A 141486-nucleotide genomic window follows, 5' to 3' on the forward strand; every position below is an offset into this window, starting at 1 on the left:
CATTGTAAATTTGTATTAACAACACACAAAAGTTTAATTCAGAATAGTAACAATAACATGTTAGGTTTGGTCCTGGATGAATAAAATGTCTCAAATTTGACACTCAGGGGCTTTTTTATTTTTTTATTTTTTTGCTTTTGTAATTGATCATAGCAATTAAACCAGTACAAGCTGTCTTGCCAGTTAAATCCAATGCTATATGAAGCCAAGTTGCCCAGAGATAATGTTGTGATAAAGCATTGTATGGAAGGGGGCCCTTGATATAATGCTCAATGGATGGCAGTTTGACAAAACAGAGACATGAAAGATCGATCCTGACGCCTATTTTTGTTACTCTTTATTGCTAACATGCATGCTTTTCAGTACAGGTTTTGGCCTTTCCTTCAATTTCGTTAGGTGTGGGAAACCACATCTCATTTTCTCCCCCCCCATCATACTTGTCAACCAATAATAATAATAATAATAATAATGTTGTAGTAATCGACACTTTTTTTTTTCTTTTCTGCGGATAAACAAGATCTAAATGATTAAATATAATAAATCAGAAATAACAAATAGCTATATCAAAACCGCAAAGAAACTGTATTTATAAATCCTTTCCATTTCTGGCTGTGAAGACCTTTGAGATTTGAATCTGACATCAGTGGATCAGTAGAGTTAAAAATCCTGTGAACTCACCAAAACGTGAGGCTACAAGCCACCTGATTAACGATCAAGGAATATCTAAGGCCCTAATATTGAGCCCCAAGCGCTGATGATAGGGGCAGAGGATCTTTATAGGTAGGCATAGCTAGGCACATGATTTGGAAAACCCCAAAAAGAAGTTTTGGTTTTTCCAGGACTTGGATGCTTAAAAACGTAATCTGACGTGTTGGTTAAAGTGGTTGAAATGGATGAGTTTGAGTTCTAGTGAATGTATCTAACAAGTTAATAAAGTAAACAACCTACTTTGAATCACTAGATAATGCGTTATCCGTGAAGAAGCATGACTATAATCATATCCAAAACATGAACATAATCTCAGAGTTTTGGGGGTAATGGATAAATTCACGAGCAAAATGAACATGTAGTTTTGGGTATAATCAATTTTATTCCATCATACTATTCATTTCATCAATTACATGTCCAATGTGAAGATTTAAGTGAGTGTTGCTTTTAAATCATGCAATCATTTTTTTAATAATAACATTAAACAAATTAAAATTTAAATCTTTAACACTTATAATATTTTTTCCGTAACTTCTTGTTAAAAAAAAAAGGTGGGTCTCGCTTCTCGCTTATGTCTATCATTCGGATGAATTGGAAGAATTTGAATGGTAATGTCAAAGTTTTCACCCAATGTAACGGGTGTCAATGTAGGCGGATTTCATGACTACTGCGATGGGTGCCCATTCCTAGCTTTCTAGTAGGGCCTCCATTGCTTTGGCTTTTGTGCCAGTTCAGGAGAGTAGGGCCATCAGGATTCAGGAACCCTCTTTATTGTTGGTTCAAGGCATGATCATAGAATTCCCTGCCTTTGGTACATTTCTTGATCAATGATTTTAGGCATTTGATTTAAGCAAATCGTATCTGTTTGTTTTAGCTAAACAAGCCACGAAATCAACAAAAGTGAAGTTCATCGTATTTTCAAAAATGAAATGACCAGAAAAGGGTGTACTAGTCTTGCACTTTATCAATGACAATCCTAGTTACTTTTGCAGTACTAAAACAACATTCAACATCAACAATGACACTGAAGATGGTAATTCAGAGTCTTGAGTAAATTTGTGAATATCAGTCATCAGAGATGTACAGTGATACTTTTTTTTAACGATTGCAGGTGAAGCAAAGTGTCTGGTACAAATGTTTTTTGTTTTTTTTTTTTCTTTTACTCTTGTTTTGCACTATTGATTCTGTTAGGTACGAAGAAGCAATTATTTTTCTTTGCTTCTACCATTGAAAGTTGGCTCAGATGCCAGTCATCCCCGTATTCTCAAGACCCCAGGAGGGCATCCCTTTGGTCAAAAGGTTGGAAGGGTGGAGACCATCCATTGTACCTCAAATAATTCATTTCTTCCAAGTTTTTTTTTCCCTTTTTTACTTTTCACTTCTCGTTATATTCCCAACATTTCATTGTTGCAATAATTTTTTCAAGAAATCTCAATTTTGCAAGTAAATTGTCGATATTCAATGTGGGAAAATCTTTTCTATCCAAATTACGGGTTGGGGAAGAGCTAGCCCAGAGTTATCATTGGGCCATAAGGGTAGACTATTAGACCGAATTGCCTTTGCGCTAGGTGGTTTAAGAAGCACAACATTCGAAAAATGGTCTCAGGTCCAAAAATGAAAGAAATGGGTTGAATCAAAGAGGTTTTGGGCTTCTTTCTTCACCAGTCACCACATGGATATCTAAGGCAATTCTCATGATGCTGAGTGAAACAATATCTTATTAACTTAGCTTTTGATTGTCTAATCACATCTCGTAATGATGCTGAGTGAAATAATAACCTTATATTTAGAATCTAAGAATATAGTATTTAAGTTTTTAACACACTTCTTTACGATCAAGCCGGATGAATGATTTATAAACTTCCAACGTGAATCTAAGTAAAGAAAAAAGGTGTTAGCTATTAAAATAACAAGATATATGTTCCATACTCAAATGCAAGAGATGGGCAGTACGTTGCCTATCTCGTGTTGCCCATCTCTCGTCCAGTGTGGCAAAATCTTGTTGGAACATTTGACATTATTTTAGAGGTTTTAGCATGTTTTTCCTTTATATATAGTAATTTTTTCTTTTGGCCAACCTGTTCTTTCTCCCCCCTTATAATGATGTTTGTAGAACAAAAGCAAAAGCCGCCCCATGCCATGCATCAAAGTCCAAAGACTAGCCCCAACTTTTGCACCCCTTTCAAAGCCATAGCTTCCTTTTCTTTTTCCTATTGGAATAACACGAATGAAACTGCTTGTGTTAAAACAACTAGACATTGCACATGCCTACTTACCAGTTCCAACTCCAATACAATTAAAACAAAAAAAAAAAAAAAGCTAGTGGAAGTGTTTGAGCTATGCTCAATATATAGGAGGGCCGTGGAGGAACCTCAATCAAACACATGTTTTATTCTCCTCCTTACGTCGGTCACTACATTTAATTAATGTTATTTAGTTTAAAAATAACTCATTTTTTTATATATAAATTTTAAAAGCGCAGGCCAACAAATTAAAATATCGCAAGAGAACAAAGGCAAAGGTTGCTTGGGAATTGGGTTGCCTCCTTAAGGGCTGCATCAAAAGCCTACAAAAGAAAGAAAAGAATTTTTGTAAAATTTATATTAAATAAATTATCAAAAAAAAAAGAAAAAGAGAAAATTTTAAAAATAGAGAGTGGTCTCATGATCTAGAACTGGAACATGCCAGTGCTCGGGAGACACACGTGGGACAAATTTATTGTAACACGTGGCTGAATCTTTGGTTTTTTTTCCAATAATATCTGTCGTTGTTGGATGCCTTGTAGTTTGGGCCAGAATCAGATCTTTTACTGTCCCCAGAAGCTAATGTTATATCCACGTGTAAAAATAAAGTGCAAACAATTTATTACGTGTGGTGATATCATGTACCCACGTGTCAACGAGCTGTCCTAAATAGAGAAAAATAATTTTGAAGTAGAGAAAATAACTATTGTTTTTCAATTCAGATGTTACATAAAATAAAATAAAATATTAAAAAAATAATAATAATAAACAAACTTATATTTTTATAATAAGCATTTCTTACCCTTAAATTAACATTTAACATAGTATGTGACAATTGAATGCGCCAAAAGAGAAGAGAAATTGTCAAAAGAAAAAAACTTAACAGTCAACGGTTATAATTTTTTTTTTTTTTTTGGGTTGGTGATAAGATTGAAGGTGCCATTTGAATATTGATTGAGAATCACTATTTTTTTCCCGTGAAATAATTGAAAATATGCTTCATAATTTCGTCGGTAGCGAATGAATCTCACAAAAAAAAAAAGCTAAAGTTACTTTCTTTTTCAAAGAAACTGTTATATGTTTTCAATTAAGATAAAAAATAAAATAAAACTTACCTTTCTCCCAACCAGCCTTCCGATGTCCCAAAAAAACGTAGCAATTTTCAAATGTTTTGTCGATTCGAAACACAAAATAAAAAAATAATATTACCTAGCCAGAATCAGATTCGGCAGAGGAACTTGAAGACAAACTCAGAAAATTAGGTGGGCCATGAATTTGAGGGCCCGAATCCACTAAAACCAGGGGTCGTTACAACGGCACTCGCAGAATCAAGGAATAAAAAAATTTTAAATTTTCTTTTTTGTCTTTATCAAAAGGTCAAGCATAGGCCATAGAAAAATGTAAAATTGCTGCGATGGAAATGTAAAAATTGAGCATTTTAAGGAGTATTTTCGTTTAATTAAATTTTTATTTAGCATCAAAATCACTAAAATTCGTTAAAAATAATAATTTAATGTCATAATTAGTTAAAAATTATAGTTTACAAGTAATTACACAATAATAATACTTTAAATTTAAAAAATATAAAAAGTTTTTAGTATTTAACCCTTTTAAAATTTGGTAATTTCTATGTGTTTGGTATAACTTGTGGCTACTCATAATAATTAACTGATATGAATTTTGTATATTAAAATATATACTCATAAATGAGTTTTGGTGTTTATAGCAACAATCATAGACTTAAAGATGTTTACAAGATAAAACCATGATAAAATACATTTTAATGTGAAAAAGCAAGCACAGTTGACAGCACTAACCAGAAAATAATTTTTTATTTTATGAAAATTTGTATTTATTTATTAAAAAGGATGGGGTTAGATGCTTAGATGCTAGTACTTTTTAATTTTTAAAATTCATTTTATTATTTCTTTTATATTTTTAACATACATATTTATTAAAAACTATTCAATGCCAATAAAGTGTATCATAATGCAATTAGACCATATGATATGATATAATATGAGCCGGCCTAATCAATGTTAGAAAGGTTCTAGCATGTCATTAAAGTTAAACGAGAAAAATGACTCCGACTTTTAAAAAGTCTTGATTAAAATATGGAGATTGTCAATTCAAAAAAAAAAAAATTCTCATTAGAATCAAATCACTCTTCAATGTCCTACTTTTTATTTTTTGAATTATGATTAAATTCAAATTTAAAACCTTCCATTTTGAACTGGTTTCAATATCATTCTAAGGGCTCATCGATTTCTTGTTTGATCGAAAGCAACTAGAGAATGATAAACTTAATTATATTACTTTGTATTCTAATACAATTATTTTTATTTTTATTTATTGAAGTTAAATCCAATTCAATTGAGCTTTGGTTGTAATTTTCAAATTTAAGTTTGATTTATGAATTATTTTATTGATAAATAAATAATTAAATTTTTTTTTTTAAATATTAAAATATTGGTAAGTGGGTCTGACCGTGTCTATTACTGCGTGATGCACATGAATCCATCCAACAATGAATGAAGATTGGAACGTGAAAGCTTAAAAATTAAGCTAAAGTTTTGAGTACCCAAGTTAAAACATTGGAGTAAAGTTCAGAAGAAGGGGGAAGAAAGGTTGTCTGCGTCTATAGGAACCTAAAGGAATGGCATGACCATTTCTAGCCCATATCAGCTGGTCCACAGATGGCCTGAACTGCCATTTTGTCAGAAGTCAAGTTCTGGAAATCTACCCACTGCCACGTTCTGCCCCCTCTTCTACTACAACAAATCTGGCTTCCTTTGTTTTTTTAGCGTTAATGGCTCAATTCACATTAAATACTATTTAAAGTTTGTATTTAATTAGATTTGATTTTTTTAAATTATATACTATTATAAAAATTTAAAATTTAATTTAAATTCTAAGAAATAATTTATTTCATTTAAACATAATAAAATTAAATTTTATCGATTTAGTTTATCATATTTTTAATGTAATTTTTTTATTTCATAATTTTATTTTAATATAAAATTTTAATATATTTAAAGATATTTTAATATAAATTTATTATTTTTATTTTATAAAAATTTAAAAAACATATAATTAAATTTAAATAATTTTTTTTATTTTGTATCTTTTGAATCAAAATTCGATTAAAATTTAATATATATATTTAATGTATAAATTTAATTTAAACTAAATAAAAAATTACGATTTCAAATTAATTTTTAATTTTTCAATTTTTTTCTCCTATCTATTTATTTGGTTTCAAAATTCATTGCCTATTCCCCATCTGAAATCATTTTATTTATGTCTTCAGAAAAACATATAGCATGGTCCATGAGAGAAGATGCATTATCTTTTTGATTTGTCAGTTTTAGATTGTAAGATGGCTTAAAAAACAAATATTGCACGGTTCGAGAAGATCAGACATGCATGATCATAGTAACCAACAATCCTTGATGCAATCTCAACCGTCCTTCTTAGAATTCTCAAAGCGACAAACAACAACTTGGCGTACGGGATCACTGCTATTGGCACCGTCAAAATTGAATACTGCTCTGCCGCGTGAGAAACGTAATTAATTTTTGTCGTGCTTTTATGTGCCACGTGGAAGCAAGAGGAGATGTAGGTGATGCGGTGGTGACAAGAACTAAGCCACACGTGTACAGTGCATATCTCGGGCAGGTGGTCAGCCCGGGCTGACAGGCATTCTTGGGCAGGAACTGCGGTTGGGGAAACATAACTTCGGAAAAAGTGGCAAGGTTAAAGTAATTACACCACATCATGCATTCATGTCGTTTAGCTCTCTCTCTTTTTTTTTTTTAATATATTAATTTATTTTTACTTTTTACATTGGTCACTGTTTTTTTTCTCTTGGTTAACTATAGATAATACACTTGTGCCAGTAAATTATAATAAGATTTTCCAATATATATATATATTTTTTAAGAAAAGAGAAGATGTCAATTGTATAAAAAAACGTCTTATCAAATTGCATCAAACTCGTGTGATCGATACGATAAATAAGAGTAAGCATTTGTCGGTATTGCGAGATATTTCTATAGCTTCAAAAAAATTTATTATGAAGTTCTAAATAAAGATTTTAATTACTAAGAAAAATGTTTTGTTTTGGAAATTTTTTAAATCTACAAATTTTCAAATATTTTATATTAATATATATGAAAAATTCATATTTATTAAAATAAAATAAATTTTATTATCAAAATTAGTATAATAAATTAATAATACATATTTTTAAAATATACTAAAAATAAAAAATATTTGATAAAGTTTAATTTTTAATATAAAATATTATAAATATATAAAAAATAAATTATAATAAAATAAATTATTAATATAATAAATTATTTCATTAAATTATAATTATCAAATAATTAATTAATAAATTAAAATATTACCAAATAATCAAAGTTATACGGTAAACCTTGATCTCAAAACCTTAAAATTTTATAACCTCCATTTTAATATTAAATCAAAGTCTCAATGATATATAAAAATGAACTCAATGTATTTTTTTACTATTTCAAAGCAAAAATATTATATTAATATGAAATATATTTTTTTTATTGAATGTAATATAAAACTTATCAGAAATACTTTGTCTAACTTTGTTGGCAGTCATTTTCGACGAGTGATGCAGGAGCAGGAATTAAAACGATTTGCTCCTTATAAAATGGGATTAAATCTTTTAATAAGGTTTAGTGATAAGAAAGACACGTTCAAAATTGATCAGTATTGGTACTGCACAAAACCATTTTACCCGTAAAGCTACAAAAATTATTGATTCCGCAAATGGACAACAACTGGCAAAATAGGTCGTGAAGAAATTTTCCAAAAAAATGTTTTTGATTTTTTATTTTTTAAAAGAGGCTCCTATCACAATCGAACAGCGAAGGCAAAACCATGGGACGATCATCATCATCGATGATACAAAAAAAAATGCTGTAGTGGTCCCCACTTTGGATGGTTTTGGAGGTGGGCCCGGCTAATTGCAGAAAGAAAAAGATGAAAACGATAGAAGAATGAGAGAAAAAGGGCGGGCGAGTGGGTTAAGACGTTGAGTGAAGAGAGCGTTGAGGAGCAAACGGAACCGTGGATTTTTTTTTTTCTCTTTTTAGTCCAAAAAATATGATTATGCGAAAAAGAGTTTTAGAAGTATTTTAAATAAAAAAGCGAGTTTTTTAGAGTTTCTACAAGTCTTACTTGCATTTATAGCGCGTGGTTTACCCCACTATAATGATTTCAATTACCAGTATTATTTTTTAAAATGATTGATGGTGCTCTCTCATACTGACTTTTCCAAACTTTGTTGAAAGTGGGGCCTTAAATTTTTTTACCTTCTAAAACTATTTTAGGACTAATTTGATCAATTAACTTTTATTAACTACTACCTAAAGAAATTCAAGTATCTTAAAAAAATTTTATTTTGCAGCAATAAATTTATAATGATATTATTATTTTACCTTTTTTAATTTTAATATACATAATTATAAACTTTATAGCTCCACATTTTTTTTATAAATTTTGTATAGGAATAATATCAAAATAAGCTTTAAATTTTTTATCTTTTATGAAATAAAATTAAAACTATTAGCTTTCATTTTTTTGATTAAAACTTAGACAATATAAAGTATTTAATTTGATGATTTAACTTTTAGAATATTTAGATAAACTAGATCATAAATTTTTTAGAGAATTTTTTTATCAATTAGACATTATTTATTAATTTTTAAAATTTAATGAGTATAATTATAATAAAATAAATGTTTATAATCTTAAATTCATATAATAAAAAATAATGAGCTTGTTTGTATTTTTTAATAAAATTTAAAAATTTATTTGAATATTAAACCTGTATATACTCGAAAGAATAACAAAATAACAGTATTACGGATAATTTGCATATTATTCTTGTTTTTATTTTTTATGAAAAATTCAAATAGTATTTGTTTAAGGGATTTAACTTGGCATACAATTACAGTATCTGACAAGATCAATGATTATAAAAAAATAATTATTAAGTTAATACCCAATTAAGCAATCATTGCTTTGAATCCAAAACCTGGCCTACTTCCCCCAAGTATTTGGTTTCTTCACCTTTGCTCACATGCTCTCAAAGACAACATTTTCTTTGGGGCCAAGGATGTTCAACACATTGAGATCCAGTTTCTTGGTATGCATATGTCCCCCTTCCTCCATTATGAGAGATTGATCAATAATTAATTACCTAAAATATTTGGAATTTTTTTCTTGACCATTTATCTCAGTAAGTTTGGTTTTATAAAAAGTTACCATGCAATTTTGATGTGGTTTAATCATAAAATTTTAACTTATATTAATAACTAAATATTTTTTAAAAAAGTTTTAATTAAATAAATATAATTTTAATAAAAATTTATAATTATAATTATATCGTATCAAAATTTGATGATAATTTTTATGAAATTGAATCCAATCATAGCTGTAATTTTTTTTGTTCTCATTAAGATTTTATCGTAAATACGATTAAAATTATTATATTATTGGTGAATTATTGTTAAATTTATCGTATTATTAATTAAATTTAAATATAATTTATTTAATATAATATTTTTATTAAAAATTTTTAACTATAATAATAATAATTATTAATTTTAATTTACTACAATTAATTTTATCTTCCATTCAAATGTAGCGTTTGTCAACTTTTAAGAGTATTTAATTTCCTAAAAAGGCAAAAAAAAAAGTGCAAACCAAATTATTGAATTAGTATTTATTTCTTTCTTCAAATTATTGCTCTTCAGGGAAAAAAAAAAGTTGAAATCAACCTGTCCTACTAGTGGCTAAAGAGCCCAAAAATCTTTTTTACGGGTCTTTGGAGAGGGACCCACCACAATGCAGAGGAAAGGAGAAAACCAAACGGTCCTTGGAGCCAAGATTATGGCGGTGTGGTCGTTACGTTAACGCGCACCTCACGAGCGTGGGGCCTGCCCTAGATATTGACTATGGAGTGTGTGGGGCCTTTGATTTGAAGGTCTAGTCCTCAAACACGAAATTCCATTTCCTTCTTTTCGCCCCCTCATCTTTCCTAAACCACGAAATTGCCATTTCGTTTTACATTTCCCCATTTTTAATATTTGGAGTTATAAAAAGTTAAAATTTGATTATTAAAAATAAAATTTCAGCTTTCAATTTTTAAACATGGATATTATCAAAATTAAATTATTATTAATTTATTAATAAATTATACGATTTTAAATGAGCTTATTATTATCAGTAGTAAAATAAATTTTTATCATTAAATTGAACAGTTTTTATTGGTTTTTTATATAATTTTGTAAATTACTCCAACAATATTTTCATTATTTACAAATTTAATTGGGGTTTTATTTTACAAAAAACAAAAACTACTTTTAATACTCTATTACATTAGTTTCTATTTATCACAAAACTTATGACAATTTTTTTCATTTTTCATTTTCTGTATCCAATGGCAATCCGATGGCATTTATGGCCTTTTGAGCCTAAATCAATGGCAACAAGGTCAAGGGTGCACAACCAACCCTAAAAAATTTCTAACTTGGAGATGCAGGTACTTGTAGCCAATGGATTCACTAGCACGGATTCCTGAAACCTGCCGTTGTTTATAGCTTTTTCCTCGATACGGTACAAAGCTTTCCAGTTTCCCCTATTAAATCCACATTTCACCCCTGCACCCACTCAGCTTCCTTTCTTAACCATCTTCTTAACTTACTCTCTTCCTTCAAAGACCCCAAAGACCGGACCTTTTCTAACAGACCAGATGGACTACTCTGGACCGTCAAGGAGGCCTTGTATTATAGAAGAAGATGATGGGTTGGCTTCTCTTGTAGTTATGGAAGCTGGATACTTAGGAAGCCATTACCACAGTCATAAGCAAAATGGGTTTTTTTCAAGACCTTTTTGTTACTCTAGGAGGAGTAGTTTGAGGAATCTGTCTTGTTCTTTAGTTTCTTCTCCAAGGCCTTCCAGGCTTTATGATGCCAGATTTGAAGACCATCAACCCCATTTCTTGGATGCTTGTTTTCTTTGCAAGAAACCTCTGGGGGGTAACCGAGACATCTTCATGTACAGGTTAGTCCAGATTTTATGTGCATATCAATCTTTTTTAGATAGAAACATCCCATGAATCTATTAGGCTGCGTCTAAAAAAAACAGAGGAAATGCGCATGTGCTTAATGAATTTCCCCCTAAGATCCATTGAGATTCCATTTGCTGATGTTAGATACAAGATCTAGATGTTAGCAGAATAAGTTAAATAAAGTTTTTAGTCCAATTTTGAACTAAGGATTAATTTTGGATAACAAATTCCAGGCAACATGGAACTTGGGATAATGGATTTTATTATGTAACCTGTGGAGTTAATTCTTAAAGATGGTTTTATTTTCCCTGAAGTGTCTTTAAGTCTTTGAATTTCGCAGAAACCAAAACTGGTTTTTTGGCTTTAAACTTTGTAGCAAATATCGATTTGGTTGCTGATTGGTATATGGTTTGTTATGTTGAAATCTTGCAGAGGGGATACACCTTTCTGTAGTGAAGATTGCAGACAAGAACAAATAGATATAGATGAAGATAAGGAAAAGAACTGGAACCTTTCTTCCTCAATGAAAGCTTTGAGAAAGAAGGACCAAAGGAAATCTACATCTCCAACTAATGCCAAAGACTACTCTTTACAAAGAGGCACTGTTGCAGCTGCCTGAATCACCTCCCCAAAGGAAATAATATTAATATCTGCATATATAATATATAAGTTGAAAAAAAAAAAGGAAGGCAAAGAAAAAGAACATGGAGATCCATGAAGAGAAGGGCCAAGGAGAGAGAAGAGGAAGAAGAAGCCTACCTTGAGGGGATTTCTTCTCGGTTTTTTTTTTTTTTTCCTCACAAAAAATATATATATATATATATACTTGATTAACTGTGAATGTTATGTAGTACTATATAAGATTGTGAGATAGCATGGATCTACTCTAAGATGGGGCTCTTTTTTGGTTTTTTTTTTTTTTTTTTGTTAATTAGATTTGATTTTTTGTTCTTTTTACTAACAAATGGTAATGAATAGATGAAGAATGATGATAAGGGAAACCTTTTAGGCTGCTCTTGGTCTATTATCGTACTAATTTCTTTTATATTTTCAGTATCACTAATGTTAAATGAGATTGACATAATTGGAACTTAGAAAGCTGTTTTCATCTGTTGATTTTAGTTTCATTGTTAAGCTTCTTCTTGTTGCACTTTCTATTCTTTTGCCTTTAGGCTTCTTTAGTAAGTTCAGGGAGAGTAAGAGGCAAAGTGGGTAGGTAAAAGGAAGAAAAAGTGCTTTCTTTTTTCCTGGTAAAATGCAATTGCTTCTCGGTTCAGGAATTTGTGGCTTGTGCAGTTACCTGCCACAGGCACACGGACCACACAGCTCGCACTGGGGAAACCATGACTAGTTGCCATGTTAGGCTTCATCACCAATGCTCCACCCAGCTGTCCTGTAGTCTTGCAGAATCTTGTTGCATAGAACAGAGTTAATGGGGAATTCCTTTCTTTTACCCTTTTCTTGTGGCCTTTTTTTTGGTTGAATTGCTTTAGATATTGATGACTCGTTCTGGATGGTTCAGACTTCTAGAAACCATAGAATACCGACAAAGATCTGTGTGGGAATTGGTGGACATCAATCATCAATGTTAACAAGAATAAAGGCCAGAACGCGGGAAGATTGTAAAACATACTTCAAAGTGAGCTAAGGATTTTGATTATTTGAACTAATTCCTGTTTTAACTAAAAGTGATTGGTGCCATTGATTTGAATGAAGAACATAACATTAATCATTTTAATCATCATTATTAGACTACAGAGTAAGTGATCCAATTTTTTCTCTTAAAATTAAACACTCTAAAATCTGCATTTATCAAAGAATTATAATATTAATTACCAAATATAATTTTATATATCCTACTTGTCGATTAAGCACGTTTAAATTGTAAATCATAGCCCGTCAAACCGCTAGGCTTGGGCTTGTATTTGTAGGGTCCAAAGCCTTTAGAGCCAGATATGGGAATAATTGAATTTGGACTTCAAAGTCCAAAGTTCTAGCTCCGAAATCTGGACTGAAATCCAGTCATGGATTTGAATGGGATACGAGTCATGCTATCCTTTGAATTTCTTATTAGTCCGTCAGTCCAAGTCACAGTGTTTGTTAAATCTCGGGCCTGGCCTGTTTGGAACACCACGGTCTGCATGCCCACATCTCATTTTAAATAAAACAAAAGGAATTAACGGTATCAAAATGAAACTACAAAAATTATTTTGACGATAATAGGTGAAAAAAAATAAAAATTTAATTCATTTATTTAAAAACGGAAAACGAGAATCAGCATAATCCATCTACATTTCTGTAACTTCACAATTTTTATGTAATCTAAATATTTTTATTTCTTTTATAATAGATCAAGTTAAAAGAATTATTCCTAAAGAACTTACAAATTCTTTTTCTCTAATTCATGAAAAAAATTATTCATAATTAATCCAACGTGTGTTCAATAATATGAATTTTTTTTTAAGATTTGTATATGATTTATTATCATTGTACGTATTTCATGACGCAATCAATCAACGAATGTCACCATTTTATCAATAAGTAAATTTTAAAAATTTAGAAACCTTTTAAAATATATATTTTATATTTTAATTATTTAAATTAAAAATTATTTTTATTTTAAAATTTATCTTTATTTGTTAATAGAGTGTCAATCTCTAATTAAGTAATACTGTATGAAATGCGTACATTAGTAGTGCAAATTAGTTTCCTTTTCTTAAAAAAATGCTATTACAAATAAATAATAATAATAAATTTTAAAAAATATTTCTTGTAAGCAAAGAAATGTATCGCTTGAGCACGTGAGGAGTGAGTGCAATGTTCATTGTGCTGCGTTGCAATTAAAGACAGCCGGCGTTCTAGGAAAATTTCCGTTACAAGACAACTGCAAACGTCATCAATCTACGTGTCAATTTTGGGCTACAAGCCACCGCCTTTTTGAGTGGCACGATAGTAAATTGATGTAAAAAATAGTGGCTTTTATTGAATCCAAGTGGATGATAAGGTAACAATCCGCTGTAATGACGGTAAGTTTCGCATATTCTACTAATAAAGAATCACCACCCACACCGCTTAAAACTGATGCAATTTTGGTTGACCACATCAAGCAACGTACCTTTGGTTGATCAGGTCAAATAACCTAGACTTTACCCATAGATGTTAAGTAGATTATAACTACTCCCATACCTTCCCTTCGAATTGCGTCTGGCGTCTTAAAAAAAAAAACTTTGCTTTCTTGTAAAACCGCAATTGGTTTTTCTTCCAGAAAAAAACTGGCCAAATAATATGAACAACCAACATATTTGATTATTTTTTCTTCTTTATTCTTTCAAATTTTAGATTCTGATTAGTATCTTCATGATCAGATTTTAAGAATTGGAGAAGGAAAAAAATGTTGGAGGATCAAGTGGCTTACCTCTTACAGAGGTATTTGGGTAATTACGTGAGAGGTCTGAACAAAGAAGCTCTTAAGATCAGTGTTTGGCGAGGTTTGTGAAGTTTTCTTCACTTTTTTCCTTCTGGTTTCTGGGTTTGGGTAAAGTTCATTTTTTTTTTCATGTTGTTTGCTTTTTTATTGTTTGTAAGTATAATTTTTTATGTTTATTTTTAAAATATGCGTTATTTGGATACTTGGGTAGTTTGGGTTATGACTTTAAATAGTCGAGAGAGTAAACGTGAGTGGGCGTTTTTGAAATTGGTTTGTTTTGAATTAAATATAATTTTGTTGATTGGTGTACTCTCTTGCCTGCATAATCTTTGAATGTGGTGATATAAGTCTGATTATTTAGTCTTGGTTCCTAGTGATCATAAGCATGGCGGTCTATCGTAGACTGTTTATCCCATTTTGTTGGATTCGTCTGTGCGGTGTTATAAGCATGTTTGCACCATGTCTTTACTTCTGTTTTTATGTCTATTAAATCTTTTATACCCAAATGTTTAGGAAAATGAAAAAGGGGAAGATTAAAAGAGGGAAAAAACTGAAAAAAAGTAGAGGACATTGAGAGAAATCTAAGCAAGACAATATTTAGAATGCTTAATAAACTATTTTGGACTGAGGAACACAGAACTGTTGAGGTTGCTCAACATAGGATTTGGAGATGCAAAATGGTTTCGATATTGATTTGTGAAAGGGTATGTCTGATGATGTTGAAGACTATCTTTTGAGTATTATGCAATTTTTTTATTTGATTAGGGGTTTATGGTGATGAGGAAAGTTTAATATTGTTTATACCTGTGAGGAGTTGTAAAAGGATAGGAATAGTGTTGATTTTGCTGCAAATAATCATCACGTATTAATAGGTTACTTCCCTTGGATTTTTTTGTTTTCTTGATGTCTTCACTTATTTTGTCAACTGTAAAACAGGTGATGTTGAACTAACAAACATGCAACTGAAGCCAGAGGCACTTAATGCATTAAAGTTGCCCGTGAAGGTCAAGGCAGGATTTCTTGGATCAGTTAAGCTCAAGGTTTGTGGTGTAAATATTGTTGTCTTAAAAAGTTTTATTCACTAATTGGGGCCATGCTTTATGTTCTTATTTTTATTATTTTTTCTTGCATTTGCTTGCAGCTGTTTGATAAAATCTAAAATATATATGGGAACAAATTATAATCCTAATTTCATGAGTGTGAAAACTATGAGTTTCAGAAACTAATGGAGTGATGAAGTAAGTGTTGAAGATGGTTGAGATGAAGTTGGTGATATGGTGACTGTTTGGCTGTGGTAACTGGCTGGTATTATATTACGCCTAACATATGCATGATAATATTGAAGTAAATTTAAGAAAATTGCTGTTTTGCATGCAACTTTTATTTTTGGTAAGTATGACGAAATCTAAAAGTGGAGAGGAGATTTGAACCTGGGTAAGTTAACCCTCCTAAAGAAGGGCAACAACCATTAGGCCAAGCTTGTGTTGCTAGTGCGACTTTTGTCTATCTTGCATTATTTATTCTTCTAAAGTTTGTTGCATTCATATAGAGTACCGATGTTTAACATGCCTGCTTCAGGTTCCATGGAGTAGGCTTGGTCAGGATCCAGTTTTGGTTTACTTGGATTCCATTTTTCTGTTAGCTGAACCTGCAACCCTAGTTGAAGGGTATAGCGAAGATGCCATCCAAGAAGCTAAGAAAAGTCGAGTACAGGTAAGACCGGGTGAGTTGTATGCATGTTGATATTGTTAACCATATAAAATTTGTTTGAATATTGATTTTTTTTTTAATTCATCAATTTAATTTTTGTTGGTGATAGGAAATGGAAATGAAGCTATTAGAGAGGATGCATCAGTTGAAGTCTGAAATGGTATTTTAATGAGATTGTCGATATAGTACTTTTGAATTGTGATTTTTATTTGTGGTTATGATTTTCCACATGGTTATATGTTTGAACAGTTAGGGTTTTACATTTTAGACTTTCTTTTACCATACATAAGCTTTCCCCTTATGATCCTTGATCTTTGTGGTTCTACGAATTTTGATTCCCCTTATGGTCCTTGAGCTTCTATGGTTTTAAGAAGTTTCCGTGTTTACACTTATTTTTCAATCATTAGAACTTCTGGTTCTATGAGATAGGGTAGACCAACAGGTGCCTTAGAACCTACTGGTGCTATGATGTAGGATAGACCAACAGGTACCTTAGAATCTACTGGTGCTATGATGTAGGGTAGACCAACAGGTATGATTGATCTTCTGTATTTGGAGCATAATTGTATTCCACTTATTTTTCCTTTATTCTGCATTTAGATTCTGAGATTTGCCAATATTCATTTCACATAAGTTAAAAAATTTTGGTGTTTTGAGTTTTCCTTTCCTAGACTTTATATTTGGTTATGATTATGATTTGAAAGTACCTTTGTCTTTGAAGAATAAATCATGGTTGGGATCCCTTATAAGCACAATAATTGGTAACTTGAAGCTCTCAATCTCAAATATTCACATCAGATATGAGGATCTTGAGAGGTAAAGAAAACCCTAAAGATTGATGCCCATTGTTTTTAGCAATTCATATGGAACTGACGAAGTGCTTTTTTCTCCCTTTCTGTTTTAGCAATCCTGGCCACCCTTTTGCAGGTGGTCTTACGTTGGAGAAACTTTCAGCTGTAACAGTTGATGACAGTGGGAAGGAGACTTTTGTTACAGGCGGTGGACTGGATTGTATACAGAAGGTTCCTCTTTTGTAAAACATTGAAATTTGATTTTTCATTGTTTCAATCACATTTGATGGAGAGAGGTTTACTGAAACATGGATCATCATAAAAAGACATTTTTTCTGATTGTTCCATCATGAATCTATTCCCTATGATTAATGGAAGAAATTTATTGGTTTTAGGTTGCTTCTTGATGCTGTACAGTTTTAGCAAAATCTACTGTTCCTTTTAAGTTTCATCAGAATTTAGTTTCTTTAGTAAGCACAGTATTATAAGCTACTTGATTATGAGATTTTGTGTTTGTTAATTTTCTTACTTATTAATGTGACATTACCACTTAAACTGGTAACTGCCTCTGGCAAGTCATTGTTAGTCATTGCAAATTGTACACATCATACCACTGGGACCGCTGGAGCTCCTCTTTCTTTTCGGAAACTCTCATACTTTAAATTCCCTGCTCCTCGAGTTCCTTTCCTTCTGAGTATTCTAGTTATTATTTTTGATGACCTATTTATGTTTTTATTCCCCTGTTTATAGTCTGTTGAACTGGATCGACTTGCTCTATATTTGGATTCTGATATATTGCCATGGCATATCAATAAGCCATGGGATGATTTGCTTCCTGCTGAGTGGGTTCAGGTATTCTCCTGTCACTTTATGAATTTAACGTGTTTATCAATGTCTGTTCATTCAGTTCTCAACCAAGATTGTCCTTGTTTCCCGTGAACTGTAGGTTTTCAGATTTGGTACAAAAGATGGTAGACCAGCTGATCATCCTATAGAAGAGCATGCTTACATCCTGCAACCTGTGACTGGGGACGCAAAGTACTTGAAGCTGCGGCCAAATGAATCATCTGATAGTGGTGAGCCTCTCCAGAAAGCAGCAGTGAGCTTGGATGATGTGACACTTTGTTTGTCAAAGGTTATTTCTAGTGTTTCTATCTCGGAAATGCTTTGATTATTGAATGTAGGTTTTTTAATGGTTTTATATCCTTGTACATGCAGGATGGGTACAGGGATGTTTTAAAGTTGGCTGACAACTTCTCTGCCTTCAATCAGAGGTTAAAATATGCCCATTACCGTCCATCTGTCTCTGTGAAGTCAGATCCAAGGTCTTGGTGGAAGTATGCTTATAAAGCTGTGTCTGATCAGATGAAGAAGGCTAGGTACCTAAACAAGTTCACTCTGTTTCTTTCTGTCCTGGCTATAATTTATTTTTTATTGCACAACATCTCATCATGTGATTAACCTACCAAAGATGGTTCATATCTTGGCTTTTCTGCTTTGTTTCTTGTTTTCTTTTTTATTGATGCTAGGGTCTAAAGGTTTATGCTAGTGGGGCACATTTGCCTTTTGTCTAAACACGATTTGAGTTTGACAGGATTTGCTTTTGGTTCTGCATTTTCTAAGAATCTAATTGTTGTGGCAGTGGAAAATTGTCGTGGGAGCAGGTTTTAAGATATACAAGGATGCGGAAGAAATATATATCCCTATATGCATCGCTGCTTAAATCTGATGTGAATCGGCCAGTAGTTGATGACAATAAAGAAATTGAGGAGCTTGATCGAGAACTTGATATTGAACTTATACTGCAATGGAGGTATTGTATTTTGCTTAAATATGTCTTACTATTAGTCATCAGTATGACTTTTGGTTTTGTTGTTGGTCATATAGTTTGTTATAACCTTTGACAATAAAAATAGCTATTTAACTAATATTATTTGGCTAATTACTCCCCTCTTTGGCTAATTGTTGCTCTATTGGCAAGTGTACCTTTTGGTTCCTCAGATTGATTTGCTATTGGATTTAACTACTTCCTCCTAAGTAGAGTGCTACACATCTACAGGAATCAAGGGTTTCTTACATCATATTGAACAATATCTTGCACATTCTAATTGCATAATGAGCTTAATGCTACTACTGTAATCTTGATCTCCTTAACATCATTCCAAACCTTGCCCTATCATTTTCTTTCCCAAAATTTTTAGGTATCTAACTTACCAAAGGGCAATAGATTGACTCTCTCTCATGTTTAGGCCCTGTACTAAGAACATCAGAAACCCCAAACCTAATCAATGTGGATAAAACACTTAATTCTAACATTATTAATGCTAGAAAGACAATCAGGAGAGTATACAGAAAGTGATAAGTTTGTAGACGCTTGTAGTCACATGCATAAGTATGCTGGACATGTTATATAGATGTGCATAACAATTATAAATTCTTAACACTTCACAACATTTTTGGTTCAGTGAAGTGGCTCTTCTGTGTAGATGACTTCTACTCTATCTTGGTATTATGCAGAATGTTGGCGCACAAGTTTGTTGAGCAGTCAATAGAGTCAGAAAACTACTTGAAGAAGCAGAAAGCTAAAAAATCATGGTGGTCGTTTGGATGGTAAGTGCTTGTGTGGAGAATGCCTTCTTACAATTTAACTAGTAATCTCTCATGATGCTGCAGAATTTACAAATGACCTTGTATATTTACAATTTCAGGGCCAGTCAATCTCCTAAAGATGAAAGTGAATCATTCCGTTTCAGTGAAGAGGACTGGGAGCAATTAAACAAAATTATAGGGTATAAGGAAGATGGTGATGGGCAGTCACTTATGATTAATGAAAAACCTGATTTTCTTCTGACTTTTTTGGAGATTCACATGAAACATAATGCTTCAAAGCTTTTGGATGGGGCCCATACATGTCTTGCTGAATTATCATGTGAAGGCCTTGATTGCTCCATCAAGCTTTATCCAGAGACAAAAGTGTTTGGTGTGAAACTGGGGTCATATCAATTATCATCTCCTAATGGTCTTCTTGCTCAGGTCTAATTTTCCTCTTGCATTATTCAAAAATTGCTTTTTTGATTGGTTACATTGGTATTCTTGCTGATGTCTAATTTTCCTCTTTTCATTCTTCACAATTTCTTTTTGATTTGTAACCCAACAGTAGTTGCACCTTAATTCTGCCTTTCTTCCTGCAGAGTGCAACTACATCAGACTCTTTAGTTGGTGTCTTCCGCTATAAGCCTTTTGATGCCAAAGTAGACTGGAGCATGGTTGCTAAAGCTTCTCCATGTTATGTGACTGTATGTAATTATTCCCTACTCTTGGCTTATAATTTTGTTGGACTATATATATATATAATGATTTGTTCATCCCATGTCTTTGGTCAGTATCTCAAGGATCCCCTTAATGAAGTTATCAAATTTTTTGAAAGCAATACAGCTGTCAGTCAGACAATTGCACTGGAAACTGCAACTGCTGTACAGGTTGTTATGCTTATGCTATCTTTTTTATTCTATTGAAGAGTACTTTCAGTAGCCAAGTCACTGAAAAGAGCTTTTATGACTGTTAAATGCTTTTGGGTATTGTATCATTGTGTCTACAGCTTATAATTCTGGTTTTAGAAGGGAAGCTAAATAATAAAGTTAGTGTATTTATGTGGATATATTTATTGTCATATTGTTGTAAGGGCACATTCTTTAAATAACTTTACTAAAGAAATTGGGATTAAAAATGAATTTGTTAACATAATTTTCTCCTGCTCCGCCATTAAGAATCAAGTTTATGATGATTTTAAATGCTTTATTCTTTAGAACAGTTACTATTACTACTACTAGCATATTTCTAGTGATGATGACAATTGCCCTGGAAACTGCAACTGCTGTACAGGTTTGGTTATGCTTATGCTATCATGTTTGTTCTATCGAAGAGTATTTTCAGTAGCTAAGTCACTGAAAAGAGCTTTTATGACTGTTAAATGCTTTTGGGCATATCATTGTGTCTACAGCATATAATTTTGGTTTTAAATGGGAAGCTAAATAATAAAGTTAGTGTATTTATGTGGGTATATTTATTGTCATATTGTTGTAAGGGCACATTCTCTAAATAACTTTACTGAAAAAATTGGGATTAAAAATGAATTTGTTAACATAAATTCCTCCTGCTACACCATTAAGAATAATCAAGTTTATCATGGTTTTATATGCTCCATTCTTTCAGAACAGTTACTATTACTACTGCTAGCATATTTCTAGTGATGATTGGTTCGCTAATGATGTATTTAAATTCTTATTAGATGACAATTGATGGAGTCAAACGGTCTGCTCAGCAACAAGTGAACAGGGCTTTGAAGGACCATACCAGGTTTGTTAACTTCTTTAGATTTAAAGTTGCACCGGGGACCATACTAGTGCCAGTCATAGTCTTTTAATGTTTGTTACTGCAGCTGATGTCTTTTTTCTCTCTTCTCCATCCAGAGGGGGGGGGGGGAGAATGTCTGTAATGGATGGTCTTGTATATTGCTAATAGTACATAGAACAAAGACTTACTGTGAAGCTTGATATTATGTCTCATTCGACTTTACTTTAATCAGCATATTTATCAAGGATTGACTAATTCTTGTATTGTATTTGTAACTGGAAATTTTGAAATCCGATTCACCTTACTGGTATTAATTATTTATCTTTCAATTTTCATTTATAGATTTCTTGGAAATGCACTTTTTTAGGTATGCAAACCATATAATCTTCGAATGTGGCTTTTTGGGTGATATAGGTTGACCACTTTTGGGTCTTACATATCATGTTTCGTGAACTCTTTTTGGTTTATTTGATCAATATATTTATTGCATTAACTTTGACAAGAAAATTTTTAATTATTCAAATAAGTTGTTACTATGCAGAAGTACTTTTACATGTTTGTAGGTTTTTGCTAGACTTGGATATTGCAGCTCCTAAGATTACAATTCCAACTGAATTTCAACCCGATAACAAGCATTCAACAAAACTTCTTCTTGATTTGGGAAATTTGATCATTCGTTCACAGGTTAGTGGATGAAGATAAGCCCCATCTTAATTGCTTAATTTGAAATGTATAATTTATATGGATTTTGCTGAATATCTGCAGGATGACCATGGACGTGCATCTTCTGAGGAGCTGGATTTGTATTTGCAGTTTGATTTGATTTTAAGTGATATATCTGCTTTTTTGGTTGATGGTGATTACCATTGGAGCCAAACCTCTCCAAAGAATTCTGCAGCTTCTACTGACATCGATGGTGTTAATTTCTTGCCTGTTGTTGACAAATGTGGGGTAATCTTAAAGCTTCAGCAGGTAAAATTGTAGACAATTTCCCTTAAATGTCTTTGCAACATTGTTGTGTTTTGAGGTCAATTATTTTATGTCATATACAGATTCGCTTAGAGAATCCATCATACCCATCAACAAGACTTGCTGTGCAGTTACCGTCTTTAGGGTTCCACTTTTCTCCTGCTCGGTACCATAGATTAATGCAAGTAATTAAAATCTTTCAAGAGGAGGAAAATGACAGCCCTGATCTCCTTCGCCCTTGGAATCAGGCTGACTTTGAGGGATGGTTGTCTGTTCTTAGTAGGAAGGTCTCTGTCTCTGTCTCTCTCTCTACATATATACATGTATCTGTTTTTGGTCTGTATTTATTTCTTAACAATTCTTTCTCCCTCCCCCAATTTTTATGTGATAGGGGGTTGGAAATAGGGAAGCTGTATGGCAGCGGCGATACTTGTGCTTAGTGGGGCCTTTTCTATATATACTTGAAAGTCATGGTTCTAAGTCATACAAGCAGTATATCAGGTTCGGTCACCAACTTCTCCAAATTGGTTTCCAATGGCATGATCATCTTATATAACTGAGTACATCTTCAAGATTTAGGAGGAATGAAAAATTCTACTAGCATGTTCATCTAATATAACTGGATAAGAAATTTTGAAGATTTAGAAGGTATGAATGAAGAAGACAACATCTAGCTAAGATACATGGCCACTATTTTAAACTTTGAAATATATAAGAATTTGTTTCTTTACTTAAAAGCTTGAAGTTGAATCAAAAAATTTTATTTAGTTTTAGTTTAGTTCTAGTAACGTCCTTTTTTTGAACTTCTAGCTACTTTAAATCAACATCACTAATGAGTGTTACATACTCAGTGATTTTAATAGATTATATTGGACATCTACTGCAAGAAATTGTACAAAAGTCCACCCTTTTGTATCCATGCCAGGCGAATATGCATTTCATGAGGATGAATGTGTTCAGATGGGTGGATAGACCAAAATTTTATTATGGCTAAGGTCTTAGAGGACTTGTGTTTTCAGAGCCACATCATCTAGTTTATTATGTGATATAGTGTTCCTTGTTCATTCAGTCTTCTCATTTGTACTTGAGGTTTCTAAATTTATGTCCTAATTTACTTGCTTTGTAGCTTGAGAGGAAAACAAGCGTACCCAGTTCCAGCAGAGTTGGTTGGTGATGTGGAATCTGTATTGGCTGTTTGTGATACAGCACGGTTAAATAGCAAGGCTGTAAGAGCATTTCTGTTATTAAAATACCAACTACTAAGGAATCAAATGAGATTATACCATAAATTCTGATTTTTGTGCAAATGTGATACACAACACCCCCCCTTGCACGAATATTGCTTTAATCGTGTTCTTTCTTACTAGGTGGTGGAAGATGTGAATGCACTAATATTATGGTGTGATAATGATGATTCAAGGAAAGCATGGCAAAGCCACCTGCAGAGAGCTATATATCATGCTTCAGTAGGTCCTTTGTTCCCAGTTTATTCTTTGAAAAATGTGTAGCAAGGGAAAAGTAGTAAAAGAGGAAGGAACAGGAAACTTAATGGCAAATTCTCAAAGAGCTGTCAGACCTCAGTAACTTGAGTCTTTAATAGATACCAACTATGCCATGTCTAGCAATACAAAGAGATATAAATATGCAAACTAAGGATCCTAAAGCCATTAGAATTAGGTGAAACCTAATTCCCACAAACTAAAATTACCATAATATCCCTAGGATGCAGGAGTTGTGAAAATTATATTCTGCCTTTGTACATGAAATTAGCCAGACTGCAATAAGGTTTCTTCTAGCACGTTTGCATCATATTCTTTCAGGCTAATGCTAAATTACTGTAGCTGGCTCTGTAAAATCAAGATGCATTGTCAAGCACATTTTACTTGTTAAAAAGGAAGCATTTTATGTGGTTCACGTTATTTTCCTACTGTAAATTTATAATCTCCATGCAGGGATCTGCTCCCATTACTAGTCTATCTGAATCTTCATTGGACTCAGAAACAGAACCTAATGACAAGCATGATACAACTGATTTATCAAAGATAGAGAGTGTTTTTATAACTGGTGTTCTTGATGAGCTAAAGATCTGCTTTAGTTATAACCATCAGGTAAGCCTGACTTTTGCCCTAACTGTTTTGCCATGAACCTCAGCTGAAGTTGAAATGTTTAGGAATTTGACTGATTTGCCTCTCTTTTCTAGCATGAACGGAGTTTCATTAAGGTTCTTCTTGCTGAAGAGTATCCACTATTTGAATTCCGAGCAATCGGTGGTTTGGTAAGGTTAACATTATCATACTTATGTTAGTTCATATTTCTATTTGTTTTGATCTTATAAATTTTCCCTCCATCAAAACAGGTTGAGCTTTCAATAAAAGGGAATGATATGTTCATTGGCACTATGCTGAAATCTTTGGAAATTGAAGATTTGATTTGTTGCAATACTGTGTCTAAGCGTTGCTACTTGGCAAGATCTTTTATACGAAGTGCAGATGCACATTCATTATTGGATGATGCTGGGAATCATAGTTTTGGAAGCAATGATTTGTCCCCAAGTGAAGGAGATGACAAATTTTATGAAGCACCTGAAAATTTGGTTGATTCTGTTGAGTGCACAACACCTACACCTCGAAAGGCATCTGAATTAGTTAGTTTGCAAAGATTTCTCTCATCAGAAAAAGCCTCATTCACGACTCAGAGTTTTAGTCGTGTCACTGGTTTACTCCCTGATTGCAACCTTCTTCTGAGAAGGGAGGAAATTGAACTAAGTGATACATTAGGCAGTTTTATAAAAGCACAAATAGTTATTTATGACCAGAACTCTCCTCTATACAACAATATTGACATGAAGGTTGGTTCTTTTCTGGGTTTGAAATGGACCTTAGTTGTTGTCTTCATCATCATTATCTTTTATGTTTTGTTGGAAGTAATACAATTGCTGTTTTCAGGTCATAGTGACTCTGGCTACATTGTCATTTTTCTGTCGTAGACCAACAATCCTTGCCATTATGGAATTTGCTAATGCTGTTACTATTGAAGACGAAAGCCATGAATCTTTTAGTGATAATTCTTCCGCAGTTGGTGTGAAACATGATATTTCTAGTGAAGATCGTGCTGACAATCAACAATCAACCAGCATTGAGGAGCCTGTGGTCAAAGGTCTGCTAGGAAAAGGGAAATCCAGAATAATTTTCAATTTAAAATTAAATATGACTCATGCTCAGATTTTGTTGATGAATGAAAATGAAACTAAGCTCGCTACTTTGTCGCAAGAAAATCTGCTTACTGATATAAAGGTCTGTTTTAGCTGTTTCACACTTTTCCCTTTCTCTCCTTAAAAAAATAGTTCTTATTTTTAATTCCTTCCATTTTCTCATCTCAGCCTCTGCATTTTGTTTTATTAAACAAAAGTACATTTTCTTGAATTTGATGTTAAAAGCTTTCTTCTGTTTGAAGGTGTTCCCATCCTCTTTTAGTATAAACGCATCATTGGGAAATTTGAGAATAAGTGATGATAGTCTCCCTAGCAGCCATATGTATTTCTGGATCTGTGATATGAGAGATCCTGGAGGCACTTCATTTGTTGAGGTATTTAGCTTTAGTATGATCTCTCACTAACCCTGCAAAGAAAATTCTTCATTTGTTTAGATTTGTGGATCTGTTGCTCAAGTTTGCTACAAGTCTAACTAGTTTTGTTTGGAGTTTTCTAAACTACAGCATCTTTGCAACATGTGTACTTCTCATATTTTCCTCTTTGTTAAATTTGTCTGAATTTAGTTTATAATGTTACAAAAATTTAATTATTGTTTTTCTTTTGGCTGGTGTGTAGCTGATTTTTACTTCATTCAGCATTGATGATGAAGATTATGAAGGTTACGAGTATAGTCTCTCTGGCCAACTTTCAGAAGTGCGCATTGTTTACTTAAATCGCTTTGTGCAAGAGGTAACAAAAATTCCAATTAGTAATAATTAATTAGGGCTTTTAGTTTATTTCTCATGTGTCTGAAATTTGAATGTAGGTTATTAGTTATTTTATGGGTCTTGTTCCCAAGGATTCAAAAGACGTTGTCAAATTGAAAGATCAAGTTACAAACTCAGAGAAGTGGTTCACGACTAGTGAAATTGAAGGATCACCTGCTTTAAAATTGGATCTTTCACTTAGGAAGCCTATAATTTTGATGCCTCGCAGAACAGACAGCCTTGAGTATGTTAATACTAGAATATAGCTGTAATGAGTTTTGATTTTTTTGTAATTGATTTTCTGCATATGTAAGCTATCTTATGTTTGTCAGCTATCATGACATGTTATATTAATTGTTTTAAATTTTCTGTGACAGTTATCTGAAGCTTGATGTTGTTCATATTACGGTGCAGAATACCTTCCAATGGTTCTCTGGCACTAAAGGTGACTTAAATGCTGTCCACTTCGAAATAATGACAATTCTGGTGAGGATCATAACTAGATTGTCCGTTGCTAGGCCAGCTTAGTAGATCTAAGAAATTGGAGTAGAAGTGGCATGAATCCATTGAGGGTTTTGCCTTTCTATAACTTAGATATGATGAGCTCTCTTTAAGTCATCATCTACTTGAGGTTTTTGTTGGTACTTTATTTAACTTTCTTATGCCAACATTGTTCATCGCTTTCTTGGAAACTAGTGTAGTTTTTGTCACACATTATCATATAAAAAGGGACAATGAATCAAAATTTGTCTCACGATTGTTCATTCTGATGAGCAATGATGCAAAGCCACCATTTTTGTCTGAGTATCTCCTCCTAACGTGGCAATAATTTATTGAAGAAATTCAAGCTGGGTCTACAAATTTATGGATGGGTCGGTAAATTTATAAATTAAATGTTTATAGTTGGACCAATAAATTATTACATTTACCATATTGGATGGGGCAAATAGTTTGGAAAATTTTGGTTTGATAAATAGCATAATTCAATTCTGAATCTGAATTACTTCATCTTTCACTTGAGTTTTCCTCCCTCTCTTTTCTCTAATGGGATGCAGGTTGAGGACATCAATTTAAATGTTGGTACTGAATCAGAATTAAGTGAAAGCATTATTAAGGATGTCAAGGGGGTTTCTATTGTCATCCGGAGGTCCCTTAGAGACTTAATGCATCAAATACCAAGTATTGAAGCTGCAATCAAGGTAATGCTTTGTGTTCATTGATACTTGTACATCAAGCAAGAATCTTTAAAGTCTTGTTGCTGTTTTTATGAAGAGGAATATTGAGGTATACTTGTCTTTGACGTTTTTTTTTTCAGATAGAGGAATTGAAAGCAGAGCTGTCAAACAGGGAGTACCAGATTGTTACTGAATGTGCACTGTCTAATATATCTGAGACCCCACATGTTGTGCCACCATTAAGCAGTGATTTTCTGACATCATCTGTAGATGTTGTCGAACATGTTATTCCTCAGAATATGGTTAGTATTGAGCCTAGAACTCCAAATGGTGAAACTTGGGCTGTGATGAAAGTTTCTGTTGTCATCAATCTAGTTGAATTGGGCTTATATGTTGGGGAGGAATGGCGTTCATCTCTGGCCACTATAAAGGTAAATTTCCTTTTTGTACATTTGTTTGTTACAGAGTGTGTAGTTTTATTCTGTTAATTTGTGCTTTCTGATGAATGGTTTGAGGTAGCATATCATGTCTTTCAGAACAAATCCTGATTGCATGCTTTTTAAGTTAATTGTTCATGGTATAATAAATTGTTTGCATGTGTTTCCAGGTCTTTAATTATTTGTTGCTGTTTGTTATGCAGGCAAGTGGTGCATGGCTTCTCTACAAGTCTAATACATTAGGTGAAGGTTTTCTCTCAGCAAGTCTTAAAGGTTTCTCTGTGATTGATGATCGTGTGGGAACTGAAGAAGAGTTTAGGTTGGCAATAGGGATGCCAAAGAACCCTCTAGTTGCTGTTGATGATACCCCCGGCCAGCTCATATCTAATGCAAATGCTATAAAAGAGAATAATATCAAACCATTTCCAACGATGCTTCTACTTGATGCAAAATTTGGTCAATTCTCAACATCTGTATCTATTTGTGTCCAGAGGCCACAACTGCTAGTAGCACTCGATTTTCTGCTGGCACTTGTTGAGTTTTTTGTTCCAACAGTTGGCAGTATGCTGTCAAATGAAGAAGATAAGAAGTCCTTACATATGGTAGATGCAATTATTCTGGACAAGCCAATATACACGCAAACATCTGCACAGTTCTCACTCTCTCCTCTGAAACCTTTAATTGCTGATGATGAAAAGTTTGATCATTTTATTTATGATGGTAATGGTGGAATATTGCATTTAAAAGATAGAAAAGGAGTTGATCTTTCTGCACCTAGTAATGAGGCTATGATATATGTGGGGAATGGGAAAAAGTTGATATTCAAGAATGTTCTTATCAAGGTATAATTTTTAACCACATTTGTTGTTGACCTAATGAATCAACGTCTTTTCCAACAATGGGCTCTGTTTATAGCTGCTATTATTTTGGTGCAGAATGGGCAATATTTAGATTCATGTATTTCACTGGGAACCAACAGTGGATACTCTGCTTCGATGGATGATCTGGTCTACTTAGAGGGAGAAAATGAAGGTCTGCAAGTGGATGCTTCAAGAGAAAATGCTAATGATATGGCCCCTCAAAGTGCTAATGTTGACAGCTCTGCTGAGTTTATCATTGAGTTTCAGGTTTGTTGGTTTCTTTATTTTCAAATATATTGTTCTATTTATATTTTGCATTTTCTTTAGTGTTTGTTATTGTTTATTCCTGAAGTTGGCAAGTTATGGAGGCGTGTTTTAGTCAGTGGTTTGCTGGGAAATTGAAAAGATACATATGTGCCAGGATTGTTACAAGTAAGACAGCAATGTGAAGGACATATTCCTGATAGCAAAGTTGGGTGGTACAAAAGCCATTTGCTTTTGCTCAAATGATAAGGATAGAGATCTTAGGTTTGAGCCTTAACGTTCTCTCTTTTTATGAAAAAAATGTGGGTGGTAGAAATAATATGAGATACAGGTCTTGACATATTTCTGGATTCTTGTCTGCTAAAGTTTCAAAAACTTCCAAAACAACTTGTTCCATGTTTGAGCCCTGTGCTTTAAGTGTATATGGTAACTTAATGGTTTCAATATGACTTGCTATTTTTATTCATCTTTAAAAAATTTTTTCCTCGTTAACTCTTTAACTTTGAGATTCTGAAATTGAAAATTTGAATTGGAGAAAACCCTTTTATGTATGTACATTTATTGTTTGATAATGTTTTTTCTTCATGTTTATTTCATTCTGACTGACTTAAATATGTTATTGGATATGAATCTTTTTAGTTCTCTATATGCTGTCTTGCTGTTTTATACTCTATGTAAGTGATAATATGTAATTGTGCCTTATGCTTATAAATGCTTTAACATATTTTCTTTTAAATGTGACGTAATTACTATCTGCAATTGCTGATTTAAATAATGTCCTATAACCATTACTTATGACATTTAATAAGTGAGATTGGATTTCCATGGATCCCCCATGAACAATTTGTCCTTTTGCAGGCAATTGGTCCAGAACTGACCTTTTATAATGCATCAAAAGATGTGGGGGAATCTCCTGTCTTATCTAACAAACTTTTGCATGGTCAGTTGGATGCTTTTGGAAGGTCGGTTCTTTTTTGACTTATCATAATCAATTACAATTCTGGATATGAATCTGGAATCTTTTTTTATCTTGGTTGCGTTTCTTGCTTCACAATGGGGGCTACTTTTTCATACCCTTCATAGATTTGTTTATATTTTGAAATTCGGGGTATATCCAATGTTATTATTTGATACCATTCTCAAGTAAGTCTCGATTCTCAGAAGATAATGCAAACTAATAGCATCATATATTCTATGATTTGTGTTGTATAAATTTTTCTTCAGGATAATTTCGTGAGCAAAATCATCATTGTATGCCTCTAAGCACTTCTTAAAGTAGTTAGATGTATACATAGAATTTGTTGTTTCCTCCAATATCTGAATGTAAAGTTGGGCCTGTAAACACCCTTGCAACCTTTGTATATCATGTTGCCTAGTATAGGAAGGAGGCTTTTATGTGTAACTTGAACTCTTGACAATATGACAGTTGATGTTTTGATATTGGCTTGTTTCTGCAGGCTTGTTCTGAAAGGTGATACTGTTGAGATGACTGCAAATGCCCTTGGCTTGACAATGGAGAGTAATGGAATCAGAGTTTTGGAGCCTTTCGACACCTCCATTAAGTATTCAAATGCTTCTGGAAAGACAAATATACATTTATCTGTTTCAGACATATTCATGAATTTTTCATTTAGCATCCTGAGGCTGTTTTTAGCAGTTGAAGAAGATATTTTGGCCTTTCTAAGGACAATGTCTAAGGAAATGACTGTCGATTGTTCTCAGTTTGACAGAGTTGGAACAATTAAAAGTATGCCTGACATTATTTTTTTTAAACACAATGTTCAAGGAAATGAATTTGTTTGAAGTTTTACATGGTTGACTTATAGACTTAGCATGCTTTACAGATCTCAACAACGACCAGATATATGCCTTTTGGAGAGCTCGTGCTCCAGTGGGTTTTGCAGTTCTTGGTGACTATCTGACACCATTGTCAGTGTACTCTTAACTATGTCATTGTTTGAAAGTTATTCTGCTTCTTCCTGTACTCTGATACTGGTTGTCTTCTCTTGACAGGGACAAACCACCTACAAAAGGGGTTCTTGCTGTAAACACCAACTATGTGCGAGTCAAGAGACCAGTATCTTTTAGACGAATTTGGCCTCCTTTAGATTCTGGAGGCATCTCTGATGAAGGTGAAGTTAAATCCAATACATTGTCAAATGGTGTGCTTGGTGAGGGAGAAAGCAGCTGCTCTGTTTGGTTCCCTGAAGCTCCTGAAGGTTATGTTGCATTAGGTTGTGTGGTTTCACCAGGGAAATTGCGACCGTCACCATCTTCTACTTTTTGCATCTTGGCTTCTTTTGTTTCTCCTTGTTCACTCAGGGACTGCATTACCATCAGTGATACCAATCAGTATGTATAATTATAAAGCTCCATCTCTATCATTAATTAGTTGTTTGTGTACGTTTGTGGGCACATGTTTTTAATGCTTCATGGATTGTTAGTACTGTTATGTCAACTAACTTTTCTAATGACATTATTTACTTCCCAAATACTACATGTGAATTGCAGATATCCATCCAGTCTGGCATTTTGGCGCGTGGATAATTCTCTTAGGACCTTCTTGCCAGCAGAACCCACTACTTTGAGGTTGTTAGCTAGAGCATATGAATTACGTCATGTAATTATTAGGTCTCCTGAAGACTATCCAAAAGCATCTAGAAGTTCAGACATCCAAGCTTCTCCATCTGGTCATGTCAACAATAGGCAGTCAGAACATTCATCTGTTGTAAATTCTGGTCGGCGTTTTGAAGCTGTTGCTAGTTTTAGGTTGGTGTGGTGGAATAGAGGTTCAAGCTCAAGGAAGCAACTATCCATATGGCGTCCAGTGGTCCCCCAAGGAATGGTGTATTTTGGAGATATTGCTGTTCAAGGGTACATGATACTTAATAATGTATTTATTTCTTATATATCTTGATTTAATTCATTAAACATTGACGATTGTTAATTTTCTGAGAGTCAGGTATGAGCCTCCAAATACATGCATTGTTCTTCATGATTCTGGAGAAGAAGAGCTCTTCAAAGCTCCTTTAGGCTTCCAGCTTGTTGGACAGATTAAGAAACAGAGAGGAATGGAGAATATTTCATTTTGGTTGCCACAAGCTCCTCCAGGTTATGTTTCTTTAGGTTGTATTGCATGTAATGGCCCGCCAAAGCAGCAAGATTTCTGCACATTAAGATGCATGCGGAATGATATGGTAACTGGAGATCAATTTTTGGAAGAAAGTGTTTGGGATACATTGGATGCGAAGTTTGGTGCAGAACCATTTAGCATCTGGGTTGTTGCTAACGAGTTGGGGACTTTTGTTGTCCGTGGTGGGTCCAGAAAACCTCCAAGAAGGTTTGCTTTAAAGCTGGCAGATCCGTATTTACACAGTGGTTCAGATAATACCGTCATTGATGCAGAAATAGGGACCTTTTCTGTAGCCCTTTTTGATGACTATGGTGGCCTGGTGTGTGTTTTATTTTGAGGTTCCTCTATAATCCTTGGGCATTTCATGGTTATATCTTGCTTTTGAAAGTACATAAAGTGTTACAGTGGGTTTTTATTATGGATTATTAGGAATATGTCTAGTTCAGAGAATGCTATTCTATGGTCATTAGTAGTTATAATGGATTGATTTTTGAAAGTTATCACTGCACCCTTTTCTTTCAAGATTTAGAATCTATCATTGTTTGCAGTGATTAATGCCTTTTGTTTTTATTTTTAGTTCTGAAATATTCTAACCTGGCATTCCTGTTTTCAATTAGAAAAAAGTTCTCAGGTTGTAATTGGACTTACTTTTTCAACTAAGAGCCACAATAATACTGTGTTAAATTTACTTTTGGTTAGTTTAACAGTTTCATGCTTACCATGTTGCAGATGGTTCCATTGTTTAATATATCAATGAGTGGAATAGCGTTCAGTTTACATGGAAAGCGTGACTATTCAAATTCTACTGTTAGCTTCTCTTTGGCTGTCAGATCATATAATGATAAATTTGAATCATGGGAGCCGATTGTTGAGCCGATGGATGGGTTTTTAAGGTAATTATCTTATAATGCATCTAATTAAATGTAAATACTTGGGTTGGCTTCCCTCAATTCTCTTTGGGTGTTTAGTTCATTTATTGATAAAACAGTAGTTGTTGGCCTCTGTTTTTTCTATTCTCAAGTTGTGAATCGCATACAACTGATAAGTCCATTGTAGAATTATGAAAAACCGATGCTTAAATAATTTCCTTTGATTTAAACATTTGAGTTTTTTATTTTCATTTTTTTTCTTCACTGAAGTTTAACATTTGCGTAAGCTTGGTTTGGAATGTTGGTTTCTTGATGCAAATTGATTACCGCAATGATAATATATTTCAAGCTCTATAGAACTTATGTATTATGGTTGGAAAAGAAATTATGCTTGGCAATTGATATCTTATCTTGGAGTAAACTTAAGTTTTGAAGCTGGCTGAAGTTTGTTTTTGGAAATAGAAAAAACTTGCTGAAGTTTTTTTTTTTTTTTGGAAACTGATATCTTTATCCAGCCATGTAGTTATCAAACAAATGATCCTTGGGTTCTTTTGGCTTTATCTTAACTTTCTTCTGTTTTCGCTACTTTTTCTTAACTCCTTTCGTGTTTTGCATGAACTCTTCTGGCCTAATCTATGGTTACTTTCAGGTATCAGTATGATCCCAATGCACCTGGTGCAGCTTCTCAGTTACGATTCACCTCCACAAGGGATCTCAACTTGAATATCTCAGTGTCTAATGCTAATATGATTATGCAAGCTTATGCAAGCTGGAATAATCTTAGTGATATTCATCAATATTATAAAAGTCCGGTAATTTTTTGCAATTGCTTGATATGTTGTGGTAGTAGTCTATTTATGAGGGCATGATGTGTATATAGTGTTGATATGAATGTTCTCTTTCTTATCTTTTATCTTTTATACTTTTTTAGTTTTCCTTTTATAATGACTTTTGGATTTGAAAACTTCTGAACTTCTCCTTTACATTACTTTAAATAGAAAGCATTTTCTCCAACCTCCGCTGCAAGGTCTATTGTTGATGTTCACCACAAGAGAAGTTATTACATCATCCCACAAAATAAACTTGGTCAGGACATTTTTATTCGAGCCATTGAGACGAGAGGGTTCTCAAATATTATTAGAATGCCATCTGGGGATATGAAGCCTATAAAAGTTCCCGTTTCAAAAAATATGTTGGACTCTCACTTGAAAGGAAAGTTGTGCACAAAAATTAGAACAATGGTGACAATCATTATAATGGATGCAATGGTATAGTCTTTTAATCTCTTCCACTCTATATGAAGGATATCACTTTCTTTGTCCTTTTTTACAAGCTTTGTGATGGATTATGAGTTTATTTGTAAAGAAGGAAAATGTTTAAAAATAGATAAATTTTGTCTTTTAAGTAAAATTTCTTTTTCCTATTCTTTTGGTTAACCTTGTTAAGTGCTTTTGCAATCTCACAACTTCTTTTGACATAGATAAACAATGTCAAAATAATAAAGATTGAACCTCAAGAAAATAGACATACTTAGTTGTTTTTTTAATTATTTAAAAGCTATGTAGGATAAAAAGTTGATTTTTTTTTTTTTTAAATTTGTCTGTCTTTTAAGTTCTAGGTTTTGGAGCATCATGGCAATCTATAATTTGGTGAGGAATTGTTATGTTGCTATGGTCATCAGTCTTATTTTGGTTATTTAATTATAACTATTAACATCTTTTTGAGGTCCAATAACTTTTGGTACCTTTTAAGGCCTTCTCTGACTTAGAAATGCTGGAAACACACATGCACACTGTCTTCGTTTTTTATTTTTTATTTTTTTTGCAATAACAGCAGGAAGGAAAAGGAACTAGTTTGTGAAACGATTTAAGTTTACTCATGTCTCTTCCTTCCAATTTTCTATTCTTGTTAGCTATAATGTGACAAATAATTTGTTCATTTTGATTCTCTTGGCATGTATTTGTGTTGCAGTTACCCAGAGTTGAAGGGTTAACTTCTCATCAATATACTGTAGCTGTTCGCCTTTCTCCTGACCATAGCCGTCCAAGTGAATCACTGCTTCATCAACAAAGCGCACGCACATGTGGATGCATCTCAAGTTACTTGTCTTCTGATATTGAGTTGGTTGAGTGGAGTGAAATATTTTTCTTTAAAGTTGACTCCCTAGTACGTAGCAATAATATTTGTATTTCTTTAATGAACCCTGTGCTAATTTCTCTGTTCTCTTTTCATCTTTCCTTTTCCTTCTTGCATATTCCTTAATGTTATTATGATGTTCAATCTGCACAGGACTCCTATACGGTGGAGTTAATTGTTGCTGATGTGGGAAAAGGTACTAGATATACATGTCAATCTAGTCATTGTGCTATTCAACAACTTACCTTCTACATGTTTATAAATATTTCAATTCATTAAGCCGTTAAAGATAACACTTAAATAATTTTAATGTTGTTGCATTTTCTTTATATCATTGAGAAAACTATCAGGAATTTGGTATGCTGACCAGGGATTTCGAAATAGTGATATACTGAATGCGTATACTACTTGCATCAGGCTTCTTTTAGCTTGCTATCTCAAGCTTTGAATTGTAAAGTATATTGGTGTTCTTGGATTGCAGGATTTAGTTGTATTGAGGAGTATAATATTTTGGACAATGCAATAAAATCAAAGAGATCTTTTATTCCAAAAATGCTGATGCATAATGCTTTTTGATAAAATATAACCTGTCTGTTTTCTTTGACCCAAGGGACATAGTTGTGATTTTGAATCAATGCCGCATGCTACCATCACAAATAAGAAAGATAACAAATATTGAGTGTTGGGGTTTAGATAGAGATAAGATTATCAACTTATTATTTATTTGGCAACTGATCAACTTTTCATTGTAAAAACAGCTCTAATTAATTTAACCAAAGTCCTAAGTGACTTTTAGCCTAGCTCTTTGTAATTATCTAGTCTAAAACAATAGCAAGACGAACAGAAAAACCTCGACATTACCTTTAAAGATTTCTGTGAATATTATTGATACCTTAATTACCACATCAATTCTTGAGGGCATAACTCTAGGAAGAAGATAATCTCCTAATTTATGCCTTCATTACTGAATCCACCATATCTTTTACAGGTGATGCTATTGGATTCTTTTCAGTTCCCTTGAATCAGATAGCCGTGTACGTCCCAGATGATTCCCATCAGCTAGATTACATCAAGAGGTTAATGTGGATGGACTTATCCTTGGCAGCATCTATGGTAAATGTGATCTTTTTATTTTGTAACTCATTGAGATAATCTTTTTTTTGGGTTGGGACATGGAATCACTAACGCAATGTTTTAAGTGGAAATATTCTAAGGCATTGTTAACAGCCATGATGCTTAAATGGATTGTTTTTTTGCAGAATACCACTCAAGCAGTTAGGAGCGGGAAGAAGTCAAGTGGGAAATTAAGATGTGCCATAATTTTGTCACCAAAATCTAATTTGGTTGAGACAAATGAACTCTTTATAGGTGGCAGAAAATCTGGAGTCATTCAGATAAGTCCTAGCATGGAGGGCCCTTGGACTACAGTACGGCTGAACTATGCAGCACCAGCTGCTTGTTGGCGCTTAGGCAATGATGTTGTGGCTAGTCAAGTTAGTGTAAAGGATGGCAACAGATATGTAAATATAAGGTCTCTGGTTTCTGTACATAACAACACAGGTTTTATACTTGATTTATGTCTTGTATCAAAGGCTTCCGGTGAGATGATGGAGCGACCTACTGATGTAAGCCTGCTTGAAGGTGTACAACTTGATGGTAACAGAATTCAGACAGATATGTTCTTTGAAACTGAAACGTATGATCCAAATATTGGGTGGGTTGGCTGCAATGTTCGATCGAATCAAGATCAAACTAATGTTGGAGGCTTCCAGCAGGTAAGCATTAATATAAGTCATTTCTTAGCTGTATGTAGCAGTAACTCATTTTGTAGCACGACTAGTTTTCTTTGCTGCCTTCTCTATTTCACACCTTAAAGTGCTCACTGTTTCAAGATGAAGATTTTGTTTAAAGAACCTCTACCTATGGTAGCATTTTGAATTATAGCCATTATGCCTTCTTCATCCATTGCCTCAACCTCTTCTAGACTACTATTACCTCGGAACGCATTGTTCTTTGTGTTACTACAGGCAGTTATCTTTCATAAATTGATCATTTGATTTTATTCATCTAATTTTTAGTTATATTGCTTTTGTCTTTGATTCCGTAAACATGCAAAACATTTTTCTTTCTGAACCTCTTCCACTTATGTAGATTGTGGATTTATCCTGGATAATATGGTCACAATTTGCCCATGGATAAACTTGTAGACTTCATGTCCTGACAGTACATAAATACGATTTCTGTTTAACTTTTTGATATTGGGTAGTCTTTATATTTATATTTCTGTTCAATTGTTTGATACTGGTTAGCCTTTATATCCATATTTGTAGAACTTTCATATTTACATGCTTTTAAGCCTGTTTTCGTTTAGGACCTAGAAAAATGTGTTTTAAAATTTCAAGAACTAGTTGAAATCATCTAAATTGGGCACCAATTGATTTTGGTATTCTTAGTGAAGGTGAAGTAAATAAATGTGTTTTGGAGCTCTAAACTCTCAGTTGGGAAGTCTAAATTGGTTTTTGATTCGTCCCCAACCATGCAGGCAACTTCTGGAGTTGAGTTACCATCAGGTTGGGAATGGGTAGATGATTGGCATTTGGATACATCATCTACTAATACTGCTGGTGGATGGGTTTATGCTCCAGATCTAGAAAGACTAAAATGGTCTGAGTCACATGATTCCCTAATATCTTTGAATTCTGTGAGGCAAAGGAAATGGATCAGGAATAGGAAACAAATATCACTTGACGCAAAGAAGGAGATATTTGTGGGCCAATTGAAACCTGGAGATACAGTGCCTCTTCTCTTGTCAGCCTTGACACAATCCGGACCATTTGTGTTTCAGTTGCGACCTTCAAATTTTGATGGCTCTGATAAGTATTCTTGGAGTTCTGTAGTTCGAAAGCCTGGTCAACTGGAGGTTTCAGGCAAACCTAAGGGCACTTCTGAGATATATGTATCATCTCTCACTGAGTCTGAAGAATTGCTGTGCTGCAGCCAGCTAAGTGAGACTTCTGCGAATGCTTCTTCACATAAACTGTGGTTTTGTTTAGGCATACAAGCAACAGAGATTTCAAAAGACATTCATTCTGATCCTATCCTGGACTGGAGTCTTGTGGTCAAATCCCCATTATCTATCACCAATTACCTTCCTCTTACTGCTGAATATTCTATCCTTGAGATGCGAGCAAGTGGTCATTTCATTGCCTGCTCTAGAGGAATATTTCACCCTGGAAGAACTGTAAATATTTACAATGCTGATATATGTAACCCTTTATTCTTCTCACTAATTCCACAGAGAGGATGGCTGCCATTACATGTGAGATTTTAAGGCAAATCAGATAGTTTTTATTTTACTGTTATAATGCTTATAAAATTGCACATCAAATCTGTCTTTTCTGTCATATTTCGTTGTCTATTTATTTTTACTTTTTACTGGTTTACAGGAAGCTGTTCTGATATCTCATCCTCGTGAAATTCCTTCCAAAACAATAAGCTTAAGAAGTTCAATTTCTGGAAGGTTTATTATATGCTGCATTACCTTAAGAAAAAATAAATCCAAGTCTCTTGAATATGTTAAAGCAAAGTCTTCTCTGTTCTGATATATTTGTGGTTTATGCAGGATTGTTCAACTCATTATTGAACAAAATTATGACAAAGAACGAGCAATGATGTCAAAAACAATCAGAGTCTATGCTCCTTATTGGTTTTCGGTTTCCAGATGTCCACCTCTTACTTACAGGCTTGTTGATGTAGGAGGGAAGAAACGCACAAGGAAGATTGTATTTCCTCTTCTTTCTAAAAAGGAAAATGAAGAAATTATTGAGGAAATAACTGATGAGGAAATGTACAGTGGTCATACAATTGCCTCAGCTTTGAACTTTAATTTGCTTGGCCTCTCTGTAGCAATTACTGAATCTAGCAATGAGCACTTTGGACCTGTTAAAGATCTTTCTCCCCTTGGAGACATGGTAGATCAAATCTCAATTGCAATTAGAAGCCATCTCTGCTTAAAAGAATTTTTTTTTTGTTAAGTACTTTCTTTTTCCTGACCAACAGGATGGATCTGTGGGTCTCTATGCTTATAATGCTGATGGCAAATGTATGCGCCTTTTTGTATCTGCAAAGCCCTGCCCGTATCAATCTGTCCCTACAAAGGTAGCAACATTACTTAGTGGTCTAAAAATGAATATGTTATCAGTAATGCAAGCACCTGATTCATTACAATCTTTGTAGGTGGTTACTGTCCGACCATACATGACCTTTACTAACAGACTCGGTCGGGACATATACATTAAGTTAAGCAGTGATGATGAGCCTAAGGTTCTTCGCACATCTGATTCAAGAATCTCCTTTGTACATTGTGAGAATGATGGAATGGATAAACTTCAGGTCAGTGAATTGTGTAAAACCTTTTATCCATGTTTTTACACTAATCCATGAATCTTGATTGTTTGTGTTGAGATTATAGCATAATACTTATACTCATCTCATTTCTTGTTTGCCTGCACTAGATTTCTAAATTGAATTGCAATTTTTATTTTTTTTTGCCTTCTTCCAATTTTCAAAAGGGTCTATAATTTTGCTAACTGAATTTTTGAAACTATTTATTATTATGGTTTTGGGATTGTTGTTGTTGTTGTTGTCTACTAACTATGTTTGTTTAATAAAAAAAATGCCATGATGCATCAAATTTATCTAATATTTCTTATTAAGTTGATTTATTTGAAATTTGTAGGTACGCCTAGAAGATACAGAATGGTCATTTCCTGTTCAAATAGTGAAAGAGGATACTATCTCATTGGTTTTGAGGCGGCATGATGGTACAAGGACCTTTTTGAAGGTAGAAATACGTGGCTATGAAGAAGGATCACGTTTTATAGTAGTGTTCCGCCTTGGATCAACCAAAGGTCCTGTCAGGTAAGTTAGACATTTTGTCCTAGATATTTGATATTGTGTGATGCAGGACATGATTATGTTGGTTTTGATTGACTTGTCAAAGCATGAATAAACAGGATTGAGAACAGAACCATTGACAAAACAATATGCATTCGCCAATCTGGATTTGGTGAGTATGCATGGATAACTTTAGGAGCGCTTTCAACTACAAATTTTTCTTGGGAAGATCCGTATGGACAAAAGATCATTGATGCTAAAATTGATGGAGATTGCAATAATCAAGTCTGGAAAGTTGATTTGGAAAGGGCTGGGCAATTTTCTCCAGATGAAGAACTTGGAATGCAGTTGCGTTTGTTTGAAATAGGTAATATCAAAGTTGTTAGATTCATGGATGATTGGACATGGAAGTTAAGTACACATGAAGATACGAGGTCTCTGACTGCTGCTGGAAAGCCATTGATCGATGTCACACCTGTAGAAATCATCATTGAGTTGGGAGTTGTTGGGGTATCTGTTGTGGACCACTTGCCAAAAGAGCTCTTTTACTTGTACCTGGACAGAGTCTTTATGTCATATTCTACTGGCTATGATTGCGGAACCACCAGCAGGTAAGAGCTTCTATTTCACAGTTTTTTTTTTTAATTAAGAATTGGAATGATGTTCTTGGTTTCAGCTGTTTAGCAGTTTTTGTTCTTGGCCATCAGACAATGCTTGTGATGACACATCATTTAGAATATGTCCTGCTACCTGTAGAAAGTTAAAAATTTAGAGTAAAAAAATTTATTGTGCTTTTCTTCACTAATGGCATGCGTTAATTCTTGTCACTGATATTTTAAGTTGGACCCATTGTTTTTCTCCCTTCAAGTGCTCATTTATTAACCTGTACTCTTGTTTTATGGATAGCAATGGCCTGTTGCATAAGATGACATGACTTAAACTAACACCCCTTCCCTAGACTTCCTTGGCTTTTTCCATTTCCAACTTCTTACAAATGATTTTTTGCAAATATCTGCTAGATCTTGGGACTTATCATCTATCGGTTAAATTTCTTGGTGCTTCAGATGAATAAGCTAAGAAATACTATCCCTTTCTGCCAGGTTCAAGCTCATTCTGGGGTATTTGCAGATTGACAACCAGCTTCCTCTATCATTAATGCCAGTGCTATTGGCACCTGAACAGATAAGCGATATTCATCATCCTGTGTTTAAGATGACTATTACAATGCTAAATGTGAATACTGATGGAATCCAGGTGTATCCATATGTATATATACGGGTAATGCTCTATCTGTGTGATGCTTAGCATTTAGATTTACTCTGTTGTTTTAGATGATAGAGTAATTGCTCTATACGACCTCTGTTCACATGATAGGTGACCGACAAGTGTTGGAGGCTGAATATTCATGAACCAATCATCTGGGCATTGGTTGATTTCTATAACAATCTTCAGCTAGATCACATTCCCCAAAGTTCCACTGTCACTCAAGTTGACCCAGAGATACGTGTTGAGTAAGGCTAATATTCTACCTCTTTACAGCTAGAAACTTGTAATATTAATGTTGGCTAGGTGTAGGTAAATAGCAAAAAGTTATTAATAGTGTTTTGTGATATTTTCATGATTCAGTTTCAATACCTCCTTTCCTCTTCTCCGCCTTTCTCTGGTTATTTGTTTCTTAATGGTGCATGCAAGTGTGATGGCATGTGCACATTACACATGTATATATGTTACGTGTCTATCCAGTTTAAGACATACAAGTAGTTTTCTATATTCAATGACTTTGTTTGCCTTGTAAGTTTATTTTTTAAAGGTTTCTGTTTTCTTGTTTTCAGTTTCGTCCATGCTTTGTTTTGGAAGAGAATCCATTTATTGTATTTTTTCCTTTCCTTTTTTTTTTTGGTTCAAAGCTCTTTTCTCGTGTAACAGCTAACAAGTATAGTTCGGCTTTAACATACCTATACTATTGCATCAAAGAAACTATTGTGCAGCAATATATGGCTTTGATTGTGATATTGAATGTTGTTTTGTTCTCATTTCATTTACTAAATGAATTTTGATAAAATTCCCTTGAAATCTTTATCAAAAATATAGCTGGAGATATATTGATAATGTGCTCATCGTTACTAACCTCTAAAACAAATTCATTTTTTTTCATTTGACTAATGAGACATTCAAGACCAAGCAGTAGTTTATTTCAGAATGCCATTGTGCCCAACTTGATCCACTTGAACTCCATGCACAAATATTGTTGTACTAGAAGGATTATTATTTTATTTAATGCTAGTTCTAATGTTACTAGATTTTCTCCTTCAATGAAAAGTGTTGAGAGGACATTGATTTCTGCCTTTTTTGTATGTCAAGAGGATTCACCTTCATCATCAAATGTTTAACTTATTAAAAGAAAATATCATTTAGGGGTTTGAAGCCAAGATGTAATAATTATTTCTCCCTCTTCTGATCTTTTCAGCCTGATAGATGTTTCAGAAGTAAGGCTGAAAGTGTCTTTGGAGACAGCACCAGCTCAGAGACCCCATGGGGTTCTGGGTGTGTGGAGTCCTCTACTTTCTGCTATTGGAAATGCATTTAAAATTCAGGTCAGGGATTTTTTTTTTTTTTTTACTAAATTAGCAATGCTCCTACCTATTAAAATAGCATTTAGAACATTGAGTTCGGGACACATTCTACAGGCAATATATCTTTTGTAGCTATCAGGCTACTTACTTTTGGGCTTTTTATTATAGGTGCATCTAAGGAGGGTGATGCGGAAAGACAGATTCATGCGCAGAAGTTCCATTCTTCCTGCAATTGGAAACCGTATTTGGAGAGATTTAATTCATAACCCTCTTCATTTGTTATTTTCAGTTGATGTACTTGGTATGACTAGTTCAACCTTGGCTTCTCTGAGTAAAGGATTTGCGGAGCTTTCAACTGATGGGCAGTTTCTGCAATTGCGCTCAAGGCAGGTAAGTCTATCTTTTCATTTTTGTTAATAACTTTGGTTAATTAAAAAATTTTGAGAACTAAGTTCTAACTCAAGATTAGGTGTCATCAAGGAGAATCACTGGGGTAGGTGATGGAATTATTCAAGGAACAGAAGCTTTTGCACAGGGTGTTGCTTTTGGGGTTTCTGGAGTTGTGAGAAAACCAGTGGAAAGTGCCAGACAGAATGGTCTCTTGGGACTTGCTCATGGAATTGGGCGTGCTTTCCTAGGATTTTTTGTTCAACCAGTCAGTGGGGCATTAGATTTCATCTCATTGACAGTTGATGGAATCAGCGCTAGCTGTTCCAAATGTTTGGAGGTTTTAAATGACAAAAGCACCCTCCAGAGAATTAGAAATCCCCGAGCTATTCATGCTGATGGTATACTGAGAGAGTACTCTGAGAAAGAAGCTACTGGTCAGGTACCACCTTAATAGCCTTTTTTTGAGGCAGAAAGTGTTTGTCCTGAGTGTGTTTGAATTTGTGCTTAGAGCTAGCTATCATTTTACTCTATGTTGCTTTTATGTGTATGGATGAAATGTTTGAGCATTGACCACCCAAACCAACATTAATAGAAACTAGTAAGCATCTAACCTAAAATCTATTGATAATAGGTGGAAAGATCCAACTGAGTCACTACAGACAGTGTAACTTGACTGATGTGGGATAACATCACATAGGTCGCCACTCACGTTTTGGCCAAATACTAGCAACAAAAGCAAATAGGCCTCGTGCATGACAAGAAATAATAGGCAACAAACAACTTAGGCTTTGATACCATTTTAAAAATATAACCTAAACAATTGACAATAGGTAGAGAGCCCATTCCTGATTATAAAGCCTCAATAACTCTAAACTTAATGATGTAGGATAACACTATTTACAAGAATTAATTGAAATTTTGGTTTCTTACGCTTTCTCTAGTGAAATTTCATGGTTTCAGCAAACCTGAGTTAGGCTTTGCTTGGTTGGAAGGATGGAAAACTTAAAATTCATAACCACTTTCCTATTTTGTAGTTTAAATAGATTAACAAGTTTTCCATCCTTACTCATTTCCATCCTCACTTCCAAGCAAAACCTGGTAGGAAGGATGGCAAGGGGTGAGGATGGAAAACTTATTAATCTATAGCCTTAATGTATTTTAGTTAGCATCTTTATCTTTCACCAGGCAAAAAGAATGTAAATACTATTGATAATTATAGTTGTTCTCTCTTTGGTTGTAAATTTTATGGTTGTTTTATGTGTAGGTGTCTATGTAAAAATATGCAAAGATGACATACTATTTCACAATATTGGATTAATTTTCTAGTCTAGTTTCATGTTGTCCTAACTTTATCTCATAGAATGTTGGTAAGTATTTTAAGTAGTTTTAGGCATTGTACAGTGGAGGAATTGTTAGTTGTGATCACTTTAGCAGACAGATATGGTCTTTATGTGCGACCCTGGTTAGTTGATAAAGTGCCAAGAATTAGAATCATTTGCTGGCCAGGAATAGGATTGGCACATGTGCATACACCTCAGACATGAGACACTCAGAGATTGGCATAGCATAGGTTGACACACATTCTGAGACATACGAGATAGAGGATGGATGAGCCTTATTAAGCTCCATCTATCTGTTACGTACTGAAAACTTTCAGAGCTTAAAATTGAAAAAAATGGAATTGCTTCATCTATCTGCTTGGAAAATTTGTGAATTTGATTGCTTTCATGCTTTGGTTTCCAGATGGTGCTCTATCTGGCAGAAGCAAGTCAACATTTTGGCTGTAGTGAAATATTCAAAGAGCCCTCAAAATTTGCTTGGTCTGATTATTATGAAGAGCATTTTCTTGTACCATACCAAAAAATAGTTTTAGTGACCAATAAGCGAGTTATGCTCTTGCAGGTGAGTCAAGGGGAATTAAGCTTTGAAACTAAGTATGTAAGTAAATTTTCAGCTCATTTTCTGATGCCTTCGTTTCTCGTTGTCGCAGTGTTCATCTCGTGACAAGATGGACAAAAAACCTTGCAAGATCATGTGGGATGTGCCATGGGAAGAGCTCATGGCAGTGGAGTTGGCAAAAGCAGGCAGTCAGCTGCCTTCTCACTTGCTCCTGCATCTTAAGAATTTTAGGAGATCAGAAATGTTTGTTCGAGTGATAAAGTGCAATGTTGAAGAAGTTGAGGGAATAGAACCACAAGCTGTTAAGATATGTTCAGTGGTGCGTAAGATGTGGAGAGCGCACCAATCTGACAGGAACAGCATTAAGCTAAAGGTTGGCAGTTTGTATAAATCTTTATCCTTTCAAGATGGCATGTAAACAGTACTGACAAGATTCTCCATTTTTCAGGTTCCTTCAAGCCAGAGATATGTACATTTTTCTTGGAGTGAGACTGATAGGAAAATACCACATGCCCCAAATAAATCCATCATCAAGTCAAGAGAGATCTCTTCATCAAGTTCTGCATCTGAGGAAACAAAATTTGTTAAACACAGTATAAACTTTCGGAAGATCTGGAGCAGTGAGAGAGAATTGAAAGGTCGATGTGCATTATGTAGAAAACAGGTGGTTTATGCTTTACCATTCTTTACTTGTTGCAGTGTAGATTACTTCATGGCATGGTCTTAGCATAAAAAGTTTGTTGTCTATTAGGTAGCTGATGATGGTGGAGTATTTAGCATTTGGAGGCCCATTTGTCCAGACGGGTAATTACTAAATTCTTTGTAGCTTTTTTTCTTTTTTTTTTTTTACCTTAAAAAGATTAGAGTTTGTATTTTTCTGCTTACTTCATCTTATCTGTTAATCTGATTGTTTTGGCTTCCTATGAATTAACATGAAAATGTTACGTCTTTACCATTGAGAATGTTCTTGTACTAATCACAAGCCTCTCTTTTCATTCACTTGTGGCTGGAATTTACATCAATGTTGTAAACCTTGAAAAATGCCAATTTTATAATAAAGGGTTGACATGTATTACTCCTTAGTTATTTTCTTGATATGCATCATTAGGAAGTGAGCCATAGTTGTTGGTTCTTTTTTTCTTTTTATTTTTTCAAATTTCAAGTAGAGTATTATCTTTTTATAATAGAAGGTAGTCAAGATCAGAAGTTATATATGAAACTTTAATTTGAAACGGATGTACTATGGTATGAAACTCTAATGGGAAATTGATACACAATTTAGTTGTAATAAGTGATAGGACTTGATATGTATCAGTCATTAACCAAACAAGTTTTAGTTGAGTGATAGGGTCAAAATTTTCTGTTACTGACCAAGCAAAGTTAATCATCAGGATATTAGTGAATCATTTTATGGCCTTCTTTGGGCAAAAATGCGTTTTGTACTTAAATGTTTTATGCATTATGGATTAGGATATTTGTGTACTGTTAATTTTTTCACTTATGGTCACGTGATCCAAGGCTTAGGTGCCAAGGGGATGGAGGGAGGTTTTAAGTGATGTTATTTTGCCTTCGCAATATTTTAGAGTTCTGAAAAAGCCCAATTTCCTCAATTACCTACTTTTGCTCGGACTGTAGCTCTAGTAGCCAACTAAACCAAGTAAACTGGCGAGTGAGAAAGGGAAAAGAGAAGAAAGGGTTTAAATCTGGGTAGTTCGTATTTTGTTGTTTCCTGGTAGTCTAGTATTAGGTAAAATATTAATTTGCAGCAATAGCAGTTGAGAAACATGGATTACTGAGTGGACCTTGGATCTTCAATTCTTCATCGTAATTATTACCTCATGTTGCCAAATGCTTTTGCATATATTTCGGAGCTGGATCATGTTTCTCTTTCCTTCAGGTATGTCTCCATTGGTGACATAGCTCGTGTTGGGAGCTACCCTCCTAATGTTGCTGCTGTTTACCGATACATTGACAAGCTATTTGCACTTCCTGTGGGCTATGACCTGGTAAGAACGAGCAAAGGCATGATCAAATTTTATCTTTATAATAGCTGTCATTTAGGGCTTGTAGGAGTTATTTAATGATATCCTGATATTTTGCCCGAAATTTTGTATTAGACATTAGATTTTCTATGCTAATGTGGACATGGACAAACTATTTTAGTCTCACGGGTTTGAAGTGTCAATTTTAAACCATTTTAAAACGGAGTTCTTATTGAGAGATCCTGCAGGTATGGAGGAATTGTCTGGATGACTACACAACTCCGGTCTCAATTTGGTATCCACGAGCTCCCGAGGGATTCACCTCTCTCGGATGTGTTGCTGTAGCAGGTTTCGAGGAGCCAGAAGCTGATTTGGTACATTGTGTGGCGGAAACACATGCCGAAGAAACAACATTTGAGGAGCAGAAGGTTTGGTCTGCACCAGAATCATATCCCTGGGGTTGTCATGTTTACCAAGTCCGAAGTGACGCTCTCCATTTTGTTGCTCTAAGAGAAACTAAAGAAGAATCCAACTGGAAGCCCACGAGAGTTCGTGATGATCTTCCATCCCCGCAATCATCAGAAGCTTAGTGAATTTTGGTATTGTTATAGACACAAGTTGAGGTTCCATAAAATGCAAAAAAAAACAACTGGAATAACCGATTTGTTGCTTCATGATTCTTTATTGGCTTTGGTTTGAATATAGTGAATGTATATATAAAATTGTTTTCAAAGCTTCTGTAAAAAATGAAGATTGGAAGTGAGGCTTCGCCCTTCATAAATAGGGCACTTAAATTTTGTCAGGAAATCTGAATGTTTTAAAAATCTCATCAGTGTATTCATTTGTTCACATTAATATTTGATTTTATTATAAGGTTTTGAGATCGTATTTAATATATTATTAGTATAATTTTTTTAATTTTATAGAAGAGATTGAAAATTTAACATTTTTTTATTTTTTTAAATGTTTTAATGGATATGCGTTAGTAGTTAATTTTGTTTGTAAAATTCAAAAATTTTATTGATTATAAAACTTAATCTTTTTTTTATATATCCCTGCACCTCAAACTTTAGATTTTAAATTAAAAAAATTGAAGGATATAATTAGGAATGTAATATACTAAAAACAGGATAGTTCACTGGTTATACGTAGAAATAGATTTGTACTGAAAAACGACAGTATAACATTAAAAAAAAAATTCACTTGGGGTTGTCCTACACAAAAAAATCAGTTGGAAGTGGAAGAGACAGGGGCCCACAAATACCAGCCGGAATGGTTAAAGACCATACACGTGGGAGGAGGTGTATGGAGGAGCTGCGTCGGCAAACTTAAAGTTTCCATTCCCCGCGTCCCGCGTCCTAACAAAATCCAGAAAGGTCTTATCTTGTGCTTATCTCAGAACAGATCACTACACGGTTCTCACTTCACACAGCTTCACTCTTCTATTGAGACAATGGAGGGATTGATCAAAGGTTTGATCGACGTTGCGCTTGGCGGTGGTGGCCGCGATGGAGAAAATGAGGATCGAGATGAACGCTCCAGATCCAGTTGGGCCCAGGTTAATTTGGATTTCTTTATCCGATCTCATTGCTTATGTTATAGTTTAGGTTTAAAAATTTGGTAATCGGATTTGCTAACGTGAGCAGGTGGTGTCAGGGGAGCAGGATAACGATGATCGTACACATGGCCATAATCCTCCGAATCAGTGGAGAAGACAGGTTTTCCTTTCTTGTTTTTTTCTTTTAAAGTTTTGTCTTTTGGATCTGAAATTGGAGTACATCGAAGTGGTTGTCCATTGTTTTCTTGTTAAAGTTGGGAACTTTATTAACTTTTTAGGAGGAGAGTCAACAAGAGCACGACGGCTGGGAGGTTTCGGGTTCAAGACCTTCCAGCAGACCCCACAAGGTAGATTTCGGATTTCTTTTACTTAAATTTACTATTTTTAGCATTTTTTTTAATACTAAACTTCACAATGAACTGACCGTTAGAAACACGCTAAGAAGAGTTTAAGTTAATTATTTTGAATCGATCATGTTTTTGTGAAACTTTCTTTGCTTTTATTTAAATTGCATGAATTTGTATGTATACATGCATACATGGTGGCACCCATGATTTATATGTTTGGATGTATGGAAGGGCCTTGTCAAATGATGTATGTAAATTGTTTTTTTTTTTTTCTGAAAGTTGTATTAATTCATTTACTATTTGTTTTTGGGTTGTAGATTTGACATTTTGATCATTATTCTAAATGTGGCCTTATTATCAATAACCTTAAATGCAGGCTGAGTATGGGGGATATGAAAAGGATGAAGGTGGCGACCACCATGGTTATAGCCAAAGTGAATGGAGCAGAAAGGTTGCCACTAGGTTTTATTTTGCTGTTGTAATTAACTTCTTTTCAGTGAAATCTATATTTGTGAGTGCTCTGATTGACCTTGAAGGGTTTTAACTTTGCATACAGGAACAAGATAATGAGAATAATGATGGCTGGGAAACTGTTGGCAGAAAGCCTCAAAGACGACCACACAAGGCTTATTCTTACTCTATCTTTTTATATGTCACATCTTAAATTGATGCAATGCTAATGTCGTACTCACCTTGGATCACTATGCCTGTGTTGTTTCTCCTCTTTCCCTTTATATGGTTTTAGATTTACTTTTCTTTTAAGCTGCAGATGTAGTATTTTGAATTTTACTTGAAAACATGTAGATTCATGATGTGTAGCATAATGACATTAGATATCTTTTGCATTAGGTTGGTCAATATTCACTTTACATCCCTTCTAGTTTTTGGGTACAATATTATAGACTATGACATTCATAGATGAGTCCTATTTTTTTCGTTGGGGCTCTATGATTCACTTATTGAATAGCCTTATTCTTTTTGAATCACTGTCTAATACCTTGTGAATGAAATATTTGCAGGTTCGGATGGATCACTGGCAAGGATATAAACGATCTCCTAGTGAGCAAGAATACTCTGATGAGGTTGAAACTGGTACTAGCATAGAACCTTCTGAAGAGGAACTTGCTGACTTGTCACAAGCTTGCAACAGGCTGTGGCAACTCGATTTAAACCGTTTGGAACCTGGAAAGGATTATCAGATTGACTGTGGTGAAGGGAAGAAGGTTTACCAAAAGCAAGATATGGCAGAAGGAAGTCTGTTTTATTCGTTAAGTGAAGACATATTTAGAAGACCTACATTTTCTCGGTTCTGTTCTCTCTTAGATAATTACAACCCAAATGCTGGGTGCAAAGAAGTTGTTACATCTGAGGAGAAACAAGAGCAGTCTGCTTTCATAGAAGAAATCAGTAGAACTGCACCAATTAAATATCTTCACAAGTACCTCTTTTTGAAGGGCATTGTATCTGAAAACTATCAAGATTTCAAAAGAATGATGACGAAGCTATGGTTTGATCTTTATGGTCGAGGTGGTACATCCAGTTCCTCTTCTGCCTTTGAACATGTTTTTGTTGGAGAAATCAAGCAACAGGGTGAGCAAGAAGTTACTGGCTTCCACAATTGGATTCAGGTGTGTGTTTGTTACTGTGACTTTTTCTTGTTTGTCAATTCAATAATGCATGATGATGCTTGGATCTGAAAAGATTTAAGTTGTTGCAATCATTAGTATATGGCTTGGCTTGTTTTATATCATTGACTTGTCTGGAAGCAATACTGAGATATTATAATTCTTCTATGCAAAATGTTTTTTTTTTTTTTTTCATCCGTTGGAGCAAAAAAAAAAAAGGGTAGTGTGGTTTCTCATTAACTTTTTGAAGTTGTTGGTCAATAAAAGAGGAGCATTGGTGATAATATCAATTAAAGCAATCCATTGTCAACCCCTGTCCCAAGCATACCTTAATGCACTTTTTGATTTTTTAGGTGCTATGTAGATAGGTTTGCATTTCTCTTAAAAAAAACAACATTTCTTTCTCTATAGGTGTATATTGCTAACGGAATATTTCATTTTCTAGTTTTACCTAGAAGAAGCAAAAGGAAGAGTTGATTATCAAGGTTATATATTACCCCGAAGACAAGGGGAAACTGTAAGTCTCTTCATCTTCAATCTCTGTTCTGTTAGCATTTTATTCTCTCTTCTAAGTTTTGGCTATGCATGCAAGAGAAAGAAGAAAGTATTTTTTTCATATTTGATGAAGATAAATTGAAGTTTCTAGGCCACTGCAGATAATATATTTGGTTGAGGTTGAAGGAAAACATTTCATTTTCTTTGATGAAAGTTATTATAAACCTGAAGAGGAACTTCTTTTCTCCATCACCTGCACCCTCACCTATTTTTCAATGTTTAATATTTCCCTTCTACCTTTCTCTTTTTTGCAGCCGGACTCTGAAACACAGTTGCTTACAATTCAGTTCGAATGGAATGGGGTTCTCAAATCTGTGTCAAGTACTTTCATTGGGGTGAGCCCAGAATTTGAAATTGCTCTCTATACTCTGTGTTTCTTTGTGGGTGGAGAGGATAACTATGTGCAGCTGGGTCCATACTCTGTTAATATCAAGTGCTACCGATTCGGAGATAAAATCGGTTCTGTATTTCCAATAGCAGAATGTTGATTTTCAGCTCTGTGAATTATTATTATCCATAAGCTACTGAAAGGCTAAGACATATGTTAATGTTACCGTATAACATAAGTTTATGATATCGCAATGAATGTTATTTCTTGAATAATTTCCTAATTTGGTAATATATGTGTAAAACTTACAAACAATGTTGATAAGCATTCGCTTCGGCTTAATATTATGACGATTCAAATTCTTTGTATGGTTATGAACTTACATGCTTCTATGTTTTGCTGTTATTATTACATAATTATTATACAAAATTAAATATGCCTCTTCTTCATTTTTTTCTATTTAAAAGAAATTTTAAAATTTGAGTCTGCAGGTGGCTTAGAGAAGCATTACAAGTTATCGTTCTAAGTGGGGTATTTGACTTGTGAAAATGACAGGTACAAAAAACTTTGAATAAGGATTTTCTGTATCATAAAAAATATATATTCCAAGTTCAGTGCCTTATACGTAGAAGGAAATATCTTTTGAAGCTTCAGCAGATATTCCAGAGGAAAGTGCTAACCTTCTTTAAAATTGAAAAACAAATATGCTATGTCTTGTTCAGCTGAATTCAAGATGCCAAATAAAAGATCAATGTGCTATTTTTTTAGAATATAAAACTGCAGCGGATATCTCTGTTATGACAGCAACCCTGGTCTTGTCATAATATGTTTCTAGGTGAATTGTCTGCTTATCATTTTTCACAGAAAACTTATCCTCTATTTTCTATCGATATCTTGATAGCCAGTTGTGGCCAGAACAAGATATATAGTTCATATTTCAAACATGGTTGAGTCAAGTTTGCACTAATTTTGTTCTGCTGGATGATCATGGTTACCAAAACTTATCTGAAAGAGATTATGCATTGATAAACACACCCAAACTTTAACAATTAAAAGAAACTAATGGTAAGATTGGATTTATATGCAAGAGACAAACATGTATATGGCGATTTCAAACTTATGCGTTATTTATTTATTTTTATCCAGGACAGAACACAATGCTTGTTAAAATGCATAGTGAATCTTATATAAATGTTCGTTTAATTCAATCATTTCACTTTTTCTGCAATTTCTGAATTCTGACATTTCAGGATAGTTTGTTCATTGACTTATTCTATACCTAATAAAACTGTCCTCTACAGGAAAAGAAAAAAAAAAATGGCAACCAAATTTTGTTGCTTAATCACCCACATTTGATCACATTTTTATATTAGCAAAATTCTAACAACAGTAGTTTCGTACAAAAATTGGAGACTCAAATGAAACAAGCTATCACAAACCTAGCTAGTAGTTGGTTTTTTTTAAAAGGACCAATGAAATCTGTACCAAGGAAAAGATTAATTGCGTAGAAAAAGAAAGGGCGGTGAGGGGTTTTTTTTTTTTTTTTTGTGGGGATTGAAATGGATACGTTTCAGCAATGGAGAACCACAAGCAAATGTTACAGTAGAGGAAGAAAAAAAGGGGAATTTGTGGTGGGGACCTTGTTTGCATTGATTGTGACAGAACAAGACAATGGCTACTTGAAATTGGGAGTGTGAAAACATTGGCAAACGAGGTCGTTTTTTTTCTGACTTTTCCAAAAATCACCGTGCATAGAAAGTATGGGAAGATGATCAATTTTTCATCACGAAAATGAAACTAGATTCTCTTTGAGAGAGATGCTCTATGGTTTTTTGGTTATAGACAAGGAAAAATGTGGCCCATGCTTCATAGTTCATATGGCTACTCGAAACACCCTTTTCTCCTTCCCATTTTTAATGTTCCAAAAGGTTGTATTCATCCCCACTTTATTATTATTTTTCCTGCTGAGAAAAACTTTGAAGAGATAAGATCTAATTTGCTCCACAAAAATATGTAATGGTGAGCCAACAGCTAAGCTCAATAGTCCTCACCTGAAAAAAAGACCAAGCTATCGATGTCAAGGGGTATAAGAGATTCGGAATTATATTTCCATTCAACAAGGACAGGCTGCTCAATTCTCACTATATCAAATTTGAATACTTCCTCTTTGCCACCGACGAATCGGCACCTTATTTCTTACATTTGTTTGCTCTTCTAAGACAAATGACCTCTAGCTTCCATAGTCCATACACATGATTCTCACACGTCTGCTATACAATATGGGATCAAGTCCAATTTGTATTTGAGATTTGAGAAACATAACACATGCTGTGCTTGCCTTCAGTCATCAGAAACCTGTATGTGTAACATTTAATATGCTACTCGGCCCCTGATAGATTTTCCATTGATATTATGCATGAATGACATGGACGAACTTCGCTCCTACCAGTATTGATCAGGGTAACAATTCTGATGGAACTGTTTGATCAAGTGAAAGCATAATCATATATTATAAATCAGTGGAGCAGTTCCAACTTTGGATAGATCAATGCATACGGAAAGAAAAGTCTAACCAAAAATGAAGTATAGACTTAATTACAGCCACATGCATTTGCAATTGAAAACAGACTTCAATTTTCTTATCCTAAACCCACCGAAGCCAAGAAACATTGAAATCCTAGTAACTTCTCAACCACAGAAATGAATAGACAGTACAGAACATAAACCAAAGAGAGGCTAACTTGCTTGGAGTTTGCAGCTTTGCTGGATCATTGGAAAGTTGTACCATCCATTGGTTCCCAAGCTAATAATTTGGTTGCAAATTTATAACTGAATTAGCAAAATTACAGTTACTTTCACCGGCAGCAGCTACCTCCAGGCTGGTCATGAGCAAATTCATTCCTATAGTAAGTATGATTTTGTCGCATAACAGAAGACAATATATAGAAAATTCTATCTATAACTTTGAAGATGTAATGGTTACCGAAATACCCAAACAATCAACAAGAGTCTGTCATTTCAAAATGAGGGATTTTGGCGACAGTTAAAAACTGAAACTTTTTTTTTTTTATCATTTTGATTTATTAAAAATGGATAAGGAATAACCACGTTTAGCTAATATGACCTTGAAAAGTTGAGCTGACTTGTTTTGATCTTTTGCACTTTTTCCCCTTTGAAGCAGAGCCCACCAACATTGTCTTCTTCACAAAACTTAACTCAGTTTCATTTATATAAATAAGTGCAAACCATGTTCATTTAGTCCCCCATCTCTTTTCCCTCTCTTCATCTCCCAAAACAGCAAATAGAAACATGGCCTTAAAATTACGTTCTTCTACTTCTTTCATTAATCTCAAAGAAACCAAAAGCTTCAAAACTCCTGATGAATTCTTAGGCACCACTTCCTATGCTCAAATGAAGCCACCATGTCGTCTACGAGCAAGGAATTCGATGTCAATGCGGGTGCAGGAAGCACAGCTCTCTCATGCGAAAATCTCAATCAATGAAGGGAGGAATAGTGAGAAAAGGGAGAAGTTACATCGCCTAACAATTTCCCATGATGAGAATAACTCCAAGGTGCCTGTTTTTGTGATGTTGCCACTTGACACAATAACTCTAGGAGGTAACTTGAATAAGCCCCGGGCAATGAATGCTAGTTTGATGGCCTTAAAGAGCGCAGGCGTGGAAGGAGTTATGGTCGATGCCTGGTGGGGTTTGGTAGAGAAACATGGACCTTTGAAGTACAATTGGGAAGGGTATGCTGAGTGTCATGAGCCACCCTTGTATAGGGTCATGACCGGGACTTAGGTTGTCATGAGTCACCCATGTATAGGGCCATGGCCGGGTAGATTCCTTGTGCTAGGAAAAGTGTCCCTATTTCAAACATTGTAACGGTTACTGGTAGCATAGCTATAAAATCTCTAAGGCTCTTTAGGGGGGGTGAGCCGGCAGCGTAGTGTTGGGCTGTCTCACCGGGTGCTATGCGAGCTTAGGCCACCCACCAAGGGCTGCCCCCCTGGCCCTGGTGATGGTGGGAGGTCCCGATGTATGATTCCCGTTTATAATATAATTCACCCCGATTGAATGCCCGATTGTTGCCTCGATGTGTTTCTTTCTTTCTCGATGTGAATGTGCCTTGTTGTGTGTATGCTTGAGATTGACCTCGGTATATTGTGCCTTATTGTGAATGCTTGAGACTAACCACGGTTTATGGTTATTTGTTCAGATCCCGATCTATTGAAGGCTGACTTGGGTGGAAGCGTCCATTCAAGTGCCACACGGGCTAGTGCTTGTTGAGAGAAAGCTTAGTCCGTGACACGTGGTATCAGAGCACGGTTGAGAAGTGCTAGAGAAATGGATGAGATGGCCACAAGTGGTGGACCGGATCATCAGCAGAGAATTGAGGAATTGGAGGCCGCGGTGGCCGCAATGAAAACTCATATGGTGACAAAGGACAGAGTGAGGGAGATCGAGACAACCCAGCGGGAGTTGTCCGATACTCTCCACAATGTGAGCGAGGAGGCTAGAGATGCCTTGAACATTCTCCATAAGGAGTTTGAGGAGCTCAGGGCCCAGATGAGCATCCTACAAATGGCTGTGGCCAGCTCGGGTTCGAGCTCGATGGACAGGGGACAAAGGCCCAGGGTGCCGGAGCCTCGATGTTATGAGGGGGCAAGGGATGCGAAGGAACTTGAGAATTTCTTGTTCGACATGGAACAATACTTCCGAGCTGTACACACAAGTTCAGAGGAAGACAAGGTGATAATGGCATCGATGTACCTTGCAGGGGATGCCAAGTTATGGTGGCGATCCAAGTTTGTCGATGACGAGTGCTCGATTAAGACTTGGACGGATCTGAAACGAGAACTAAAAAGCCAGTTTTTTTCGGAGAATGTGGACTACATGGCTCGGAAGAGACTTCGAGAGTTGGTGCAAACCGGAACGGTGCGAGAGTTCGTAAGGAACTTTTCTACCTTGCTGCTGGATATTAGGGACATGACCGAAAGGGACAAGTTGTTCCATTTTATTGAGGGCCTCAAACCATGGGCGAGGACAGAGCTACAAAGGCAAAAAGTGCAAGATGTGGCCACGGCCATGGCTGCAGCGGAACGTCTTCATGATTTCAGTGATGGCTCTTTAAAACGGAAAAATCCTCCACCAACCGGCAGTAACTTTAATCCTGGGAGTGGGAGAAAGGTAACTAGGTTGGACCGACCCTTCAATGGGGGATCAGACAGGAGGTCTTTTGGGCGAGATAGCACCCAGTCTAAGACAAGCAACGCAGGAATGTTCAAGCCTAGGCAACCGCTAGCTTGCTTTCTTTGCAAGGGGCCGCATCGGGTGGCTGAATGCCCGCATCGAGGAGCCCTTAATGCCTTGAGGACCTCATCCCAAGAGTCCGCAAAAGCGCCAGAGGGCGTTGAAGAAGCTGAAGAGGAGCCAGCCAGGATGGGCTCAATAAGGTTCCTTAGTGCCCTCCGCACCCAATTGAACACTATAAAGAAAGAGCAAAGTAGAGGCTTGATGTACGTGAACTTGACGATCAATGGGAAAGCCACCAAGGCCATGGTGGATACGGGTGCAACCGACACTTTCATCACACCAGAAGAAGCAAAAAGGTGTGGTCTTCAGATTAGTAAAGACTGTGGGCGAATGAAGGCGGTCAATTCACCAGCCTTTGCGATCAGTGGAAGCTCGAAAAGTGTGACAACTCAGTTGGGGCCATGGGAAGGGAAGGTAGACTTCACAGTCTCCCCTATGGATGACTTTGATGTCGTCCTCGGATTGGACTTCATGACGTTGGCTCAGGTCATCCCTATCCCCGCTGCTAGTTGCTTATTGTTCTTAGGAGAACACCCTTGTGTGGTGCCAGCCAATATCTTGCCAAAGAGTGGGAAGAAAATGATTTCGGCTTTGCAATTCAAGAAAGGGGTAAAAAGAGGGGAACCCTCTTTTGTGGCCATGCCGATCTACAAAGAAGGGTCGGAAGTAGAACCAATACCCGACGGCGTGAAGAAGGTGTTGAAAGAATTCAAAGAGGTGATGCCAGAGATGTTGCCCAAGGTTCTACCCCCTCGACGAGCAATGGACCACGAAATTGAGCTCCTCCCAGGAGCAAAACCCCCTGCTAGAGCTCCCTATCGCATGGCCCCGCCAGAGTTGGCCGAGCTGAGAAAACAGTTAGATGAGCTCCTACAAGCCGGGTTCATCCGACCATCAAAGGCTCCTTTCGGAGCGCCAGTGCTATTCCAGAAAAAGCATGATGGGAGTTTGCGCTTATGTGTTGACTACAGGGCCCTGAACAAAGTCACCGTAAGAAACAAATATCCTATCCCGCTCATAGCCGACTTATTTGATCAATTGAGTCGGGCCAAGTACTTCTCCAAACTGGACCTGAGATCTGGATACCATCAGGTTAGAATCGTTGAGGGAGATGAGCCAAAGACCACTTGTGTAACACGGTATGGCGCATTTGAATTCCTTGTTATGCCCTTTGGACTAACCAATGCTCCTGCCACATTTTGTACATTGATGAATCAGGTGTTCCATGACTACCTTGACAAATTTGTGGTCATTTATTTAGACGATATAGTGGTGTACAGCTCCACCTTGGAAGAACATCAAGAACACCTACGTCGGGTTTTTGAAAGGCTGCAGGACCACCAGTTATATGTAAAAAGGAAGAAATGCGCATTTGCACAGACCCAAATCCACTTCCTCGGTCACATTGTCGAACGTGGCCACATTCGAATGGACATGGAAAAAGTTAGGGCCATTAAGGAGTGGACTACACCAAAGAATGTTAGTGAACTCCGCTCATTTTTGGGACTAGCCAACTATTATAGAAGGTTTGTGGAAGGGTACTCTCACAAGACCACGGCCCTCACAGAGTTATTGAAGAAGGAGCATAAATGGTGCTGGACCAACGAGTGCCAAGAAGCCTTTGAGAGATTGAAAGATGCTATTATGAAAGATCCCATCTTAGCTCTCCCCGATATTGAAAAGCCTTTTGAAGTTCAGACGGATGCATCAGATTTTGCTATTGGAGGTGTGCTTTTACAACAACATCACCCAATAGCCTTTGAAAGTAGGAAGCTAAGCGAAGCGGAGAGGAAATATACGGCCCAAGAAAAAGAGCTCCTGGCGGTGGTTCATTGCTTGAGGGCTTGGCGACATTACTTGTTGGGTTCACACTTTGTCATGAAGACGGACAACACAGCCGTTAGCCACTTTCTCACCCAACCAAGACTTACGGCGAAACAAGCTAGATGGCAGGAATTCTTAGCAGAGTTTGACTTTCACCTTGAGCATACCGCTGGAAAGGCCAATCAAGTGGCGGATGCATTGAGCAGACGATCAGAGTTGGCGGCCCTCAGAAGAATGGCCTCAATGGCAACTAGTAGAGCCACTACGGACATTCATAAGTTGATTAGAGATCATCTAGGGAATGACCCACAAGCCGGTGCCATCTTGAAACTAGTGGAAGAAGGAAAATCCAAATACTTCTGGCAAGAAAATGATGTCTTGTGGACCAAGGGGCCTCGAGTGTTTGTGCCGAGAGCAGGAGGGCTGAGACAGATGCTGATGAGGGAATGCCACGACACCCCATGGGCGGGACACCCAGGCTGGCAACGCTCTTTAGCGTTACTGAAACAAGGATACTATTGGCCCCACATGCGACAAGATGTGATGGACTACACAAAGACTTGCCTTATTTGCCAACAAGACAAAGTCGAAAAGAGGAAACCTGCGGGCATGCTGGAACCATTACCGATACCCACTAAACCGTGGGAAAGCATCTCCCTCGATTTCATTTCGAGCCTACCCAAGGTTGGGGATCTTGGAACTATCTTGGTGGTAATTGATCGGTTCTCCAAGTATGCCACATTCATCCCCGCTCACAAGTATTGTACAGCAGAAGACACAGCTCGACTATTGTTCAAACATGTGGTCAAATATTGGGGCCTCCCTCAAAACATTGTCAGTGACAGAGATCCGAGATTCACGGGGTCCTTTTGGAGGGAACTTTTCAAGATTTTGGGGTCCCAACTCAACATCTCTTCGAGCTACCATCCTCAGACCGATGGCCAAACGGAACGTTTCAATGGATTGTTGGAGGAATATTTGAGACACTTTGTCCAAGCCAACCAAAAGGACTGGCCTTCATTGTTGGACGTTGCTCAACTCTGCTTCAATTACAACAAGAGCTCTTCCACTAACAAGAGCCCATTTGAGGTGGTCACTGGACAACTACCAAGGCTACCCCACACTTCCTTGGAACAATATGAAGGAAAGAATCCGAGAGCTTTCAACTTCAGCAAGGAGTGGGAACAAAACACAGAGATTGCACAAGCTTACTTGGAGAAGGCATCAAAGTGGATGAAGAAATGGGCAGACAAGAATCGCAGAGCTCAGCAATTCCAAGTTGGTGATTTGGTACTGGTCCGACTAGTCCCAGAACAAACCAGGTTCTTAAGAAAGAGAGATCGTAGACTGGTGTGTAAATATGAAGGTCCAGTAAGGGTCATTTCCAAGGTGGGGAACGCTTCTTACAAAATCGACCCTCCGAAGTGGATGAAGGTGCACCCAGTATTTCATGTAAGCAACCTGAAGCCTTTCCATGCAGATCCTACAAATATTAGCCGAAGGGAGCCAACCAGAGTCGCCATCACCATGAAGCCACCCTCAGAGCGTCGAGTCGAAGAGATCCTAGCTGACAGGGAAACCAAGATATCTCGAAGACTAGTACGGGAATACTTAGTGAAGTGGGAGGGCTTAGGACCAGAAGAAACCAGTTGGGAGAGAGAACATGACCTCCAGAGATTTCAAAGGAAGATTGAAGAATTTCAAGCCAGCAAGTCGACGAGGACGTCGATAGAATAGGTGGGGGAGGATGTCATGAGCCACCCTTGTATAGGGCCATGACTGGGACTTAGGTTGCCATGAGCCACCCATGTATAGGGCCATGGCCGGGTAGATCCCTTGTGCTAGGAAAAGTGTCCCTATTTCAAACATTGTAACGGTTACTGGTAGCATAGCTATAAAATCTCTAAGGCTCTTTAGGGGGGGTGAGCCGGCAGTGTAGTGTTGGGCTGTCTCACCGGGTGCTATGCGAGCTTAGGCCACCCACCAAGGGCTGCCCCCCTGGCCCTGGTGATGGTGGGAGGTCCCGATGTATGATTCCCGTTTATAATATAATTCACCCCGATTGAATGCCCGATTGTTGCCTCGATGTGTTTCTTTCTTTCTCGATGTGAATGTGCCTTGTTGTGTGTATGCTTGAGATTGACCTCGGTATATTGTGCCTTATTGTGAATGCTTGAGACTAACCACGGTTTATGGTTATTTGTTCAGATCTTGATCTATTGAAGGCTGACTTGGGTGGAAGCGTCCATTCAAGTGCCACACGGGCTAGTGCTTGTTGAGAGAAAGCTTAGTCCGTGACACTGAGCTTGTGCAAATGGTCGAAAAGCATGGTCTAAAGCTTCAAGTTGTCATGTCTTTTCATCAGTGTGGAGGGAATGTCGGAGACTCTTGCAGGTATTACTTCTACATGCAATTTATGTATTATTTAAATTCTTATGCTGCAAAATGGTTTCAGAAACATAAACCAAAACTTGTCTGCTTTAATGTTTAGTATCCCGCTACCTCCATGGGTGCTAGAAGAAATCAGCAAGAACCCGGACCTTGTCTACACTGATAGGTCAGGGCGGAGGAATCCTGAGTACATTTCCTTGGGTTGTGACTCCATACCTGTTCTCAGAGGACGAACACCTATTCAGGCTTACACAGATTACATGAGGAGCTTCCGTGAGAGGTTCAGAGATTACTTGGGACTAGTTATTGTGGTAAGCATTTATAAAAAAACTCAAACTCCTCCAAATTGTTTAATTTCCACACTCATTTATTAAAGTTATCTATGTATTTAATATCAAGCAACAGGATAATCTTTTTCTCAAAGTGAATGGATGAATGGAGATACACTAAAAAAATAAATACTAAAAAGGGTAAGAGAGAAAAAAAAAAAAGGAATTTAATCACTAAAGGAACTAAACAAGGGTGTCAAAATCATATCATCCATTGTTTACGATTAGAGTCTAAAAGCCATCCAAATGATGGACCACAGGCGCCTACCATCATGTTTAAAATATCAAACATCAATATCTAGTTTTATGCTCTTTTATTTCTGTACTCAAGTGGTGTCAATTTTATTTTTGGGAAACGCTGGAAATCTAAATGGGATTTCTATTTCAGGAAATTCAAGTGGGGATGGGCCCATGCGGGGAGCTGAGATACCCATCTTATCCAGAAAGCAATGGAATATGGAAATTTCCTGGAATTGGAGAATTTCAGTGCTATGACAAGGTAAATTTGATGAACGAAATGAATTTTCTCCCTTAATTATCTTTTGGGAAGGATATAATGAAACAATAACAAAATTTGAATGGTCAAACTTAGATTATTTGATTCCTAAACAAGCTTAAATGTTGACATTACAGTATATGAGAGCTTCCCTTGAAGCAGCAGCAGAAACCATTGGGAAGAAAGAATGGGGAAAAGGTGGGCCACGTGATTCTGGTCACTACAAGCAAGTTCCTGAAGAAACTGGGTTTTTCCGAAGGGATGGAACATGGAACACTGAGTATGGACAGTTCTTCCTGGAGTGGTACTCTGGAAAGCTGCTAGAGCATGGAGATAGAATATTTGCAGCAGCAAAAGGAACATTTCATGGAACTGGAGCAAAACTATCTGGAAAGGTAGCTGGAATTCACTGGCATTACAGAACAAGGTCTCATGCTGCCGAACTAACATCAGGATACTATAATACTAGATATCGGGACGGTTACCTACCAATAGCACAAATGTTCAGAAAAAACGGAGTTGTGTTCAACTTCACCTGCATGGAAATGAGAGATGGGGAACAACCTGAGCATGCAAACTGTTCACCAGAAGGATTAGTCCGGCAAGTAAAGATGGCGACAAAGACAGCAGGAGTCGAACTTGCAGGAGAAAATGCACTAGAGAGGTATGATGCCGGTGCATATGCACAGGTCTTGGCAACAAGTAGATCAGATTCAGGCAACGGATTGAGTGCATTTACATATTTAAGAATGAACAAAAGGTTGTTTGAAGGGGACAACTGGAGGCACCTGGTGGAATTTGTGAAAAGCATGTCTGAAGGAGGTAGGCGAATTTCAGAGTGGGACTCCCGGGGGACAAACCTTTACATTGGGTTCATCGGAGACAAGAATGTCGAGAAAATGAAGGAGGCTGCTCTTGTATAGAAACTATGCACAGGGTCCACGAACAAAACTATATTTTTATTGTATTATATTTATAAGCTGAAAAAAAAAAAAAAAAAAAAAAAAAGAAGAAGGAGCGAAACAGAGCAAAAAGGACTATAGTCCATTACATATACACCATAATATTTGGTATCATATACCAAACTAGCTGATGGGTGAAACCAAAATAAAAAGATGGGATCTCCAAAAAATATGTGGAGATTTCATTAAATCTATGCTTAAGATCTTCCAATTGTTTTGCTCACCAATGAAGATTGAATCAGTCTAATTCATTCAAATCAATCCAAAAGAGATCTAAAATTCTTATAAATGTTTTTTTAATATATATATATATGTGTGTGTGTGTGTGTGTGTGTGAATGTTCTTATTTCTACTTCATTGATTACATTTCCAATATTTTTCAATTTGGTGCATTCAAATGGACTATATTAAACCAATATCAAGCAAATTAAACCACCTCATGCAGACGGTTACAAAAAGGAAATGAAGTCAAAAGTTCTTAATCAACGGTTAATAGCTAGAACAATATGTCAAAGTACTAATATTTTTGCAACAGTTAATAGCTAATACAAAAGTACTAATACATGCCTCCAACGTCTAAAACCCAAACATATCTACTGGTATCCATCTAGTAGCTTCCTCACAAAGTTTTTTGCATTCATCTGGAACTGAAAAGAGGTAATTGGTTTTTGCAGTATCAGAGGTTATAATAGCTCCAACCTTTATGACCTCTTCCTCCGTTAGTCCTTCAATCTTAGATATGACATCATATACTTTCCTTTTCCTTGCTGCATTTTCAGCAAAGTACTGCAAATGGTTAACCAATTTACCAAGCTCAACACTTAGATCCTGACATCTCTCACCAAGTTTCTCTATTGCGTTAAACAATGGGTCATCCTGACTTTTCTAGTCCTAACCATCCTTCGAGGAATGGATGTCTCCCTAAGCAGTTGATTTCTTGTAGCTGCACCACTGAAGGTTTCACCATTACCATTTAGGCTCTGCATGACAAATTTTGACTTTGCAATATTATCCAGATTTTCTGTATTCAACAGTTCCTCAGTTCCTTCAACTTGAATTTCATTCAAAGCTTCATGAGCTGCACCCGTCAAATCTGAATCAATCCTTGTAAAATCCAGTCTTCTAATGGGATGCCTCTCATAAATACTATCACTGACACTTTTACGCTTTCTATTTATGGCCCATCTCACATAATAAGAAGCAACACAAGCAGTGATAATCTACATCATCTTGTTCATCTTTATAAACAATGCTATAGCAGTTGCGAGCATGGCAAGTTGTTCCTCTGAGAATCTTTCCATCATGGGAACTAAATAATAGATAGAAATAGAATAAACATTCATTTTAGTCCCAAGGTTTCAGTTTAAACAACACAAACTATAGTATCTGTAATCACATAAAGCACTCTATAACTAGAAGCAAACCAATAAAAATATGAAAATGGAGAAGCCATTTTGCACCTAGTTTTTACTATTCTTTAAAAAAAAAAAAAAAAGAGCTTGATATAAAGATCAAAACTATTTTAAAATATAAACCAGAAACTGTGTTCACTTCACTCATAAACAGAAAAAAGAGGGAAAAAAACCACAAAAAATCTGAAATAAACCAAAGAGAAAGCCTCATCATTGAATGAGAAGCAATAAAAGAAAAGCCCAAATCCAGAAATTGGAAAAGATATATGAACCACGATACATGGAAAGAGATATGCTCAAAATTACTTGATTTTCAAGGAGAGATGGAATATTCGAGCTATAAGATAGAGTAGCGTTTCCAGCGAGCTTGTCCTGCCAAATTCCCAGTGGTAAAGAAGGGGAATGCCGTGCCACTAGGGTTTAATTTTGGGAGAAAGAATAAGGGAGAGAGCTGCAGTGACTGCCCTAATCACAATTTTAAAGAAAAATCATAACTTTTTGCTCATTCCAGTGGTAAAATCACATTTCCGGGAATGTGGGTGGCAAGCCAAACGAGGGAATCTTACCCCCAGAAAAGAAGCCAACTTCTACATTCCTTAAGCGAAACGGCAACGTTTCAAAAAAGAAATGGAAAACGCTGTCCATTTAATTTTCTACGTCATCAGTTCAAAATTCAAGGTTTTTTTTGCTGTCAGTCAATCTTATCACATTTGGAAGAAAATTGTACTGGAAAAACCGATCCAGAATGTGGAGGAGAAATCGGAATTATTGCGGCGAAGAGTTTCGATCAAGTCTCCCAGTTCTTCACGGGCCAATTCTCTGCCAAACATGAATCCTTACCTGAATCAAAGATTTTGAATAACAAAAAAAAAATTACACTTTGAAAGACTGAGATCCCCGAGCAAGTCAAATAAAAAAAATTGGCGAAGCGATTCCTAATTGTAAGAAACGGCGGAGAAGACACCGGCGGTGGCAACCGTTTGAAAGAGCGTGAACATTTTTCCCATTTTCCTTTTTTTTGTTTTTCTGATAACTGAAACGGAGTGGTTAATAAAATCATATGGGCCACAACTGGGCTCACTAATTCTCATTGGATTAAATTGCCATTATTTTTGGCCCAAATAACAAAAGCCCTTAGCCCAATTAATTTTCGCCTTGGATTAAGAATTTAACCTTTTTTTTTTTAACTAGAGAAACAATACATCACTTGTTAAAACAGTGAAAATTTAGAAAAATAAAAAAGAAAAATAATGATCACTAGAAATTAGAATTTTACTAATAATTGTCAATAAAAGTCCAATTAAAAAAAAACCCAAAAATTATGATTGAAGAAAACTAGCAACTTTGTGTAACTAAGTCCCTCAATTCTTTTGGGAGAAATTTTTTACAACTGATATTGTTTCAATCTCTGCTTCAACGATTATGGTATCTTTCACATGGAAGTCCTTTGATGAGTAAAGATAGTCCAACGACATGAACGCCAAGTGAAGGTAGCCAGTGTTTAAGATTGAGAACCAACGATAATTTGCAACAGTACTTCGATTGGAATATAAGCGCAAATATATATATATATATATATACTAGTTTTCTTTCGCGTGTTATGCATGTAATTATTAATCAAATTATAATTCTAATATAATAAAATAATTTTATTATTTTTATAGTAATTAAATTAAAATAACTATCATCATACTAAATTAAATTGAAAATATAAATTTAAGTTTTTAAAAAATAAATATAACAAAAATTTTAAATTAAAATTTCAATAAAAAATAATAAAATAATTATTATTCCCTTTATCTATCACAGTTAAATTGTCACAGTTAACTTTTTTTTGTTAAAAATTTTTAATTTTAACATCTATTATTTTAAATATTTTAATAAATCAAATTTTATAAAACATATATTTAGAAACCACTTTATTTAAAGTTTTTAAAATATATTTTTTTCATATTTTTATCAATAATAAATATAAAATAATAAGTTATTAAAGTTAAAAAATTGACCAACAAAATTAAAAATGTGACAATTTTACTTTGATTGAAGAAATATTAAACTGAATCTTATTTATTATTAAATTATTATTAATTTACAACTAAGTCATCATTACTTTACTATTAAGTTATCACTTAATTTTATTAAATTATCATTAATTTATTACTATATTATTATATATTTACAATTATGTATAAATAATTTATCATTAAGTTATCATTGGCATACAATTATCTTATCAATTATTTACTACTAAATTATTATTTATTTATTATTAAGTTATCCATAATTTAATATACAATTATTATTGATTAAATATAAAGTTATTGCTGATGTTGTCTAAATTATCACTAATTTACAATAAAATTATAAATAATTTGCTTTTATATTACTCTCTCTGTCTTTATTTATTTGTCTTGTATTGACTTTTATGGAGTTAAAAAAAAAGTTTTGATTTGAATGTATTTAATATTAAAATTAATTTTTTTATAAAATTAAAGTTTTATGATTTTTAATGTTAAAAAGTAAAAAAAAAAATCATAAAAAATAATTTAAAATATAAAAAAGTAAGAGTTTTAGATGTTTAAAACAAAAAATAAACAAAATTTTGAGACATCCCAAAAAAAAAAAGATAGACAAAAAACTAAGATAAATGGAATATTATACATTTACTGATATGTTATAATTTATTTATCACTAAATCCTCTATAAGTAATTTAATTGTATAAAATACATTAATAGGTAAAATGTGTTACAAACCTTATAATATTCATATATAGAAAAACTATTTTAAATCTTCCAGCTGTATTGCTTACATTAAGTGGGGCATGAATGACTTAACTAAGATATTTTAATAAAAAATAAATAAAAAGTATATAATATTTTAATTTGCTAAAAAAATATTAAATAAAAATAAGTAGAGATAATTCAATAGATTATCACATTTTATATATAATATAGATATATATTAAACATCTTTTTAATTATAAAATTTTCTATTTAAAATTTCCTATTTAATTAAGCGCCTTTTACATATTAATTGAAAAAAAAAAATCAGAGTTCTCGCTATCATTTATAATTTAAATTTTTTTTTTCATTTTCATATATATTATGATATATTGATCCATTGAGTGATAAAAAGATTAATTTAGTAATCTTAGGATTTATATGAAATATTAATCGATTCATTTATCTTATTTTTACATATACATAATTTAATTTTATCAATTAAGTTAATTTTTTATCTTAATTATAAGACTATATAAATAAATATATTTTATTTCGCATCTTCATACTTAAAATTTTTTATCATACAATTAATGAGTTCAATTATCAATCTTTCCTTCTTTATGAATTGAATAATTAGTTAAATATGCATGATTAGCATGTAGTGTATTATTAATAGGAGTCTACCCAATTAAAAAAATTACTTTTAATATTGTTTGGAGTTCATTTTTTTTATGTATATATCACAGCTGATATATGTATTTATATATGATAAACATGCTTATAAAAGTACAAATCATTATTAAATAGATACTTTCACGATAAGAATATAAATCATTATTAAATAGATACTGTCACGATAAGAATATAAATCACTAATCATATATTTTAAGTATATAAACAAATAAAATAAAATGAACTATAACATTATTATTTCAAAGAATATAATAATCGATTAGAGAACTAACAAAGCTATGATCATTCAACAAAACACACACAATTAATCAATATTTTTTACTTTCAAAACACAAAAATATGTTAGAGTATTCTTAATTGAAAAAAATACATTTATATTTTTCAAGGAAAAATCATAAAATATATTGATAATATAAATTTTAAATTTCACAATGAAGTTAGTCGCATGACATATACCTTTTAGGCTTTAAAGTATATTAAAAAAATAAATTAAAAAAAAGAAAGTGATGTGTTAATTTTTTAACTCGCTTGTGAAGATAAAAAAAATTTAACTAACAATATATCAAATAATTTCTTTTCTTCAAGATTAATTTTTCTTAGAAATATTGACTTTGGTTTCATAAAAATATCTTAAGTACTAAATATTTGACATTAACTATAAAAAATTAAGGATAGACCAAAATTAACTTAGGTGTAGTATAGAATCAATCTATAGAAAATAAAATAAAAACTAAGTTTAGTAACAATTCAAGGGCACATGAGATTATGTTCATAAAATAAACATTCATTTAAGCATTATAATGTTAATGTGTGATTGTATAGAGTAATTAGAAATATTATAATCAATCATTGTAATCATTAAACATAAAAATTTATATTTATCATAAAAATAAAAATAATCAAACATATAAATTTACCATAATACACGTATTACTCTTTTTGAATAATTTTTTTATAATTTAATTTATAATTTTGTATGAACTTTAATTTCAATTAATCTAAAATAAATAAACAAAAATTATAAATATATTTAAGGACTTGTGATATGTGCCATTAAAAAATATCAAGAGTAAATTAGATTATATCTTGAAAATGAAAAATTATATGCTTTACTTAAGATAAAGTTAAATGTTTTGGGGTATGCACATTATGTTCTAATAATTTAGACTAAAACAATTAGTAATTGAGAAACAGGAAAAAAATTTATGCCACAACCCATAGGATGATAATGTGTTTTATATTAATTTGATTGAATTATTACTTATGAAATTTAACAAAAAAATTTTAATTTTTGACAACAAGCACACCATATCCCACAAATAAATTTTTAATATAGTTTAATTTGATATAAATTTTATTTATAAAATTTTAATTGATTTAAATTTAAATAACTAACAAATAAAAAGCTATATTTTTAATGACAAATAATCTTTATTAAATAAATAAGAAATGCTAGAAATTGAAATATAAATTTGTTATTTTTTAAAATTTATAAAGATATTTATGTTATTCATTTTTAACACTTTTAGATTTAAATTTAAATAACTAACTAATAAAAGTTATATATTTAATGACAAATAATCATTATTAAATAAATAATTAATGCTAAAAATTTAAAAGTAAATTTATTATTTTTTAAAATTTATAAGGGTATTTATGTCGTTCATTATTAATGTTATTCATTTTTAACACTTTTAGATTTAAATTTAAATAACTAACTAATAAAAGCTATATATTTAATGACAAATAATCATTATTAAATAAATAAATAATGCTAGAAATTTAAAAGTAAATTTGTTATTTCTTAAAATTTATAAGGGTATTTATATCGTTCACTATTAATACTTTTAGAGTTCACACTACATATACTTTTTAGGCTTTAGAGTATATTAAAAAATTAAATTTAAAAAAAAAATAAGTGATGTGTTAATTTCTTAACTCGCTTGTGAAGATAAAAAAAATTTAACTAACAATATATCAAATAATTTCTTTTCTTCAAGATTAATATTTCTTAGCAATATTGACTTTGGTTTCATAAAAATATCTTAAGTACTAAATATTTGACATTAACTATAAAAAATTAAGGATAGACCGAAATTAACTTAAGTGTAGTATAGAATCAATCTATAAAAAATAAAATAAAAACTAAGTTTAGTAACAATTCAAAGGTACATGAGATTATGTTCATAAAATAAACATTCATTTAAGCATTATAATGTTAAGGTGTGATTGCATAGAGTAATTAAAAATATTATAATCAATCATTGCAATAATTAAACACAAAAATTTATATTTATCATAAAAATAAAAATAATCAAACATATAAATTTACCATAATACACATATTACTCTTTTTGAATAATTTTTTTATAATTTAATTTATAATTGTGTATGAACTTTAATTTCAATTAATCTAAAATAAATAAACAAAAAATATAAATATATTTAAGGACTTATGATATGTGCCATTAAAAAATATCAAGAGTAAATTAGATTATATCTTGAAAATGAAAAATTATATGCTTTACTTAAGATAAAGTTAAATGTTTTGGGGTATAAACATTATGTTTTAATAATTTAGACTAAAACAATTAGTAATTGAGAAACAGGAAAAAAATTTTATGCCACAGCCCATAAGATGATAATGTGTTTTATATTAATTTGATTGAATTATTACTTATGAAATTTAACAAAAGATTTTTAATTTTTGATAACAAACCCACCACATCCCACAAATAAATTTTTAATATAGTTTAATTTGATATAAATTTTATTTATAAATTTTTAATTGATTTAAATTTAAATAACTAACAAATAAAAAGCTATATTTTTAATGACAAATAATCTTTATTAAATAAATAAAAAATGCTAGAAATTCAAATATAAATTTGTTATTTTTTAAAATTTATAAAGATATTTATGTTATTCATTTTTAACACATTTAGATTTAAATTTAAATAACTAACTAATAAAAGTTATATATTTAATGACAAATAATCATTATTAAATAAATAATTAATGCTAAAAATTTAAAAGTAAATTTGTTATTTCTTAAAATTTATAAAAGTATTTATGTTGTTCATTATTAATATTTTTAGAGTTCACAATTTTATATATAGATGATATATATATATATATATATGTAAACAAACGAAAAATATTGTTCAATGAGCTTTAACATTACATGATTTGGATATGGTTTAGAAATGTGTTCTGACCTGTTACCTCCATATGTTTTCCTTTCCTCTCGTCCCTTATCCTCAGTGGTTGTTTGCAGAATCCAAAAGACAAATCATTCGTGCTCTCCAACTGTGAATTCTCTGGAGAGAGATTCCTTAGTTAAACTTGAAAATTTGTCAATTTTCCAGGTGTAGGTATTCTTGATTGGACTCTTCAGAATGGACAGACACTCTCCTTTACCAGTACAGTTCAAAACAAAAACTTCAGTCCCGAATACGCATGAATCTTCAAAAAGTTATCCATTAGATGCCTCGTTAAAAGCATTAAGGGCTGAGAAATTCTGCAAATCCCAACTGAGTTTTCATGGCATTAAACCGCCTTACTCCGCCAATGGCATCTAAGACATATTGGCATCTAAGACATAGGAACTATGCAATTATGCTACAAATACGAATCATATATAGGAAGAAAATCATATGTGATGATATATAAATGCTCTATGATAAGCTACCTTCGGGGGTCAAGTATTTGTCTCGAATCTGATCAAGCACAAACAGCCTGAAGATCACATTAACCTCCCAACCAAGAGGTAAAAACTCTGTTTCTGCAATTAACAAGTAGATAGGCGTGTCCATTTTTTTTCTTTCTTTCCTTCCCTTTGGATATAAACACAATCTCCTACAACAGCAAACAACATATGTAATACAAGGCTTAATTACATCTTCTTGACTTAGAGCAAATGGGAAGAACAAATATATATGATCATAACTGTAGTGTCCGAGCTTAAATACCATTTATAGCCACCTGATTTGAATGTGCCAGATTCATATTTTCTCTTGGGTCTTTGGATATGTTTTTGATATCATTGAGAATGACTCAACCTTGAAGATGTAGTGAGCTGGGTTTTGAAATCTGTGGGTTTCTTACTCCCTCCAGTCTCATAAAATTCTTCACAAAATCATTCAAATCAACTTGGTTTTCAATTTCTTGAGAAGGATATCAGTACTCATGATATTATACAATTTCTATTATCCTATTGAAATCAATTTAATAACTTTTAAACTTAAGCATCAATCAATTTCCGCTTTGATAGTGTAGATAAAACCTCTAATTACTAACTCATGTTTCAATTTATATCACATCTCTTGAAAGCCATCAACTGTTACATAGTTTAAGAACTTTTTGTCACACATTTCATGAATGTTTCCTTTGATTAATTATAGATGGCGTCTAAAAGCTAAACGCCATGGAAAAATGAAAAGCTTAGATTAATGCAGGTTAACCTTAGAATTCTCCAGAGTCCACACAAATACATACATATATAAAAATTATAATCATATTCTTTCTAATATAAAAAAAAACCATGCAGTCCTCCTTAATAACTGATGATGATGTCGAATAAAGTTGACAATAAAACATAGATAAATAAATGTAAGCCCAAGACAATCATGTTTGTGTAGGTAAAGATTAAACAACGATAGAATACGCAAAGCGTTGGAGATAGGATTAGAGGTGCAACTTGGGTTGCATCGGGTCTAGATAGTATAGAATCTTCATCATGTTGCTTTCCCGCAGCTTACTTCTAGAAGGTTGAGAGAAAATCAGATAGTTTTGAATGAGAAATCCTAGCTACTACAAAAGGATTACTTATTCTTTAACTTTGTCCGGGTAAAGGGGAGCAGATGGCGAACAAACTTGCGTGCGGTTGGGCTAAAAGGTTTCGTGGAATAAAAGCTAGAGTAATACCCGTTTTATTTTTAAGATGGATTATTCCAAGTTTTATTTGGATTTAAATTTTAATCCCTTTCTAAACTATCTTAAAATGTGCTCTCCAATAAAATATGCATGAATCATTTTTATCTCCTTCCCTAGAAAATGGTTGATAAGGAAACAAAAAAAAGCATGAAACCAATCTAAATATAAAACATAAACCGTGTTCATTTCACTCATAAACAGGAAAAAAGGGGAAAAAAACACCCAAAAAAGGTTTGAAACAAAACCAGAGAGAAAGCCTCCTTATTGAATAAGACTAAATAAAACAAGAACTCAAATCCAGAGATAAGAGAAGGATCTATGAAACAAGATCACATAGAAAAGAGAAGAGTTCAAAATTACTTGATTTTCAATGAGAAATGAGAATGAATAGCCGCAAAAAAAAAAAATCGAAACTTTACCACATTCCCCACGGAAAAATAAAAAATGGAGATTTGTTATGGTGTTCCTCAATCAATTACAGTGTCACATGTGAAAGACAATTCTATTGAAATACGAGCAATTCATATTTGAGCAAATCGTCACTCATTACAAAGATTTACGGATTGATATAAAAGAAGGTTTAAGCTCCAACAAAAAACAACAGAGCAACTTTTTCATCAATCAAGAACAACCAATTTCTGGTACTCTTCACCCGAAATAGCAGCTTCCATGACAGCCTCAGGGTTTATATCTCCATCTTGATCCAAGAACATCTTTATCAAATTCTTAGAAAACCCACTAACCAACGCCACCCCATTTTGATTTCCAGGCACTGGTGTAGCCCTCGAATCTCTCAAATTCCAAAACACAATTTGTGGAATCGCCTCTCCATACCCTTTCTCAGTAAACTTTTTCACTATAACTTGATAGTCAGTCTCCCAGGGAGATGCTGATGCTTGATCAAACTCCATGTCGCTAAATACAAACAACCTTTTAACCATTTGTTCTGGCTTCAATTGGCCTTGAACAGCAACATTCAAGATAAGATCAAACACCTTCTGGAAATCAGTGTTCATGCCCCAATGCATGCATCTCACAAAATTAGTTTTTTCCTTCAAATTTCGACCTTCCACTAATTGGAGTTGAGGGTGTTGGCTGAAAGTAATGAGCTTCCCTTTCCATGGCTCCTCGCTTAGTTCCGAGACCAATACTCCCAAAGCAACAGAAACTTCCATTGGTGTCCCAGTCATGCTACCAGAAACGTCGCAAACCGCCATGCAGGTTCTAAGCTTTCCCTTCTGTAGCAAATCATTAACCATTCTTTGCCATTGAAGCTCTGCAACCTCTCCACCATCCTCGTCTTTCAATGAGGCGATTATTTCATGAGGAAGCAACGCACCAGCTGCAATTGTGGATTTCCCAGCTTTTACATCCTCCAAATACTTAGAGAACCGCTCCTTGTCATGCCTTAAGAATTTTTCCTTGTAAAACTTCATGGCCAGAGAGGCTACTCTTTTGTAGGGAATTGAATCCCATCTGTTTGCACCAATATACACCTCTGGCAATTCCAAAACTTTACGAAGTGGTACCAACACTTCCTTCCTCAGCCGATCACGAACTCTATAAGCGTAATGTGCTTCCTCGATACCTTCATATTCGGGGTAGTTCTCACGAGGGAACATCTTTTTGGCAATACTCTCACAAAGCAAAGTTGATTTATCGAAGGAAGAGTCAATGGAAGGGCACCACTTTGCAGCAAGACCAATCTTCCTTATTTGATCAGATTTCATCAACTCCATATCGGCTCTAAGACACTCGGCGAAAAGATCAGAGACACGCTCGTAGAGAAACCTTAAGTCCGGGTCACGTGAGTATCTCTCGATTACCTTTTTGGCCATAGCAATCTTCTTATCTTTCCTTAAAGCACTTGCATTTTCCTTCTCAATCTTAGCCCTTTCAATAGCATTTAACAGTCTAACTTCTTTGGGTGCACTGCAACTGGATTTCCCTTCCCCTGTTTTTTCTTGGTTTTGCTTTGTAAACACTCGTGTCTGAATCTTGAGCGCCTTGTACTTTTAAGACCAAATTTTCTCTTGTTCCACTCCTCCTTTTGAATCTTCCTAACGTCGGAACCTTCAAGCATCCGGTAAAGAATCTCGGGAAGATCCTTAAAATAACCGAAATCAGCAAAGGAATCCAAGTTGCAGGCAAGGGTTTTAGGATGGTGATTGTGTAGCCAAAACGCTGCCGTGTAAAACCCTTCCTTGTCTGATTTCCCAGTGCCACGAACGCCGCGTAGGTTACAGATGAGTTTGAGGGTGGTCAGAGGGTTGTGATCCCAAGCAAGACTCAGCCTCTTTTTGAGGGAATCGGGTGGGGTGTCAGGAACCACATGGAAAAAAAAGTCAAGGCAGGGGTTACCTGATGAGAGAAAAGTGGCTGACATGTTCTCGGTGAAGCCCATGGGAAGGTCATAGGGTTGTGAGATATTGTCTTTGTTGAAGTTGGCCACCATTAGATCCATGAAGGGATTGCTTGGAGCGGTGGTGGTTTGAGGCTGTGGCCTTGGAGGGGTTGGACTGCGGAGTTCAGGTGGACCTAAGAGGGATGGAGGAGCCATTTTTGATTGCTTGGGGATTGGAAACTGGAGATCTCTTTGATTTTGGTGCGGTGAAGTTGTGATTGATAGATTCTGTCAAGAAATCGGGTTTAGGGATGCAAACACATGCTCGAATGAGGTATTTATAGCCCGTGCCTTACCTTGGTCTCCAAGCATGGGAACAAATTTCTTTTTCTATATTTTATAAAGATTTTCTTTTTTTATTTTTTTTTTGGCCTTTTCTTAATCACCAAGTATATATATATATATATATATTTTGCTATAAGATTTATTTGATTTATTGATAAATGATATAGTATTATTGAAATTGAATCACTTGTATTAGAAAAAAAATTACTTGATTCAAAATTCTTAATTTATTTTTTATTTATCATATTCTTTATTATTATATTTATTCAAAATTCATTATATTCAAATGACTTATTATTTGAATATAAAAACAAATAAGACGCAAACAAGGCCCATATATTTTGTCTTTCAAAAGGGGAAAAGAAATCCTTCATCTTTTTCATCAACAACGAAATTTATACATAAATTTAATGCATAACAACTTACAATCGCCACTCTAATTTACAAGCATTCCTCATTCTAAAATCTTGCCGCTCTTCCAACCATGAATTGTAGTTCAAAAGTAGTAAAAAAAATTTATGCTAAGACCAAAGATTTGCAAATTTGAGTTGTCCTAGGGGGATCCTTCATCCTTGAATTCACCTTTGGATAAAACTTGAGCTGCATACCTCAAGGAATCAACAATGGCGGCGTTCATATCCAGGAATTCATAGTTCAAACCTATCAAAGAAAACAGCGGAAGGCAGGTTTAGTAACTAATAAAAGGTTTTGTGGTTGGCTCCGTTAAAATCAGAAAAATCCTTATACCCTTATACCGACCTTACTCGAGCTTCGTCTGCCTGCTCTAGATGAAGATGCAACAGAAGACTGATTGACCGAAGAGCTTCCCTCTTCTGATTCTTGTATTGCTTGCTTCAAGCTCTCAACCACTTGACTCATTGTTGGTCTTTCCTTGGCATTTTTGTTTAGGCAGCTAGTAGCCAACTTTCCAACTTTTTGTGCTGCACTGAATGAATAATTATTTCTAAGTCCAGGGTCTATTATCATGCTGAATCGTTTACTGTCAGGAGGGAACTGTTTCACCCAGTCTAGAAGCTTCTGCTCCAATGTTGGGCGGTTTCTGTCCACCGCTCGCCTCCCTGTGAGGATCTCATAGAGTACCACCCCAAAAGTCCATATATCACTTTGGATTGTGAGATGACCTGTTTCAACATATTCCGGGGCGGCATATCCATAGGTTCCAACCACCTTTAACAAAATGAAACAAATGATAATGTCAAACACCTTAACAAATTGCATGTTCTGAAATGTATCCTGCTTCTCAGAAATAGTTATAATGCAACTTTGACTCGTGAATAAGAGAGTCATTGATCATACACAGCTGGAGTCAAACTCGTTCAGCCAAATCTTTTCCTAACACAAAAATTTGTGAAAGTAGATGCTGTGTGCCTAATGTGCTAAGCAGCTAAAAGAACTGAATTAGTGCTTCTACTTTTCTCACCGCTTAAGATGTTGAATGTCAGCAGATAGTGGAGGGTTGAGCCAAACAACAAGGATGCAGTGCAGATGCTTTGTGAACATCAAATTAAGTCAGAAGTCATTATAACTACTTTACTCAAATAGCTGATAGCTACTTACCGCTGTGGATACATGAGTACGATCACCAGTTGGCCCTTCCCGTGCAAGCCCAAAGTCTGAGAGCTTTGGCTTCAAATTTTCATCCAAGAGCACATTTGAGGATTTGAAATCTCGATATATCACCTGTTCAAATAACACAAGGCAGATAAGAGAGTCTTCAAATAAATAACGAACCAATGTCAATCCATTATAACTTATAAAGCATACATTCAATGAAGTTTTTTGCTCTATTTTATCAGGTAGGCAATTCAGTGATACCAGCATTGAAGTCAGTAACATAGCTTGAATTCTCTCTCCCCTAATCTTTCCAATTGGGAAATTTTAGTTTTTTTGGACCTAAAGAGAAAATGGCCAATTGCCCATGTCTCATATTTCCTTTATCATTAGTCTTAATGTGATCATTTAGGATGGTTTTGCTGAAGTCATCTTAATAAAAGAAGATTGTACCTTGACTTCCAATCCCTCATGTAGATAAGCCAGTCCTTCTGCTGCACCAAGCATAATCTCTAATCTTGTTTTCCAAGGCAGGGTGGATGTCCTTTTAAAAAGATGATCTTCTAAGCTCCGGTTAGGCATGAATTCATACACCAGCAGTCTCTGGATCCCTCTTTCGCCATCTACAGAACAATATCCTAAAAGTTTTACTAGGTTTGGATGATTGACGACACCAAGAAATTGAACCTCCGCAAGCCATTCCTTATGACCCTAGATGAGGTTAGCAAAAGTATCATAAGAAACAGAAACTACTTTTCAAAATGAAGTACAAAGATTTTAGCTACCAAAAAGAAGAAACTATAATTAGAACCAGTAAGTGACAGCAACAATATAAGTGTTGAGGATAATTAGCCAACTTTAACAGTGTGAAATATAGATGATAACAAACTAATTTCCTCCTTTCAGCAGAAATAATTATATTTACTTTTTTATATGAAATTCGAGGAAAATGCAAATGCTTTTCAGACGAATTACTTATATATGGTGAAGATATAAAGTAGATAGATTAGGAAAAAAAAAAAAAAAAGAACAGAGGTGTCTCTGCCTCCATTTTGGAGACTGCTGTACTGTTAGCTTTCTACTAAAGATAGCTGCAAATTTCTGTAACAGTATGCATCAAAAACATGCAACTTATAGTAACCTTAAACAACCCAACTTAGAGTAAGAGTTACTATTGTAGTCTGCAGCCATTCTTGGGGCCGATTCTTCAATCATCTAGGACCTTTTCTCTTGGGGTTATAAGCTAAAGGAAAGAACCATCCGACAATAGAAATGTAAGTGATGTGGAGAGCTAATAGACAGAGACAGATACCACATTGTTCCAGAGCAAGAATGGCAGACTGAATCTTTAGATCAAAATCATCTGGACCCTTACAAGATTCCCAAATTTATAGTTTTTTGTTAGTTCTAAGTTATATCCCTTACTATAACACCGAATCTGATTTGACTACAACATCGAATTCCCAACTAATCAAACACCATATCCACCTTAGGCATCACAAAAATTTGTACAGATACCGAGAAAATTAATCCCAAATCCCAATTTTGACACCATCACTATCCAAATCATTGTATGAATCAGCCTCATAGCACATCATCAATATTCACTAAAACTATGGGTATAGAGCATACCATGTCACTGCTGAATTTTAAGACTAACCATCACATTTTGTTGCAAATTCCTATGAAATCGTTTTCAGCTATTATGAATAGAACGACCAGAAAAAGTGCAGGATGTTACCAGAGAAAATTAGTACCTGTAAACCCTGAGTGTTGAGCTTCTTGATAGCAACAACTATGGGATCACCTCGACCACTGTGAGGCGTAATTGTGCCCTTATAAACACTCCCAAAGCCACCCTGTCCGATCTTTAACATCCGATTGAAACCATTTGTTGCATCCCTCAGTTCTTGTAAAGAGAAGACTCTCAAATTATGCTCCTTTTCTTTGTACAATTCTGGTATGCTCCTTGGTGATGGCATAGATCTTGATGTCCGAGTCAAGGCTGAATTATCCGATTGACTTTGATTCCTCAACTCAGGAGCAGAACTTGATACTCCTTTCTTGTTCTTTGATTTGTCCTTGGTGAAGATAGAAAAACACTTCATTTCTAAGTTTTATATGACCAAAATGAAACTCTTGCAGTTATCGTCAAAATTGTTGTATCAAACTGCAATCTTTTCCTCACATTTAAACTATCCTCGAAGATAGATAAAGAACCCACGAAGAGAAACTGAAGTTTGAACAAGAAACGAGTGAAAGTACGATGAAACCAGAGAAAGAAAATGGAACCAGAAAAGTCTAGATGCCAAGCAGTGAGAAAATGAAGAAGGAAAAGTAAACCATATAATAAATGAAGCATACAAGCAAATAAATAAAACGTCAATTCTAGAGATGGTGTGAACAAAAGAGAAGCCAGATAAGAACGTAAGGGAAAAAAAAGAAAAAATAGAATAGCCTGAAGGCACAGAGATTGAATTTTGTCACAACATGGGAACAGCCGTACAAGCGATTAAAAGTGAAAACCCAGACAAGAAACAGTAAAAGAAACACGGATTAAGGTTTGAAAAATATTGTATAACCACGAGTACACAAATTCACACCTAAGAATAGAAGGAGAAAGAAATGAACAAAATGGCGTGTATAAAACGATGAAATCAAGGCAATGAAAAGAACAGGAGACAAGTGAATTAAGAGACTGAATTTGACTGCAAGCACAGAAAAAATAGAAAAGACCAAGCAAAGAAAGAAGCAAATCTTCTAAAGCATTGCTATTTCTCTCCGTTCACATTGACATTTCTGCAAATGAATACTTAATACGAACAGTAGTAATCAAAGATCTTACTGGATTCCGCGTTTTATTTTGGTCTCTAACTTTTTGTGGACTCTTGTAAGTTAGCGTTTAGCAATGACTTTAGACCTTTAATCAGGCTCTGCCTTTTTTGGGCTTTTGGACCGTCAACCCATTGCAAAAATCATACGCCAAAAAAGAGTGGACTGTTGAGGGGTTGGGAGCGTCGTCAAGTAGAAGAAAGCAAATGGTTTACGTTGCTGTCATTTGAATGGACCTGGAATACCAAAGAACAGAACTTTCATCGAAGCTCCCATTTCGCTTCTACCTAGGACAGGACAGAACTCAGAAACAAGATAAGATCTGCAATCTTTTCAACAACATGGCGTCACCTTTTCATTCAACACGGCTGACGCAACCCTGTCAAGATGAAGCTTCCCAAATCACAGCCTTGTTTCTTTAATTTCCTTTTCATAATTTGCTACCTTAAAAATTAAAACAAACCCTTTTTCTTCATACTTATTTGATTTCATCGTCAGATTAAACTATCCGAAGGGGATTCTAGACTTCTAGTCCAACTAGCGATCAGAGCATTTATAAAAAGAGATTTTCTCCATTGTGGAACACTAAAATCTTATAAACCCAAAAATGGATTAATCTCAAACTCTTTGAGAGAGAGAGAGAGAGAGAGAGAGAGAGGGGGTTTGGTTGAGTTGACATTTTAAGACCATTTTGTTCATTTAGTCCTCGTACGTGACAATTACTAGAAAACCAACCCCTTTTATTATGGGACCGACGCATAATTTCTTCAAGTCATTGACCTTGCTTCTTCTTTCTTTTGCCTTTTTTTTTTTTGCTCAATAAATCTGTGGGTGATTGGTATCTTAATATTTTAATAATCATGGATATGGGTATGGTGTATGAGTGGTATGAAGAATCATTGGCATCGGAGACTCACACAATTAGGCGGTCACACAACAGGAATTAAAAACCAAAGAAAATGAGTTGATTAGCTCCATCATCAAATCTACTGATAAATCTATAATAAAAAACCAAGTCTTCTTCTATGGTTGAGAAAATTCTAGGTGACCTGGCTTTTTTTTTTTTTTCCGTGGGGAAGGCGATCGACCTAGTAGACTCCAATCTTCTTCAATGATCAAACTTAATTTTGGGTCAATTGGAAAATTTCCATCAAATGAGAAATGTTGTCAATGAAATTTTGAAACACCATAATTCTCTCTACTATGTCGCATGTACGAGATGGAATTTCCGTGCAAAAAAGGGCAAAGCAGATGGCAACTTTGATACCTTTATTTTCCCCCTTCACATGGGCAAACAACTCAGTGTCCCCTCTTCCTGGGACCCATATTTCATATCCATTTATAAAAGAGTAAAAAAAATAAATAAAAAAGAAGAAGAAGAAAGTAAACCACCGATGCTTTTACCTTACGAATAATCATTTGGCTGAAGCCCTTTCCAGTTTCCACCCGTACAAAAAAGTTGTTTTGTCATTAAATCATTGTACATAATTCACCCGAACTTATGAATCTATTTCATATATTTTCGTTAATACAATAATTATTTCATTGGTAAACTTCAATAATAGAGAGTGAAACAATATCATTATATAATACACCTGATATAATGATTTATTATACTAAATTAATTTTTTTCTGTCCTGAAATTTTCTTGCCATTTGCTTGGAATGTAGATCTTTACCCTTTGCACAGTGCCGAATTAAAAATTTTGGTCAAACAGCCATGATTATCCAACCCCAAAAGTAAAAAGGTTACTGCACCAACCCCTGCTTTTGAAATCTTTATAATCATTGTAACTTTTTTCCCCCACCTTCGCTGAAAAACCAAACCAATTTGAACAAAGTAAAATAAAAAGTCAACCAAATCAGAAAAATCAAAGTACTATGAAATCAATTGTTACATACTTTTGGTTTCGCATGAATTTTTTAGAGTAAACGTTGTGATTTCCACTTAAATTAGGCGTTCACGTGACTAAATTTGATTTAGGAAAATATTTAGTTGAGTTAGACTAATCAGTGCTGGTTGTAACGTTTGATTTTCTTTGCAGGAATTTTTTTATTGTATGACTTTGTGTTACTTGAATTAAAAAGAAAATTTTGTGTCAATTTATACTATTTGTTAGAATATTTATAACTGATTTGACACATTCCTAACCATATGAATACTATTATACGGGCCGGAAGAATTGAAACATAAAGTTTATGGTAGACACATTTATGAGCTATGCAATGCCTTTTAATTCGGGCCAATAATACAGTTTCGAAAGAGGAAACAAAAAAAAAAAATTCCTTGGTCAGAGGGTAAATGTTGTATGATAAGAACAATATAGGTTTTACTTGTTCATCTCGATAAAATAATAATAATAATAATAATATCTGATAATTTTATTAGCCACAAAAACGATGGGGGAGCATTCAAATTCAATGTTCAAAGCTGGGTTAGGATAAGTCTTGACTTAAACAGAAGTTAATTGTATATTTAATTGTAAAAAAATGACTTATTTATTTATTTATCATTAAATAAATGTATTTTTAAAATAAATGGCGAGGACTTCCATTACATTTGTGAATCTATTGATGACCGTAACCAAATTGCTTTAACTTTTTTATGAAATTATGATGAGTCAAACAACTAGTGTTGTAAAAAAACTAGGCATGAAAAGAATTTCCACAGCTTAAAATTTACTAAGAAAATTTTAAAATAAAATGTTCATAAATATATTTTTTAAGGAAGGGGGATTTTATTATGCTTAAAAGCCCTTTCATGATGCTGAACAAAAATGCAGATGCTTGAACTAGGACACAGTTGCGTTTTATGATTGGACTCTTAGAGATTAATCATAGATCAATATCACAGAGGAATCTCTCCTACTACGATGCAAGGGAGCCTCAATGGTAGAAACAAAGCAGTACTTCCAAAATACAGAACAATGAATAGAGGACAAAAAAAAAAAAGAATCATGCAAGGGTTAATATTATACACGGTATGATATGAACCAATACTCTCAAATACATAACCTTCCCTCCCGTCTACAATGACAATTTCTTCGGACTTAAGAGGAAACATGTCGGATCTCATCATGCTAATGCTGTACATGGAATCATAACGACAGCTGGAACTAGCACATGGGATATACTGCAAAACTCTGCACCGATTCACCAAAACTATCATACAAAATAAAATCAACTCCACAACCATATCAGTTCTTCAACAATGGCAGCCACCAGGGATAATAGCTAGTCATTCTTCAATGCAATGTGGGTGCAACAGGTAGCTGGTTCTATTTCTTCAATTAGGAGTCCAAAGTAGCCGTCGGCTCATAGCAGGTGGTGCTAAGCCTGGAATATCCCGGATGTCCTTGTTGTTTGGGTTCACAAGCTGAAAAAGGAAACCAAATAATTGAGCACAAGTATAAACACCATGTGAACAGAGAAAAGATAAATTCACATAGGCAGCTTTCCACATGACATTGTGGTTAGAGTCCAGAAAAACTGCTTTCAATTGTCAATCAGTTACACAGAATCCGTGGTAAGGTGTTAATTCAGTGGTTGATGGTGAAGCGGGGTTTGAGAAATAGTAGACCTTAACGATTAGGATGGCTATGACACCAATGACAATAAGAAACAACAATGCCATAATGCACTTATCAGTGGCAACCTATGAACAAAAAGAAAATAAAATCAGTAAATACAATTTAACACTCGTCAGTTCATACGAATGAAAGGAAGTGGATGTTTCAGAGATTGACCTGCCTACCAATTTCTTTGACCAATTTAGATGCTTTCTTGATTGAGAAATGGATAGAATCCAGCTCATTAACTATCCTGCTCATTTGTTCAGTCTAAATATGAAAGAAATAATATTTCTTAGTTTGAATATCAATGTAGAATCTCAAAAGGTTAATACAACGAAAAGTAAAACTGTTAATTGAACCTTAGATATAGCAAAATGTCAAGATAATGATTTAATGCTATCAGGTTATTTACCTGAGACTTGAGAGCTGCAGCAGTCTCTGTCCCAACATCAACGGTGTCTTGAACAACCTAATATATAGAAGAGAGACAAAACTTAGTCTTCCTTCTATAGCCCTAGAAATCAGGAAGAGTTATTAAGATGGGGAGGAATTGAGCTAAGAGGTGGTAAATCCTAAGACTTCTTGCCTTTTGTTGGTTTTAAGTTTAACATAAAATGCAAACTTCAAAAACCATAGCTCTAAATACAACCAATTATTTTTCAGTAGAGGAAGATGCAGGACATGTTACAAAATCTAATGTAGCAAAAGTTTGGACACCAACCTTCTTAGCCCTGTCAATGGCTTGATCAGTCTCATCCATCATTTGGTTTCCTCTATCCATTAGTTGTTGATTTGTCATAGCTGCAGAACATACAGGCTGTCTCAGAAACAGTTTAAAATTCAAGTAAAATACGACACTTGCATTTTATTTGCAGACAACATTCCAACATCATCCCAACAATCAATGTAAAGGAGTCAGAACCAATATGAAGAGTGCATTGGCTAACAAAGGCACAACAGTAGAACACAGCTTCAAAGTTGAATGACATCTAGAAATTTATGCTGCTGTAAAATCAGATTATAAAAATACATTTTAGCCATTAAATAAGCTCTGATTAACACTCTAATAGTTATTTATATAGCAAAGTTTCCATTATTGCTTCCCAGTTTGAGAACACATAGAAGTACAACTACAAACAGGTTGACTATATCGTTCGGTGCGAGATAATATTGAACTAAGTGATCAGAGATTTCTTTGTCAAGCATCTCATCCCTTGTCATATTGAGTGTGTTTGACAGCATATATTCTAGCAATAGTGCAAAATTACTTGCACATCTTACAACCAACTACCATTAGATAATCACTGTAAACTAAATGAGAAATTGAAAATATTTATGGCCACACTTAAAAGTAAAAAAGAAAAATAAGACAATATTTGGTGCAAGTGAGTTAGTGCATCTGTGTTTGTTGTCAACTGCCAGAACAGAAAACTGATCAGGGAAGAACGATGTCTACCTATGTCACTATTTATAAACAAAATTTCAACTCAAACTTCCACATAAACAAATCAGCCAAATTCAGAAAAGCTGATATACTTACATGACGCTAGCAAGACATTTTCTTCCCCAAAGCCTTCATTAGGCCCATCAAAGAGATCAACTCGATTCTTGTTCTCAAGATTGCTTTGATGTCTGTAGCACAAGAACAACGTCAAAACAAGCCAAATTACACATCAATAAAATGAAACATAACATTTAACAATAATTAGTCCTTGTTGATACCAAGGAAATTATTATTGCAAGATATCTATAGTAATTTCCTTAACAATTTACCAATTTTCAAACAATAACAAATATAGTTTACTGGCACAAGATCACAAGGGTGACTAAAAGAACAGGTTGAAGGGATAAGATAAGAGAATTTGGAAGGGCGACAGAGGAAGGGGAATGTAACCCTGAAAAATGGAAAAACTCTATCCATAAGCATTATAAATTATTTATAACTAGTAAGAGCATGAGCATGCATGAAGCGATCCCTTCATGCCACAAGAAACAAAATGGATAACTTAAACTGCTCATATAAACTTACTGCTTCTTAAGGGCAACATACGAATTCAACTCCTTAATCTGCATGAGAATAACATAAGTTTGAGAAAATTTTGAACAGATACTTGGACGACAATTTAGAGGATCTAACTAAAAAACAACAAAAGAAGAATCAAACTTAAAAGTTATAAAGCACCATCGACTGCTTCTTTTCGTTCAGCATTCTGTGGGTGTTTGCATCAGTTCTACTCTCCATTTCCTTCACTTCTCTATCAAACTCTTTGATTAGCCTGAAAAGGTTAAGCAGATAGTATTTTAATTCAAACCAACGGAAAAACAGTTTTAAATAACAACATGACAGCAACAGCATAGCAGAGTAACAAGCACAATTTCTTAGAACCTCAATTCTTAGTTAAGAGATCAACTTCAAGAAAGATGGGTGCTCTGGTTTAGATTTTTTTCTTTATAATATGAATAACTATTCAAACTAAACTAAGATATCCTTCAAAAGCATAATGTGAGGGTTGTCATCATTTTATTTCTTCACTTTGCAATCAATAAATAAAACTAAAAGGAGAGCTTCTAAAGAAGGTTGAATCTGAAGATACCTCTTGCATTCTCGCATCTTGTCGGTAAGCTCTTCCAATTGCCTACTCTGCCGATTAACATCCTTAACCTTCTCCAGTTTCTGGAATCCATTTCTGCAATGAAAACACAACAAAATTTTAAAGAATGTAGAAATAAATCATAATTACTATGCAATGAGTGAAGTCTAAACTCAAGTTAGTTATAATAAAATCATAAATGAGATTTACATCTTTGATAAAAAAAATCATTTGTTCAACACAATGAAATAACAAAAAAGAAATATGTATATCAGAACAACCTGATTGAAATCTACATTGCAGAAACAACGAAAAAAATATAAGAATTTAAATTCTTACGATAAAGCTCGAAAAATGTCGGCGATTTGTCCGTTGATCTCCGCTAGCTCTTCGCTGACCGCAGCTAAAGGATCCATCTTTCAACCTTGGATGTAACCGGCTATCTTCTCTCTCAATTTCAAGTCACTCTTCACGCATTAAATGGATTCTCAAAGAATAAATGAAGTAAAATTTTTATTTTTGATCTTTTTTAGCTCTTTATCGACAGGAATGACGATTCAAAGACACGATCGAGAAAACACCAAAACAGCACATTGAAAAAGCCAGATTCGCGGGGATCCGTGCGATTTTCAATCAATGCGGAGCCAATAAATCGTAAATTCTCCTCAAGACACAAAACGAAGATAGAATTTGAGGCGAATCTTCAATTCCCGAGCAAAAATGCAAACAAACATCGATCTTTCCAAAGGGAATGCGTAAGATTTCAAATGCGTACCAAATCGAAAGGCAAAAAAAATTACAACATTTGAAATCCGATTCCGTTCGATGTGAAGGCCTTTATTAATGGATCGGGGAAGACAAAGAAAGGAAGGTTCTTTAAATGTTTGACGCCATTGCCTCCCTTCTCGATCTGAAAGAGCTTCTCATTCAAGGTCTTCTCTTGATTTACAGATAATTTTGGATTTTTTTTAATAATTAGTAATTTTTAAGCCTTTTTTTAGAATTATTATCATTATTTTTTCCTGTTTTGGCTTCGCTGGGGGGTTTTTGGCTCGGAGGGTGAAGGTTTAAAAAACTCACGATAATTTAGGCCGTTTAAACCGGAAATTAGGAAGTCGGAAGTGGGGCCCACCTCACATGCGTTTTTTCCTGTGTATTTCGAAGTGACGGTTATACCATCTGGTCAGATAATCCTGTCCGTCAGATAGGATTTAATTCATGATAAGGTTGATTTAGATCCAGACCCGATTGTATTTGGAGTTTCTATAAAATGCGAACAAGAAAACCCTAACTTGTCTTTGTTGCTTTCTCTCGAAGAGCCGCAAACAGGCTTGAGATCCTCCCAACCTAACGACAATGGTACTCTCTTTTTTTTTTTTTTGTTTTTTGGAACACATTTTCATTTTACAATTTCTGTATACATATAGATGTGTTTGTTTCGTGGGAAAAATGCATTCTACAAAAATGTTGCATGTTAAAGTAGTTGGTTTGCTGAGCAACAACAAATCGTTGAAGCGGATATGAACTCCATTAATAGCTAAATAGAAGTTTTGTTATAGTTCAAAGTTTCATTTATTATGCAACATAGAAGCAGAAGGAAAAGGTGGATAGGAAGTCAGACAATTATATTACAAAATTTGGGTTACTAAAGTTGATGGGTTATTAATAAGTTTGCCTTAGTGTCAATTTCAGTCGCTTATTCTTGATCTGTTTTATTTAATGTCGAAAGGCTAGAATGGCAGGAAGAAATTGGATATCTTTGGGGGATTGGTTATGTTTAGTTATAACCAATGTACCTTTGTAGAGAATTGAACATGAAGGAAGCAATATGGATGATTTGATTGCTTGCGTGGGCGTGTATGATTATCATTTAGTTGTTTTATGTTGTTTCTTGGCGTAATTTGTTAACCCCATTCTTTTGCTTACGATGCAGACAAAGAGAACGAAGAAGGCCGGAATTGTTGGAAAATATGGTTGGTGAATCTTAATTTTATGAAGTTTTACTTTGTTATATTTTATTAGGAGTTTCTAAGTAGAAAGGATCCATAGTGTATGAAAGGGTAGCCATGTGAGTGTGTTGGGAATTATTGCCTTTCTAAATTTTATTCAAATTGATTCAAGTTTTTATTCATTGCAACTTTACTCTTGAAGTTCTTCTGAATTAAAATGGGATTTTGGCTCTTTAAACTATGAAGTCTCTGATTCCTTGTTTTACCTCTTAATGAAGGTACCCGTTATGGTGCCAGTTTGAGGAAGCAAATTAAGAAGATGGAGGTCAGTCAACACAGCAAGTACTTCTGCGAGTTTTGTGGAAAGGTAGGATGCTTCTGTCTTTTGTCTATCTGTTTGATCCTATAACTTTTGAGACATAAGTTTTTTGTTTTTGACTCATTTGGTGCACTTCTTTATTGGAATTGCATGTATTTGTTCTGATAAACTCTGCTGCTATAGTATGCAGTGAAGAGAAAGGCTGTGGGAATCTGGGGCTGCAAGGATTGTGGGAAAGTTAAAGCAGGCGGTGCTTATACTTTGAAGTAAGGATCCATATTCAACCCCTTCACTCAATTTCTTTTCTTTGGATGGCCAAGTAACTAACCAGTTGCTGCATGTGTTACTTTAACAGCACTGCTAGCGCTGTGACAGTGAGGAGTACTATTAGGAGGCTGAGGGAGCAAACTGAGAGCTGAGCCACCATTGGCATAATCTGCTTTCATAGGTTGTTTTGCATGTCTTAGCTACAGACTCATTGAGATATTTTCTTTTTTTGACAATGATTTGCTGCTCGATGTGCTTAATTCTCAATTTTATATCTGAGTCAGGTGTTGGAACTTCATTAAAGTTCAATTATTTGCTTCTACACTATCTTGTTAATTTACATCAAATTAAATTGTGGACTTCTTGACTCTTTTTCTTGCGCATTATTGTTGATTTCAACGTTTATGAGTGCGTGGGTGGATGTGATCGCTGCATAAATCCTGTTACTGTTGGAAAATATTTTAGGAACTCCAGAAGTGACTCCAGCATGAATCTACATCCAAGTCACAAGTCAATCTCCTAATTAGAAATGCTTGAACTACTTTAATCAGTGTGTTTATTTACTTTCGGTTGCTTTATGTCAACTTTTTTCAAAGCTTTGTCTTCTTAAAGGATTAACAGCTTTGTCGTTTTGTGTCAGTGGAATCGTCCTCGTAATACTTTTTCTTTTGTTTGTGCTACTTTAATCAGTCTGTTCGATTGGGGTTGCTTTATGTAAAACTTTTTCAAAAGCCATCTTAAAAGATTTAAATCTTCGTCGTTTTGTGTCGGTGGAATAGTCCTTGTAATAATTTATCTTTTGTTTGTATAATTGATTTGTATCCCTTCGTACTCTTTCTCTATAAGAAGGAGCTTTCTCCGAAGTAAAGAATGAGAACTAAGGAAGAATGTTCGGTTTGTTTTCTTTTTACTACGCCTTTCTAAACTTTTCCCTTCGGTGAATCTCTTTTGCCTGAGAGCTTGTTGATTCAATTCCTGGAAAGTAGATCACTGTCAAAAATGAAGTAGCAATTTCAACTTTTCAAGCTCAAGCACATTACAGGTAGGCCACTGCTGTTGATCTCCATGCCAGGAAGACTGTAAGGGTTGTAAGTCTGCTTTCTTACTTTGGATTAAACCATTGAAGAAGAGATTAACTACACTATTCACATATGGCACTCGAAAACACAGAAACCTCTTCTTCCTCTGCTTCTACTTGTACAAAAGCTTTCTTCTCCACAGCTCCCCCTACACTGAAAAGATCTACCGCCTCCAAGGTGCAATATCTATTTGAGATTGATTACGTACCAATAAATCAGAAAATCCAAGAAACAAAACTTGCTGATATAAATATTTATAAGGCTGTTACTAAACCTTCCACTTCCTTCTTCAAATCTGTAAAAACGTTTCTTACTCCGTCTCCTCAAAAGCCTAAAGAAGATATCCATGTCACTGAGTTTCACGAGTATCCAATACCCTCTGGGGAAGGAGAGCATTTTATCACTCTCCAAATCCCGCCTCAGTTTCAACGACGGTGGATTTCTGAAGGATACGATGAAGTTCATTTTGGAGCCATTCGATTGGCTTTAACCTTCCATAACAGGAAAGGACTCCCATTAGCCACTAGAATCGCCTTGCTTGATTCTAGATATAAAAAGTACCAGCATGCATGTTTAGGGATAGTCGAGACAACACTCAACGCAGGCAAAGTGTTTGTGACTCTTTTCCCCAATTTTACCAGGTCTGTGCGGGACAAAAACTTGTCCAAACCCTTTCTGGTTCAAATCCAAATTGTCGGAGCCTCTATGGACCCAGGTCTGATTCAAGCCACTCTTCATTCTCAGATAGCTTATAGAGCCCAAGATCATGTTCTTGGCTTGGCATCACCCTCTTTTGGAGACACTCCGCTCATCCAAGTTGACTCTAAAAATCGGTGCACCATCATCCTCATCCCAACAAATATCTCAAGGGAAGAACTTGTTTCCATACTCCCTGAAGTTTGGGTCACAAATTATGAAAATAGGCCAATCGAAGAGCGTCCGACTCCGACCCAAACTATTAATCCATTCACACCAAATGCTGATGGAACTGTTACAATCAGATTTAGCAGTTCAAATTGACAACAAAGCGCAATTCATGCATCCAGCTTGTTTATATGCAAATTGACTCGTGAATTGGTGATGGTTAATTTTGGGGTCAAAAGCATAATTTGGGCTCTTAGAGTTGTGTAAATATTGGGCTTGTATGGATGGTTGGGCCTCTGAGGAAGTACTGTAGATTAAATGGTATCACTTGTCCTTCCATGCGTTGTTGACTGACATATTCAGGAGGATAACCTAAAGGTTGTTCTTCATGGACTGGCGGCCAGACTCTTGGAGGAATAAATCTGCTTAGTTCAAAACACTTTATCCTCTGGATGGTAAAAAAAAATTTCTGACATGAATGGAATAGGGATTCGTTCCATACATTGCAGCATTAGGAAAATATCGAAAATGGTTCCTCTAATATAGTTGCATGGTAAGATGACAATGATATGAGCATCCCAGCATGTCTTTTCCAAGCCTGTTTTGTCTAGTATAAACTTTCACCCAATGATCCCAATGTGAAATGGATGGAAGCATTCAAGTATGTGTTCGAATTTTTTGTAGGAGTCTGACTTCTAAGAGAGGGAGTGGATGTCATGAGCTCTTGAGTTGTTTCTGGAGCAGAGTCTCTTAAGTCTTAAAATTTAGTCAGAGATTTTCAACATTCATCTCTATGGCGATGTAATGGATGTAACGGATGCTCCTCCAGCAGTGAATCTCAACCTGGCAACCTCAACCTATCTCCAAGTCACGAGCCAGTCGATATGGTAACATGCAAAGCTTGATGCATGAACAACTTTATCCATATTGTTAAATGTTGACAGTTCAGTGAGTGTTCTTACTTTCAGTTGTATCAAAGCTGTCTTCTTAAAAGATTAGCCTCTTTGACATTTTGGGTCGGTGGAATAATCCTTGTTAATAGGTTTTTATTTGTTTGCATCTCTCAAAATCCTTCTATAAGGAGCTTCCTCCAAAGGAAAAAATAATAACAGTAGAATTTAAGATAGCCTTAGAAAGAAAACTCGGTGTGTTTTGCTTTTATGGCTTTCTACTCTTAAGGTTTCATTCTCTTTTGTAATTAGATATATCTAGCTGATAGAGTAATCAATGACGTGAGTCATAGCACGGCACAGGACTGTTGACCGCCATTCCAGGAGGGCTCTAAAGGTCTGCAGTGGCCTAGCATATCTTGGATTAAGCCATTTGAGAAGAGATCAACTAAATCACCTATGGGCTATGGCACCCCAAAATAAAGGAACCTCCCTCTTGTTCCTCTGCTTCTTCTACTTCCAGAGCTTTCCTCTCACCTCCTACTCTGGAAAAAACTACAGCCTCCAAGGTGCAATATCTGTATGGTGGCTTACAGTTGGCTCGTTTGTACGATGGACCCAGGCCTAATTCACCCTACTCTTCATCCAAGATCATGTGTTTCACTTGCCAATAACCTCTTCTAAAGACATTCTGCTAATTCAAGTTCCCTCCCAAAATGTAAAAAAAACCGAACATCTCCTGGGAAGAATTTGTTTACGAACTCGCTGCGCATCTCCCTATAAAAAAAAATGCTATGCAATGGAGCCTCAGGTCATTTTGGAAGGTTATTTTCTATATAAATGTGTTTTTCACCAACATCCATGAACTGTTGGTAGCACTTTAATTCTTAATTTCAATAATTAAAATTTAAATTATGATAACTTTAAATAAAAAAAAGAAAGTACTTTCTCACCGAAGTTATATGCAACTCAAATGTAGTAGTTGTAGTAGTAACTGGTAGCAATACTGTAACAACTTATGCACTTATGACCCCTTTCAGCAAGGAAAACTAGAAAAAAGGAAAAAAAAGAAAAAAAGAATAGATTGTGCATCGTGGAATGGAGTCCAGTAGATAGTGTTAACATCTTTCAGCTATTCTCATTAACCGGAGTACATGCGAAGCTGTTCGGACTGGATGGTTTAATCTGGAGTTCCAGGATATAGAAATACAACTAATTACATTTACTAGAACAAAATGAGACAAGCAATACCAGGCTCTTTAGGCTCACCATAGTGCCATCCTTCACTCATAAACTCAACCTATATATACATTAATAAAGCCATTAAAAAAATATAGACGAGAAGGGGAGGCCCATTTCTTGCTCCATGATCAAGCATCTTATTGAACCACTGAACCTGGTTCCAAGCAGGTACCTTGCTGCTATCTTACCTTATAATGCGAAGGAATAATGAAAAATATCAAAACTTGAGGAGAACAGCTAATTAAAAAAGACGCCCATCTGGTGAATTTATAAAGCAAACACCATTTTGGAGTCTCATATTAGACAATTGCAGTTGGTAGGTCATCACCGTTGCGATGAAGAATTCATTTTTGGGTATCTTTCATAGCCACTACTCTGGCAGCATTGGCTGCTTTGTTTGCAGCTGAGACAACTTCATTCACTCTCATCAATCTTTTTTATGTCATAAGCTTTCTCAGAAGCTCGCCGTGCTTCCTGTATGCAGGACAGCAAATTTTAGGAGAACTTATAGTAATTCTTTATTGGTAGAAGTCATCTTCGGCAGTCTAAATTATATATTCTAGCATTTGAGCTAAGTTTCACTGAATAAGAACATTATTAGTGGTAGAAAATTTTTAAGCAAAGAGCAAAAGAATGATATGTCAACTCTTAGTGAAGCCAGATAGACAATGATATGAACGATACCTGGACAGCATTAAGGATATTTTCAAGTCCATAGGACAGAAAATTCAAGTTTATAGTAATTTCCTTAACAAATTACCAATTCCAAACAATAACAACTATAGTTTACTGGCACAAGATCACAAGGATGACAAAAAGAAAAGGATGAAAGGATAAGACGAGAGAATTTGGAAGGGGGATAGAGGAAGGGGAAGGATAACTAACCAGTTGCTGCATGTGTTACTTTAACAGCACTGCTAGCACTGTGACAGTGAGGAGTACTATTAGGAGGCTGAGGGAGCAAACTGAGAGCTGAGCCACCATTGGCATATTCTACTTTCATAGGTTATTTTACATGTCTTAGCTACAGACTCATCGAGATTTTTTTTTTCACAATGATGTGCTGCTATGTGCTCAATTCTCAATTGTGTATCTAAGTCGGGTGTTGGAACCTTATTTAAGTTCAAATATTTGCTTCTACATTATCTTGTTATTTTCCATCAAATTAAATTGTGGCCTCCTTGACTTTTTTTCTTGCCCATTATTGTTGATTTCAATGTTATGAGTGCGTGGGTGGTTGTGATCGCTGCGTAAATCCTGTTACGGTCGGAAAATATTTTCCTAATTAGAAATGCAAGTCACAAGTCAATCACCTAATTAGAAATGTATGAACTTTAATCAGTGTGTTTACTTTACGTTCGGTTGCTATATGTCAACTTTTTTCAAAGCTTGTCTTCTTAAGAGATTAACATCTTTGTTGTTTTGTTGGGCTAAAAGCCTCTAATCCAATTATATCAGCGGAAGCGAAATCAAACAATAAATCAAACACACAAGAGACAACAATTTAACGTGATTCGATCCAACTGACTTACATCCACGGATGAGAAACAAGATCCACTAGTTGTAGAGAATTACAAACTTACATCAAATCATCAACCTCACTCAACAATCAATACTCATAAGACACTCTCAATCTCCTCTAGTCCTATGAAGTATTCTCTACCCAAACAAACACAAACCCAAACTCTTGTGCACCCTTTCAACATAACCAAACACATACCCATATGCTCCCATACACTATACCTATGTAGACCCTCTCAATCTCCTCTAATCTACTCACAAACAAACATACACACCCATAAGACGTAAAGCCCCAATACTCTTATGGGGTGTCTATCCCATAAAATCTTACAACTCTCTTACATCTTTTTTTCATACCTAATCATGTAGAGACTTCACCTATTTATAACCATACAAACTTGCCCATTAAGAATCCATCTCCTCTTAAAATTCTTCTCCTGTAAGTCAAACTTACCTATTAAGAATCCCTTTCCTTTTAGAATTTTTCTCTTGCAAGTCAAACTTACCTATTAAGAATCCTCTTTCTCTTGAAATTTTTCTTTTGCAAGTCTTCTTGTCCATCAAGCAATATCTGACAAATCTCAAACAAATCTTTAACAAATTTCAAACAAATCTCTTATTGGATTTGAGTCGATATTCCCAACAATCTCCACCTTGACTCAAATTTCATCAATCATCTGTCTTCATGCTAGACATGCTTGGCTCCACCTACAATAGAAGTCTTACAATCATCTTCTCTTCTCTTGTGTCTTCACGCTTCATACAAACTAATCATCAATCTTCAAAACTTAAACTCGAACTCTTCCCTTAAATCGAGCTCCTTTAAGCTTACTTCTTCTCATGTCTCAAACCAAGCTCTTCTCATATCTCGAACTATCAACTCTTCCCATGTCTCAAACCATCGACTCTTCCCACATCTTGAATCTTCAACTCTTCTCATGTTGCGAACCTTCAGCTCTGATACCACTTGTTGAGAAACACCATAGCTCTGATACCATTTGTTGGGCTAAAAGCCTCCAATCCAATCATACCAGCGAAAGCGAAATCAAACAATAAATCAAACACACAAGAGACAACAATTTAACGTGATTCGGTCCAACTGACTTACATCTACGGATGAGAAACAAGATCCACTAGTTGTAGAGAATTACAAACTTACATCAAATCATCAACCTCACTCAACAATCAATACTCATAAGATATTCTCAATCTCCTCTAGTCCTATGAAGTATTCTCTACCCAAATAAACACAAACCCAAACTCTTGTGCATCCTTTCAACATAACCAAACACATACCCATATGCTTCTATACACCATACCTATGTGAACCCTCTCAATCTCCTCTAGTCTACTCACAAACAAACATAAACACCCATAAGACGTAAAGCCCCAATACTCTTATGAGATGTCTATCCCACAAAATCCTATAAATCTCTTACATCTTTTTCTCATACCTAATCCTGTAGAGACTTCACCTATTTATAACTATACAAACTTGCCCATTAAGAATACATCTCCTCTTAAAATTTTTCTCCTGTAAGTCAAATTTATCTATTAAGAATCTTTCTTTTTAGAATTCTTTTCTTGCAAGTCAAACTTACCTATTAAAAATTTTTTTTCTCTTAGAATTTTTTTTTTACAAGTTTTCTTGTCCATCAAACAATATTAAATAAATCTCTAATAAATTTTAAACAAATCTCTTATAAGATTTGAATCATATTTTCAACAATTTTGTGTCGGTGGAATCGTCCTTGTAATACTTTTTCTTTTGTTTGTGCTATTTTAATCAGTGCGTTTAATTTAGGTTGCTTTATGTCAAACTTTTTCAAAAATTGTCTTCTTGAAAGATTAACATCTTTGTCGTTTTGTGCAGGTGGAATTCTCCTTGTAATAGGTTATCTTTTGTTTGTATCCTTGAAACTCCTTCTATAAGGAGGAGCTTTTCTCCGATGTAAAGAATGTAAGATACCCCTTGGGAAGAATACTCGGTGTGTTTTCTTTTATGGCTTTCTAAACTCTCCCCCTCAGTAAATCTTTCACCTTCAAAAGCTCGTTGATTCAATTACGGAGAAGTTTATCAATCACTGTTAAAAGTATTGTAGCAATTTCAACTTTTCAAGCTTGAGTTAAGTTCATTACAGGCAGGCCTCTACTGTTGATCTCCATGCCAGGAGGGCTGTAAAAGTTGTAAGTCTGCTTGCTTACTTTGGATTAACCCATTTGAGAAGAGATTAACTTCATTATTCACATATGGCACTCCAAAACTCAGAACCCTCTTCTTCCTCTGCTTCTACTTGTACAAAAGCTTTCTTCTCCACAGCTCCCCCTACCCTGAAAAGATCTACTGCCTCCAAGTCGCCATATAAGTATGAGATTTTTTACATAACAGGAGATCAGAAACCCCAAGATGCAAAACTTACCGATATAAATATTTATAAGGCTCTTTCTAATCCTTTTACTTCCTTCTTCAAACCTGTAAAAAATTTTCTTACTCGTTCTCCTCAAGAACCTAAAGTAGATATCCATGTCACTGGGTTTCAAGAGCATCCAATACCATCTGGGGAAGAAGAGCATTTTATCACTCTCCGAATCCCGCCTCAGTTTCAACGACGGTGGATTTCTCAAGGATATAGTTTAGTTCATTTTGGGGCCATTCGATTGGCTTTAACCTTCCATAACAGAAAAGGACTCCCAGTAGCCACTCGAATCGCCTTGCTTGATTCTAGATGGAAAAGTTACGAGTCTGCATGTTTAGGGACAGTCGAGACAACACTCAACTGGGGAACAGTGTGTGTGACTCTTTTCCCCAATTTTTGCATGTCCGTACAAGACAGACTTTCGTTCGATGCCTTTGTCGTTCAAATCCAAATTATTGGAGCCCCTACGGACCCAGGCCTAATTCAAGCCACTCTTTATTCTCGGATGGCTTATAGAGCTCAAAATCATGATGCTCCTGACTTGCCAGTACCCTCTCCTTGGGACACTCCGCTCATCCAAATCGACTCTGAAAATGAATGCAACATCATCCACATCCCAGGTAATATCTCGAGGAAAGAACTTGTTTCCATACTTCCTGAAGTTTGGGTCACAAATTATGAAAATCGTCAAGGAAGAGCGTCCGACTCCGACCCAAACTAGTAATCCAATCACACAAAATGCTGATGGAACCGTTACAATCAGATTTAGCCGTTCAAATTGACAACCAAGCCCAATCACTTTTCCCACCCAATTCAATCATCCAGGATGTTTATTTGCAAATGGACTCGTGAATTAGCGATAGGTTAAGAGTCTTGTAAATATTGGGCTCATATGGGTGTGGTTGGGCCTGTGAGTAACCCTTTGATACTGCAGATTACAACTATATCACCTGTCCGTCCGTGTTTGTGAGTAGTGACTGACCTATTCAGGAGGATTTCAGCGACCGGAGGCCAGACGCTTGGGGGAATGATTCTGTTTAGTTCAAAAAACTTAATCCTCTTGATGGTAAAAAAAATTCTGACATGAATGGAATAGGGATTGGTTCCATAAATTGCAGCATTAGGAAAATATTGAAAATGGTTCCTCTAATATAGTTGCATGGTAAGATGAAAAATGATATGAGCATCCCAACAGTCTTATCCACGCCTGTTTTGTCCATTGTAAATTTTTAACCAGAATGGGAGCATTCAAGGAAGTGTTCGAAACTTTAAGGCTAAATGACCAATTTGAATTTAGATATTTACGTGATTGTTTAATTCAAAATTAAATATTAAAATTTATATAAATAAAAATTAAATATTATCAATTTATAATAATTTAAGATTTTTTAACGAAATTGATCTGTATACGCTATTAACTCTTTTAATAAAAACAAATGATAAAAAAAAGTAAAAAATCTAATAAAAAAACAAAGTTGACTCGTACAGAACAAAAAACTTTTAAATTAAAAAATTAATATCAGTTTCTTTCTTTTTTCATCTTCTCCACTCTCTTTTAGTCTTTTACTTTTTCAAATTCCCATAGCCTTCCACCATTTTTTATCAAATTTTCTTCATTTGTTCTTGTTCTTCAAATACCCATAACCTTTCAATCTTTTATTTTTCAAATACCCATAGCTTTTTGCTGAAAACTCTTTACTATTTCATCATATTTTCCACTAATTCGAAACCCATTTTATCTTGTGTGGGCTAGTGTAGCAAAAAAATGAAAAGCTGTAAAAAAGTTGGAAATTTCAATTAATGAGAGTATCTGTGGTGGAATGAAAGGGTTGAGCTCACTAAAGCTAAAGAGAAAGAATGTTGGTTGATGCAACAAGATTTGAAGACGGAGCAAACGAAATAAGAAAAATGTCCTGGAGCCTTGCGTTTTATGAAAGGCGTGAAAATGTATTGATTTAAATCAAAGTGATAGCAGTTTTATATTTACATGTTTCGTTCCCACAATGATTTCGTAACAAATTTTGTTTTTGCTTTATGTCTCTGTTATTCTCTATTTTTTATTATTTTGTAGCAGAATTGTTATGTTGCTGGGAAAAAAAATTTTAATTGAAATTACCTTTAGATTTTAATTCATTCATCTACAATAAAAACATAAACTTTACTTTCATATATGTTTAACATATGTTTAGGATTCATATATGATACTTTTCAGAGAAATGTGATTTGAAAAATAAGGGAGAGTGGATGTGGGAGAAAGAGAATGAAGTGGTAAAGAGAGGAATGGGAAAAAAAGGGAAGTGAAAAACTATTTGTGCCAATTAGATAGCCAAATCAACAAAAAAAGTCAAATCAATTTGATATTAAGCCTTTGAAGTTATATTATGGTGCGTATGTTTCACACAAATTTTTTTATCTAAAAAAATCATAAATTATTATAAATCGTTAATATTTTATTTTTATTTATATAAATTAAAATATTTAATTTTGAATTGAACAATCACACAAACTTTAATCTTAAATTGATCAATTAGTCAAATTTTCACAGGAGTCGGACTTATGAGAGAAGGAGTGGGTGCCATGAGCCCTTTAGTTATTTCTGAGCAGTCCCTAAATCTATTAAAAATGGGTCAGAGATTTTCAATATCCATATCTATGGCAATGTAATGGATGTGACAAAGGTACCAAATTAAACAAAGAAAGGAGTTCTGTGAAAAATGTATGACATTCTGGGGTTAATCCCTATAGGTTGGTGGTATATCTTTCTTTCACATTTTGATCCTTGGAAAAGTTTTTTCAGATTCTGGGAGGTTCTAGTTCGACACAGTTAAGTATTCTGTTGAGTTGGTGATTGGAAAAAGCAGAAAATTCTCAACAAAAATCCGCTCTCCCTAATGTTTTCTATGCTATGTAACCCCAGGTCATATTTGGGAGGATATTTTCTTTATAACGAAGAGAATGTATTTTCTCAACGAAGTTAAATGCAAATCAAATGTAGTTGCTGTAAGTTTTTTAACAGGGTATGCACCTATATCCCCTTCCAACAAGGAAAAATAGAGAGAAGGCAAAAAAAAAAGAGATGGTGCTGGGTGAAATGGAGTCCAATAGATAGTGTTAACATCTTTCGGTTATTCTCATTAACCGGAGTAGATACGAAGCTGGCCGGACTGGATGGGTATATCCAGAGTTTCAGGATACAGAAATACAACTAATTACATTTACAAGAAGAAAATGACACAAACAGTACCAGACTCTTTAGGCACACTGTAGTGCCATCCGTCACTCATAAACTCAACCTATATACATTATTAAAGCCATTAAAAAAGGGGAAAGGGGAGGCCCATTTCTTGCTCCATGATCAACCATCTTCTTGAATGACTGAACGTGGTTCCAAGCAGGTACCTTACTGTTATCATACCTTATAATGTGAAGGAATAATGGAAAATATCAAAAATTGAAGAGAACTGCTGAAGGAGACGCCAATATGGTGAATTTATAAACCAAATACCATTTTGGAGTCCTATATTAGACAATTGCAGTTCATAGGTCATCACCGTTGTGATGATGCATTCGTTTTTGGACAGCTTTCACAGCCACTACTCTGGCAGCATTGGCTGCTTTGTTTGCAGCTGAGACAGCTTTATTCACTCTCTCATCAATCCTTGCAATGTCATAAGCTTTCTCAGCAGCTCGCCGTGCTTCCTGTATGCAGGACAGCAAATTATAAGAGAACTTATATTGTAGTTTGTTATTGGTAGAAGTTATCTTTGGCACTCTAAGTTATATATTTTAGCATTCGAGCAAATTTTCATTGAAATAAGAACATTACAGGCAGAAAGTTTTTATGCAAAGAGCAAAGGAATGATATATCAACTGTTAGTGAAGCCAGATATAGGCCAGACAATGATACGAACGATACCTGAACAGCATTAAGGACTCTGGATTGAGTGACAGCATAAGGGGATCCAAGATGGGTGTTTTGTGCACTAAGAATCTCGAGAACCCCATTCTGCCAGTGACCAGATTGTGTCTCACCATTTCTGAAAGTATATGTACCAAATCCCTGCCTTCTTCCCTCATGCCAGGCTCCCTCATATCGGTGTCCATTTCCAAATTGATAAACTCCAAAACCATGCATCTTGTCAGCAAAATATTCCCCAAAATATATGTCTCCATTTCTGCATTAGGATCACAAAATTGAACAGTCATTAAAACTGAAATCTACATTTAGACATATGGTTGTATCCCATAATTACTCAATAAATGATGACTCTAAGCTCCAGAGTAATTTTCAACCAGTTTGAAAATTCCAAACAATGAAAGAACAACCTGCCGGACATTTGGCTCAATGGTAAGTGCATGAATCCCTTGCTCGAAGAGCAAGGTTTGAATCCCCCTTCCCCCAAATCAAAAAATAAAAGAATAATCTTTTATTACCGTACTCCCCACAAAGAAGCAATTTGAGAACCTTGCACGGATGGCTTTTATCAACAATATCAGCATTCAAAAGCCATAGAGCTCAAAAGCCAAAAGTCAACAGTCTTTTGAACTCTGTGCTGCAACTTCACTAGGTGAGAAGTAGTTCAATAATCGAAAATAAGTCGTCTATTCTATATCTACAGCCTGATACTAAAAGACTAAAAAATGTGAGATTTAACCATCAGAACATATGAATAACACGAGCTCTAACTACCAGTTTCCAAATCTATAATTAGAACAAACAATACCGTATCCAAAGACTCCAAAATTGTACAGATCCGAATTAAATAACTCAAGATAGTGAAATAGAAACACAGCAATCAAAAGTTCCAAGCCTCTGGTGCTTTCCCCACATTCAAAGATCAAATATATACCAGACTAAGCAACATAAAAATCTAATAATCTTTTTTTACTTAATCTATCCAAAGAAGAAAGATCAAGAATTCACCTGAAATGGTAATGACCAAGCCCATGCTTGACACCCCACTTGAACTCCCCCACATACTTGCTGCCATCCTTACAAGTATGCACTCCACATCCATGACACTGCCCATTAGACCACTCCCCAGCATAAATATCACCAGTATAAAACCTATACACCCCAATTCCATGCCTCAATCCCTGCCTATATTGACCACGATATCGGCTCCCTTTTGCCCATGTTTCCACACCATAACCATCATATTTCCCATCAATCCAATCCCCCTCATACCTCCCCTTCATATTGTAATAATAAACCCCACTCCCTGAACATTTACCTTTATGAAATTCACCCTCATATACATCCCCATTACTGTAAGCCTGCACCCAAGTTCCCGAATTCGCCTTTTTCTCCGAATTTGGCTTTGACCCAATTGACCAAACAACAGTTTTTGAAGATTTAGAAGATGAACCTAGTTGACTAAACTTAGCAGGTAATGAACGAGCAAGAAGTAATCGAATCGAAGGCAAGCGAGGGAGTGCAAGGTTAAGAGAAACCAAAAGGGTAAGAGAGAAAGCAAGCAAAGCAAGAAGATTTAACAGAAAAAACCGACGAGGATTGGCAACCAAGAAGTAAAGTGAAGGAAGAGATAGCAAAACCAGAAAACGTAAGTGGAAACAGAGCAAACGACCACGGTTCAAATGATGAACAAGTTTCCTACCAAGTTGTTGAGTATCAAAAGGAATAGCAAAATATGTAGAACAAGAAAAAGATTGAAAAGGAGAAGAATTTGAGGCTAATCTTTCAACCCTTTTGCGGTGGTTATGGTGGTTCTTGAAAGAAGGAGGAGTTGGGGAATGAGAAAGAGGATTATGGGTCATTATAGGCCTCTTGTGGGGAGTTGAGAGAAGGGTATGAGTTGGAGAAGGGGAGGGTTCATGATGGTGAAAGTTGGGGTTTTTATGATGATGGGTTGTAGTTATTGTTGTTGCTGGTAATGGTGATGGGTTTGGTGATATAGGTGTGAATGGGATTTGGATGGTGAGATGAGGCTTGTTTGGAACGGAAAAATCAGGACTTTTTTGCGGGGTTGATTCAAGGTAGTTTTGATTGAATTGATGAGAATAGAAGAGATTGAAATCGGAAGAGATGCAGTTGCTGCTTGCTTTTCCGATCTCTTGTTGTTTGCTAGATTCCTTCTGATGCATTTACATAAAGAAAACCCTCTCCTGTTTCTGTCTGAATCTTCTCTCTATCTTGGTTTATAACTGTTAGTCAGAAAGTGTCGTTTGAAGGCAATTTCCGCTCTATCACAATCTGTGTGTATAATTTTTGTGTTTTAATGCTGGTTTTTGGTTTTGGTTTTGATGTCTGGTTTTTGTTCAGGGACGAAAACCAGCTTCCGGAAGCAACATACATTTGTGGGTTGACAGGGCTTCTTTCTCAAAAACACCCTGGTATTGCTTACATTTTCGTAAATGCCACTGCCTCTTTTTTCCATTTTTTTCCCAAAAAAATGATAATTTTGAATCCTTTTATTATTAAAAAAAAAAACCCTTTTGTAAATATATAAAATAATATATATCATGGCAATAATTGTTAGACTTTGCCATTGTGTGATACATTTCATTTATCTATAGTCTAAAAATATTGAATCGAGGGAAAGAAATATAAAAAGGAGATGGATTCGGTCATAAAGTAAAGATGACATGATCTTTTGATAACCATAATTAAAAAAAATACGCAATTAAATAATTATTATATGCACTTTCAGAAAAAAGTGAATGAACTCGGGCTCATACCATCTTCCACTTTCTTTAAATAATAGTTGAGATTATAAAAAAAAAGTGCTTAAGTTTGAATAAAATATTGATTAATAATTAACAATAACGATGAAATGTCAACCAGAAGATGGACATCAATTATCAACAAACGCACCACTACTCATTTAAAATGTTACGATTAAAAAAAATAATACATAGATTACATCTTATCTTATTCGAACTCCATTCAAAAAAATTTTGATGACGTGAATTATGTACTATTAAATTAATTAAATTTTATTTTTATGCATATTATTTGAGAGCTTAATAGAAGATTTTTTTTAATCATACAAAATTTTTAAATTTTATTCAAATTATTTTTTTCTAAATCAATTCAAATAAATTTATTTATGTTACAAGTTAAAAAAATATTTTTTAATCTTCTTAAAAAACTCCAAATAATTAAAAAATAATAAAATTTTTTATCACTTATATAACAATCGTTCATAAAAAAAATACATTTGAATGGTATCGTCAACAATCTATTTATCACCATTAATCAATTATTAGTGTATTATTCTATTGTTTTGAAGGGAAGAGAGGTAAAAACCCAAAAAGAAGGAATAGGCAATTTTGTAAATTTTGGTACAAATAGGGGTGATTACATGGAGAATTGACCATAGGTTTCAGTGGTCGCTTAGCCCCATCTCCGAACTAGGCTTCAAAACCCGTTCAAAAAGGGCAGCTTCGGTTAGCGGTCAACCATCCCATCTGCCCACGTGGCCTCTTACTTATTCCACGTGGCATATTGTTTCTCACTTTTTTTTTAGTAACCCCTGCCTTTAATTTACTAAATTTGCCACTTACTTTTTCATTTTATTCAATTTTCTCCTCCTTTGGTCATTTCATTGGATAAGTCGCTGAATCAGAATGACATAAAAGTTCACAATATATCCATAACCTTTTTTCCTAGAGAGGTTCGAAGTTTCAAATTTGAGTTTTATTTAGTAAGTTATATAGAAATTTGGCATATCAATATACTTTTTCATAATATGATTAAATTCATTGAATAAATTATAAAAAAATTAACCATTAATAGTATTATATTTTTTTTAAAATACAGTCAACGGTATTTTTAAACTTTATTTAAATCTTATTTTTTTCAAATGAACTTTACCACATCAATAGAACAATTCTCTTATTATTAATAATGGCGAATATCTTCAACATTCATATTCCAAACATATCCAATTTTTAAAATAAAAATATTTTATATTATACATCAAAAAACATTTGTATTTATTATACATCATACTACTATCAATTATGATCACTAGATTTGTGTAAGGGTATGATAATTAGTCTGTCAAACTCTCGGGGCAAACTCAATTTAGATCGAGTCTCGAAAAAAATTTTGAAGTTTGATTCAAATTTAATATGATTTGATTTAGTATATTATTTAATTAAATAAATATATAATTTTTTAATTTTAAAATATTAATATAAAATAACTTTTAATATTTTAATAATTTTTAAATAGTATAAGACCGGAATAGAGTGAGCTTAGTAATAAAATATTACTTTAATGGACCTATCACGTGCCTTCCAACACATTGCACATACTTGTGCTTAAGGCATATATATATATATATATATATATATATATGTACCTCTTTAACTCTAAAGTTTGGACCACTTGAATATTTGCAAACAAGCTGTCTCTAAATAATATAGATTTTTAAAAAAAAAAACTTAAAATTGTGCTTTCAATCCTTTCTGAACAATTCTTTAATGTTTTCGAATTTAATAATCTACCTTGATGGCTTCTGGAGCACCTAAAGCTAGAAAAAAGAGAATGAATTTCCTGCAATTCAAGGGGGAATTATATATCAGTTAATAATTTCAGAATCATTAACAAAAGTTTATAATTTTCGAAAAATTATGTCCAAAGGGGAAAAAAAAAGTGGATGTTTCCTTGGGACATCTCTTAATGAAAACTAATACATAAAAATATTTGATACAGGATTTTAAACTGACTTCAAAATGTGATTAATTAACTTAGAATTTGCCACCCAATGGTGCAATTAAAAAGAAAATTCTTGATTCATACAAGAAAGAAAGTATTAAATAAATGCAAACCAATGTTATTCCAGCCATTGGAAATGAGTATTTCTTTTACAAATAAAGTTGTAATTTAAGAAAATAAAAAGATATTGTAAATATTAAGATTTAAATTTTAAATTTAATAAATAATATTTTTAAAATAATTATATTAATCAATTAAATTAAATTTCATATTAAAAAAACTAGTATTTCAATGAGCTTAATATTTTACCTTAATGTTCCTTTGTCAGCCTACAAACATGTGCTAAATCCTATAAAAATTTGATATTCCATGAATTATTATCCAAAGTCCAAGAATTCTTACAAATCAAGAGACTAAAATATTCTCAAACAATATCAGATAACTGTTGTGAGGTGGTTTGTAACTGTCTGAACTATAGACAAGACCCAAGACCATACCTCTATCTTTATATAAATTTTATTTCATAGTTTTAGGATTGGTCAAAAGAATTGGAGGTGAACCCTCCACATCCCAACGGCAAAGCAACTGGAACTGGGTGGCCTTGCTTTGTTCTTATCCACCACCATGTTTGTCTTTGCCTTTGCCTTTGCTTCTCCTTTCCTTTTCATATAGCCTCCCACAATCCATACTATTGTCCATTTCATCCATATCTCATCTCTCTTTCATGCTTACACCATCTGCTGATAAATTGCATATCCTATCACTTTGGGATGCCACTATTTTCTTATCCATATTGATATTTTTGTTATTAATTTGTCAATGCAAAATATTTCATTCGATAAAATTTGAGGTTTCATTATGAAATTCTAAAATTCGAATTTTAACATCAAATGGTTTATGTGATCCAAAATTATATATATTAATTCAAATAAAATATAATGATATGCCTTATAAATTTTAATCTTAAACTATGCAAAATGATAAGAGTTTGATTGAGTTCTCTGGTATGGGATTGTCAATGAGACAAGGAACAGAAAACTACAAAATGTGAGAAAAGGATGGAAATGGGATCAAGCATTTGATACCCAAGAATAAAACCAAAGGTCTTGTATCTTATTTCATTTTCAAAAGGATGTAAGCGATAAAACCCAATTTAAACTTGATGGTGAAAGTTTAGAAGATCAGACAACTATTATTATATCATCATGTGAAAACTTGCACACAAAAATATTGTCAAGTCTATTTGATCAACAAATATGCCATGTCTACATCTGAGAATAGGACAACTGATCATCATTCATGTATGTGAAAGGTTAGTTGAGTTCAATCTTCTTGCTTTTTTTAAAAAAAAAAATTTTTCTAGTTCCTTAATTACTTGCTTAGAATCTAAGATTAATTTCTAATAATTGATTAGGAGAACTTGTCATATTGGGCACTTGATCATGATTTAGATAAAAAGGCTAAAAGTTGATGAGAGGCTTGAGTAGAAAGCAAAATCAGCCGAAAAGTTAGAATTTTATCATCACTTTTGAAAAGGATATCTCTTCATTTTCATTACATGGTTTTAGGCTCATTTTTGGTTACTTGGGAAAGTTTAGGTCAATAACAAAATGATTCACTTAGATGAATATGTAAGCTTAGCCTGTTGGAGTCAAATTCTTTATGCAAGTGATTTAAATGCTTAAAGGATAATCAATAAATCTTACATATATAGTTAATAATCCTAATTATCACATGGATTAATCTTATTGATAAAACGACAATCCTTTTTTTTTTGTCAACCAAGATTTAATATCTGTGAAAAGTATTTTAAAAATAAAATGCTAATTAAAAGCAAACAAAATTTAAGAACACTCTGACCATATTATAAAAAAGAAATCCTAATTATTTTTTTGCTTACCTTAAAAAAAAATTGTGAGATGAAATTTTATAAGAGAAGGTATAAAAATCCAATACCTTTAGAAAAGTAATTCAACAGCTTTTGCACTTTTAGACCTACATGAGGCTCCACTCTTTTTGTGCGAGCGCGAAGGCAATGGCAAGTATCATTGATGGCATAATGGAGTAGTTGCATATAAGCACAAAGATAAGCTCATTACAAGACATTGATTTTGGGGACTGTTGGGACCATATTCAAGAATAAGTAGAACAAAGACATATTGGCTTAGCTTTTCATTTCTTAGTATGTTCTTTACCAAACATATGTGTTCTTAGGACAGCAATTTCTACGTATATAATAGCTTTAATTCTGTTCTTTGGAGCAAAATAAAAGCTCCTAAATCAGATGAGTTAGTGCCAAAGTCAAGACTAATGCTCAAGCGTTGAGAAATAGTGGGCCTTTTTGTTCGAAAGAAGCCTTTACAAGCCCAACGTGGCCTGTCCCTTTTAAAACAATTTCTGACTTCCGACCTTTCTTTACTTTTTGACTAATTCCATCCTTTAATGGGAAATTAATTACATTGTCCATTTACAAGGCAGATCCTCAGCCTTGTCTGCAACAAATGAGAGCCCAACAGAAAATGAAAAGGACTAATTTGATTGTGCAAGAGCTCGATGCTCCATATTCTCCACCATCCCATCTGTGTCCTCTTTCTCTCACTTGTATGAACTCAAACAGGAAAAGGGGAGAAGTGTTAACAACATCACCATAACCAAAAAGCTTAATCCAAGATTACATTGGTTTCATTTTTCAGTTTCCATAACTTAAGTGAACGCTGAAAAGTGATATAACGGAATGTAATATACCGTGAGAACAAGGTAATACACAGAGCAAACACTGATCAAATAATCAATAAAGTACAATGGAGGGTTTTTTTTTCGGTGCGAAGAGGGGAACTAGATAGATAGACCATAAAAAGTACGGTAGATAGTCATCCCTGCTGCATCATCAGCAAGCAAGTTCAAAATACGGCTAGGAGGGTCCCGAAACATAACAAAAGGGTTATCATTACATTCATGTTTGAAAGGACATCACTACCAAGGCGGGCCAAAGCATCAGCACGTTTGTTCCCCTCCCTAAAGGCATGCATGACACGATAGTGGCTAAGCTCTTGCGGCAGCTCCCTGCAATCATAAATCAGAGGCTGCAAATAAAGTTAGGGGTGGAATGGCTTGTAATCAAAGAAATAACAGCAACAGCATCAAGTTCAACTTAAGACAGGAGATATTAAACTGTTTGGCCAGCATTAAACCATCCCTAAGGCCCATAGTTCAGCATGTATATTAGTCCCATAGCCTGAAAACCTAGCAGAACCAGCAAATCTCCCTTCATGATCCCTAATAATGGCTCCAGCTCCTGCCCTCTCCGGATTTCCCCCCAAGGACCCATCGGTATTAAGTTTGAGCCATCCTATCTCGGGTGGCTTCCACTTGACAGGGACAAAGGAGACTTGGACGCTCCTCCTGTATCCCTGCTTCATTGCATAAATTCCCCTGCTTTCTCGACAGCGCGTTCTACAGTATTCATTCTTCTGTTATTCCATTTGAAGATCCTATGGTTTCTCTCCAGCCAAACCTCCCACAGGATATGCACAAACAATGCCGCCCAGGGATTCCATGGTTTCTTGATCTTTTGTTATCAGTGGCATTTTTACGTACCCATTCCCCAAATTCCCCTCGGGAGAAAGGTCGATAATGTCCCGTTGCCCCCAGATGTGTTGGGTGGAGGGTATAGCTAAAAGGCAATTTAATATAGTTACTCTACCAAGAGAGAATTCAGATGAAGAAGACCACAGGAAAGGCTGCTAAAATTGAAAATTAATACTTGCTGGTTGCAAATATGCTTTATGGTAATTCTTTTATAACATATAAAGAGGGCCTAAATTACTTGAAAGACTACCTAACTATACCTGATCTTTCAAAAGCATTGCTTCTAAAATGGGAGCTTTAATTCCAGTATTATGGCTTGTAGATCTTGAACCCAAATACTCTTGGAATATAGCTTGAGATGCCTTTTGTGGCTTCAGGTGCCCGTTCGTCATCAGGAACAGGTTTGGAAACGTGGTCCCAAAATAGGCTCCCTCAATGTCTAGATAGAATTAACGTAATTCATCACATACTCAAAGCAAAACATGCCAAGGCAGAAGTGTTGGAAATATAAAACTTGACCATATGACAATATATCAGGACATTCATGTGATCTATACCATGATGTATTGACTTATAGCCATCTAATATTTACAAAAGATTGGATTTGTTCCAATAGATTCCCTATCCTTATGATTATCATAGTGGGACTTTTTAATAATATTAACAAAAATGATCTTCAGTTGCTTGGTCCAGTGATCAAGACAATCTTAAAAAAGACATCATAATTGGAATTCGAATCATAACCTTCCCCCTCCTCTTTAATGTAGGGCTCTACCCCTCTTGAATGACTAAAAAAAAAATATTAACAAACATGGTTATCCAACTCTAAAGGACAAGTAAAATGCATCTCTCTCTTATAGGGACTTTGCCATTAAACATATCATCGAGCTTTACTACAATATCTCAGATAGCAATTTTGATATCCAAACTGTTTTCTTTTAATAAATTATATAAGTTATATCTAGCTATCATTTTTCTTTTAATAAAAGAATGAACTTAACTCTTTAAGTTTCCTTCCAAATAGCTGGCCAAAAGTTTGTGTTCTCTGGCCACAAACAAGTTATTACTAGGAAGTTTGCAAGATGCTGAGAGAAGAAACTTGGGACCTAATGCAGGAACTATAAGGAAATGTAAACAAATACTACATGAATATCAAAGGAAATGTAAACAAATACTACATGAATATCATAAAAGCATAGAAGTAGAAGTAAGGAACCACTCATTCTTTGCCCTAACAAATCCCACAAGCCACTCAACGTGGTGGGATCTATATCATAGTAATTGAAATTATAATCAGGGCTCTCCTAACAAATCCCAGGGTGTTTCTTTGAGGCCTGTGTCCTGCGCCCCCTCGCATTCTTTGTCCTGCATGGGATAGTCGGTCTGTGGAACTTTTTCTGATGTCCTCCTACGCGCTCTCGTGGATTTTACGAATAAAGGGAATATTCCGAATGTGAATCCATTTCACAGCAATTGAAAAAAAATCAGAGCTGTCCGTCCCCAAAATCCCTGCTCTCTTGAAGCCGACACTTTTATATCTTTACTACCAAACGGAAAAATGAGTGAAGAATCAACGGGCCGATGCCAAAGATTTATTTATGAAAACTTTAGAAACGAATAAGAACAAAATTTTATCTAAAACGAAAAAAAGAATCTGTGTCAGATGGATTGAGACAGCAGATTGAACATATCCGGAACTATAATCACAATATATACTGACGATATATAACATGTTCTATTTTATAGTTTTACTTATCACAAAAGTAATGGAGTTTCCATATTTTGCAGAATCTAACAATAAGATCTGTTACATTAATTATCCTCTTCTTACTCTTGAATAACTATTACACGATCCAGCTCTGAGTTATGTTGATTCTGTCTGATACCTCCTTCGTTTTCAACATTTTCAATTTCAGTTCGAAGATGTGCTGGGTTTGCTTGATTTTTGGTAATGGTGATGAAAATTGTGGGAACAGAGATTATAGGATGTGAGAAAACCAATGGTGGAAATGTTTAAATAGTTGAAGAAGCTTGCCATGCGATGAAGATGTAAGTATGATGGATATGCAGGCAATCCAAAAATGTGATGGTTTAAGAAGAACTGAGAATAAAAGAAATATAGTCAAGGGAGCAGAGAAAAATCCAAGGTTCAAGCGAATCGGACCGACAATGACAGGCAGTTTGATGGAAGTGACAGGGAAAAGCAGAATGAAAAACATGGCAAGAAATAAGTACGGTACTGAGTCACATGAGTATGGAAGAAGATTAGAAGAAACAGAGGATCTATGAATCTATGAATATTATTTGAAATTGAGTATATTTATATTTTTTTTATAGATTTTTTTCATTTATTAAAAATAATGAAATTGTATTAAAACACATTAAATTATTTTTTTATGATTAATTGATTGTGTAATTATATTTTTACTGATTTGAATGTATAATTGAATTTGGATTTTAGCTCAAATGGCATAATAAAAAAAAATTTTCAATGAAATTATAATGTTTTACCATAAACAAAAAGAAAATTTGCGTTATATCAATCATATTGTAAACTTTTTAAATATAAATGATAAACATCCAAATATTAATTTGATCCACTATAATCTCTTTAAAATATAAATGATAAAATTAAATATATCTTATCTTATTATTTAAAAATAAATAAATAATATTATTTTATTATTGTTCTTCTTTATATATAATTGGAAAATTTTTTGAGTCACGTATATTTGTATTTTGCTATATAAAAAATTGGTGAAATTTAAATTTTGACCCCTTCTTTTAACTTTTTATTAATTTTAATGGGATAGAAAAATTACAAAAAATTTCCTTGAAAATATATTATATATCTATAGTTTTTCAAAGTTGAATGAGGTCAAAAAAACCCTACTCAGTTGCACTTGGCTACGCCTTGTAATGATATGAACTAAACCTATCCATTCTGTTTTCTTTTGACTTTTCTCATCCATCCATAGATTGAATTTATAACTTTAATTCATAATACCTTTTTAATACCAGAAAATAGTAGTTATTAGGATCCCTCTTTGATTCAAATTAAGAAACGAAAACAATAATTTCTCACCAAAAAAAAAAAGTGTTGTCAGACTAATTGAGAGATCAGATTGACTGTACCTTTATTAATTGATCAATTGATCACTACACATATTGATGATATAAAAAAATTTTAAATAAAAAAACAAGAATTTCCTCTTTTTTTTTTACAGAATCTGATATACAAATATATATATATATATATATTTACAGAATTGTGCAATCAAAAGGCTTCCTACTCTTCATTGTCGTCAATAACTATTACACAATCCAGTTCCGATTTTTGCTGGTTCTGTCTGACACCTCCCTCCATTTCAATATTTTCAACTTCAGTCGGAATTAGATGAGATGGGTCTGGGTTTGCTTGATTTTGGGTGATGGTGATGAAAATTGTAGGAAAAGATTGTAGGGCGTGAGAAAACCAACGGAGAAGCTCGCCATGCCATGAAGATGTAAGTATAATGGATATATAGGGAATCCAAAAATGTGATGGTTTAAGAATAACCAACAATAAAAGCAATACAGTCAAGGGAGCAGAGTAAAATTTCAAGCAAATCGGACCGACAGTGAAAGGCAGTTTGATGGGGGTGAAAAGGAAAAACAGAATGAAAACCATGGCAAGAAACAGGAGTGCCATCTTTAAAAAGGGATGTTCCTGATCAATCTCCAAGGCAGCGGCAATGTTCCACGACCTGTCTGGAGATTTTAGGAAAAGAAACAGTAAGAGATTGAAGAGGAAGGGAATGGTGTACCTTAAATCCATGGATGATGAAAGCCACTGCTGATTACTTAAATTCAAGGAAGATTGGGAAGAGAGTTGATGGTTGCCCCGAACTGAATACATGTCCGACTTGAATGTTTAATTATAACTCAAAGCCTCTTAAAATCGGGGAAGATGAGTGACTTAATTATATTTATAGTATGCATTGGGATGGTGGTGTGGGGCCACGACCAAGATTCTATTAATATTTGAAATAGGTTGATTGGACGTTAAGTTTGGTTATGGTTATGGTTTAGTATTTATATATTCTCATTTCACAACAAAATTTTACCATTTAGGAGAGAACTTTGGTCCATAGTTAAAAATCCTAATTACTTACAAGGATTAATCTAATTGATAAAAAGATGTCTTCTTTTTGTCAACCAAGATTTAATATTTGTGAAAAGTCTTTTCAAAACAAAATCCTAGTTAAAAGCAAACAAACTTTAAGAACACTCTGACCATATTATAAAAAAGAAATCCGAATTATTTTTTGTTTATCTTAAAAAAATGCGAGATGAAATTTTATAAGAGAAGGAATACAAAACCAATACCTTTAGAAAAGTAATTCAAAAGCTTTTGCACTTTTAGACTTAATGCTTTTACACCGAGCCTCCACTCTTTTTGTGTGTACACGAAGGCAATAGCAAGTATTGGTGGCATAATGGACTAGTTGCATATAAGCACAAAGCCAAGCTCATTACAAGATATTGATTTTGGGGAATGTTGGTACCTTATTCAAGAATAAATAGAACAAAGATACATTGGCTTAGCTTTTCATTTCTTGGTCTTTCATTTACCAACCAAGCATATGTGTTCTTAGGACGGCAGTTTCTACGTATATAAATGCTTTTTAATTGTGTCCTTTGGAGCTAAATAAAAGCCCTAATAAATCAGATCAGTTAGTGACAAGCCAGGACCAATAATCAAACGTAGAGAAATAGTGGCCTTTTTTGTTCGAAAGAAGCCTTTACAAGCCCAATGTGGCATGTCCCATTCTAAAACCCATTTACGAGGCAGATCCTCACCCTTGACTATAAAAATTTGAAGGCCCAACAGAAACTGAAAAAGACTAATTTGATTGTGCTAGAGCTCAATACTCCATTCCCCAAGCTTATTGGTTGGGAACTTTGAATTATTGTTCTTCTCCACCAACACCACCAACCCATCAACAACTGTAAAAATTAAATTTCATATTTGTGTCCTCTTTCTCTCACTTGCATGTATTCAGAAAGAAAAGAGGAGAAGAGATAACAACATCACCATACATTGGTTTCATTTTTCAGTCTCCATAACTTTTTCTCAATAGCTAAGTAAAACAGAAGATGGTAGAGGAAAATCATAACTAATATATGGGCAAGAATCTTTGATGTCATAGAAATGTAAGAACCAGAAAGGAGAGCAAGTTGATACAAAACGAAACATTCGGTGAGAATATATATGGGACAACCGATCAACTAAGCGAATGCTAAAAAGTGATATAACAGATTATAATATACCGTGAGTACATGGTAATACAGAGCAAACACTGATCAAATAATCAATAAAGGTACAATGGAGGGTATAGCTAAAAGGCAATTTAATATAGTAAATCTACCAAGAAAGAAACCCACAGGAAAGGCTGCTAAAATTGAAAATTAATACTTGCTGGTTGCAAATATGCTTTATGGTAATTCTTTTAGAACATATAAAGGGGGCCTAAATTACTTGAAAGACTACCGAACTATACCTGATCTTTCAATAGCATTACTTCCAAAATAGAAGAAGCTAGGCAATACAAACTCATGAGAACCATTGCCCAAACGGGAGCTTTAATTCCAGTATTATGGCTTATGAACCTTGAACCCAAATACTCTTGGAACATAGCTTTGAGATGCCTTTTGTGGCTTCAGGTGCCCGTATGTCATCAGGAACAGGTTTGGAAATGTAGTCCCAAAATAGGCTCCGTCGATGTCTAGATAGAATTAAGGTAACTCATCATATACTCAAAGCAAAACATGCGAAGGCAAAAGTGTTGGAAATATAAAAATTGACCATATGACAATATATCAGCACATTCATGCGATCTATACCATGATGTATTGGCTGATAGAAACCTAATATTTGCTAAAGACTGAATTTGTTCCAATAGATTCCCTATCCTTATGATTATCATATTGGGTCCTTTCAATAATATTAACAAAATGGTTCTCCAACTCAAAGAAACAAGTAAAGTTCACGTCTTTTTTTTTTTTGGGAGAAAATAACCTACACTGGGATGGACCTCCCCTCCCTCTCTTACAGGGACTTTGACATCAAACATATCATTAAGCTTTGCTGCAACATCTCAAACAGAAATTTTGATATCCAAACTTTTTTCTTTTAATAAATTAAATAAGTTCTAGTTATCAATTTTCTTTTAATAACAGAATGAACTGAACTCTTAAGTATCCTTCCAAATAGCTGGCCAAAAGTTTGTGTTCTCTGGCCACAAAACAAGTTATTACTAAGAAGTTCGCAAGATACGGAGAGAAGAAACTTGAGACCCCAATGCAGGAAATGTTAAAAAAAATACATGAATATCGTAAAAGCATAGAAGTGGCAGAAATGAAGGTCTATTCATGACAAGAATGTTATATCCCAATGCAATGCATGCAACAAGAAGTAGCTAGCAAGATCAATGGCCAAAAGGATACTGCCTTGATACTTGGACCGAGGGTAGTAGATATCTTCACATCTAGGGCAGTATATTTTTACAGTGCTTGACCGAGGGACATCTGATTGGCCAACTGGAAGACAAGGTTGTCCACAACAGTAAACTCTTGGGCATCTTCCAAAATCATAGTTCTTGTACTTGTCTAGCTGTAAAAGTTATAAAATATTGTTTTAATCTGTTGCCCAATTTACATATATAAGAAAACATGAAAGTATCACAATGAATATCATCGCGAACATCTCACCATAGCAGCCATTCCTTTGCTTGTCAATATGTATCGGGCATGAATCAGACCATAAAGCATCTCTGCCGCAGATTCAATTAGTTCATTTTGCTCCTCTGTAAACATATCTCCTATCAATTTCAGCCCAGCAAGAATTACACATCGCAAGAAAATAAAAAATAGACACTGGGCATGTTGCTAGATGACAAATAATATGCTCCACTTAAATTAAAGTGTTATCAAGAACAGAAAAGTTAAAAATTTTGCCATCCTCAGGATCTAAAGGCAGAGAGATTAGAATAGAACCACATCATAAGACTAGCTGCTTCAAAGAACATAGACAAGACTAATGTTAACAGTAACACTCTGAGTCTAATAACTAATAACAGAATGGCAGAGAAAGACTTCAACAACAACAATAAGAAACAAAATTTCACACATCCTAAACAACTTGACAAGAGAAGAAACAAACTGTAAGATTACCGTGGGAAGATTCAACATCCAAAATCAAATCAAGTGCATAATCATAATAAGGAACTTGGCTGCTTAGCCCACAAAGATTAAAATCATCTTGAATGTAGTCATCATCAACTTCACAAAAGAATTCATTGCCACGCAAGTTGCAAAACCATGAGATCCAAGACGTGTCATCCCCATCAGAACCACTAACATCTGATTCTTCACTGTCTGTTTCAGATTCATCTGCAGTCAATGCAATCAAAATTAGCATCACCATGGGAAAGCATGTTATCAAACACCAATGGTAACAACCATCACTTTGAAATCAGGGTTCATAAAAAGAAGCTAGGTAGTGCAATTAAAAATGCAAAGGAAATGGCAAAAACAGTATTTATTTGAACAAATACACAGGATGCACAATCATGAACAAATAAAAGTAAAATCTTTCAAAACTAAATATGTGAGTGTTTATAAATCATATACATATTCAATTTAATTTTGGAAACTGAACGCCCTCTGAAAGGGAGAAAAAGAGAAAAAGCTAAACCCAACTTAGTTTCAATGCGACAACTCATTTAAGCTAAAAACACAGATATTGAGCAAAGCTTATTCATATAAATACAGGGTTTGGCCAATATCAATATAATCTCATTACACCAAAAAAACACTGTGACAATATAAATTATGAACGTTGGTGCAATAAAGCATGTCTCTTTTACCATTTTAGAGACAGAAGCCATTGCGCTTTCTTATCGGTTCTCACTCTCTCAAAAGTAGGCATCAAAATATTTGCATTACTAATTTGTTTTAGAACAACATTAACATTAATAACAATAAAAATTCACAATTTCGTTATATCCAAATTCAATTACATAAATTCAAAACCTTGTAGCAAACCTAATTCCATTAGAATCAAATATACTCAAATAATGAAAAAAAAAGTAAATTTTCAAATTTGTCAGGTCTAAACCTAGATATAAAATTAAATAACGACAATAAAAAAAAAACTCAATTAAGAAATCCAAAATTCTAATTTAATTATTGAAAGAGGGAGATGTGGTGATGTTTATACCTTCGGAGGCGTTGGTTTTGGGTAGAGAACCGGGGCGAGAGTCGCGATGATGATCAGGTGGATGCTTTCCCATGAGAAGGGAGTGTGCAGACTTATCCTTGCCGTTGGTCGCTCTCGAAGTGGACGGCGACGATCGTTCCAGTTGCTTATCAAGCGCCTCGTTGATCCGCTTCCGATCCACAGACCCCACCAGTCCCTTAGACCCAGCGGCCGCTCTCTCTCCTCTGTACATCTTCTCTTTATCTCTTCTCCTCCTCTCTTCTTTTTTGCCGATGATATTAATAGATTCAGTTATCGCCGATTCATAGCGTGAAATGACGCAAATAACCCTAGGTCCCCCAAAATCTAGGGTTTTTTTTTTCTGCTTTTATTTTTTCTATTTCATCTAGAGTTAAGCCCTTAGTCGCTTACGCTATAACCCATTTTTATTTTTAATTGATTTTATTGGGTTTTCACTTTATTTTGCCGGATGGAGAAGGAAACATGATAGAGAAAGTAAGGTGGAGGGGAAAGGAAATTTAGAGAGAGAAAAGCCTAAAATCGGGAGAGAACTTTTTGGTCCCGGCGAGATGGCCGATATATCGACGGGGAATAGCGTTTGTGTGCTTTTAAAGGGTGGGAGCATGTATTGCGTGTGGTTACTTGTACATTCTTTAAGTGTGTGATTTCACGTGGCGTATGATTAGCTTGTCGCACGTTAAAGAATTTTTTTCCGCAAACTTTTTTTTTAGATAAAAAACAAAGGGTTTGAGAATTTAGATAAATAATGAAATTTCATATGTAATCTGCGGTTGAGAGCAACAGCCAATGTAATAATCCAATGATAGATAGATATTTGCTATTATTAGTAATATAAAATAATGATAGATAAATTGGAGTTCAAATATTTAAAACTATTTTTTTATCAAGATATGGAGTATTATTATATTTTAAAAAATTAAAAATTTCAATGTTTTACCATTTTACTCAAATTTATGAAATTAAAATACCAAACTATCAATTATGCAAATAAGAAAGAAAAAAAAAAACCACAATTATTTTTAGTATCACCAAACATTTGTCACGTGCCAAACATGTATAGCTGTCTTTCACCACCAACTTTATTTAGTGATCTCAGAAAAAATATATATATATATATATATTTATTTATTTATTTTGTCTCGGAACATCTGGGTCTTGGGACATCAAGTTAGAATACAAGAGCAGGACAGTTGGAACTTTGGTAGGTGATTTTGTTTAAATTCAAGTTGTTTCTGTTTTCAACCGATGTTTCCAAAGAAATAATGATTCATAAATACTGGTTTCTAGGGAATAAAGATTAATGCTCCATGATTTCACGGTGGAGCATTGTTGCAGAAGTCAAAGCTTTGATTTTTTTTTTTCTTTTTTCTTGAAAGCATTGGTTCTCTCAAACATATGTTTGAAATAAGAATATAAATAATACATTAATATTTATAAATTATTCGAATTTAATTCAATTAAAATTTAAATTCGATTCGATTATTATCGAATGAAGTTCAAGTTTGAATAGTTCAACTTATTGATCGAATTAAGTTTGAATATTTTTATATCCAATTTAAATAATTTACGAGCTTAATCAAATTTTTATATTTAAATATATTTTTATTATTTTAATTAATAAAATATCTCGAATTCAAATTTAAACATAAATAATCTAATTTTATCAAATATAAAAATCAAATTTATTTTTACATATTAATCGAATCTAATTAAGTAAGTTTGAGTAATTTAATTTTTATTTCGAGTGGAACTCAAATAAAAAAAATAAAATTTAATCAAATTCGAATCAAATTTTAAATTTTAAATTTTAAATTAAATTCAAACTCAAATTTAATACAATACCGACTCAAATTTTATCCACCTTAATTTGGGGTACTGACTTGTTTTTTTTTTTCAAAAACAAATGGCATGGTGTTGGCATTATTAGCCATATTGTCTTCATTAAACAAAGAGAACCTATTCATTTCTATTTGAACTGTCAAATCCAAAGACCGTTTGATCCTTTCTGTTTCCACCTTTTAAGAATGAAGATGATTCCAAAGAGGAAGGTGCTTATGTCACAGGTCGAGACTCTGAATCCGCACGGCTCCAGGACCCGCACATTCACTCATCCGATGTCCCAGATCAGCTTACTTGTCACGATTTACATCCTTGTGAGGTATTGTCCGCTCTGACCCTCTGGTCTCACGATTTTATCCTACAAAAAGTACCTCACAAGACAAAAGTGGTGTAAACCTTTTTATACCCTAGTGACCTTCTTATTATATTCGATGTGAGATTCAAGATTCTTCCTTAGATCCGTGAGATTCTCCCGCACCTAACTTCGTCACGCTCTCGTCACGAAAGCTGATCACTCTGCTTACTTCTCTCGAGGTGCTTGACGTGGATCGAACGATTTAGGACTGACTCTGATACCACTTGTCACAGGTCGAAACTTAAGCTCTGAACCCGCGCGACTTCAAGACCCGGGCATCCACTCATTCAGTGTCCCAGATCAACCTACCTACCATGGTTCACACCCTTATGAGGTATTATCCGCTTTGGCCCCCCTGATCTCACGATTTTGTCCTACAAAAGGCGTCTCACAAGGCGGAAGTGATGTGAACCCTTTTATACCCTAGTGACCTTCCTATTATGTTCGATGTGAGATTCAAGACTCTTTCTTAGGCCGTGACACTTAGACTTGGACATTGTTTTGACCCATTGACCAACACTAAGTATCTCCCCCATGGTAAACTAACAAGTATAATAAAGATAGCAAAGATTAAATTCAAAACTTAAATTTGGTTACATATAATTATTTTTAATAAAAAATAATATTTAATAAATTTAAAATTCAAATTTTAATACCGAAAATCTCAATTTCAAATTCTACCATGTGAGGTGGTGTTAAAGATAATTTGTCTTGTATATTCATGGAAATACAAGACATCATCTTCTCTAAGATGAGCTTGTATGTATCGCAAGTGCATTCAAGCCAAACCCATGAAAGTTTGGCACATATTAGCATATTGCATCAACCATATGCAATCTCTCCGGGATTCTGATTCATTAGTATGCCAACTTGTTAGAAATTGAGTGCAGCGTCAAGATCAGCATATTGAAGATCTTTTCTAGATTCAAGAGGATTAGAGGCAAGTCATGTTTTGATACTTGACAATAACATGCTGCTCACCACATAATGGAGTGTTAGGATGCATCGTCACAAAAGTTTGATTTGGGTAGCAATATTATCTGTACTAAGTAAACCAAAACTCTGTTTATTTTCCTTGACTTTCTTCTGCAAAATGAATCAGTCCACCATATAAAGCATTGCTCTTGCTCACAAATTTGTCATTATTCTAGTACTAGATATTTCAACTGTTTAGTGCAAGCAACCAAGCAGAAGAATGAAACAGAGTTGAGGAATGCTTAGTCTCACAGCTGTGCACAATTATTGTCTAAGGGGCATATGTAATTCATTTGGCTACACGATTGCAGGAACCTTAAACAATTTGTAGTTCGAGATTTTACTATTAACATAAGCTCTAATACTGGTCTAATTGAAGAATGGCTACCAACTTGAACATGTGATTCCATAGCATTTATACGAAAAGAAGTTAGGTGCATAATTACAAAGGAAACCACTAATCACTGCTATACCAAAGAGATATCTGCAAATGTTTGGCAATGACCAGATGCAACTCACCATTCTTAGTCTTCAGCAAAATACTTATCCTCGGCATCATGGTTAGCTTCCCTAAGCCAGTGATCATCCAAGGTCTCATCATCATCTATTTTGGAGTAATCCAAATGCTCATAATCTTCCCCAGAAAGAAACTTCTGCTGCATGATGTAGGTGAATTGATCCATCCTATCTTGCATTTCTTCTGCTGAAGGTGCTTCTTCATGTTGCTCGACAGTTGCAGAAGCAGCAACATTGACATCGCCAGGATGGACCAAAAGCATCTGAAAGAGACAATGCAAAATATCAATATATGAAAAACAACTCATAAGCAAAGACAATAACCCAGACATCATTCAGAAACACCAACACATTATAATTAATAGGAATGACATAACCCTTCTTTAATTACTTATACTATTTTTATCAGAACTGGTAGTAAGTTCAAAAGACACTTGTTTCCAATAGCAAAATGATCACTTTCACAAGATATTGCTTCTCCCTAAGAATCCAAAGTTAGTAACTCGTTTGAAAATTGTAGATGCAACACATACAAGAACAAAGCCAAGTACTCACTTCCTTGCCATGGTCGCCTCCATTTTCTTCTTCTTCTTCTTCCTCCTCCTCCTCCTCTTCCTCTTCTTCTTCTTCTTCTTGCTGTGGATAGCTCTCATTACCAACCCAATCTTTTTGAGCCACACCAAGCCTCTGCTGTTCCTCTCTAATCTTAGCAACCAACCTAGCTTCCTCACACCTCCTCATCAAAGTCTCAGACCAGCGTTCCCCAGGCCTAGCCATTCTTCTCCCACTTAAATCCTGAAACCTCCCTAAATATTCATGATGCAAATAGGGTTCTCTTTCCCTCATTGCGTCCTCCGAAAAATACTGCCCATCACATACCAATTTATTCAAGTAAGCCCGCCTTCGATTCTTGACAGTCACCGACCTTGATTTCAATTCTTCAGAAGTTGGACTCAGCTTGCTTCTAAGATGTTTTAAGTGCCAATTAACTTCATAATCATCATTAAGTGCATCGAATTCGTGGAGTTCATCGCTAGTCAGTTCTGACCCATATCTTTCTGCAGCACCAACATTAGTTTAGTTAAGAGTTAAAACTTAAAACGATTTTCCTACCCATTTATGAAATAGAGTGAATAATGTTTAAATAAATAAATAAGGGTTACCTAAGAAGACGGGGACGTCGCGGGCAAGGAGGTCGTGAAGGATGGACTTGCGATGGGAGGGATCGGCGGCTGAAGATTGAAGGGCCCGCGGGAAATATAGATTGTCGAGAGAAGATAGCCTCTCGGTTATGCTCTCCATCGCTTCTTCCCTCACTTTTCTTTCCATCTCTCTCTTCTTCGGTTCTTCGGCTTAGAAAACCTCCGAAACCCAGACAGAATTCAACCACATCCGACGTCACCACTGAGTTAAGCCCTACGCCGCAGGTTCGATTGTTTCAGTTACCTATATAGGATTTAACTTGCACCGGCGTCGTGTCGGCTATTTGAGTTGGTTTTTTTCTGTGCTTCACTGGCCTGGCGAAACGACACCGTTTTATTTGGGACTAGCTTTATAAAAGGTTTGATCACGTGCTGCTCACCTGTTTTGACATCCCTCGGGCTTCGGCCCACAGGGAAAAGCCCATTTCTTCAAATACCTTTTTTTTTTTCTTTTCTATAAAACTATATCCATGTGTCAAGAGCTTTTAAAAAACTGAAAAGACTGCGAAATAATTACCAGGGACATTTTTTTCTTCAGCTTGCACATGAAATGGAAAATGTTACATTTACGCCACTAAATATTTAGTTGCCTTACCTAGGTTTTGTTGGAAGCAACGGATGCTAAGACATAGTAAGAAATTGCCAAACCAAAAAACAAAAACAAACAGAGTAAGAAAGAACACCAAGGAACCGGAATGTTTGACTACGTGCATGATCCTTAATAAAAAACAAGTTCAAATTCCATTTTGCAAATAAAGAAGCAACAACAGTTACTGCTAATTAACAACGGACTAAAACATCCTTTGATCACAAACATATACAGTATTACACAAAGACAAAGTGTTCCAAAAGGTAAAAACCATTGCCTAGCTACCAACCATTTCATTACATATGGAGAATCTATTTCAGCTGAGAGATAACAGGATTCCAAACTTGGCGGACTGGACTCTGAGTGTCAACGTCCTCCTTCAATTGCAACAGTTCCAAGTTGAAGTTCAACAACCTGAGGAGGAATTGGGTCCTGGTTTTCATGATTTTGGGTAATGTAAATGAAAGTGGTGGGAAGGGATTGAAGGGTGCGAGCAAAGTAGCGGAAAAAACATATAAAAAGATCGAACAGTTTGTTATGCCATGGAGATGTGATGATGGTGAATAAAAAGGTAACCCAGAAGAGTGAAGTAGGTAAAAAGATTGACGCTAAAACTGATATGAATAAGGTAATGGAGAAACCTCGAGCTCGCAAGGTGATGGGATGAGGAGTGATGGGAAATTCAACAGAGAAAAAGAGGAAGAGTAGCATTAAGAAAAAGATAGCAAGCAAGGACTCGAAGGTTAATATAGAAAGGGATTGATCAATGATGAAGGCAGCAAAGGAAGGCTTGTTTTGGGATGTTAGAAACAGAAATAATATTAAGTTCAAAAGAGGAGGAAAGGTGTACCTCAAATCAATCACGACCTGCATTGTTGTTCTCTTCTTCTATATTTTTTTCTTAGGTTCTTGTTTCCCCGACTGTGTTTATTAGGGAATTTATATGAGTGTGGAAAGGAAGAAGACACGAAATTTACAAAATAACTTTTGCATGGAAAAGGGACAAGATGCGAAATTTTCCTAACTGTCTCTTTCAAATGTTTGTGGAAGGCATTTTTGAAAGAGAAAATTTATGTAAAGTTTTTTAAATATAATCCGTGAAAACTAAAAATAAAATAAAATAATTAATAAATAGTTCAAATGAATAAATTGATAAAATTTAATATGAATATTAATAATATATAAAATAATTATTAAAAATATTATTTATAATTTAAATTTCATCAATATTATTTAACGTAAAAATTTTATTAATATTTTTACATAAATTATATATATATAAATTTTTTAAAATTTTACATATTTAATTTATGTAATAAAATATTTTCCAAGCTTCTAACCACCAACTTCAATATTTATAATAACTATTTAAAAAAAATTTTCTTGCATGGAAAAGGAAGAAGACACGAAATTTTCCAAGCTTCTAATTGTCTCTTTTAAATGTTTGTGGAAGGCATCCTTTTAAAGGAGAAAATTTACGTAAAGTTTTTTAAATATAATTTGTGAAATTTAAAAAAATAATAATAACAAATTTAAATGAATAAATTGATAAATTTAATATGAATATTAATAATTATTAAAAATATTATTTGTAATTTAAATTTCATCAATATTTATTTAATATAAAATTTTTATTAAAATTTTTACTAAAAATATCTATATAAGAATATATATCAAATTTTTTTAAAATTTTATATATTTGATTTATGTAATAAAATATTTTAATTTATCAATTTTGATTTTTAATTTTAATTTTTTATTATTTTTAATTGAAACTTCATAAATTTCACTTGAAAAATTTTATCTAATTTTTTTTTCCGCTATCAATATTATATAATAGCTATTTTATTTGTAGAAGTTTTATCTATAGGCCTGGAAAAGCCAGAAGACACGAAATTTACCAAGTTTAGGAGTAACCCTTTCAATGTCATATAATAACTATGTCACCTCTTTATCAGGTAATCCATGGCGGTGAAAGACCAATAATTTAGAAGGCGAACGAATGTAGGGCTAACAACAGGTAGCAACGCGAAAGGAAACAGCAAAAGGTTGAACAAAACGACAGAGAAATGTAATTGGTTCAATATCCAAATAAGAACAACGCGCTCACATCGTTGGTTGACATTAACGACACGATCAGGCCGGTTGATCTATATCACCCAAGTAAATTAAAAAATAATCAGAGATGTTCGTTCCCATAACCCTCCGGCCTGTTGAGGCTTACTTTATAATATCTATAGGACATGATCGTTCAGGGAACTTGTTTCATGCCGTTAAAAAGGGCGTTAACGTCAAGATCAAGGTGATTAATCACATCTTCGGTCTTTTTTATGTCAAATGCCAAGTCCAAAGTGATTGATCACATCTTTGGTCTTTGGATGGTGAAATAAAAAGCTATCATTTATTATTATCATTTTTTTAAGGGCAAGTGCAGTCTCTGTCCATTACTGAATTACTAATATTATGATTTATATTTAATTTTTTGTGTTGTTATTTACGACGTCAACAATAATTTGATAAGCAAAAACTAAGTGACACTCAAGGCCTCTTTGGGACTTTGCCCAATTAATTGCGTACCTAAGCCCTTTCAATAAATGTATGATAGAAATTTACCTATAGGCATGGAAAAGGAAAAAGACACGAAATTTTCGAAAGCATCCCTGATTCCATTTCAACATTAAAGTAACCCCTATTCCCTTTCAATAGTTTATTAGTTTCAAAGTATCCCTTCTTTCCTTTCAATATTAAAGTATCCCTTATTCCCTTTCAATAAATGTATGATAGAAATTTATCTATAGGGATGGAAAAGTAAGAAGACACGAAATTTTCGAAAGTATCCCTGATTCCATTTCAATATTAAAGTATCCCCTATTCCCTTTCAATATTATATTAGTTTCAAAGTATCCCTTCTTTCCTTTCAATATTAAAGTATCTATTATTACCTTTCAAATATTATATTAGTTTCAAAGTATCCCTTATTTCCTTTCAATATTAAAATATTTCTTATTCCCTTTCAATATAAATTAGATTCAAAGTATCCCTTATATCCTTTCAATTTTAAAGTATCCCTTATTACCTTTCAATATTATATTAGTTTCAAAGTTCCCTTTCAATATTATATAATAACTATTTTACTTGTAGAAATTTATCTGTGGGCATGAAAAAGCAAGAAGAAACGAAATTTTCAAAGTTTCGAAGCACCCTTTCAATATTGTATAATAACTATTTTACCTCTTTATCAGGTAATCCATGTCGGAGATTCTGTTTTTAGTCTCTCTCTAAAAACTAAAAGAGCAAAGCGAATTTTTGCTTTTTGCGGCTTTGGGTCTTGGGTTGAGCAGTTCTTTTTGGTGGGACAATTGGGATTCGCCGGGTTATTGGAAGGTGAGTTGGTGGAAAACCATGCGAGTTGAGTCGGTTGGACAATTGTTGTTCGCTTCTCCTACAGTTTTTCTTAGTTTTTTGTTTCCCCGACTGTGTTGGTTATCAGGGAGAAATTTATTTATAAGCATGGAAAAGGAAGACGACACGAAATTTTTTTAAAGAAGAAAATGGCTATTTATCCCTTTCAATGTTAAATAATAACTGTTTTCCCCTGTATCAGCTAGAAGTTTATTTACAAGCATTAAATTTACTAGTATTAAACATAATATCTAAGTTGTTAGAGAATTCATTGGGAAGGATATATTAGAGATCAATAAATAATTAAAGCCAAAATACTCCATATTTTAGCAGTGATATTGATGGTAGGGTTAGTTTAATTAGAGGCAATCCTACTGGGGATTTAGTAACATGGTTGGCATCTCAAGGCCAGACAGTAATTCTCAACTTTTCTAGATAACAAGGATCAGACTTCATATGGGTCCAAAATAGAACCATTGGATGAATAATTAACTATTTTTTTTAATGAATTTGGTCCTAGACATGCACTTTAAGAAAGGGACAAATAAAGTTTGGAAATTGAGACAACCAGAAGGCCAAAGCTAAATTCCCAAAATCTTTTAAGATAGTCGAGTTTTGGGCTAGCTAAGAAGTTCAATTACAAGTAAAAGCCATAAATTTGGTGATTTAAGAAGGAAGTTTACCCTACCAATGCAAAATTGGCTAACTATCATTGTCATATATACTTATCGTTGCTTCTATAATCTGCCAGAAAGGAAAACAGCAGAGGTGACCACGCAACTCTATCGGCCCCAAACTGAGTAAAACACAAAGGTAGCCGCCAAAGCGTGTATGATAGTTGGGGTGTGCCTATATGTATCACACTAGCCGATCGAGACCCTTAGGAGGCGAGGCTCAACGTGAATGTTTGTTACTTTGTTAGCCACCAACATTCGATTCAACACAAGCAAACACACAAGGCTCCCTTTCTTCTCTAGAATCTAGCGATGTATGTGGGTTTGACCCAAATCATTTATTAGGTCAACAAGAGAGCAAGTGTACGCGGATATTATGTACACATGGGGCGACAAATTTTGATTAGCATACTCATAATTCTTCAATTTATTAATATAAACTTACCATATTGAATGTCATTTCTACATTATGTATATTTAATTATTTATTTTTTTAGTACAAACTAGGTTGTAATTTGAAGATGGAAAAACAGTGATTAGTACTATAATTTGAACTCTAAATTTATTAGATATTATTTTTTAAAAAATAATTATATTAATCAACTAAACTAAACCTTAAATTTATTTAAATATAAATGTATTGAATATAATTATTAAATTATAAATGTAAAAAATACTAAAAGTTTTATTATTATATAAATTTTAATATAATATTTATAATAGTATTTTTTTTCATTATACTTTCTTTCACTGTATGTTTCATAATTGATTTTAATATTATTTTTATAATAATTAATTTCATCATTATTATTTTTAATTTATTAAAATTAATTTTACCGCTCATTCAAATAAACTCTAAATTTTGAATAAAAATTATATATAAAAATTATATATATTTAATAAAATAAAAAAATTATATTTTTGTGTCGACATAAATTATAACATGTAATTTTTATATAAAACACAATTGAATACATGAATTTTAATATTTTACACGATATAAATATATGAATCATTAGGTCTACCAATAAATTTAGGGGTTGCCTTTACAATGCAACAAATATTTCCCTAATAGGCTGATTTAAGCAGCTGTAATGGGGAACTTTATCATGTGTGATGATGACAGCAGGTTCTATATTAAACCTACAGCAATGCTTTAAGGTGTGAGACAAGAAATGCAAGTGTATAAATTAACCCATACTCCTCGTTAATCCTGTATTTCAACTGTATGAATTACAAGTAACGAGAAGTCTCTCAATGGCTAGGATTGCTCAACGTGGTTAGTAATTACATCAGGGCAAGATTGTGTTTGTAGAAGCTCTAACCAGTTGAATGGTGGTGCGAATTGCAATATGTAGTCCTCTTCTGTAGCCAACAACAGAAATCAGAATAACCACAATCATTGTCTAAATATTGGCTCCATTTGATTACTGAGAGAAGGATGCATCAAGAGAGAGATAGGAATTGCACTAAATATTTAATGAACTGCAAAACTTCCGTGATGCTTGATTTTGCTCAATCATATCAAAAACCAACTGGGGCTCAAGCAAATGTGGAAGGAGAAATGAAAGAATCTTACTCTCTTTGACTGTCCCATAAAGCCAGCACAATACCTCACCAGCAAATGCTGAGCAGAGTCCTCGCTAACAATTGAGTTTTAAACAGGGAAAGAAGGTTACTAACCGCACAATGACATCTGAAAAAGGTGACCATAAAAAAATGTGTTATTTAGTATAAGGATGCTAAACAAAACAGTTACACCAATAGGTTAGCAATTAACAGAGAAAAGGGCAAAAAAAATCAGTTCAGTGCATGTATATGCCAGTAGTTCTCCATTGTCACCATGTTATCTCTTTGGTTATACCAGTAGGCATACAATTAAAAAAAAAAAAAGAAAGAAGACAATTCAGTACATGCATTTATGGTAAAGATATAATACCTGCCAGTAGTTCTTCATTTTCACTCGGTGGGTAATGTCTTTGGTCCTTACTCTGTCAGTGTGTACAAGTCCGCCTGCATCAAACATGTGAATGGAAAATTTATATTTATTTGCAAAGAGAAAAACCTAACACTAACAGCAGCACAAAACTGAATAGCATCAGCATTTCCAGAGAAGAGTGTGCATGTGTGTGCATGTGAATTAATCATTAAGGTCAACTTATTTCTGTTCTTCTCCAATATGCCTAAGCTAAACTTGTTTACAGAAGAAAGCGATTTCCTAGTCACACCAGTAAAGAGAGAGTGACTTCTTAAGACAATTGAAGTTATTATGAAATGCCAATATAAGTTACCTAAATCCAATAACAAGATAAGGAACACCTGCCAGGAATGATTGAATCTGTGATGATAAAACGGTCAAGTTATTCTCTCCACAAATAAAGGAAAATTTGAAAAAGAATGCTATTTCTCAATAAACCTTCCAGAAGTGCCCTTTCCCAAGAATTTCTGATGATATGAACTAATGAAATAAGAATACAAAAAATAAGACATATTTTGCATGCCAAACTTCAAAGTAAGAAAATTTCAGGCACAATCAATAGCCATTGAATAAAGAATATACCCAAAACTTAAGTAGTTTCTCTCTTTCATATCTTTCCTCCGTATGATAATCCAACTGCACAGGCAAGGACATCTTCATGAGTTACTGAAGTAAAGTGAAGGTCATAATAAGAAGGCAGCAAGTGAAACATGGAGCACAACACACCATTATGCTAGTTGTATCTTTACCTCACGACTTGTTTTCAACTCCACATAAAATCTTCTTCCCTCATCTGTTGAATCACAGCAATCCATTTCAGCAACCATCAGAATACGATGAGCCCCTAATTTGGTTTTAATCACTGAACAGTATTCAACATTTGCATCAACATGATGTATCCCTTCACCATCAGCTCTTCTTGGATCTTCAGTGACAAGGCTCTCAAAACAATATACCCAATACCATCTAAATTATCAATAATTGAAAAGTAATGCACTTACAACTTGAAGTCAATGAGATGAGCAATAAAGGAAATAAAGAACTGACAAACACAGATAACATCTCTTAAGCGCCAAGACATTTAATTAGGAAAGCTCAGAGTATTGCAGTGGATTAATACAGTTCAAGATCATCAATAATGTCTTTGATTTGCCTCCTTCACTACATGAAAATACATTCGCACCCCCTCGTCCTCTATGGCCCCAAAAGCAATAGGTTCCACGGCACTAAAGAACAAGACATAAGCTTGGCTTTGTACCACCTCAAAGCCTTTGATTTCTTGGAAGGCCAAGTATTTAAGCAATAAAATGTCTCTCACCCATAAGAAAGTGGAAAAAAGAAGAAAAGGGTGAGAGGATGGAGATGCTATAAAAGTTTGGTACCTTCAATGATCCAACTCAGTTCGTGGCCTCTCAGGCAGTTTATGCACATCGAGATAAACAACACCATTCCACTTGTGCACTCCCATTTCCCAGGTCTCATTTCTAACATAAGCAGTAGCCAATATCTGCACAAAAACGAGAGCATCCAATGAAATACCATAAAAAGTGGTTTATCATCCATCATATTCATTAATGAAAACTCAGAAAAATACACTTGTTCATCAGGTGTAAAAGATTAGCGGCATTGACAATGCTCACATAAGAGTAAAAGACTGATGAACAAAATTCTCTACACTCTTATCATTCCAAGTCATGTAATAACAAAAAGAAGAGTGGACATTCTTTCTAGAGTAGCAATTACCTTATTAAGATTGTTGCTATAAGTCTGCAAAAGAGTAGGGGATATGATTAGATGATGTCCTTAATAGTAGCATTAAAGGACAAATTCTAAGGTAAATGAATAACATTTTCCATACCAAAAAATGAATGTTTTGAAAAGGGATATTTCTGTCTCTTATGCAAGCAAGAAGGTCACCAAAACCCTCAGAGCCTAATTCTGGTCCAAGAAAAATCACATGGTTGTTTTATTAGACCTCATATACAACTCCGAACATATGCATAAATAAATCTAAGCAGTACTACTATAATGTATATCACCACAACAGAATAAAATCTCAACATGATTAATTTCCAATTTATATAAACAAAACATACGTTTTTTTCTCAATAAAAGTATCGAAACCTTGATTGAGATCAGCTCCAATATCTTCAATAATACGATGCTTAAAAAGCCTTTGATAATGTGAATAAAAGAAATATATACAAAATAAGCTAATGACGAGGAAAAAGAAATCATGTATAAGACCTACTTAAAAGATGTTATATCAAACTCCAGAAAGCTTACCAAGCTGCGGCCATCAAAGTAGACCTCTCCACCTTCTACGCGGCAATAGCAAGCAAGTTCACATGGCTGCCAATTTTAATTTTTATTTAGCAGAAAGAAAATAGAACACAAAATAATTTACCTGAGAAAATGTGTTTGTGCATGTATGTGGAAGTTTATAATATACATATACATTAAAAGGTGTCTAAAGGCATAAAAAGAATGGGCCAAAAAGAAACTATTGATCACATTGACAAGATTATAAAAATGTATAAAAACCAAATAAAGCATATAAAATGTTCTAACAACCATTTTCACAATATCTAAAAAGGAAAAATAATTTGGTATATCAAATTTGCATTACTTTGGTATATAAATCAGGAAATATTTGATGAATCATTAAAGAAGAAAAGCAGTACATTTTCTGGATAATATCTCTTCACTCTTTGAAAGCTTTAGCTCAGAAACAAAATGTTCATCACAATGACCATTAGCAAATTGGAGCCATACCCATAACCTTGCCTTGGAGGATAAGCAGGACGGCCGATGATGCCTGCTCCTCTATCATTCTGCCAGCGGTCACGTCCAAAACCTCTACCTGGGTAATTAGTATTACGAATAACAGGCAATACTGCAAAAGAACAGTGACAAAGAAGATTAGTTACCATTTAAACAGGGAGAAAATTTTCAACCAAAGATAAATTCAAGCAGCTAGTCAGCTAAATATTCCTGCATATTATTGTTAGAATTTTTCCCACATTTCCTCAAATAAAACAATCCAATAGATCGTACTTTATTACTGTGATTTATAATTCTAAAACTTTCAGTAGACTGATGATAGTTCATAACATCTCTTACTTAGACATTGAGATTAATCCCTAAAACTTAAATCCCAGAATCCGAACCAAAAGAATCACCAATAAAACATGAAGGGAAGCACTAAAATCTACAACCAATCAAAGCAGGAAAAATTAACATTACAAAGGTTTCTATATTCATATAACATAGCAAAATTCTCCTGAAAACAAATGGGTACATTTCAATCCCCAATTATGGGAAAAATGACTGAATTTAATCCAGAAATAATGAAAAAGAATTACCAGGAATAGAGAAAGGGCTAGTGGCAGTGGTTTTACAGTAATTTTCATTATCAGAACCAAAACGATCTTGTTCTTCTTCTTCATTATCATACACAAAAATACCCTTCTCACTGATATCATTATAATCATAAATATTGGTATTAAGATTACCTACTTCTCCTCCCACTGGTACTGCTAGTATCGCCGCGATCGCTGCCGTTGAATGAAGAAGATGCCGACGACGACGATGAAGTGGAGGATGAAGATGAAGATGAATGCGAGGAAGAGGATTCACGGGAATCATCGTGATTGTTGTTGTTATAGTCTTCTCCAAAGACATCTACATCTTGTTACGGGAAATCCATGTCTCTCTCTCTCTAAAAACTAAAAGAGCAAAGCGAATTTTTGCGTTTTGAGGTTTTAGTTCTTGGATTTTAACGGTTCTTTTTCATGTGGACGATTGGGAATCGGCGGGTTATTGGAAGGTGAGTCGGTGGAAAACCATGCGAGTTGAGTCAGTCGGACATTATTGGGCCAAAATCAGTGCATGTGTATCCCATTTACTTAAAAAAAATGGTTTAATTTCAGCTTTGGACTGGATGGCCTACTAATACTAATAATTCCTGCAGAATCTGACAAAATCTATCTCAGCTCATTTAAAAAAAACCTGAGAGCTGTTAGGCTGTTTACAGTTACACACATGGCGCAGCCGCATTCCAAACTTGGGCGTCTCATGTTTCATTTGTCTGGCGGGATTAAAAAAAAATTATTATAATTATGATTAAAAAAGTTTAATTAAAAATTTATGTTGATTTAATTTTATTGAAGAAAGTATTTAAATTTAACTTATAATAATCGCAACGAAAATGCAGTGTAATCCAAACTGGAACACAGTGTCTCGACGTTCTCCTTCAGTTGCAACAGTTTCAAGTTGAAGTTCAACGACCTGAGGAGGAAATGGGCCTTTCCTAATATTTCAAACCATTTTTGGGTGTAGCTGAGTTTTCATGTTCTCGAGCACGCTGAAAATGATTTAAGAAGAATTCACCTCTTGAGAAGAATCATTTACTATCTCAACTTGAAATGTCTGCTTGTTTGTGTTCCTTTGTTGAAGTATATACAAATCACAACACACAAAAAGGAAACTTAAACTTTATCAAGACACATGTTTTTAATCCATTAGTATTTTCTAGTATTTCGTTACAATCAAGACAAATTAACCCTTCACTTATGCCACCAGTCTAAAAGAAGCAAAAATGAAAATAAAAATGGAATCAGTGTTCCATTACGCGCCTAAAAAAATCCTTCAGCTTGCACTTGGAATGGAAAGTGTTCCATATTTAGTTGCCTTATCTAGGTTTTGTTGGAAGCAACGGATGCAAAAACGGAGTAAGAAATTGCAACAAAAAATAAATAAATAAACAGAGTAAGAAATAACACTAAGGAACCGGAATGTTTGACTCAGTGCACAATCCTTAATAAATACGAGTTCAAATCCAATTTTTCAAATGCAGAAACAAAAACGGTAGCTGCTAGCAACCGACTAAAACATCCTTTGCTCACAAACATAGACACAGACTGTTCCAAAAAGTAAAAAACCATCGCCTAGCCACCAACCGTTGTAGAGTATCCATTTCAGGTGAGAGATAACAGGATTCCAAACTTGGCGGACTGGACTCTCAGTGTCAACGTCCTCTTTCAATTACAACACTTTCAAGTTGAAGTCCAACGACCTGAGGAGGAATTGGGTCTCGGTTTTCATAATTTTGGGTAATGTAAATGACAGTGGTGGGAAGGGATCGAAGGGTGCGAGCAAAGTAGCAAAAACAATGTATAATTAGTTCAAGTACTTTGCTGTGCCATGGAGATGTAACGATGGTGAATAAAAAGGCAGCCCAGAAGAGTGAAGGAGAAAAAAAGATTGAGGCTGCAAGTGATATGAATAAGGCAATGGAGAAACCTCGAGCTCGCAGGATGATGGGATGAGGAGTGATAGGAAAGTCAGCAGCGAAAAAGAGAAAGAGCAGCATTAAGAAAAAGATCGCAAGCGAGGACGCGAAAGTTAATATGGAAAGGGATTGATCAATGATGAAAGCGGCAGAGGAAGGCTTGTCTTGGGATGTTAGAAACAGAAATAAGACTAAGTTCAAAAGAGGAGGAAAAGTGTATCTCAAATCAAAAACGAACTGCATTGTTGTTCTCTTCTTCTATTTTTTTTTTCTTTGGTTTTTCTGTTTCCCGGACTGCATTATGCAATGGAAAATAAAGGACACGAAACTTCGACGATTCAAAGATCTGTAGAATTTTCTTACGGTGGGGCACAAAAATCATTCGCAAGATAATGCCTGGAGGCCTATTTTACCCCTTATTATATCACGGAACTTTTGGTTCCTTGTGGGCAATTAGGGGTGTGGTGGTTGAAATTTCATGCCATCCAGCTGTCAAAACGACCGGGGACGTGGGTTTGCCATTAAATTTTTTTGGGCTCCACCTCCACCGGGTGACTCGCCGTAAGATTAATCGAATAATTATATCTTCATATCTTAATTATCAATCCAATTTTACCCTCAGATTTATCGACCTTATCTCACAAATATACAAAATTGTGTTAGTGTTTTCAATAGAATAATTTTTCATAAATTAAACTTATCAAATGAAATATATAAAGCATACATAAAAATAGTTTATTAATATAATATATTTTTATATTAATATCTTTAATTATAAATATATTATTAATTTTAATAAAATTATTATTTGGTATAAAAATATTATGATGAATTTCAATTAATTATTAAATTATAAATTTAAAATATACTAAAAAATTTAGTATTATATAAATTTTAATATAATGTTTATAATAGTCCTTTTTTTCATTATATTTTATTTTACCATTTTATCTTACCATTAGTTTTAATATTATTTTTATAATAATTAATTTTACCATTATAATCATTTTTAATCTTATTAAAATTAATTTCACCGTCAATTTAAATTAACCTTAAATCTAGATGCCAAAAAAAGTTGTAAAGATTTTCAACCCTCAGTTCTGAGGCAAAAAAAAAAAAATAGTGTTAGGTAAAAATCTTCAAATGCCCTCACATATAACTGAGATACTCATTTTTCAATTCAATGAATTTATTAAAAACATTAAACTCCAAAGCCCAACAAAGACCCGGTGGCAGCTCATGTATTTTATACTGCTTTCAATTCTCATTTATGTTATTTTTGTTTTTTTCTATTTTTTTTCTTATTATTAATTTTTTTTCTTTGATCAATGATTATAAAAAGATTTTAATATTTTTATCACTTGTGTAATAAAATAAATTATTTAAAAAATAAATCATATAAAGTTATCATTTTTATTAGTAATTTAGAAATATTTATTAACTTCAAAAAATACCAAATAAACAATAATTTTTATTATATAAAAATTTTAATTTGATATATACAAATAATTTTAATAATTTTCCATGATTTATTAACTTTTTAAATATCTAATAATGAAAACTTAGTAATGTACTGTCCATAGGACCATTATCGTAGCTTGTGTAATTTTTTGAGTTTTTTTTTTTAATTTTTTAAAAAAATATTCAAAAAATATTTTTTAAAATAAAAAATATATCTTAAATTTTTTTATTTTTTACATGTGGCATTTATTTATATCAAATTTTCTGTTTTATTTTTCATTTTGATTTTTTTTACTTTTTTTAAATATTAATAAAAATTTTATTTAAATTTTATTTTTGTGTAAGACCCACTTGAGTGATGTTTTGTATAGGCCAAGCAACTTGAGGCTTGCCGCGGGTTCGATTGTTTCATGTTATTTATATAAGATTTACCATTCGCCGGTGTCGTGTCGGTTATTTGAGAAAGAGGTTCCACCAGGAATGCCGACAATTTTGTTTGAGGCATAGAGCAGTATTTTAGAGTGGCTGAGACAGCAGATATTGCCAAGGTAAGCACGTCTGCTATGTATTTAAGTGATAATACTCTTTTGTGGTGGCACCACATGAGATCAGTTCATGGAGGAACTTAGACAATAGTTTAAACCAAAGTATGCGGAAGAAGAAGCTCGAGGGAAGCTCCGCAGGCTTGCTCAAGAAGGGAGAATCCAAGACTATTGCAAAGAGCTCTCGGAGCTGTTGCTGTTGGTTCCAAACATGAGCCAGGCGGAGGCTCTCTTTTACTTCCTAGATTGACTGAAGTCATGGTTAAAGTCCACATTGCAGCGAAGAGTCATGCAAGAACTGAGTCAGGCCATTGCAGCTGCTGAACCATTGAATAAAATCCTTACTCTACCTTGGTTATAAGTATTGTGAATAACAGGCAATACTGCAAAAGAAACAATTAGAAAGAAGATTAGTTACCATTTAAACGGAGAAAATTTTCAACCAAAGATAAATTCAATTATTTCGTGTATATATTTCATGAAATGCAGAAGCAGCTAGTCAGCTAAATATTCCTGCGTATTAATGTTAGGATTTTTACCACATTTCCTCAAATAAAATAATTCAATAGCTCATACTTTATTACTGTGATCTTATAATTCTAAAGCTTTCAGTAGCCTAATGATAAGGAGTTCATAATATCTCTTACTTATACATTGAGGTTACTCCCTAATACTTAAATCCCAGAATCCAAACCCAAAGAATCACCAATAAAATAATTAATGGAAGCTCTAAAATCTACAACCAATCAATGCAAGAAGAATTAAGCCTAGAAAAGTTTCTATTTTCAACATATACCATAGCAAAATTCTCCTAAAAAACAAATGGGTACACTTCAAAATCCCCAATTATGGGAAAACATGACTGGATTTAGTCGAGAAAGAATGAATAAAGAATTACAAGGAATAGAGAAAGGGGTAGTGGCAGGGGTTCTACAGTAATCTTCATTATCAGACCCAAAGAGATCTTTTTCTTCTTCTTCTTCGTCATCATACCCAAAAATATCCTTTTCACTGATATCAATATAATCATAATTATTGGTATTAACATTGCCTAGTTCTTGTCCATTTTCTTCTTCTCCTCCACCGCTTGCGCTTCCACTGACACTGCTGGTAGCGCCGCGATCGCTGCCGTTGATTGAAGAAAATGCGGACGACGACGATGAAGCGGAGGATGATGGTGATAAAGATGATTGTGAGGAAGAGGATTCACGGAAATCATCGTGATTGTAGTTGTTACAGTCCTTTCCATAGAAACCTGCATCTTGTTCTGGGAAACCCATGTCGGAAATTCTGTTTTTAGTCTTGTATTTGTGTTGCCAGTTGAGTCAATGGACAATATTGGGCGCTCTTATATCCCATTTATTTTTTTTTTAAAAAAGGTTTAATTTAAACTTTGGACTGGATGGCCTACTAGTACTTTCATCTTGGGCCTTCAACTTTTGAGGTGGTCCAGATGATTGGAGGTTTTCTTAGCCCCATTACATTAATCTTCCCTTTGATGTCAAAGATCAATATATTATGAGCTATACATTACTTGGCCCATGGATAATCCGTTTGACAAACAAGAAGACGGGACCTAGAAAATGTGAAAACTAATAAAAATGTTTTTTACATAATAATGAAATAAAAATAAATATTATTATTAATCTATTAAATTTAACTTTTGCGGTTGATTATCATTTGTGCATATGTATCTTTATCTATTGTAAATTATCAACCGTTTTTCATCATTAACTTGTACTTGCTTTTATTAAACATTCTTCCCATATTATTTTTCCTTTGTTACACTTATTTACTCCATCCTCTTCATTCATGTCATACTTTTATATTATTAGAAAATTGTGTTTAAACAATTATTAATAAAAAAAAAAACTATGAAAATGATCAACAATAAAAGTATTACTACAGACAGAAAGATACAAGAATATAACGAGAACCTAGTACCTGCAGAATGCAACAACACAACTATATAGTATGATTACAGACAGAAAGATACGAGGAATAGAATGAGATCTACATGCAGAACCTGACAGAATCTATCTCAGCTGAGAGATTATTTGAAACAAACAAACAACAAAACTTACAGCTCTTAGGCTGTTTACAATCACACACTTAGTTCAGTTGCAACAGTTTAAGGTTGAAGTTCAACCGCCTGAGGACGAAATGGGTCTCGATTTTCATAGTTTTGGGTAATATAAATGAAAATGGTGGGAATGGATTGAAGGATGCGAGCAAAGGAGCTCAATAAGCATATAAAGAGATCAAACAGTTTGTTGTGCCATGGAGCAGTGAGGATGATAAATAAAAAGACACCCCAGAACAGTGAAGGAGGAAAAAGATCGAGGCTACAAGTGATATAAATAGGGCAATGGAGAAACCTCGAGCTCGCAAGGTGATGGGATGAGGAGTAATAGGAAATTCAACAGAGAAAAAGAGGAAAAGTAGCATTAAGAAAATGATTGCAAAGAAGGACGCAAACGTTAATACGGAAAGTGATTGATCAGTGAAGAAAGCAGCAGAGAAAGGCTTGTGTTGGGTTGTTAGAAAAAGAAATAAGATTAAGTTCAATAGAGGAGGAAAGATATACCTCAATTCAATCACGAACTGCATTGTTTTTCTTCGCTTCTTCCATCATTTTTTTTTTTTTGGGAGGTTTTTTTTTATTATTTTACTGGTTACAAAGTGTAAACTTATAAGATTGAAATTCAGATCATAGAATAATAAAAAATAAGTAAATAAACAAATAAATAAACAGAATGGTGCCACAAAAAGACAGAGAGCTCGTAAATTATCGTTCACGAGCCATTCGTTCGTACAATTTACACGAACCACTCAGCTGGGTGCCATCTATATCCTAGTCATTGAAAATATAATCAGGGCAGTTCGTCTCCTAACAAATCCCACCCTCTTGACTCCTGTGTCTCGGGAGTCGTACTAACAGGTGGAATTCTTAAACCTGGTTTTGGTGCCTCAAAAGTAAATTATCTTTCACGCGCCCATTGTTCGTACAATTAACACGGACCACTCAGCTCGGTGCCAACTATGTCATATTAATTGAAAATATAATCAGGGCAGTTCGTCTCCGAACCAAACCTACCGTCTTGACTCTTGAGGCTTTCTTGAGTCATAGGTATCCGGTTATGGGGGAAGAAGACACGAGACTTCAAATATTATAGAATGCCTATTTTACCCCTTTAACCTAGGGCCATTTGGTTCCGTGGTTAGCACCAGTGCGGTGCAATTAAGGTTAAGGACATTTTGCACTGAAGAAATGTGTTTGGATCAGCTGTTGAAATTTCTCAATTGCGCCAGTGCACAGCTTTCAATCCATCTGTCAAAACGAACGGGCAAGTGGGTTTGCTTTTAAAGTTTTTTTGGGCTCAACCTCTACTGGGTGACTCACTGTAAGATTAATTGAATAATTATATCTTCATATCTTAATTACCAATCCAATTTTACCCTCAGATTTATTGACCTTATGTTACAAATATACAAAATTGTGTTAATGTTTTCAATAGAATAATTTTTCATACATTAAACTTATCAAATGAAATATATAAAGCATTCATAAAAATAGTTTATTAATATAATATATTTTTATATTAATATCTTTAATTATAAATATATTATTAATTTTAATAAAATTATTATTTGAGATATAAATATTATAATAATTTCAATTAATTATTAAATTATAAATGCAAAATATACTAAAAATTTTATTATTATATAAATTTTAATATAATGTTTATAATAATCATTTTTTTCATTATACTTTATTTTATCATTTTATCTCACCATTAATTTTAATATTATTATTATTATAATTAATTTTATCATTATCGTTATTTTTAATCTTATCAAAATTAATTTCATTGTTAATTCAAATGAATTTTGCGGTTCTAGAACCTTCAAAGATTTGTGAAACCGCAGATCCATTTGCAACTCCTTTGAAAATATTATCCAAATGATATTTTTTTTCTGTATTTCAAATACTTCATATAGTACCTAACAAATTATTGGGTGTTCTTTTAATAATTTCAATATAAAATTATTAACAGCATCTTTTTTTAAAAATACCATTTCATCGTCCGGTAGCGACAATCGTTTTTTTAGTTGGTACTGCGGTGGCCCTCCCTTTGGTTGGTTTTGGAGCAACATTAACTATTGATAAATCCTCTTTTACAAAGAATCAATTTTAAAGTAAAATATCATAATGTGCGAATCTAGGGGAGTAGTCACTTCAAAGTCAAAGTGAATTCTCCCCAAGTCTTGATGCCAAAAAAAAAAACTGTGTAAAGCAAAAGTCTTCAAGTACCCTTACATATAACTCAAATACTCAACTATAACATTTTTCGATTCAATGAATTTATTAAAAACATTAAACTCCAAAGCCCAACAAAACCCGCTGGCAGCTCATATATTTTATACTGCTTTCAATCCTCATTTATGTTATTTTTATTTTTTTCTATTTTTTTCTTATTATTAATTTTTTTTCTTTGATCAATGTTTATAAAAAGCTTTTAATATTTTTATCACTTGTGTAATAAAATAAATTATTTAAAAAATAAATCATATAAAGTTATCATTTTTATTAGTAATTTAGCAATATTTATTAACTTCAAAAAATACCAAATATACAATAATTTTTATTATATAAAAATTTTAATTTGGTATATAAAAATAATTTTAATAATTTTCAATTATTTATTAACTTTTCAAATATCTAATAATGAAAATTTAGTAATGTACTATCCATAGGACCATTACCTTAGCTTGTGGAATTTTTTTAGTTTTTTTTTTTATTTTTAAAAATATTTAATAAATATATTTTAAAATAAAAAATATATCTTAAAAATTTTGATTTTTTATAGTGTGACATTTATTTATATCAAATTTTTTGTTTTATTTTTCATTTTTGATTTTTTTTACTTATTTTAAATATTTAATAAAATTTTATTTTTGTTCAATACCCACTTAAGTGATGTTTTGTGTAAGCCAAACAAACTAAGGCTTGCCGCAAGTTCGATTGTTTCATGTTATTTATATAAGCTTTAACATTCGCCGATGTCATGTTGGTTATTTGAGAAAGTCATTTTGTCAAAGATATTGACAACTTTGTTTAGGGCATGGTGCAGAGTGGCTGAGACAGCAGATGATGCCAAGGTGAGCACATCTGTTATGTATTTAAGCGATAATGCTCTTTTGTAGTGTTGTTGCAGGGATGACAGTGTCAAACGTGGTAAGCGAGCAATCACCACATGGAATCAATTCGTGGAGGAACTTAGGCAACAGTTTAAGCCAGAGTATGCAGAAGAAGAAGTTCTAGGGAAGTTCTGCAGGTTTGCTCAAAAAGAGAGAATCTGAGACTATTGTAGGGAATTTTCGAAGTTGTTGCTATTGGTCCAAAGCATGAGCCAGGCGGAGGCTCCGTTTTACTTCCTAGATCAATTGAAATCGTTGGTAAAGTCCGAATTGCAATGAAGAGGCATATGAGAACTAAGTCGGGCCATTGCAGTTGCTGAACCATTGAGTAAAATCCTTACTCTTACCTTACTTTTATGTTATTATCTTGTTAGCCTTTTTTTTAAACACTTGCTGTGCCTTTTTATTTTGTAACGTTTTAAGCAGTTAAGCCCTACAGTCTTGAGTATCCATATATTATTTTGCGTTAGATTGATTTAGGACAGGAAAAAATTTATTCTCGTATCTTGAAGTCGTGCGAACTGAAGTTTAAATATCGCCCGTGACAAGTGTTTTTCCGCATTTAACAATCTTTCTGAAATGTCACCATTTTACTCAGTCCTAGCTACATACTGCTCACCTGATTTGACTCCCCTCCGGCCTCGTCCCAGGAGGATAAAGCCTATTTCTTCAAATATATTTTTTAAAAATTTTCTATAAAATTATATCCAT

General features: G+C 34.2%; 11 protein-coding genes, 1 long non-coding RNA gene and 1 pseudogene across 24 annotated transcripts; 5 read left to right on the forward strand and 8 right to left on the reverse strand.

Moving 5' to 3' along the window:
• The first annotated feature begins 10413 nt into the window (after positions 1-10413).
• Positions 10414-11805, forward strand: LOC111291371 (FCS-Like Zinc finger 1). Its single transcript, XM_022883057.2, has 2 exons — positions 10414-11057; positions 11497-11805. Exons 1-2 carry the CDS (start codon positions 10747-10749, stop codon positions 11681-11683), a joined length of 498 nt encoding a protein of 165 aa, XP_022738792.1. The 5' UTR covers positions 10414-10746; the 3' UTR covers positions 11684-11805.
• A 2488-nt stretch (positions 11806-14293) lies between these two features.
• Positions 14294-47780, forward strand: LOC111290709 (pleckstrin homology (PH) domain-containing protein). Of its 7 annotated transcripts, none has more exons than XR_016346125.1 (64): positions 14294-14552; positions 15428-15531; positions 16070-16204; positions 16311-16361; positions 16923-17017; positions 17106-17223; positions 17743-17844; positions 17939-18127; positions 18211-18371; positions 18635-18805; positions 19510-19602; positions 19701-20025; positions 20184-20288; positions 20376-20471; positions 21281-21348; positions 21909-22029; positions 22111-22317; positions 22398-22601; positions 22706-22815; positions 23441-23540; positions 23682-23780; positions 24267-24422; positions 24515-24589; positions 24671-25162; positions 25260-25607; positions 25768-25899; positions 26141-26254; positions 26331-26515; positions 26649-26757; positions 27327-27470; positions 27587-27877; positions 28087-28725; positions 28819-29010; positions 29866-29969; positions 30465-30754; positions 30852-30936; positions 31021-31359; positions 31519-31881; positions 31970-32459; positions 32870-33033; positions 33659-33821; positions 34008-34277; positions 34981-35175; positions 35299-35341; positions 36134-36258; positions 36405-36920; positions 37688-38464; positions 38592-38665; positions 38768-39116; positions 39205-39303; positions 39382-39537; positions 39884-40065; positions 40161-40652; positions 41106-41319; positions 41416-41552; positions 42509-42635; positions 42783-43004; positions 43084-43443; positions 44748-44906; positions 44995-45276; positions 45352-45567; positions 45655-45707; positions 46801-46909; positions 47134-47780. XR_016346125.1 is itself a non-coding variant. In XM_022882141.2 (64 exons), the coding sequence occupies exons 1-64, from the start codon at positions 14456-14458 to the stop codon at positions 47473-47475; spliced, it is 13089 nt and encodes a 4362-aa protein (XP_022737876.2). In that variant the 5' UTR covers positions 14294-14455; the 3' UTR covers positions 47476-47780. The 7 variants fall into 7 exon arrangements, 4 of the variants coding, with proteins under 4 accessions (XP_022737876.2, XP_089623688.1, XP_089623689.1 ...); XR_016346123.1 differs by having other exon boundaries at positions 41142-41319; positions 42783-43000; XR_016346124.1 differs by having other exon boundaries at positions 41061-41319; positions 47134-47618.
• Positions 47781-48277: 497 nt separating this feature from the next.
• On the forward strand, positions 48278-51666 carry LOC111289614 (uncharacterized). Its single transcript, XM_022880803.2, has 8 exons — positions 48278-48443; positions 48532-48603; positions 48722-48790; positions 49167-49241; positions 49347-49415; positions 49810-50418; positions 50861-50932; positions 51225-51666. The coding sequence occupies exons 1-8, from the start codon at positions 48339-48341 to the stop codon at positions 51456-51458; spliced, it is 1305 nt and encodes a 434-aa protein (XP_022736538.2). The 5' UTR covers positions 48278-48338; the 3' UTR covers positions 51459-51666.
• Positions 51667-54569: 2903 nt separating this feature from the next.
• On the forward strand, positions 54570-62671 carry LOC111289613 (beta-amylase 3, chloroplastic-like). The gene is made up of 5 exons (XM_022880802.2): positions 54570-55055; positions 60742-60835; positions 60933-61143; positions 61550-61660; positions 61795-62671. Exons 1-5 carry the CDS (start codon positions 54608-54610, stop codon positions 62578-62580), a joined length of 1650 nt encoding a protein of 549 aa, XP_022736537.2. The 5' UTR covers positions 54570-54607; the 3' UTR covers positions 62581-62671.
• A 10199-nt stretch (positions 62672-72870) lies between these two features.
• Positions 72871-75047, reverse strand: LOC111289879 (uncharacterized). Its single transcript, XM_089767566.1, has 2 exons — positions 74406-75047; positions 72871-74346 (listed from the first exon to the last, which is right to left on the reverse strand). The coding sequence occupies exons 1-2, from the start codon at positions 74941-74943 to the stop codon at positions 73001-73003; spliced, it is 1884 nt and encodes a 627-aa protein (XP_089623692.1). The 5' UTR covers positions 74944-75047; the 3' UTR covers positions 72871-73000.
• Positions 75048-75411: 364 nt separating this feature from the next.
• LOC111289880 (Protein kinase superfamily protein) lies at positions 75412-79883 on the reverse strand. 2 transcript variants are annotated; one of them, XM_022881233.2, is made up of 5 exons: positions 78402-79883; positions 77098-77355; positions 76651-76773; positions 75832-76260; positions 75412-75732 (listed from the first exon to the last, which is right to left on the reverse strand). In XM_022881233.2, the coding sequence occupies exons 1-5, from the start codon at positions 78750-78752 to the stop codon at positions 75727-75729; spliced, it is 1167 nt and encodes a 388-aa protein (XP_022736968.2). In that variant the 5' UTR covers positions 78753-79883; the 3' UTR covers positions 75412-75726. The 2 variants fall into 2 exon arrangements, with proteins under 2 accessions (XP_022736968.2, XP_089623690.1); XM_089767564.1 differs by lacking the exon at positions 77098-77355 and having other exon boundaries at positions 78402-79408.
• Positions 79884-82299: 2416 nt separating this feature from the next.
• On the reverse strand, positions 82300-86681 carry LOC111289881 (putative plant SNARE 11). 2 transcript variants are annotated; one of them, XM_022881234.2, is made up of 10 exons: positions 85978-86681; positions 85642-85734; positions 85230-85323; positions 85077-85114; positions 84588-84679; positions 83769-83848; positions 83460-83516; positions 83222-83314; positions 83056-83130; positions 82300-82851 (listed from the first exon to the last, which is right to left on the reverse strand). In XM_022881234.2, the coding sequence occupies exons 1-10, from the start codon at positions 86052-86054 to the stop codon at positions 82762-82764; spliced, it is 789 nt and encodes a 262-aa protein (XP_022736969.2). In that variant the 5' UTR covers positions 86055-86681; the 3' UTR covers positions 82300-82761. The 2 variants fall into 2 exon arrangements, with proteins under 2 accessions (XP_022736969.2, XP_022736971.2); XM_022881236.2 differs by lacking the exon at positions 83056-83130 and having other exon boundaries at positions 82613-82851; positions 85978-86186.
• A 197-nt stretch (positions 86682-86878) lies between these two features.
• On the forward strand, positions 86879-88545 carry LOC111289882 (large ribosomal subunit protein eL43). 2 transcript variants are annotated; one of them, XM_022881238.2, is made up of 5 exons: positions 86879-86997; positions 87572-87611; positions 87866-87954; positions 88090-88172; positions 88262-88545. In XM_022881238.2, exons 1-5 carry the CDS (start codon positions 86995-86997, stop codon positions 88323-88325), a joined length of 279 nt encoding a protein of 92 aa, XP_022736973.1. In that variant the 5' UTR covers positions 86879-86994; the 3' UTR covers positions 88326-88545. The 2 variants fall into 2 exon arrangements, with proteins under 2 accessions (XP_022736973.1, XP_022736972.1); XM_022881237.2 differs by lacking the exon at positions 86879-86997 and having other exon boundaries at positions 87566-87611.
• Positions 88546-99292: 10747 nt separating this feature from the next.
• LOC111290628 (uncharacterized) lies at positions 99293-102476 on the reverse strand. The gene is made up of 3 exons (XM_022882019.2): positions 101111-102476; positions 100103-100361; positions 99293-99885 (listed from the first exon to the last, which is right to left on the reverse strand). Exons 1-3 carry the CDS (start codon positions 102289-102291, stop codon positions 99724-99726), a joined length of 1602 nt encoding a protein of 533 aa, XP_022737754.2. The 5' UTR covers positions 102292-102476; the 3' UTR covers positions 99293-99723.
• Positions 102477-107594: 5118 nt separating this feature from the next.
• LOC149515962 (uncharacterized) lies at positions 107595-110732 on the reverse strand. Its single transcript, XR_016346127.1, has 2 exons — positions 108721-110732; positions 107595-107955 (listed from the first exon to the last, which is right to left on the reverse strand). It is a non-coding gene; the product is annotated as an uncharacterized LOC149515962 (long non-coding RNA).
• A 3000-nt stretch (positions 110733-113732) lies between these two features.
• Positions 113733-117314, reverse strand: LOC111289645 (casein kinase II subunit beta-2-like). 2 transcript variants are annotated; one of them, XM_022880868.2, is made up of 5 exons: positions 116724-117314; positions 115676-115894; positions 115214-115323; positions 114950-115115; positions 113733-114228 (listed from the first exon to the last, which is right to left on the reverse strand). In XM_022880868.2, the coding sequence occupies exons 1-5, from the start codon at positions 116953-116955 to the stop codon at positions 114098-114100; spliced, it is 858 nt and encodes a 285-aa protein (XP_022736603.2). In that variant the 5' UTR covers positions 116956-117314; the 3' UTR covers positions 113733-114097. The 2 variants fall into 2 exon arrangements, with proteins under 2 accessions (XP_022736603.2, XP_022736605.2); XM_022880870.2 differs by having other exon boundaries at positions 115214-115308; positions 116724-117313.
• Positions 117315-120294: 2980 nt separating this feature from the next.
• Positions 120295-121951, reverse strand: LOC111289733 (coiled-coil protein). 2 transcript variants are annotated; one of them, XM_022881007.2, is made up of 3 exons: positions 121593-121951; positions 120985-121487; positions 120295-120692 (listed from the first exon to the last, which is right to left on the reverse strand). In XM_022881007.2, exons 1-3 carry the CDS (start codon positions 121756-121758, stop codon positions 120438-120440), a joined length of 924 nt encoding a protein of 307 aa, XP_022736742.2. In that variant the 5' UTR covers positions 121759-121951; the 3' UTR covers positions 120295-120437. The 2 variants fall into 2 exon arrangements, with proteins under 2 accessions (XP_022736742.2, XP_022736743.2); XM_022881008.2 differs by having other exon boundaries at positions 120497-120692; positions 120963-121487.
• Positions 121952-127228: 5277 nt separating this feature from the next.
• On the reverse strand, positions 127229-136887 carry LOC111290948 (NAD-capped RNA hydrolase DXO1-like; annotated as a pseudogene). Its single transcript, XR_016346129.1, has 12 exons — positions 136469-136887; positions 130947-131170; positions 130547-130631; positions 130374-130448; positions 130133-130214; positions 130018-130041; positions 129657-129781; positions 129024-129240; positions 128857-128910; positions 128588-128634; positions 127876-127939; positions 127229-127661 (listed from the first exon to the last, which is right to left on the reverse strand). The product of XR_016346129.1 is annotated as an NAD-capped RNA hydrolase DXO1-like (transcript).
• Between the last annotated feature and the right edge of the window lie 4599 nt (positions 136888-141486).

This window comes from Durio zibethinus, chromosome 11 (genome assembly GCF_047325235.1).
Source record: "Durio zibethinus cultivar Kanyao isolate XHJ-2024 chromosome 11, ASM4732523v1, whole genome shotgun sequence".
Classification (NCBI taxonomy): Eukaryota; Viridiplantae; Streptophyta; class Magnoliopsida; order Malvales; family Malvaceae; genus Durio; species Durio zibethinus.

Bases quoted from the DNA above. Each gene is read 5' to 3' on its own strand.
- LOC111291371 (XM_022883057.2), top strand. From the start codon at position 10,747: ATGGACTACTCTGGACCGTCAAGGAGGCCTTGTATTATAGAAGAAGAT. The intron at 11,058-11,496 runs GTTAGTCCAGAT...GAAATCTTGCAG, and splicing joins CGAGACATCTTCATGTACAG to AGGGGATACACCTTTCTGTA.
- LOC111290709 (XM_022882141.2), top strand. From the start codon at position 14,456: ATGTTGGAGGATCAAGTGGCTTACCTCTTACAGAGGTATTTGGGTAAT. The intron at 28,726-28,818 runs GTATAATTTTTA...ATTTTGGTGCAG, and splicing joins TCAAGAATGTTCTTATCAAG to AATGGGCAATATTTAGATTC. The intron at 46,910-47,133 runs GTAAGAACGAGC...GAGATCCTGCAG, and splicing joins TTCCTGTGGGCTATGACCTG to GTATGGAGGAATTGTCTGGA.
- LOC111289614 (XM_022880803.2), top strand. From the start codon at position 48,339: ATGGAGGGATTGATCAAAGGTTTGATCGACGTTGCGCTTGGCGGTGGT. The intron at 48,791-49,166 runs GTAGATTTCGGA...CCTTAAATGCAG, and splicing joins CTTCCAGCAGACCCCACAAG to GCTGAGTATGGGGGATATGA. The intron at 49,416-49,809 runs GCTTATTCTTAC...AAATATTTGCAG, and splicing joins CTCAAAGACGACCACACAAG to GTTCGGATGGATCACTGGCA.
- LOC111289613 (XM_022880802.2), top strand. From the start codon at position 54,608: ATGGCCTTAAAATTACGTTCTTCTACTTCTTTCATTAATCTCAAAGAA. The intron at 60,836-60,932 runs GTATTACTTCTA...TTTAATGTTTAG, and splicing joins AATGTCGGAGACTCTTGCAG to TATCCCGCTACCTCCATGGG. The intron at 61,144-61,549 runs GTAAGCATTTAT...TTTCTATTTCAG, and splicing joins ACTTGGGACTAGTTATTGTG to GAAATTCAAGTGGGGATGGG.
- LOC111289879 (XM_089767566.1), bottom strand. From the start codon at position 74,943: ATGGCTCCTCCATCCCTCTTAGGTCCACCTGAACTCCGCAGTCCAACC. The intron at 74,347-74,405 runs GTCTTAAAAGTA...AGCAAAACCAAG, and splicing joins GTGGAACAAGAGAAAATTTG to AAAAAACAGGGGAAGGGAAA.
- LOC111289880 (XM_022881233.2), bottom strand. From the start codon at position 78,752: ATGAAGTGTTTTTCTATCTTCACCAAGGACAAATCAAAGAACAAGAAA. The intron at 77,356-78,401 runs GTACTAATTTTC...AACCTCATCTAG, and splicing joins TCAACACTCAGGGTTTACAG to GGTCATAAGGAATGGCTTGC. The intron at 76,261-76,650 runs GTAAGTAGCTAT...ATTTTGTTAAAG, and splicing joins GTACTCATGTATCCACAGCG to GTGGTTGGAACCTATGGATA.
- LOC111289881 (XM_022881234.2), bottom strand. From the start codon at position 86,054: ATGGATCCTTTAGCTGCGGTCAGCGAAGAGCTAGCGGAGATCAACGGA. The intron at 83,517-83,768 runs GTTGGTGTCCAA...TCTATATATTAG, and splicing joins CCATTGACAGGGCTAAGAAG to GTTGTTCAAGACACCGTTGA. The intron at 83,131-83,221 runs GTCAATCTCTGA...TTTTGTTCATAG, and splicing joins TCAAAGAAATTGGTAGGCAG to GTTGCCACTGATAAGTGCAT.
- LOC111289882 (XM_022881237.2), top strand. From the start codon at position 87,566: ATGCAGACAAAGAGAACGAAGAAGGCCGGAATTGTTGGAAAATATG. The intron at 87,612-87,865 runs GTTGGTGAATCT...CTCTTAATGAAG, and splicing joins CGGAATTGTTGGAAAATATG to GTACCCGTTATGGTGCCAGT. The intron at 87,955-88,089 runs GTAGGATGCTTC...CTGCTGCTATAG, and splicing joins TCTGCGAGTTTTGTGGAAAG to TATGCAGTGAAGAGAAAGGC.
- LOC111290628 (XM_022882019.2), bottom strand. From the start codon at position 102,291: ATGCATCAGAAGGAATCTAGCAAACAACAAGAGATCGGAAAAGCAAGC. The intron at 100,362-101,110 runs GTGAATTCTTGA...ATCCTAATGCAG, and splicing joins CTTGGTCATTACCATTTCAG to AAATGGAGACATATATTTTG. The intron at 99,886-100,102 runs GTATCGTTCGTA...TCCTGCATACAG, and splicing joins GAGTCCTTAATGCTGTTCAG to GAAGCACGGCGAGCTGCTGA.
- LOC111289645 (XM_022880868.2), bottom strand. From the start codon at position 116,955: ATGTACAGAGGAGAGAGAGCGGCCGCTGGGTCTAAGGGACTGGTGGGG. The intron at 115,324-115,675 runs GTAATCTTACAG...TGAAATTGATAG, and splicing joins GGATGTTGAATCTTCCCACG to GAGATATGTTTACAGAGGAG. The intron at 114,229-114,949 runs GTATCCTTTTGG...AATTCTATCTAG, and splicing joins TCGGTCCAAGTATCAAGGCA to ACATCGACGGAGCCTATTTT.
- LOC111289733 (XM_022881007.2), bottom strand. From the start codon at position 121,758: ATGGAAAGAAAAGTGAGGGAAGAAGCGATGGAGAGCATAACCGAGAGG. The intron at 121,488-121,592 runs GTAACCCTTATT...TTGGTGCTGCAG, and splicing joins CGACGTCCCCGTCTTCTTAG to AAAGATATGGGTCAGAACTG. The intron at 120,693-120,984 runs GTGAGTACTTGG...TGTCTCTTTCAG, and splicing joins GAGGCGACCATGGCAAGGAA to ATGCTTTTGGTCCATCCTGG.